Below are 121,896 nucleotides of genomic sequence, written 5' to 3'. Positions count from 1 at the left end.
AAAATCAGTAACCACCTCTAATTATGACGTCATTACCCAGTGGATGCACATCTTTAAAAACAGTTGTCACCTTACATGCTGATGACTTCGAGTCAAAAGTTTTTTGTCTCTACAAGCAATTGTAAGTCTTGATATTATCGCTAAGAGCTCTTTCAGACGAGTCTTAGAACTATATTAAAAATAAAACAAAACACAGATAAGGAGAGGCTATTTCAAAATGTACACTTTTTTCTCATCAAAGCTAGTAACAAGAATACGCCCGTCTGGTACTTTTGTTATCGAAGTGGGGTCTGATAAACGAGTAATACTTTTGCCGGCGTAGCGACCGTCTAAAGAAAACTGCTGAACTCGATTATTGCCAGAGTCACATACTAGAAGATTTTCGGAGCTGTCTACAAGCAAACCATGCGGCATTTTAAATTCCCCATCTAGATGCCCTTTTTTGCCAAACTTGTATAGGAATTTTCCTGACTGATCAAAAGCTTTTATACAGTGGTTGCCTGCATCAGATACGAGAAACATGTTCTTGTAAGGAATGCAGCAGCTTGGATAATGAAGTTTCTCTGGGCCTTTGTCTCCAAATGTGAAAATAGACTCTGCCTCCTTTGACATCACCTGTATCCTATTATTGCCCCACTCGGTTACAACAATGCGTTCGTCATCATCCACAGTAACGTCTACTGGCCCGCTAAACTCTCCTTTTTGTCTGCCTTCTTTTCCAAAGCTTTTCACTACAGTACCTGTCTGAATATTAACTCGTTGTATTCTGCAATTGCCTAAGTCTGCAATTAGGACTTCGTTGTCATTTAAAAACGAAATGCCATTAGGAAACTGAAATTGTCCTGTATGGCTACGCTTGCTTCCGATTTTTCTCATACAGTTGCCATCTTTATCAAAAACATATACACAGTTGCCAAGGTTATCTGTCACAACTAACTGGCCTTCTGTATTCACAACAACTCCATGTAACCGTTCAAGCGTGTGCCCTGGAAAGAGCTTTATCTTCAACTCACCGACCACGACAAGTTCACGTTCTTTAACCTGCACAGTGATGGGACAGGTCGGTAGTTTATCGCCATTAATCTTCACCTCAGTGCTGTAGGCCCCAGGTACTTTGGGAATAAACTTCAGCACAACATTACCGTCATATTTCTCATCAAGAGTCACGTTCGTCACATCTTGGGCGGGTGTTATTAGCAATTCGAGTTGATCTTTGAGATCAGCGTGGTCACTCATCTCTCCGCCAGATGTCCGTGGGCACAACGTAAACTTTGCTTCTACACCAACTTGAAAAGTTTGATCCAGTCCTTCTAGAGTTGATTTAGCTGCGATTGCCGGCTTCTCGGAGACCTGAATAGAACCCAGTTTAAAGTTGTGTTGCGATGCGGCAGTAAATTTGACAAATGTAGCCTGGCGATGTTTTGGAACTTCAACTCTACGAAGCTCTTCAAGTTTCTGTCTCGATTTGTTTTTGTTCTCTATGATATCCACGGCTGATCTTCGTTGCACCAGTTTCTCCGCAAATTCAGCTGCTTGGTTAATTTTTTTTATTAGAGATTCCAGTTCTTGTTTAGCAGAGTTGATTCGTTCTATTCTTTTCCTACGTGTTATTTCTAAGGACTCTAAGAGCTGTTTTTCTTGCTGTCTCGTCTTTGTGATCACGTCTTCAGTTGCCTCCGACACTTCCTGTTTGGCGATTGCAATAATCATTTCCACATCCTCTGATGTTTTTTCTAACTGTGCTCGAAACAAGTTTGCCTTTTCCTTGATGGTCTCGACAATCGACATGATGTTTTTCTTATCCTCTTGCACTGCTTTTTCAAGCATTTCAAACGCATGGCCTCGGTGGTCTTCGGTGACGCAAATCGGACAAATACACGCTTCACACGAGGAGCAGTAATATCGTAGTCTTTCTTCCGTATGTTGCGAGCAAGTGTCCAGTTGTTGCCTTGCAATGGCTTTGCAATCTTCCGCTTGAAGAAGGACACCTAACAGACTTTTGTGAAAAAAGCTGTTAGGCAAACGGTCGAAGCAATTTTCTTGTGGTAAATCGATTTCTGCTTGACACTCGGGGCATCGGAATTTCTCTTGTCTCTGGTTCTCTATTGCATGTCTCTCTAAACACTCACAGCAAAATGTGTGAAGACATGATATGGTTTTGGGCTCGGTGTAGGTATCGAGACAAATCGAGCAAGTAACTTGTTTCTTGAGACTCTTCAAGAGAGGATTCATGACGATCGCCTTAAACTGTAGTTAACTGATGTGTTACTTATATTAAAGGGACGAGCCCTATCAAAACAATCCGCCTTTGTTCTAGATTCCTAGAAAAGAAGACATTTTTCATTTCATTGGATCTATTTCTGGCCAGTCACGTTCCTTGGCTCAGTTGACTTCGTTGTAACGAAAGAATCCATGGATTTTAGCCGTAGGGAAAACCTTGGGGCGTTATGGGAGGAAAATATTTAGATGAGGAACGTCGAGGGTCTGAAAATCGCAAAACGCGTATAAACGGCTCATTTTAGAAATGTGTTGGCCTTTGTATTTCTTTAAAATGTGGTCAGTCCTTCTTTCCCCACCCTCTCCCCCTCCTTCCTTCGTCTGTGGCAACCATCTATCCCTCATGAAAGCATGAAAGGGAATTTGTCTCACAACGTCTTCATCAACTTTGACCAAAATTCGTTTTTTGCTTTACCTGGCGAGACATTCGACTCTATTTCCCTTCTATCTTATATGGAGTCTATCTTGCATGAACTAGTCATTCCCAGAGAACTTTAAAAGTGTAGACAAGACGCTAATGTTTTCGAGGAAATCGTTCAGATACGGTAAACAGAAAATGAATTATTTTCTTTTGAAAAACTAGAAAGCTGCCTTTTAAGACTATATTTAGATTTCCGAGAAAACAGAACGGAAATCGGCCATGACCTCTTCCGTTTGTGACATGCAACTGTTTATCTGTTTATCCTTTTTTTTTAACGCATGCTTCTAAATATTCTAGAATTTGATCAACTGTCGAATCATCAAGGTTCTTAAAGAAAAAAAAGCAAGACAAAGACTTCAATTTACTCTTTTCAGTTGAAAATGGAAATCCTACTTGATAATTTTAATGGACAGAGTATCAAAATGATTTGTTCTTGTCAACTGAGTTGATAGTGTAAATTGGCCATGATAACACCGGAAATCGTGAGCGGATTAGAGTTTGTATTTCAATCATCAGGTCAGACAGGAAGGCACGCAAGCTGATTTATACAAATTAGCCACATGCCGCTTGTTTATTTGGCTTCCCGTTAAAGGCGGCAATTCCTGGAATTTGATTAACTGTCGAATCATTAAGGTCCTTGACGAAAAAAAGCACGACCAAAGCTTCAATTTTTCTTTGCAGTTGAAAAAGAAAATCCTACTTGATGATTTTAATGGACGGAGTATCAAAATGATTTTTTCTTGTCAACTGCGTTGATAATGTAAATTGGCCATGATAACACCGGAAATCGGGAGCGGATTAGAATCGTATTTCAATCTTCAGGTCAGACAGGAAGGCACGCAAGCTGATTTTATACAAATTAGCCACATGCCTCTTGTTTATTTGGCTTCCCGTTAAAGGCGGCAATTCCTGGAATTTGATTAACTGTCGAATCATTAAGGTCCTTAACGAAAAAAAGCACGACCAAAGCTTCAATTTTTCTTTTCAGTTAAAAAAAAAAATCCTACTTGATAATTTTAATGGACAGAGTATCAAAATGATTTTTTCTTGTCAACTGCGTTGATAATGTAAATTGGCCATGATAACACCGGAAATCGGGAGCGGATTAGAGTTTGTACTAAAATCTTCAGGTCAGACAGGAAGGCACGTAAATTAGCCACATGCCGCAAGTCTATTTCGCTTCCCGTTAAAGGCGGGAAGTGGGCGAGTTTATATGAAAACGAACTCGTTACACTTTCACACATTCGACGTACATCTCAACCAAAAGAGGATCATCCTCAGTTGTCTTAACTGCGGATACTTTCCATTTCTCCAAACGGACCCAAAGGTTTGCAGCAGAAATAGGTCCGCAATAGTTATTCATGTATATTTGTAAACGTAGACAAATTATTATTTTATTTTCCAGGGAAACCAAGCTGCTGATGATTTTGCAATTTTTTAGGAGATGTATCCAACGAAATTTTTAAATAACTTTATTTCAAAATGTTACCTATATTTAATATTGAAAGTTATTTTCTAATCATTCATAACAACAAACTAGATAAAACTTTCAAATCTCATTTATTCAACGAATTTCTAATTTTTCTCGTTTTATTATCTGCAACAAAACCTGGGACTATTTTTCAAAACAGTCTAAAGCTAACACTTCACCTTAGTTAGAATATCAATAACCACCTCTAATTATAGCGTAATTACCCAGTAGACCTATTAGAAACAGTTGTCACTTTACTTCTTGTGCTTGTTTATTACTCATACATGTGAAATTATGCAATCGTAAATTGTTCTTGAATTAAAGCTTACTTAAAGATATATTTTCTTAGATTGAAAAACCTGCACTTAATCTGTCCTGACCAATCAATGATTGCCAAAAGCAGCACATGGTCTTAACGTGTTCTACTTATATATTCTCAGCCTATAAAATAACAGTAACAGTAACTACAGTTTTATACATTCGACGTTCATCTCAAGAAACAAAAAACTTACCTGGGATATATTCCTCTCAACCAAAAGCATATCAAACTTACGTTTAACATCTGCCTCTGTAGATTTTCGTGACATGTCACGCAGTCTAAGGTCAGTCAAAAACACGCTAATTTTCGAACATTTTCCTCTTTTTCGTGTATTTCATTTGAATTGCTATCTTTCTTACCTTCAGTTTCTAAAACTAACGTACATAAGCTTTATATACCACTGCATTTGAAGGCAATCATTAAAATATTTCGTTCGGGTTTTTGAGACTTATGGTTAGTGATTCAGACATGTCGAAGAGAGGTTCACGCCACATGCAAGCAGTGGCCATGGAGTCTGGGGCTATAACTCTAAAGCGCATGCCTATAACTGGTCATTACCGCGAAATACGAAAAAAACAATAAATTTGGCGCAATTTGATGTATAATACATGAGGTTTGGATATTGTTTGGGTTCGGGAAATGGGACTCGAAGTTTACGCGCTGGTGATTTTTTCTTCGCTGGCTCTTCTCGCGGTGGCGGTAGATGCACAAAACGATTTCGGCGAAGAAACAAATGGTCCAAAAGGGGAAAAACTGCCTTGGTTTACTTACGAAATAAACAAGTAAGTAAAAATTGCGCTTATCGAAGTGTATTCCGACCTGTTTCTTTTTTCTTTTTAATTTTTTTCAATTTTTTTTCACCGAACTGATTTTTTTTAATCAGCTATCTCATATATTCCCTGTCGAAGAAGTCTGATCAGGAGCCGAACGACGAAAGTGCTGATTCTGTGATTGTGGGAATCGTGGAAAAAATATTGAAGGAATCTGAGATTCGCGGAGTTGTTATAAATTCCAGAATTCTCAACGTCTTCAGGAAAAAGATTTCTCTCCTCCATTCAGCGTTCAAGAAAGCGTCAAAAAGTGGGGGGAAAAGTATAAAGAAGCTAATTGATGCGTGGAAGGCAAAAAACTACTCCTTCAAAATTTTCTATCATGAGCTCGAAAACAACTCATTGATTGAGGAAAACCAACAGCTTCGTGGGCAGAAAAGGAAAGCTGAACTGGATTTAGCCGCAGAGCAGGCAAAGCGATTAAAGATTGAGCAGGAGCTTGAAGATGTTATTAGGGATTCGGAAAACAGAAAAGAACAATACAAACAAAAATTCAAAAGATTAGCGAAAAAAGCAGCAAGAATGCAAAAAAAGGGACAAAGAGGTCCAAACAAAAGCAAACGTTTCACTGATTATACTAAACAACATCAGGCAAGATTAAGGCGAGGATTTAAAGAAGACTGCCACTCAGCACTGTCATTTTTAGGCCTCTATAATTTTATTGCCACCAAGGTTGAGGTATTTAATAATGACACTCAACAATATGAAACTATTTCATTGGTAGAAGAGGGAGAGTTACAATTGGAAACAGAGCCAAGAGAACTGACCGACAATGATATTGATGACATCAATATGTGGGTTTACTTGAAGGACAAATTCAATATATCTAATGAAGCTTGGCATGAGTTGGCCATGAAGTGTAAAGACATGCCCACAAAATATAAAATATGCAAACACCTAGATAAGCTCAATGCCAATTGGAATCTGAGAAGTACACCAGGGGAGGTAGAGGGAGTACAGATTTCTTTCAGGGAGAGTCTTGAGGAACAGATAAAAAGGCTGCAGAAAAATGGAGTATTGGACAAGGTTAATACTATTAAAGTAAAGCTCAGTGGTGATGGTACCAACATTGGGAAAAGGCTTAAACTTGAAAATGTGACATACACAATTTTGAATGAAAAGGATGCAGCAATGAATGAAAAAGGGAACTATGTTCTAGCAATAATTAAGACAACAGAGAACTATGACAATCTTAAAGAAAGCCTTGCTGATCTAAATAATGAAATGTCAAATTTAAAAGAAATAACTGTAAATAGTCATAAGTATAGCATTGAGTATTTTTTGGGAGGAGACTGGAAGTTTCTAGCCTGTGTTTGTGGTTTAGGGGCCGCCAATCAAAATTTCTCTTGTATTTGGTGTAAGTGCCCAAGAAATGAAAGGTTTGACATCAGTAAAAAGTGGTCTATAACTGACAAATCTCTTGGGGCAAGAGATTTACAAGAAATAGGTAAGTATGCAAAATATAAACAATATAATTGTAAAACTAATCCATTATTTGATTTTATTCCTATAGACCATGTAATAATTGATACTCTACATTTATTTTTGAGAATATCTGATAATTTAATTGAACTTCTGATCAGGGAACTTCGCAGGAAAGATGCCATTGACAAGGTATCTACTTTTTCAAATGGGTTTTGTCGAAATAAGTATAGACATATGGCTGGGTATGAGAAATTTGTAAAAGAACTTGGAATTAATTTTGAATGGAAAATTAATAGGGACAGCAAGAAGTTGGAGTACAGAGACCTTACTGGACCTGAAAAACTCTTGCTTTTCCAACATATCAATTTTCACTTACTATTACCAGAGTTTCATAATGTGGACAAGCTGCAAGCCCTTTGGGGTAATTTCATAGATATTATGGGTGATCTTAAACTTAATTACACTACAGATGATGCTATCTCTAGCCTCAAAGACAAAATCAAAAAATGGTTTCAAAAATTCTTAGACCTTTACCAAGCAAAAGATGTAACACCATATATGCATTCTTTGTATGCTCATGTACCTGAATTTTTAAAGCTCTACCAAAATTTAGCTTATTACACTCAGCAAGGTATGGAGAAGTACAATGACACTGTATCAAAGGACTACTTTAGATCATCTAATCATAGAGGGGTTTCTGCTCTAAAGCAACTTTTCTTGAAAAAACACAGAATACAGCTTTTGGAAGCAGCTGGTTTGGAAAGGGTGAAGGAAAGTTACAACTGTGGAAACTGTTCAACTTCTGGCCATACCATCAAAACATGTACTGCAAAATGCAGCAAATGCGATGCTCCAACTTTCTGTGCACATCTTGTTAAAATAGATGGTAAATGGAAGCCAAGATGTGATTTAATCAATCAGTAATCATATAATATATCAATGTATTAAGGGAGTGTATTACCCAAAAACTGTTAGTAGAAGTTGTGTAGAATAATTTGCTATGCCTGTGAAATGTTTCTTGTATACAGCATTTAAGGAGTCTTTTTCAAAAATGTTACTGCATTGATTACAACAGAATCACAGACTGAAATATATGGGTCATTTATAACCACATGTTTACATTTTATGAAGGTAATTCACATGCAAGTAAAATAATTCTTTGACATCAACTATCAAAATCAATAAACATGTGCTAAATCAAATATATTAATGATGGACCATATTTTTGTATCCACATCTGTTGCCATCTCCACGGACAAATGTAAAAACGAGTTGATGCCCGTCTTCGATTTCAGATCTCACGTATTTATCGCCAATTAATTTAAATTCCACTATGGGGTTTCTTTTTGTCAACCAAAATCTCACAGTTCCTGGTACAACATAAGCAAAATCGCCGTTTTCATTCATGATCCGCTCATTCCACTTTGTGCCGATATAACAATCCAGAGTTTCATTTGAAAGAATTTCATATATTAGTTTATTCCTCTGATATTTTTTGGATGAAATCCTTCCAAGACTTTTATAGAAAACGTCGTCATCGACTTGAATTTCAATACGAACTTCTGGATCCTCTCTGCGCCCGGAGTACAACTTTCGCTTGATCTCCCTGTAAACGCGTTCATAAAAAGTTTGCAGGCGATCGCTGAAGGAATCATCGGTTGGTTTTGACATCGGTTCCAATCGCATTACGGGCAAATTATGTTCATCGCATGGCCTCCATTCGTCAAATTTCTCGCTGTACCCTTTGAAATGAATTTTGACCATGTTTCTCGCTTTGTCGACCTGTATTATCTCTACAGGATAAATATTCTTATCCGTAGTTTTTATTTTCTTGCATTGCTTGGTCTTAGCTTCTGCGAATTCGTCAATAAATCTCTTCAGAGTCTTACGCTCCCGCTTCACTCTGTTGGCCGCCATTTTTAACATTGGCGCCCTTTGCATATTTAATTGTTCTGCGCATGTCAGGTGAGTAATACGGAGGCTTGGGACCAATTTAAGCAAATGTTCAGTTTTCTATAGGATAAGTTTGATATGGGATCATCTTCTCTTGTCTTAACTATGGATACTTCCCATTTGTCTAAACGAACCCAAAGGTTTGCAGCAGAAATAGGTCTGCAATAAAGATTCATACATATTTGTAAACGTAGACAAATTATGTAACAACCAAATGACGCAGGCAAAAAGTGATATATTTGAGGTTAGTTCTGACTTACCATCGTGTTAACTGTTCAATAAGCACTTTATTTAGTTTGTTCCATTTAGTTTTGTACAAAAGATTCAATAACTGAACAATGCACCTGCGTTTCTGATGGTTTAGTGGAAGAAAAGGGACGACAGTTATCTTCATTCACGTTTTATTTATTTCCTTATTCGACATTTTTTAAAAACGTCTTGATAAATTCATTTATTTATTTTCTATTGCTTTATTGTTTTGCATTTTTCCTTACTAGGAAGGGTAAATATTATCAAGAGATGAAAAAAAAACCGTTACATTTATCTGTACAAACTTTTTTTTCTCTCTCATCCAAAAATTATATCCTACGATGAAAGTAGTGCTCGGAAAAAAAATGCAAACCTTTCTGGTCACGTGATTCCAGCACTGAAGAGTGATCCAACAAACCATTGTTGCAGGATTATAAGAAAAGCGTCTTATTAGGTTTGCAATACGTGCAAGAGCTGTGATTGTTGTGGCGCATGCGATTCTCAACGTTTAAAACCTAACCCCGTGAACTCGCTCCTTCCACGTGGTGAATGTCAAGTTCGCTGGGCAATCAGCTGCAGGGACATGTAATGAGAAATCTCTAAGCGAGTCTATATGGACATAAAATCGCTTCCGATTTGGACGATATTTTCAAATTTGTGACGGTAAATCTTACAACGCTAGTGACTATTCACTACCAGACCTAATCCCTGCTTTTGTTCTATATAGCGGTTTGGAATTTTTTTCCCTCGGCTCCGGTTTCCTGATAGCCAATTATAGTTACACTAGAAACTCGACATAGCCTTTTTTTTCCAGGGAAACCAAGGTACTGATGATTTTGCGAGTTTTGAAATGATATTTCCGCGTTAGTTTTTCATATAACTTTATTTTGAAATGTTATTTCCTTTTAAAACTGGAAGTTATTTTCTAATCATTCATAACAAAAAATTGGAACTTTGAGTCTCATTTATTCAATGCATTCCTAATTTGTCTCGCCTTGTTATATGGAACAAAATCTACGACTATTTTTCAAAACAGTCTTAAGAACACTTAAGCTTAGTTAGAAAATCAGTAACCACCTCTAATTATGACGTAATTACCCAGTCGATGCCCATTTTAAAAAACAGTTGTCACCGTCCTTCTTGTGCTTGTTGATTACTTATACATGTGAAATTATGCAATCATAAATTGTTCTTAAATCAAATTTTAATCAAAAATATATTTTCTTAGATTGAAAAACCCGGACTTTATCTATCCTGACCAATAAATGATTGCAAAAAGCAGCACACGGTCTTAACGTTTTCCAGCTATATATTCTCAGTCTATATATTCTCGAAAGACCTGGGCTAATTACTTCAAGTCAAAAGGTTTTTGTCTCCAAGTGTAATTGTAAGTCTTGATATTATTGTTGAGAGTTCTTCTAGACAAGTGATAAAACAGCACTAAAAATAAAAAAAAGACACAGGTAAGGAGCGGCTCAAGAAGCAAAATTCACTTTTGAATAAGTCTATTTCAAAGTGTACAATTTTTTCTCATCATAGCTAGTAACAAGAATACGCCCGTCTGGTGCTTTTGTTATCGCTATAGGCTGAGATAAACGGGTGATACTTTTGCCGGTGAAGCGACCGTCTAAAGAAAACTGCTGAACTCGGTTATTGCCAAAGTCACATACTAAAAGATTATCGGAGCTGTCTACAAGCAAACCGCGCGGCCGGTTAAATTGTCCATCTTGATTCCCTTGTTTGCCGAACTTGTATAAGAATGTTCCTAACTGATCAAAAGCTTTTATGCAGTGGTTGCTTGTATCAGATACGAGAAACACGTTTTTATAAAGAGTGCAGCAGGTTGGACCAAGCAGTTTCTCTGAGCCTTTGTCTCCAAATGTGAAAATAGACTCTCCTACCTCTGACATCACCTGTATCCTACCATTCCTATGCTCGGTTACAACAATGCGTTCTTCATCATTCACAGTAACGTCTATTGGCCTGCCAAACTCTCCTTTTTCTCTGCCTTTTTTCCCAAAACTTTTAACAACAGTTCCTGTGTTAATATCAAGTCGCTGTATTCTATCATTGATATTATCTGCAATTAGGACTTCGTTGTCATTTAAAAACAAAATGCCATCAGGGAACTGAAATTGTCCTGTACTGCTACCTCGGCCTCCAATTTTCTTCAAACAGTTACCATCTTTATCAAACACATAAACACAGTGGCCATTGTTATCTGTCACAACTATCTGGCCTTCTGTATTCACAGAAATTCCATACAACCCTTTAAGCGTGTCGCCTGAAAAGAGCTTTAACTTCAACTCCCTGACCACAACAAGTTCACGTTCTATTACTTGCATAGTCATGGGACAGGTCGGTAGTTTATCGCCGTTAATCTTCACCTCAATACTATAGGCGCCAGGTACTTTGGGAGTAAACTTCAGTCTAAGATTGCCGTCTTCTTTCTCTTCAACAATCACGTCTGTAACATCTTTGACGGGTTTAATCAGCAGTTCAACTCGACCCTTGAGATCCGCCTGGTTACTTATCTCTTCTCCAGGTGTCTTTGAACATAACGTAAACTGTGCTTCTACACCAGCCTGGAAAGTTTGATCCAGTCCTTCTAAAGTTGATTTAGCTGCCTTTGCGGTGCCTTCGTTGACTTCAATAAAACCCAGTTTTAAGTCCTTTTGAGATGTCGCAGTGAATTTAATGAATGTCGTCTGCTGATGTTTTGGAACTTCAACTCGCAGGAGCTCTTCAAATTTAGTCTTTAAAGTTTCTTTATTTTGCATAATATCCGAGCTTGAGGTTCTCTGCACCAGGTTTCCTGCAAACTGAGCTGCTTGGTTCATTTGTTTTACTAAGGATTCCACTTCCTGTTTGGCCAAGTTAATTTTATGGAGTCTCGGCACGCGTGTTGCCTCCAGGGATTCCAACGCCTCTCGCTCGCGCTCTCGAATATTTGCAATCATTTGTTCAGCTGTTTGCTTGACGCCTCGCTTAGCCGTTGCCATATTGCTTTCCAGCTTAGAAATGGTTTCTTCAAACTGCGTAATGACTTCCTGAAGCTCGCTTTCCATTTTCTTGATCAATTTAGCGCCCGAAATGATGTTATCCTTTTCCTCGTGTGCTGCTTTGTCGAGAAGAACAACTTTGTGGTTTTGATGATCCGTGACTATGCAAATTGGACAAATGCAAACTTGACACTGCGAGCAAAAAAACCGTGTAATTTCTCTCTCGTGGAACTCTTGAGAACAAAATGGTTGTCGCTTTAACAATGCTTCGTAATCTTCTACTTTGAAGTCTTGAAGTGGCGTGACTTTGTGTCCTTGAAAAGACTTCTTGAGCACTTCATGTGCGTTGAAACAATCAGGGCACATGAATCGTCCGCAATCGAAGCAGTAGTACATCTGAGGGTTGGTTGCGCTACAATGATAACAAGTAATACTACTTGCCTTGCCACTCTGTCGAACAGCGAGAAGACTCAACAAACTTTTATGGAAGAAGCTGTTAGGCAAACGGTTGAAGCGATTTCCTTCTGGTAAATCGATCACTGCTTGACACTCCGGGCATCTGAATTTTCCCTGTTTCTGGCTCACTCTTGCATGTTTCTCCAAACATTCACAGCAAAACGTGTGAAGACATGATATAGTTTTGGGCTCGGTGTAGGTATCGAGGCAAATCGAACAAGTAACTTGTTTCTTGAGATTTACCAAAAGCGACTCCATCAGTATTGACAATAAGTACAAACGATGTATGTAAGCAACAAACGAAATTTAATGAAGGGTTTATTTCAGATTCCTAGAAAACAGAACAAAGTCCGTTTTAGCGGGTTGCCTGTAGCCAATCACATTCCTAAGCTCAATTGACCTTCTGTAACGTTATATTGTTTATCTGAACACAGGCGACCCAAGCTTCAGCTGTGAGATGATCATCTTGCGCAATAATAGTCACGGCGGAATTATAAGAGTTTGTATGGGAATATTTACGACCGCTCTAAGGAACAAAACAATACGTCAAATTCTTAAGGAAAATATCTCACCTTACTTCCAAAGCGTATCACTTGTTATCTGACCGCTTACTTTGATGGAAAGAACGCATTTTAGCGAATTGTCAATTTCGAGGTTTTCAACGTACATGGACTTTTCTTATGTACGTAGAAAACCTCGAAATTGAAATGAAAAATGCGTTCCTTTCATCAGTTGAAATGTAAAATGCGTTCTGCCTGACACTCGGGCCATCGGAATTTCTCTTGTCTCTGGTTCTCTATTGCATGTCTCTGTAAACACTCGCAGCAAAATGTGTGAAGACATGATATGGTTTTGGACTCGGTGTAGGTATCGAGACAAATCGAGCAAGTAACTTGTTTCTTGAGACTCTTCAAAGGAGGATTCATGAGGATCGCCTTAAAATGTAGTTAACTGATGTGTTACTAATATTAAAGGGACGAGCCCTGTCAAAACACTCATGCGAAATCCGAGATATTATTTCAGTTTCCGAGAAAACAGCGCAAAGTATAAGACAGCTGACTTCCTCTGGCCGATTACACTTCAGGACTAATTTGACTTTTTTGTAATGACAATCTTGTGGTGAGATTTTCCTTCTTAGTTCTTAGACTGTTATCGATGCGCATTTCGAGTAAGAAATTTTTGCATGTAACTCCACATAAGGATGGATAATCCTTACAAACAATTTAAACACTTCGCCTTTGCTTCAGATTCCTAGAAAAAAATAAATTTTTCATTTATTTGGATCTATTTCTGGCCAGTCACGTTCCTTGACTCAGTTGACTTCGTTGTAACGAAAGAATTCATGAATTGTAACTGGAGGGAAAGCCTTGAAGCGTTATGGGAGGAAAATATTTAGATGAGGAACGAGAAAGGTCTGAAAACCGCAAAACGCGTATAAACGGCTCATTTTAGAAATGTGTTCCTTCTCTCCCCACCCCTACCCTCCTTCCTTCGTCTGTGACAACCATCTCTCGCTCATGAAAGCAAGAAAGGGAATTTGTCTCACAACATCTTCATCAACTCAGACCAAAATTCGTTCTTCGCTTTTCCTGGAAAGACATTTGACTCTATTTCCCTTCTATCTTATATGGAGTCTATCCTGCATGGACTAGTCATTTGCAGAGAACTTTAAATGTGCAGATAAGGCGGTAATGTCTTTGAGGAAATCGTTCAGATACAGTAAACAGGAAATGAATTATTTTCTTTTGAAAAAACTAGAAAGCTGCTTTTTAAGCCTATATTTAGATTTCCGAGAAAACAGAACGGAAATCTGCCATGACCTCTTCCGTTTGTGATATGAGACTGTTTATCTGTTTATCTTTTTTTTAACGCATGCTTCTCAATATCCTAGGTTAAGGTTCTTTAAGAAAAAAGCAAGACAAAAACTTCAAATTATTCTTTTCAGTTAAAAATGGAAATCCTACTTGATAATTTTAATGGACAGAGTGTCAAAATAATTTGTTCTTGTTAAATGAGTTGATATTGTAAATTGGCCATGATAACACCGGAAATCGTGAACGGATTAGAGTTTGTACTTCAATCTTCAGGTCAGACAGGATGGCACGCAAGCTGATTTATGCAAATTAGCCACTTGCCTTTTCACTTCCCGTTAGAGGCGGGAAAGGGGTGAGTTTATATAAAAACTAAATCGTCACAGTTTTATACATTCGACGTTCATCTCAAGAAACAAAAAACTTACCTGGAATATATTCCTCTCAACCAAAAGAGGATCATCCTCTCTTGTCTTAACTATGGGTACTTCCCATTTGTCTAAACGAACCCAAAGGTTTGCAGCAGAAATAGGTCTGCAATAAAGATTTATACATATTTGTAAACGTAGACAAATTATGTAACAACCAAATGACGCAGGCAAAAAGTGATATATTTGAGGTTAGTTCTGACTTACCATCGTGTTAACTGTTCAATAAGCACTTTATTTAGTTTGTTCCATTTAGTTTTGTACAAAAGATTCAATAACTGAACAATGCGCCTGCGTTTCTGATGGTTTAGTTATCTTCATTCACGTTTTATTTATTTCCTTATTCGACATTTTTTAAAAACGTCTTTATAAATTCATTTGTTTATTTTCTAATGCTTTATTGTTTTGCATTTTTCCTTACTAGGAAGGGTAAATATTATCAAGAGATGAAAAAAAAAACCGCTACATTTATCTGTTAAAACTTTTTTTTTTCTCTCTTCCAAAAATTATATCATACGATGAAAGTAGTGCTCGAAAAAACAAAAATGCAAACCTTTCTGGTCACGTGATTCCAGCACTGAAGAGTGATCCATCAAACCATTGTTGCAGGATTATAAGAAAAGCGTCTTATTAGGTTTGCAATACGTGCAAGAGCTGTGATTGTTGTGGCGCATGCGATTCTCAACGTTTTAAACCAAACCCCGTGAACTCGTTTCTTCCACGGGGTGAATGTCAAGTTCGCTGGGCAATCAGCTGCAGGGACATGTAATGAGAAATCTCTAAGCGAGTCTATATGGACATAAAATCGCTTCCGATTTGGACGATATTTTTAAATTTGTGACGGTAAATCTTACAACGCTAGTGACTATTCACGAACAAACCTTATCCCTGCTTTTGTCCTATATGGCGGTTTGGTATTTTGTTGCCTCGGCTCCGGTTTCCTGATAGCCAATTATAGTTACACTAGAAACTCGACATAGCCTTTTTTTTCCACGGAAACCAAGGTATTGATGATTTTGCGAGTTTTGAAATGATATTTCCGCGTTAATTTTTCAAATAACTTTATTTTTAAATGTTATTTTCTTTTAAAACTGGAAGTTATTTTCTAATCATTCATAACAAAAAATTAGAACTTTTGAGTCTCATTTATTCAATGCATTCCTAATTTGTCTCGCCTTGTTATATGGAACAAAATCTAAGACTATTTTTCTAAACAGTCTTAAGAACACTTCAGCTTAGCTAGAAAATCAGTAGCCACCTCTAATTATGACGTAATTACCCAGTCGATGCCCATTTTTAAAAACAGTTGTCACCTTCCTTGTTGATTACTTATACATGTGAAATTATGCAATCATAAATTGTTCTTAAATTAAATTTTAATCAAAAATATATTTTCTTAGATTGAAAAACCCGGACTTTATCTATCCTGTCCAATAAATGATTGCAAAAAGGAGCACATGGTCTTAACGTTTTCCAGCTATATATTCTCAGTCTGTGAAAAAAGTCAAACTTGTTAAATGTTTCTATACAGCATGTAGTTTTTCTGCTATATTAGCAATTTTTTTAAGGACTCGCCGTTAAATTTCTTGGTCTAGATTATTATTCAAATCACAACCGACGATGCGCAAAAATACCTCGAACTTAAAGAAAAAACAAAAACAAAGCCTTCAGATCGGAGAAAAAACAATTAAAGAGGATATTAATAAACCGAGAAGAAACATGGATGGCCAAGTGATGAGGGTGGAGAAGATTAAAACGGCTTGAAACTGACGAACTTGAAAGACCTGAACTAATTACTTCAAGTCAAAAGGTTTTTGTCTCCAAGTGTAATTGTAAGTCTTGATATTATTGCTGAGAGTTCTTCTAGACAAGTGATAAAACAGCACTAAAAATAAAAAAAAGACACAGGTAAGGAGCGGCTCAAGAAGCAAAATTCACTTTTGAAAAAGTCTATTTCAAGGTGTACAATTTTTTCTCATCATAGCTAGTAACAAGAATACGCCCGTCTGGTGCTTTTGTTATCGCTATAGGCTGAGATAAACGGGTGATACTTTTGCCGGTGAAGCGACCGTCTAAAGAAAACTGCTGAACTCGGTTATTGCCAAAGTCACATACTAAAAGATTATCGGAGCTGTCTACAAGCAAACCACGCGGCCGGTTAAATTGTCCATCTTGATTCCCTTGTTTGCCGAACTTGTATAAGAATGTTCCTAACTGATCAAAAGCTTTTATGCAGTGGTTGCTTGTATCAGATACGAGAAACACGTTTTTATAAAGAGTGCAGCAGGTTGGACCAAGCAGTTTCTCTGAGCCTTTGTCTCCAAATGTGAAAATAGACTCTCCTACCTCTGACATCACCTGTATCCTACCATTCCTATGCTCGGTTACAACAATGCGTTCTTCATCATTCACAGTAACGTCTATTGGCCTGCCAAACTCTCCTTTTTCTCTGCCTTTTTTCCCAAAACTTTTAACAACAGTTCCTGTGTTAATATCAAGTCGCTGTATTCTATCATTGATATTATCTGCAATTAGGACTTCGTTGTCATTTAAAAACAAAATGCCATCAGGGAACTGAAATTGTCCTGTACTGCTACCTCGGCCTCCAATTTTCTTCAAACAGTTACCATCTTTATCAAACACATAAACACAGTGGCCATTGTTATCTGTCACAACTATCTGGCCTTCTGTATTCACAGCAATTCCATACAACCCTTTAAGCGTGTCGCCTGAAAAGAGCTTTAACTTCAACTCCCTGACCACAACAAGTTCACGTTCTTTTACTTGCATAGTCATGGGACAGGTCGGTAGTTTATCGCCGTTAATCTTCACCTCAATACTATAGGCGCCAGGTACTTTGGGAGTAAACTTCAGTCTAAGATTGCCGTCTTCTTTCTCTTCAACAATCACGTCTGTAACATCTTTGACGGGTTTAATCAGCAGTTCAACTCGACCCTTGAGATCCGCCTGGTTACTTATCTCTTCTCCAGGTGTCTTTGGACATAACGTAAACTGTGCTTCTACACCAGCCTGGAAAGTTTGATCCAGTCCTTCTAAAGTTGATTTAGCTGCCTTTGCGGTGCCTTCGTTGACTTCAATAAAACCCAGTTTTAAGTCCTTTTGAGATGTCGCAGTGAATTTAATGAATGTCGTCTGCTGATGTTTTGGAACTTCAACTCGCAGGAGCTCTTCAAATTTAGTCTTTAAAGTTTCTTTATTCTGCATAATATCCGAGCTTGAGGTTCTCTGCACCAGGTTTTCTGCAAACTGAGCTGCTTGGTTCATTTGTTTTACTAAGGATTCCACTTCCTGTTTGGCCAAGTTAATTTTATGGAGTCTCGGCACGCGTGTTGCCTCCAGGGATTCCAACGCCTCTCGCTCGCGCTCTCGAATATTTGCAATCATTTGTTCAGCTGTTTGCTCGACGCCTCGCTTAGCCGTTGCCATATTGCTTTCCAGCTTAGAAATGGTTTCTTCAAACTGCCTAATGACTTCCTGAAGCTCGCTTTCCATTTTCTTGATCAATTTAGCGCCAAAAATGATGTTATCCTTTTCCTCGTGGGCTGCTTTGTCGAGAAGAACAACTTTGTGGTTTTGATGATCCGTGACTATGCAAATTGGACAAATGCAAACTTGACACTGCGAGCAAAAAAACCGTGTAATTTCTCTCTCGTGGAACTCTTGAGAGCAAAACGGTTGTCGCTTTAATAATGCTTCGTAATCTTCTGTTTTGAAGTCTTGAAGTGGCGTGACTTTGTGTCCTTGAAAAGACTTCTTGAGCACTTCATGTGCGTTGAAACAATCAGGGCACATGAATCGTCCGCAATCGAAGCAGTAGTACATCTGAGGGTTGGTTGCGCTACAATGATAACAAGTAATACTACTTGCCTCACCACTTTGTCGAACAGCGAGAAGACTCAACAAACTTTTATGGAAGAAGCTGTTAGGCAAACGGTCGAAGCGATTTCCTTCTGGTAAATAGATCACTGCTTGACACTCCGGGCATCTGAATTTTCCCTGTTTCTGGCTCACTCTTGCATGTTTCTCCAAACATTCACAGCAAAACGTGTGAAGACATGATATAGTTTTGGGCTCGGTGTAGGTATCGAGGCAAATCGAACAAGTAACTTGTTTCTTGAGATTTACCAAAAGCGACTCCATCAGTATTGAAAATAAGTACAAACGATGTATGTAAGCAACAAACGAAATTTAATGAAGGGTTTATTTCAGATTCCTAGAAAACAGAACAAAGTCCGTTTTAGCGGGTTGCCTGTAGCCAATCACATTCCTAAGCTCAATTGACCCTCTGTAACGTTATATTGTTTATCTGAACATAGGCGACCCAAGCTTCAGCTGTGAGATGATCATCTTGCGCAATAATAGTCACGGCGGAATTATAAAAGTTTGTATGGGAATATTTACGACCGCTCTAAGGAACAAAACAATACGTCAAATTCTTAAGGAAAATATCTCACCTTACTTCCAAAGCGTATCACTTGTTATCTGACCGCTTACTTTGATGGAAAGAACGCATTTTAGCGAATTGTCAATTTCGAGGTTTTCAACGTACATGGACTTTTCTTATGTACGTAGAAAACCTCGAAATTGAAATGAAAAATGCGTTCCTTTCATCAATTGAAATGTAAAATGCGTTCTACCTGACACTCGGGGCATCGGAATCTCTCTTGTCTCTGGTTCTCTATTGCATGTCTCTGTAAACACTCGCAGCAAAATGTGTGAAGACATGATATGGTTTTGGACTCGGTGTAGGTATCGAGACAAATCGAGCAAGTAACTTGTTTCTTGAGACTCTTCAAAAGAGGATTCATGAGGATCGCCTTAAAATGTAGTTAACTGATGTGTTACTAATATTAAAGGGACGAGCCCTGTCAAAACACTCATGCGAAATCCGAGATATTATTTCAGTTTCCGAGAAAACAGCGCAATGATAACACCGGAAATCGTGAACGGATTAGAGTTTGTACTTCAATCTTCAGGTCAGACAGGATGGCACGCTAGCTGATTTATGCAAATAAGCCACTTGCCCTTTCACTTCCCGTTAGAGGCGGGAAAGGGGTGAGTTTATATAAAAACTAAATCGTCACAGTTTTATACATTCGACGTTCATCTCAAGAAACAAAAAACTTACCTGGGATATATTCCTCTCAACCAAAAGAGGATCATCCTCTCTTGTCTTAACTATGAATACTTCCCATTTGTCTAAACGAACCCAAAGGTTTGCAGCAGAAATAGGTCTGCAATAGAGATTCATACATATTTGTAAACGTAGACAGATTATGTAATAACCAAATGACGCAGGCAAAAAGTGATATATTTGAGGTTAGTTCTGACTTACCATCGTGTTAACTGTTCAATAAGCTCTTTATTTTGTTTGTTTCATTTATTTTTGTACAAAAGATTCAACAACTGAACAATGCGCCTGCGTTTCTGATGGTTTAGTGGAAGAAAAGGGACGACAGTTATCTTCATTCACGTTTTATTTATTTCCTTATTCGACATTTTTTAAAAACTTCTTGATAAATTCATTGGTTTATTTTCTATTGCTTTATTGTTATGCATTTTTCCTTACTAGGAAGGGTAAATATTATCAATAGATGAAAAAAAAAACCGCTACATTTATCTGTAAAAACTTTTTTTTTCTCTCTTCCAAAAATTATATCGTACGATGAAAGTAGTGCTCGAAAAAACAAAAATGCAAACCTTTCTGGTCACGTGATTCCAGCACTGAAGAGTGATCCATCAAACCATTGTTGCAGGATTATAAGAAAAGCGTCCTATTAGGTTTGCAATACGTGCAAGAGCTGTGATTGTTGTGGCGCATGCGATTCTCAACGTTTAAAACCTAACCCCGTGAACTCGCTCCTTCCACGGGGTGAATGTCAAGTTCGCTGGGCAATCAGCTGCAGGGACATGTAATGAGAAATCTCTAAGCGAGTCTATATGGACATAAAATCGCTTCCGATTTGGACGATATTTTCAAATTTGTGACGGTAAATCTTACAACGCTAGTGACTATTCACGAACAAACCTTATCCCTGCTTTTGTCCTATATGGCGGTTTGGAATTTTGTTCCCTCGGCTCCGGTTTCCTGATAGCCAATTATAGTTACACTAGAAACTCGACATAGCCTTTCTTTTTCCAGGGAAACCAAGGTATTGATGATTTTGCGAGTTTTGAAATGATATTTCCGCGTTAATTTTTCAAATAACTTTATTTTAAAATGTTATTTCCTTTTAAAACTGGAAGTTATTTTCTAATCATTCATAACAAAGAAATGGAAATAACTTTTGAGTCTCATTTATTCAGTGCATTCTTAATTTGTCTCGCCTTGTTATATGGAACGAAATCTAAGACTATTTTTCAAAACTGTCTTAAGAACACTTAGTTAGAAAAAGCTTAGTTAGAAAATCAGTAACCACCTCTAATTATGACGTAATTAGCCAGTAGATGCCCATTTTTAAAAACAGTTGTCACCTTCCTTCTTATGCTTGTTGATTACTTATACATGTGAAATTATGCAATCATAAATGGTTCTTGAATTAAATTTTAATTAAAAATATATTTTCTTAGATTGAAAAACCCGAACTTAATCTATCCCGACCAATCAATGATTGCAAAAAGGAGCACATGGTCTTAACGTTTTCCAGCTATATATTCTCAGTCTGTGAAAAAAGTCTGACTTGTTAAATTTTTCAATACAGCATGTAGTTTTTCTATATGTAGTTTTTCTGCTATATTAGCAATTCTTTCAGGACTCGCCGTTAAATTTCTTGGTCTAGATTATTTAAATCGCTACCGACGATGCGCGAAAATACCTCGAACTTAAAGAAAAAACAAAAACACAACCTTAAATTGAAGAAAAAGCCATTAAGGAGAATATTAATAAACCGAGAAGAAAGATGAATGGCCAAGTGACGAGAGATGAAGCAGATTAAAACGGCTTGGAACTGACGAACTTGAAAGATCTGGCCTAATTACTTCAAGTCAAAGGGTTTTTGTCTCTAAGAGTAATTGTAAGTCTTAATATTATAGCTAAGACTTCTTCTAGACAAGTGATAAAACAGCATTAAAAAATTAAACAAAACACAGGTAAGGAGCGGCTCAAGAAGTAAAGTTCACTTTTGAAAAAGTCTATTTCAAAATGTACACTTTTTTCTCATCAAAGCTAGTAACAAGAATACCTCCGTCTGGTGCTTTTGTTATCGAAGTGGGGTCTGATAAACGAGTGATACTTTTGCCGATGAAGCGGCCGTCTAAAGAAAACTGTTGAACTCGGTTATTGCCAGAGTCACTGACATACTAGAATATTATTAGAGCTGTCTACAAGCAAACCATTCGGCGTTTTAAATTGTCCATCTTGATACCCTCTTTTGCCAAACTTGTATAGGAATATTCCTGACTGATCAAAAGCTTTTATGCAGTGGTTGCCTGCATCAGTTACGAGAAACACGTTTTTGTATGGAAGGCAGCAACTTGGATAATGGAGTTTCTCTGGGCCGTCGTCGCCGAATGTGAAAATAGACTCTCCCTCCTTTGACATCACATGTATCCTATGATTGTCCCACTCAGTTACAACAATGCGTTCTTTATCATCCACAGTAACGTTTATAGGCATGCCAAACTCTCCTTTTTCTCTACCTTTTCTTCCTAGACTCGCCACTATAGCTTCTGTCTGAATATTAAGTCGTTGTATTCTGCAATTGCTCGAGTCTGCAATTAGGACTTCGTTGTTATTTAAAAACGAAATGCCATTGGGAAACTGAAACTGTCCTGTATAGCTACGCTTGCTTCCAATTTTTCTCATACAGTTGCCATCTTTATCAAAAACATATACACATTTACCACGGTTATCTGTCACAACTATCTGGCCATCTGTATTCACAGCAACACCATATAAACGTTCAAGTTTGTCCCCTGGAAAGAGCTTTAACTTCAACTCACCAACCACAACAAGTTCACGTTCTTTAACCTGCACAATCGTGGGACAGGTCGGTAGTTTATCGCCATTAATCTTTACTTCAATGCTGTAGGCCCCAGGTACTTTGGGAGTAAATTCTAGCCCAAACTTTCCGTCATATTTCTCATTAACAGTCACGTTTGTAACATCTTTGGCAGGTGTTATCAGCAATTCGACTTGATCTTTGAGGTCAGCGTAGTCACTCATCTCTCCTTCGGATGTCCGTGGGCACAAAGTAAACTTTCCTTCTTCACCGACCTGAAAAGTTTGATCCAGTCCTTCTAAAGTTGATTTAGCTGCGATAACCGGCTTCTCAGAGACTTGAATAGAACCCAGTTTAAAGTTATGTTGCGATGCGGCGGTAAATTTGACAAATGTAGCCTGGCGATGTTTTGGAACTTCAACTCCACGAAGCTCTTCAAGTTTCTGTCTCAATTTGTTTTTGTTTTGTATGATATCCACAGTTGATCCTCTTTGCACCAGATCCTCCGCAAATTCAGCTCCTTGGAGCATTTGTTTTACCAGAGATTCCAGTTCTTGTTTAGCCGAGTTAACTCGCTCTATTCTCTTCCTACGCATCATTTCTAAGGACTCTAAAAGCTGTTTTTCTTGTTGTCGCGTCTTTGTGATCACGTGTTCAGTTGCCTCCGACACTTCTTGTTTAGCGATCGCGATAATCATTTCCACATCCTCTGATGTTTCCTCTAATTTTCTTAACTCTGCTCGAAACAAGTTTGCCTTTTGCTTGATGGTCTGGACAGTCGACAGGATGTTTTTCTTCTCCTCTTGCACTGCTTTTTCAAGCACATCAAACGCATGGCCTCGGTGGTCTTCGGTGACGCAAATCGGACAAATACACACCTTACACGAGGAGCAGTAATATCGTACTCTTTCTTCAGTATGTTGCGAGCAAGTGTCCTGTTGTTCCCTCGGAATGGCTTCACGATCTTCCGCTTCAAGGACACCTAACAGACTTTTGTGAAAAAAGCTGTTAGGCAAACGGTCAAAGCGATTTCCTTGTGGTAAATCGATTTCTGCCTGACACTCGGGGCATCTGAATTTGCCTTGTCTCTGGCTCACTCTTGCATGTCTCTCTAAACACTCACAGCAAAATGTGTGAAGACATGATATAGTTTTGGGCTCGGTATAGGTATCGAGACAAATCGAGCAAGTAAGTTGTTTCGTGAGGTTCTTTACGAGAGGATTCATGACGATCGCGTTAAACTGTAGTTAACTGATGTGTTACCAATATTAAAGCGACGAGCTTAGTCAAAACACTCATACGAAATCAGAGATATTATTTCAGTTTCCGAGAAAACAGCGCAAAGTCTATGACAACTGACTTCTTCTAGCCAATTGCACTTCAGGACTTAAGTGACCTTTTTGTAATGATAAAAAAGACGTTGTTATCTGCGATGAAGCCTCGATAAAAGCGATTAAAGGCATAAATGTTACAAAGTGTGATTTGGAAAAACGCAGTAAGAGGCTGTTTTTGAACTGTCGAATCAACCTTCGCCTAAGTGGTCATGAATTGAAGGGAAAAAGTAATGGCACCAGTCCAGTATGTACAACAGCTTTTTGCTTGTTTGTTTGTTTTTTCGTGTTGTTGCTCATTCGAACTCGAGCGTAACAGAGGATCGTGTCGAGTGAGTTTATCCGTGGGGAACTGTTAGCAATAGTAGTTACTGATGTTTCGTAACCTGAGCACAGGTCATTATCAGGATGATCAGTGAAAGAATTGTTTCTCCCTCGAAAAGTAACCTGCGATCAAGTATTTTCAATTTTCCCTGTTATACTCTCCGCCACTCGGTCGCAGCTTTTAACGTTGATGTTGCACTTCTCCGAAAAAAACGAAAACCCGCTGATCGCCGGTTAAATTAGTCGAATGTTTGATGGAACGAAACCCAAAACGAGACTAACAACATTGACCAGCAAACAACTCGTGTGTTTACTCAAATGATAACTTCTGCTCAGGATAAAGGAACGTCTGTCACTTTGACGGACAATCTTGTGGTGCGATTTTCCTTCTTAGTTCTCAGACTGTTATCGATGCGCATTTCGAGGAAGAAATTTTTGCATGTAACTCCACATAAGGGTGGATAATACTTACAAAAATTCAAACAGTTGGCCTCTGCTTCAGATTCCTAGAAAATAAGGCAATGTTCATTTAATTGGATCTATTTCTGGCCTGTCACTTTCCTTGGCTCAGTTGTCTTCGTTGTAAGGTTAGACTTTTTATCTGAGTTGAATTATTGTTGTCTAATAGCTTTATTTTTAAAAACTGCAAATCCGTCCTTGGAGTGTTATCGTTAATAGAGGATGAAAGAATTCATGGATTTTAACTGGAGGGAAAGCTTCGGACGTTTTGGGAGGAAAATTTTAAAATGGGGAGCGACAATTATCTGAAAATCGCAAAACGTGTATATAAGGCTCATTTTAGAAATGTGTTGGCCTTCGTATTTCTTCAAAATATGGTCATTTCTTCTCTCCCTACCCCCTCTCTCGCCCATGAAAGGGAATTTGTCAACTTCTTTATCAACGTTAACTGAGACCGAAATTAGTTTTTTTGCTTTCTTGTGGCGAGACATTCGACCATACTTTACGTCTTCCTTATATGGAGTCTATCTTTAATTAGTTATTCTCAGTGAACTTTGAGAGTGCAGACAAAACGCTAAAGTTTTTTAGGAAATCGTTCGAGGTAAACAGAAAATTGATTATTTTCTTTTGAAAAACTAGAAAGCTGCTTTTAAAGGCTATATTTAGATTTCCGAGAAAACAAAACGGAAATCTGCCATGGCCTCCTCCGTTTGTGACATGCAACTGTTTATCCGTTGGCTTCAAACTTTTTTTTTAACACATGCTTCTCAATATCCTCGAATTTTATGAACTGTCGAATCATTAAGGTTCTTTAAGAAAAAAGCAAGACAAAAACTTCAATTTATTCTTTTCAGTTAAAAATGAAAATCCTACTTGATAATTTTAATAATGGACAGAGTGTCAAAATGATTTGTTCTTGTCAACTGAGTTGATAATGTAAATTGGCCATGATAACACCGGAAATTGTGAAGTTTGTACTTCAATCTTCAGGTCAGACAGGAAGGCACGCAAGCTGATTTATGCAAATTAGCCACATGCCGCTTGTTTATTTCGCTTCCCGATAAAGGCGGTAAAGGGGTGAATTTATATGAAAACTAACTCGTTACAGTTTCATAAATTCGACGTTCATCTCAAGAAACAAAAAATTGTCCTGGATATATTCCTCTTAATCAAAAGAGGATCATCCTCTCTTGTCTTAACTATGGATACTTTCCATTTGTCTAAACCGACCCAAAGGTTTGCAGCAGAAATAGGTCCGCAATAGTGATTCATGTATATTTAAACGTAGACAAATTAAATAATATCGAAATGAAGCAGGCCAAAATTGAAATATTTGAGGTGAGTTCTGATTTACCATCGTGTTAACCCGTTCAATAAGCACTTAATTTAGTTTGTTCCATTTAGTTTTGTATAAAATATTCAATTACTCAACAATTCGCCGGCGTTTCTGATGGTTTAGTGGAAGAAATGGGTCGACAGTTACTTTCATTCACGTTTTATTTATTTGTTTATTCGAAAGTTTTTTTTTTTTAACTCATCAATGAATTTATTTGTTTATTTTCTATTGCTTTATTGTTATCATTTTTTTTTTCACTAGAAAGGGTAATATTACCAAGAGATGAAAAAACCGCTACATTTACTTGTCAAATGAACATGAAATCGCTACCGTTTAGCCGATTACGGATATAGAAATTCTTAAATAGTGCATTTCTCAAAATAGTGTGAGGGTTTATCTAACAACACTAATGACTCTTCACCACTACTGCTTATCCCTGTTTTTGTCCCGTAAAGAGGTATGGAGTTTTGTTGCCTCAGCTCCGGTTCCTGATGGCCGATTATAGTTAGACTATAAATGAACTCGCCATGACTTTTTTTATTTTCCAGGGAAACCAAGCTGCTAGTAATTTTGTAATTTTTTTGAAACAATGTATCCAATGAATTTTTTACATAACTTTATTTCAAAATGTCATTTATAGTGGAGCTCGCAGAGTGTGGCCCCATAATTATACAAAATAGTAGTAACCCATGAAGCCGAAAAAATTTGGATGTAGGACCGTACGACCGTACAAGGTGCTACTTTTAACATGCGTGGTCAACTGTACCGCGGGCACGCCAACGCCACGGCTTTGTCCGGTAGTCTAGTGGTCAGTGCACTGGGCTAAAGGAAGGCGTTGTGCCCTTGAGACGTGCGGGGAAAAAAATGCGAGCTCCGCTTTTAGGCTTGGCTAAATCTATATTATTTAATACTGAAAGTTATTTTCTAATCATTCATAACAACAAACTGTAAATGACTTTAAGTCTCATTTATTCAATGCATTTCTTATTCGTCTCGCTTTATAGTATGCGAAAAAAACTATTTCTCAAAACAGTTTAAAGCTAACACTTGAGTTTAGTTAGTAAATCAATAACCACCTCTAATTATGACGTAATTAGCCAGTAGATGCCCATTTTTAAAAACAGTTGTCACCTTACTTCTTGTGCTTGTTGATTACTTATACATGTGAAATTATGCAATCATAAATTGTCCTTGAATTAAAGTTCAATTAAAGATATATGTTCTTAGATTGAAAAACCCGGACTTAATCTATCCTGACAAATCAATGATTGCAAAAAGCTGCACATGGTCTTAATGTTTTCCAGCTATATATTTTAAGTATACAAAAAGTCAAATTTGTTTAATGTTTCTGTACAACATGTAGTTTGTCTGCTACACCAGACATTTATGAGGACTCGCCGTTAAAAATCTTGGTCTAGATTATTCAAATCGCCACCGACAATTCGCAGAAATTCCTTAACCTTAAAGAAAAAAACTTTAGATCGGAAAAAAAAAACAATTAAAGAGGATATTAATGACCCAAGAAAAAAAACATGGATGACTAAGTGACGAGGGATGGAAAAGATTAAAACGGCTTGAAACTGACGAACTTGAAAGACCTGGGCAAATTACTTCAAGTCAAAAGGTTTTTGTCTCTAAGAGCAAGTCTTGATATTATTGCGAGGAGTTCTTCCAGGCAAATGATAAAACAGCATTAAATAATTAATCAGAACACAGGTAAGGAGAGGTTCAGGAAGCAAAGTTCACTTTTGTAAAAGTCTATTTCAAAATGTACACTTTTTTCTCACCATGGCTAGCAACAAGAATGCGCCCGTCTGATGCTTTTGTTATCGCCGTAGGATTAGATAAACGGGTGATACTTTTGCCTATGAAGCGACCGTCTAAAGAAAACTGTTGAACTCGGTTATTGTCAAAGTCACATACTAGAAGATTATTGGAGCTGTCTACAAGCAAACCATACGGCGTTTTAAATTGTCCATCTTGATACCCTTCTTTGCCAAACTTGTATAAGAATGTTCCTGACTGATCAAAAGCTTTTATGCAGTGGTTTTCTCCATCAGATACGAGAAACATGTTTTTGTAAGGAATGCAGCAGGTTGGCCTACAGAGTTTCTCTGGGCCTTTGTCTCCAAATGTGAAAATAGACTGTCCCTCGTCTGACATCACCTGTATCCTATTATTGCCCCACTCGGTTACAACAACGCGCCCTTCATCGTCGACGGTAACGTCTATTGGATTTCTTAGCTCTCCTTTTTCTTCACCGATTTTTCCAAAACTTTTTACTACAGTTCCTGTGTGAATATTAAGTCGTTGTATTGTGGAATTCCCTAAGTCTGCAATTAGGACTTCGTTGTCATTTAACAACGAAATACCATCCGGGAACTGAAATTGTCCCGAATTGCTACCCTCGCCTCTACTTTTTCTTAAACAGTTGCCATTTTTGTCAAAGACATAAACACAGTGGCCAAAGTTATCTGTCAAAATTATCTGGCCCTCTGTATTCACAGCAATTCCATATAACCGTTCAATCGCGTCCCCTTCAAAGAGCTGTAACTTTAACTGACTGACCACAAGTTCACGTTCTTTAACCCGCACTGTCGTGGGACAGTGCGGCAGTTTATCGCCATCAATCTTCACCTCAATGCTACAGGTGCCAGGTACTTTGGGAGTAAACTTCAATCTAAGATTGCCGTCTTCTTTCTCTTCGACAACCACGTTTCTAACATCCTTGACGGGTTTAATTAACAGTTCGACACGACCTTTAAGATTAGCCTCGTTACTCATCTCTCCTCTAGATGTCTTTGGATATAACGTAAACTCTGCTTCCACACCAGCCTGCAAAGTTTTATCTAATCCTTCTATTGTTGATTTAGCAGCCTTTGCGGTGTCTTCAGTGACTTCAATAAAACCCAGTTTTAAGTCCTTTTGAGATGCCGCAGTGAATTTGACGAATGACGTCTGCTGATGTTTTGGAACTTCAACTCGCAGAAGCTCTTCAAATTTAGTCCTTAAAGTTTCTTTGTTCTGCATAATATCCGAGCTTGAGGTTCTCTGCACCAGATTTTCTGCAAACTGAGCTGCTTGGTTAATTTGTTTTACTAAGGATTGCACTTCCCGTTTAGCCGAGTTAATTATATGGAGTCTCGACACGCGTGTTGCCTCCAGGGATTCCAACGCCTCTCGCTCGCGCTCTCGAATATTTGCGATCATTTGTTCAGCTGCTTGCTTGACGCTTCGCTTAGCCGTTGCCATATTGCTTTCCAGCTTAGAAATGGTTTCTTCAAACTGCCTTATGACTTCCTGGAGCTCGCTTTCCATATTCTTGATCAATTTTGCGCCCGACATGATGTTGTCCTTTTCCTCGTGGGCTGCTTTGTCGAGAAGAACAACTTTGTGGTTTTGATGATCCGTGACTATGCAAATTGGACAAATGCAAACCTTACACTGCGAGCAAAAAAACCGTGTAATTTCTCTCTCGTGGAATTCTTGAGAACAAAACGGTTGCCGCCTCAACAATGCTTCGTAATCTTCTGCTTTGAAGTCTTGAACTGGCGTGACTTTATGTCCTTGAAAAGACTTCTTGAGCACTTCATGTGCGTTGAAACAATCAGGGCACATGAATCGTCCACAATCGAAGCAGTAGTGCATCTGAGGGTTGGTTGCGCTGCATTGATAGCAAGTAATGCTACTTGCCTCGCCACTTTGTCGAACAGCGAGAAGACTCAACAAACTTTTATGGAAAAAGCTGTTAGGCAAACGGTCGAAGCGATTTCCTTCTGGTAAATCGATCGCTGCCTGACACTCGGGGCATCGGAATTTTCCCTGTTTCTGGCTCACTCTTGCATGTTTCTCTAGACATTCACAGCAAAACGTGTGAAGACATGATATAGTTTTGGGCTCGGTGTAGGTATCGAGGCAAATGGAACAAGTAACTTGTTTCCTGAGATTTACCAAAAGCGACTCCATCGGTATTGACAATAGGTAGAAACAATGTATGTGGGCAGTTTCGAATTGTTTGTGCGAGAAAGTCTGGTAACCAATTTTAACATCAAGTTGAGGCTGAGGGGAAACATGGCAGCGAATAATGCCCTCTTCAAAAATATGAAAGTTCCAGAGCTACACAAGTTTTTAAAAGAAATTAGAGAAGAATTAGGTTATCAAGTTTCAAATTGAAAGCTGTGAGAATTGAAATATGTGTAGAAAACTGATGGTGTCCAATATCTAAACGCGGAGGACTGTTTTTGATGATCAATTGACTTCAAATTCTCCTCAGGATCATCTGTGTGAGTTTTCCTTCCTTTTAGTGCTAAATACAAGCCCCTTCAACAGTTTTGCAGAATCTAGATTTCGATAGATTGAATAACCTAACATTGGTGATCACAAATTATTTTCTTGTATATTATATATCTAGCACAGATGCAAACCTCTGTAAATCCTAAATCTTAAGATGTTTGAATTTGGATAACATGTCCACTTTTTTACCTCCCAACTGCCCACTTTTGCCCAGAAATGCATGCAGTAACAAAAATAGCAGATTTCATGAAATTTCGTTAAACAAAGTGAATGTTCATTCATTTTCGTCAAACTGAGGGAATGTTCCTGGATTTGACAATTTTAGCAAGTTTTCACCATTTTTATTACTGCATACATTTCTGGACATAGCTCAGTTCCCAAATTTATTGCAGCGATAGTTTTGTCTCAAATTCTCTTCAACCCACATAATGTCAATATATTACTGAGATGGATGCACAACATTTAAAAAGAAAGAAAGTTAAATTAGCGTTAAGTATTATAAATAATTATTACTAACAATAATGATGATGATTTAATAAAGAGTTACAGTGGTAGTCAAGGACAACATTTGTATTCTTGGATAATTATTGATTAATAAAATTGATTTATAAATTATACAAGGCAGAATGATGCAAACATTATGTTTAGGTCTCAAAAGTTCTTTTTGAATAAATTGCCAATTATTATTCAATTGATTTTAATTAATATCTTGGTTTTTTGTCATTTCATGTAGATCTCTGACCACCTAGGACTGAATTATGGCTAAAAGTTTGGATATGAAGCTGCAATCAATGCCAATAGCACAGTGAATCAAAGAGTGAGTGTTAACTTGACTGTAATTTGACAATTCCTGATAGCTTTTACATTGTAGGTTTATTAACACCAAATTTTAACTTGTGTCTTTAGACCATATAAATAAAATAAAAAATTGCTCACTGAATAAGAGTGTGGGTTTAAACTATGACAGATTATCCAGAAAAAAAAGATAGCAACTAGCTTATGCCACTAGCCTGGTGCAGTCAGTTTATGCCACCACCAATTAGCTCATGCAATTAGCTAAATGAATGCCAATAGCCAATGCCAATAGCTATGTCCCTATCCATGCTACTGACATCATACCACTCAACCTGGATGGGAGTCCTTACCTGGGCTCGTGAATCATGATTGAATGATTGTGGCACAAGTGATTAACATCAAATTAATAATTGGTAAAATCTTCAATAGGAAGCTCAGATACCTCAAGATGATGACATCAAGCCAAGGCCACCTAGTGGAGGAGGTTCTAGCAGTGGAGGAGGTCACATTGGATTTGAGGGCTATGGAGCAGGCTCTAACAGGCCAGGTATTCGACCCATGACAGGAAGTAACATGGGATATGCAGCATTAACCCTCCACCAATACATGTAAGTCATTATTCCTCCATAACTGCATAGATGTACATTTAACTTACATGCATGCTGCCTCACACAAGTCACTCAAAATACTAACTGAGGAAGAGTAGTCACTCTTAATTTTGGTGTGGGGTTATAAAAAGTTGTTGAAAATGAGAGAACCCTTCAGGGCTGCAATGCCTTTTTCATTTTTGTTTCTGTGCTATGCAATTCTGCAATACATAAAAGGCACTTAGTGCAATATTGCATGATGCACTATAACCCTTTCACCCAGGATCTCATTTAGTAATTCTCCTTACTGTCATACAACTCTTAAGATGTTAGTTCAGAGAATTTGGTATTGGATCAACTTGTTTCATCTCATCACTTGTTTGCTTGATGTTGTCATGATATTGGAATGAGAAATTCTGTCTTCGTCATTCATATGAGTGAAAGGGTTAATATTGCCCCTAGCACTTGTTTTTAGAGGAAGAAACATTGTTGGAGCCTCCAGTCTAAATATAGTTGTTATGACTGATATTGATGGTAAGCACTTTTTTAGGTTTTCACCATAAGATAGGGTAATATTTTAAGGCATAGTACTCAGTCATGCAAATGAAGAGAGGCACTCAAAATATCACATAACATTAACAATATAATTTGTTACAATTTGTCAAATTTGAAAATGATAATATTAACATGGCTGCATCTTTTTTACTCAACAGGGAAATCTCCCACCCTACCCCTCTGGTCGGCCAGATGTACCACCGAGTTATCCTTCAGAAAAAAAGGTACCCCCTACCCTGGGGGCCCTCTTAACAACCACAATGCTGCCCCCTCTCCACCAGGTATGCATTAACAATGTTGGTTTCTTGAAATGTTTAGCTAGATGACCTTCTAAAACTTGGTATTTCTCTTCAGTTTTGCAAGTATAAATCACATTACAGTTGTGTACCTAGTTGCCAAGCCTTTGATTTGGAGTGAGGCTGAAGGTGACTGTCTTGTGACAGAGACCAGTATCTAGTTACCATGATATCAAAGTAATGTACATTTGAAAAAAGAGCAACATTTGTAACATAATGAGGTCACCTTTGCCTTGCTCCTGTTCAAAGACTTGGAAACCAGGCACACAATTGTTAAATGGACTATTCTGACTTGCCCCTGATTTTGTAAGGGTACATTGCATGCCTTACAATTGTTCAGCATGCTACTTTTTTTTTTTAAAATAAAATCAGGAGCAATTGTCCCACAAGGAAATGATATCAAAAGGGCAAAATTATTTGCAAGAGGGTGTTTGAATTAATATCAAATTCTCTTAACCTCTTACATCCAATGTCAGTGTTCATATTCTCCATAATGTTCTCTATACACTTCCTATGGTTCTGACAAAAGGAATTTGTTTAACAGTCAAGAGCTCCTTTAGTGAATGATTATTTCTTTTATTCTTATGACCTCAATGTTTGATTCAGCAATCACTCATGGCCTCTTTTTTCAGCTCCTCATCAGCCTCCTACTCCCAGTGTGCCACACCCTTCGTCAGGCCCCAGTTTCCCAGACCTTCCTGCAGTACCTACAGATTTACCAAACTTGCCTGACAGTATTCCAGAAGGTAGCAGTGCTGGCAGTGAAGATGTAGACTTTGATGATCTTACTAGGAGATTTGAAGATCTTAAGAAGAAGAAGTATACTTAGCAAAAATGTTTGGTCATGAATATTGTGAAATGTAATCAAGCTCATACTGTCTTTAAATACAATTTTGTAGTACTGGTAAATCTGCCTTTTGTATCAGTAATTTTATGCCTCTCTCTCTCTCTCTGGATGGGTGTTGGAGCAATTTTCACTTGGTGTACAAAATTCTTTTCCTACGAGTCAGATGTAACATGACTTTATATGTAAAACCAATCAGGGTTTAATTAATCCTGTAGCCAAGGTTTTTGAGTGGTGTTGAATTCTAGGTCCATTGTTATTATATTTGCCTTTATTGAATTACCTTTTGCAGTTTTTTTGTTTTTACATCAAATTACTGAATCAAAGAGCTCTCCTTTCTGACCCCATCCATGTTGCTGTACCTTTGGCTCTGGTCGTTGGAAGGTTAGGTAATGCCATTCACTGGATAAATTTCCATCCACTGGATAATGCTGTACGTTTTGCTTTCTCTTATCTGCTGAGGGCAATTTTTCTGTTGGATAGTGTTATCTGCCTTTTTCACAACTGGGCTCTGTTTAGTAATATATCACAGATGACATCAAAAAGCAGTGAAAACAAAACAAATGGTGCATGAGACACAGGTGTGTCACAGAAGTACTTACCACATATTGAAGTCTTCTGTGATCTATTACTATACAGACTAACAGCGACATGGAATCTATTTGTTTTATATGATAACAAAGCAAAAGTTTGTTAATGGCAAGGCCATCTATGCATCTGTTCTCCAATAAATCATGAACCATGATCAAGAACCAATCAAAACACTTGCATAATCCAGCTTATTACATTATTCAAATAAAGCACAGAGTATGTATGTTTTGAGGGAGGTATGTCACACTGAATTTCATAGATTACCAGAACTGATTAAGAATATAATTTTTTTTTCTAGTCTGTTTACTTTTGTTGTTGGTGGTGTTTTTCTTTGTTTTTTTTAAATCAATTTTCTGTCATTAGTATTGTTGTTATTACAATTATAATTATTATTATTGTCAATATTATTGTCATTATTGTTTTTATTATGATCGCCATTATCTATTGTTTTGGCATAAGGAGAAAACTCAGTATAGTTGGTTTTTTGTTGTTGTTTTGCAGTTTGTTTGTTTTTTAAAGTGCACAAATTGGCAATTCATAATGGTAATCATTGTTAAATGTTGATGTAAAAGAGCAGTTGACTTGTGTCAACCGTTTTTAAGCTCTGAGTCCTCTCATATGGCTTATATTCACTGATAAATTTTGACTACTGTACGTACATATATTGTGATAATTAATTTTTAAAAATACTCTTATTTTTAATTTGATCTGCCTTTCTACTATAAGTATGAACAAAAATTGCTGTTGACAGAAGGTACTACTGAATAAAACAGCCAGGTAACTTACAAAATTTACAAACTATAGTCTGTCTTTTATACAGCTATTTGCACAAGACTAACATACTTGTACGTTCATTTGAAGCTAATTTAAAAAAGGTTATTGCTCTATGCACAGTGCATAGCTTATTAACCCATTACACCCTAACATAAGTAAGCATATTCTCCTTACTGTTCTCTAAATATTTGCTAACTTACTAACAAGGAGAATTTGCTTAACAATCAAGAGTTTCTTTGGCTGATGATCATTTCCTTTATTCTCATGACCTTATTGTTTGATGTAACAGTGATACTGTGAGGAGAAATTATAAGCTAGTGACACTAAGGTACTAAAGGATGTAGTCCCTCTAACTAAATGTCTATGAATAATACATTTAGGCACATTTTTTCTTTTGTTTCTGCTCGTTATTGTTGGTTTCTTTTTTTTTTTTTCTTTTTTTTTTAGTTAGTTTTTAACTTGCCAATATAAAATTTTACCTGCTTAAAGAAAGAGCTAAAGGTGACTTAATGCTTTGGCATCTCAAAACATCCAAAGAGATGGAAAAAACACTACATTCCTGCTTGCCAATTATATTTAAAGTATAAATGACATAGACTTAATTTTTTTTTTTAATTTTCTAGGGGAGCAAATATAGATGATTTTGTAAGTTTGAAATGATGTTTCCCAATAAAGTTTTTCAAATAATTTTATTGAAAAATGTTATTTATATTTAAAACTGGAACATATTTTATGATCATCCTTTACAACAAACTGGAATTAACTTTTAAGTCTTATTTATTTAATGCATTTCTAATTTTTCTCGCCCTATTACATAGAAGAAAACCTGAGACTATTTCTTAAAATAAATAGTTTAAATAGTTTAGAGCTAACACTTAAGCTTAGTTGGAAAGTCAGTAACCACCTCTAATTATGACATAATTACCTAGTAGATGCCCATTTTTAAAAAAAGTTGACCAATCAATGACTGCAAAAAGCAGCACTCGGTCTTAACGTTTTCCACCTATATATTCTCAGGCTATAAAAAAAGTCAAATTTGTTAAATGTTTCTATACAGCATGTAGTTGTTCTGCTGAACTAGACATTTTAAATTTTGTGGTCTAGATTATTCAAACCACCACTGATGATGCGGAGAAATACCTTGACCTTAAATAAAAAAACAAAGCCTTTAGATCGGAGGAAAAGCAATTAAAGAGGATAATAATTAACCGAGAAGAAACATGGATGGCCAAGTGAGGAAGGATGGGGGAGATTAAAACGGCTTGAAACTGGCGAACTTGAAAGACCAAGGCTAATTACTTGGAGTCATGAAATATTCGTATCTAAGAGTAATTGTAAGTCTTGTGGATATTATCGCTAAGAGTTCTTCCAGACAAGTGATAAAACAGCGTAAAACATAAAACAAAACACAGGTTAAAGGAACGGCTCAAGAAGCGAAGTTCACTTTTGAAAGAGTCTATTTCAAAATATACACTTTTTTCTCATCATTGCTAGTAACAAGAATAAGCCCGTCTTGTGCTTTTGTTATCGCCACAGGATAAGATAAATGAGTGATACTTTTGCCGGTGAAGCGACCGTCTAAAGCAAACTGTTGAACTCGGTTATTGCCAAAGTCACATACTAGAAGATTATTGGAGCTGTCTAAAAGCAAACCACGCGGCAGGTTAAATTGTCCATCTTGATTCCCTTCTTTGCCAAACTTGTATAAGAATGTTCCTGACTGATGAAAAGCTTTTATACAGTGGTTCCCTGCGTCAGTTACGAGAAACATGTTTTTGTAAGGAATGCAGCAGGTTGGCCTACAGAGTTTCTCTGGGCCTTTGTCTCCAAATGTAAAAATAGACTCACCATCCTTTGACATCACCTGTATCCTACCATTGCCCCACTCAGTTACAACAATGCGCTCTTCATCATCCACAGTAACGTCTATTGGCCTATCAAATTCTCCTTTTTCTCTGCCTTTTTTTCCAAAGCTTTTCACTGCAGTTCCTGTCTGAATATTAAGTCGTTGTATTCTGCAATTGCTTGAGTCTGCAATTAGGACTTCGTTGTCATTTAAAAACGAAATGCTCTTAGGGAACTTTAATTGGCCTGTATGGCTACCCTCGCCTCCAGTTTTTCTCAAACGGTTGCCAGTTTTGTCAAAAACATAAACACAGTGGCCTAAGTTATCTGTTACAACTAACTGGTCTTCTGGTATCCGGTTAGATCGCTCCATGGTTAGATCGCTCCAAGTCAGATCGCTCCATACCGAAGTCAGATCGCTCCACTCGAAAGTTAGTTCGCTCCATCAAATAAGTTATTTCGCTCCATACATAAGTTACTTCGCTCCATGTAGAAACCTAATACACTAACTTACTTCTGATCTACTTCTGATGATGTGTATTGCGTCTTGCGATCGGTCGAACTACCGATGTTGGAACAAGTGTTTCAGTGTGTAATGAACGTAGAAAACTAATAACCTAACTTACTTCTGATCTTTGTAGTTTATAGTTGATGATGTTGCTTGCGATCAAGTTGCTGAAATATAAAGTGATCGACGATTCGTTCACTTGAACCCACCAAAGCGAATTACCAATGATGAAATAAGTGTTTCAGTGTGTAATAAATGATGAAATTGCCCTTATCCTTCTGTCTTTTATCAACCTTCCACGTTAGTTTTCTTCATGGAGCGAAGTAACTTATGTATGGAGCGAAGTAATTTATTTGATGGAGCGAACTAACTTTCGAGTGGAGCGATCTGACTTCGGTATGGAGCGATCTGACTTGGAGCGATCTAACCATGGAGCGATCTAACCGTAAACCGGTCTTCTGTATTCACAGCAATTCCATATAACCGTTCAAGCTTGTCCTCTGGAAAGAGTTTTAACTTCAACTCACCTGCCACAACGAGTTCACGTTCTTTTACCCACACAGTCATGGGACAAGTCGGTAGTTTATCGCCATTAATCCTCACTTCAATGTTGCAGGCCCCACGTACTTTGGGAGTAAACTTCAGCCTAACCTTTCCGTCATATTCCTCATCAACAATCACGTCTGTCACATCTTTGGCGGGTTTTATCAGCATTTCTACTTGATCTTTGAGATCAGCGCAGTTACTCATCTCTCCTCCAGATGTCCGTGGGCACAACGTCAACTTTGCTTGTACACCAACCTGGAAAGTTTGACCCAGTCCTTCCAGAGTTGATTTAGCTGCGATTGCCGGCTTCTCAGACACTTGAATAGAACCCAGTTTAAAGTTGTGTTGCGATGCAGCGGTAAATCTGACAAATATATCCTGGCGATGTTTTGGAACTTCGACTCCACGAAGCTCTCCAAGTTTCAACTCGTTTTTGTTCTGAATGATATCCGCAGCTGATCTTCTCTGCACCAGATTCTCCGCAAACTCAGCTGCTTGGTTCATCTGTTTTACCAGAGATTTAAGTTCTTGTTTAGCCGAGTTGATTCGCTCTATTCTCCTCCTACGCGTCATTTCTAAGGATTCTAAGAGCTGTTTTTCTTGTTGTCGCGTCATTGTGATCACGTGTTCAGTTGCCTTCGACACTTCTTGTTTAGCGATTGCGATAAACAATTCCACATCCTCTGATGTTTTCTCTAGTTAACTTAACTCTGCTCGAAACAAGTTTGCCTTTTCCTTGATGGTCTGGACAGTGGACAGGATGTTTTTCTTCTCCTCTTGCACTGCTTTTTCAAGCACGTCAAACGCATGGCCTCGGTGGTCTTCAGTGACGCAAATTGGACAAATACACGCCTCACACGAGGAGCAGTAATATCGTAGTCTTTCTTCCGTATGTTGCGAGCAAGTCTCTTGTTGTTGCCTTGGAGTGGCTTGGCGATCTTCCGCTTCAAGGACACCTAACAGACTTTTGTGAAAAATACTGTTAGGCAAAAGGTCGAAGCGATTTCCTTGCGGTAAATCGATTTCTGCATGACACTCGGGGCATCGGAATTTCCCTTGTCTCTGGCTCACTCTTGCATGCGTCTCTAAACACTTACAGCAAAATGTGTGAAGGCATGATATAGTTTTGGGCTCGGTGTAAGCATTGAGACAAATCGAGCAAGTAAATTGTTTCTTGAGATTCTTAAAGAGAGGATTCATAACGATCACCTAAGATTGTAGTTGACTGATGCGTAATCAAGCGACGAGCCCTGTCAAAACACTCATACGAAATCTGAGATATTATTTCAGTTTCCGAGAAAACAGCATTAAGTCCATGACAGCTGACTTCCTCTGGCCAATCGCATTCCAGGCCTTAGCTGACCTTTTTGCAATGATAAAAAGACCATGTTGACTGAGATGAAACCTCGATTTTAGACAACCAAACTTTCGGTAATTCAAGTTGCTTCAAATAAAAGCAATTAAAGACAAGAATTTCAATAAATGTGATTTGGACAATGCAGCAAACGAGGCTTTTTTTCGTATATTTATGGTGAGTGGTCAAATCAATCTTCGAGTGATCTATCATAAAAGGAAATTTAGTCCAATTGCACTAGAATGGGTAATGAAACATTGGTCATTGTCACAGACAACAGACGTTTTAACCCTTTACACCTAAACATTAATACGAATATTCTTCATACGGCTCTCTATACATTTCCTAATGTACTGGCAAGGAGAATTTTTTGAACAATCAATAGTTTCTTTAGTTAATTATCATTTTCTTTATTGTCGTGACCGTAATGTTTGATTCATGTGTGATATTGAAAGGAGAAATCAGATGCTGATCATTCACAGATTAAAGGTTAAGGACCACTCTTACCCGGAAGTTTGCACAACTCAGTCGTTTCACAATAAGTCCACAAATCTCATGGTGAGATTGTTCTTCTTGGTTCTCAGACTGTCATCAATGTGCATTTCGAGGAGTCCTGTAGTTTTAGAAAAGGATGGGCAGTGCATTAAAACATTCAAACAAACCGGCTTTGTTTCAGATTCCTAGAAAACAGAAAAAAATCAGCCGTCGACTTATTTATAATTAAGGCTGTCACTTCATGGCTCAGTTGACCTCTATTGTAACGTTAGACTGTTTATCTTCTGCGAAATGGTCGACTGAATTTACAGTTGTCTTTCTAAGAAACTTAAAATGTTTGAAAATGTACCGTTGGATAAAGGATGAAAGAGTTCGGGGATTTTAACTGAAGAGAAAACTTCGTGGCTGCATGAGGGAAATATTTAAATGAGAAACGTGTAAAGATTCTAAAAAAAGCGCGAAAGGCGCGTAAAATCTTCTAACCTTCATCGCTGCCAAGCTGTTTCGTTTACAGTTACAATCGGTAGGATACGGATTCTTCGTGTTTTTGCAGATATTCCGTCGTCAGTGGCAACCCCTTCTCGCATGAAAGGAAATTTGGCTGACAACATCCTCATCAGCTGAGACCGAGATGATAATTCGTGATTTGCATTTCTCTGGCAAGACATTCAACTATATTTCTCATCCATCTTATTTGAAGTCAATCCTCGGTTTTGTCATTCCCAGAGATCTTTGAAAGCACAGATATTAAAACACTTATGGTTTTAAGGACATCATTCACTGAAAATTTGTAAAAGTGGGAAGGGATAAGTGAATTGAAGGTTGAAAAAAACAAAACAAAACAAAACAATACGATATTTCAATTTACTTGCTTCAGTTGACGATGGAAATCAAACTTGATAGTTTTAATCGACAGAATTATTATCGAAACGAAACGCCGTCACGTTACGAAAATCGACAATAGCTAATCGAGGTGAGATTATCAAACATGCACGGACAGTTTGAATTAATTTCTTATTTGTTGCAAGTGCTGTAGCTTTTGTTGTTGAGAGATTATGTTGTTTAACAATGTCGGCAATCGTAAGCGATTGAGAATTCAAATTTTGTATCTTCAGGTCATGCAGCAAGGCACGCGAGCTAATTTATGCAAATTAGCCGCATGTCGCTTGTTTACCTCGCTTCCCTTTCGCTCGCACTTTGTTGGCGAGAAATCAGGAGGGGGGGGGGGGGGTGGGTGGAAGGAGGTAAGAGATAACTAAGAACTCTTTTTTTATCATTTTTGATTCATTTATTAACTCATTTCTTTATTGCCTTATCTTCGAGTCAGTTCCCTGTGGTAAAGGCAAATATAGAAGATATGGAAAAAGCACTACATTTACTCGTTAAAACTTTTCTTCTTTTTTCCCAAAAATTATATCTTACGACAAAAGCAGTGCTCGAAAGAACAAAAATGGAAAGCTTCCCGGTTTGATTCCGGCAAAGAGAGATCCATCAAACCATTATTGCAGGTTTAAGAAAAGCTTCTTAGGTCTGCAATACATGCAAGAGCTGTGATTGTTGTGACACTTGCGATTCACAATGTTTAAAACCCAACCCTGCGAACTCGCTTCCTCCACGGGATGAGTGTCAAGTTCGCTGGACAATCAGGAACATGTACTGTGAAATCTTCTAGGGAGTTTTTATATGAGCATGAAATCGCTGCGGTTCAGCCCATTACTGACATGAAAATTTTAAAATAGCACACTGAAAACTGCATGTTCAAATCTGTGAGGGTTAATCCTACAACGCTATTGACTCTTCCCGACCACAGCTTATCTCTGTTTTTGTCACATGAAGAGGTATGGAGTTTTGTTGCCTCAGCTCCGGTTTCCTGATGGCCGATTATAGTTACACTATAAATGAATTTGACATAAACTCTCTTTCATTTTCCAGGGAAACCAAGATCTGATGAATTTTTAATTTTTGAAATGATGTTTCCCGATAAATCTTTCGAATAACTATCTTAAAATTTTATTCAATTTAAAACCGGAAGTTATTTTTTTATCATTTATAACAACAAACTGTAAATAACTTTTAGGTGTCATTTATTCAATGCATTTCTAATTTGGCTCGACTTATTATATGGAACAAAACCTAAGTTTAATTTTTAAAAACAGTTGTCACCTTTCTTCTTGTGCTTGTTGATTACTTATACATGTGAAATTATGCGATCATAATTGTTCTTGAATTTAAACTTAATTAAAGATATATTTTCTAGGCTTAATAAAAGTGGACTTAATCTATCCTGACCAATTAATGATTTCAAAAAGCAGCATATGGTCTTATCGTTTTCTTGCTATATATTCTCAACCTAAAAAAAAAAGTAAAATTTTTAGTTTTGTAGTTTTTCTGATGCACTGGAAATTTTTGAGGACTCGCCGTTGAGTTTGTTGCTGTAGATTGTTAATGATTAATAATAATTTATTCATTTCTAGTGCACATCTTTACATGACTATGGTCAGATGCGCATTCCTAAAGTATACATAATATAATAGAGAACTGAAGAAACTAAAGGATATTATATGTAAAAAGAGAAAATGCTGATAATATGCTAATAAAATCTCTATTAAGCATATGCAAGACTAAAAATGTAGGTCATAAGATGAGTTTTAAAACTAGTAACACATGTGTTTGAGCGAAGCTCACTAGGGAGAGAGTTCCACAATGACGGCGCCGCAACGGCGAATGCCCGATCACCTAGCGTGGCCTTAGATTTCACTGATGGCATAGCTAGGAGTAGAGTATTAGAACCCCTGAGAGTACAGCATGATGTCTTTATACTAATTAAGGACCATAGATACTGAGGCGCAAGGCCATGTAACGCCTTAAACGTGAGGAGAAGTACCTTGAAGTTGATGCGTGCCCTGATAGGCAACCAGTGCAAATCGCGCATTATTGGTGCAATGTGACAAAACCTAGGCGCAAAACCTAGTCACTCATCTCTCCTCCAGATGTCCGTGGACACAACGTAAACTTTGCTTGTACACCAACCTGAAAAGTTTGATATAGCCCTTCTAAAACTGATCTAGCTGCGATAACCGGCTTCTCGGAGATTTGACTGAATAGAACCCGGTTTAAAGTTGCGATGCGGCGGTAAATTTGACAAATGTAGCCTGGCTCCACGAAGCTCTTCAAGTTTCTGCCTCAATTTGTTTTCGTTTTGTATGATATCCACAGTTGATCCAGTTGAGATTCCAGTTCTTGTTTGGCCGAGTTAACTCTCCCTAGTCTCTTTCTACTCGTCTCCTCTAAGGTCTCTAAAAGCTGTTTTTTCTTGCTGTCGCGTCTTTGTGATCACGTGTTCAATTGCCTCCGACACTTCTTGTTTAGCGATTGCGATATTCATTTCCACATGCTCTGATGTTTTCTCTAATTTTCTTAACTCTGCTCGAAACAAGTCTGCCTTTTCCTTGATGGTCTCGACAGTCGATAAGGTTTTTCGTATCCTCTAGCACTGCTTTTTCAAGCAAGTCAAACGCGTGACCTCGGTGGTCTTCGTAAATACACGCCTCACACGAGATGCAGTAATATCGTACTCTTTCTTCCGTATGTTGCGAACAAGTTTCCTGTTGCTGCCTCGGAATGGCTTGGCGATCTTCCGCTTCAAGGACACCTAACAGACTTTTGTTTAAAAAACTGTTAAGCAAACGGTCAAAGCGATTTCCTTGCGGTAAATCGATTTCTGCCTGACACTCGGGGCATCTGAATTTCCTTTGTCATTGGCTCACTCTTGCATGTCTCTCCAAACACTCACAACAAAATGTGTGAAGACAAGATATCGTTTTGGGTTCGGTGTAGGTATCGAGGCAAATCGAGCAAATAACTTGTTTCTTGACATTCTTAAAGAGAGGATCCGTGACGATCGTCGGTTAAACTGTGGTAAACTCATTCGTCATTCGTTATTGGGGAGCGACAAGTGAATTGAAGGTTAAAAAAAAGATGATACTTCGATACTTCAATTTACTTGTTTGCAGTTTGAATTATTTCTTATTTATTATAAGTGCTGTAGCCTTTGTTATTGAAAAAAACATGTTGTTCAACAACATCGGTAATCGTGAGCGAATAAAAACTCAAATTCTGTATCTTCAGGTCATGCAACAAGGCACGCGAGCTAATTTATGCACATTCGCCACATGTCGCTTGCTTATTCCGCTTCCCGTTTCGCTCGCACTTTGAGAAATCGGTTGAGGGGGGAGGGGTGGAAGGAGGGAAGAGATAAAAACCAACTAAATAAATTTTCTTGGGTTAGACCTTTCTCTCAGCAAATGAAAATGGACCCTGATATATTCGTATATATCATGGATACCTCCCATTTGTCTGATCTGACTGAGAATTTCGCAGCAGAATAGGTCCGCAATAGTAATTCATGTTTATTTGCCAACACACAAATTATCTGATCACCAAATGAAGCACCAAAAGTCAACTGTCTAATCAGCACTTTCGCTAGTTTGTTCCATTTAGTTTTACACAAAAAATTCAGTTAATGAACAATAGTGTCTGCATATCTGATAGTTTGGTGAAAGAAATGGGAGGGAAATTTTCCTCGATTACGTTTCATTTATTTGGTTACTAAACATTTATATCATTTTTCCTAAGGGCACAAGTAGAAGAGATGGAAAATGTACTACATTTACTCGTTAAGACTTTTTTTTTGTTTTTTCCAAAAAATGTATCTTACAATGAAAGTAGTGCACGAAAGAACAAAAATAAAAACCTCTCTGGACATGTGATTCCGGCAAAGAGTGATCCATCAAACCATCGCTGCACGGCTTCTTAGGTCTGCAATACGTGCAAGAGCTTTTATTGTTGTGACACATGCGATTCTCAAGGTTTAAAAACCAATCCTGTGAACTCGCTTCTTCCACGGGATGAGTGTCAAGTTCGCTGGGCAATCAGGGACATGTACTGAGAAATCTTTATGCGAGTTTATATGAACATGAAATCGCTGCAGTTTTGCCGATTATAGGTATGAAAACTTTTAAATGTTGCGAAAAGACAAGTTAAAATCTGTGAGGGTTAATCTTACAACGCTATTGACTCTTCACTGCCACAGCTTATCCCTGTTTTTGCCCTATGAAGAGGTAGGGAGTTTTGTTGCCTTAGATTAAAAATGAACTCGACATAACCTTTTTTCATTTTTCAGGGAAACCAAGGAACTGATGATTTTGGAATTTAAAACTGGAACTTATTTTCTAATCATTCAAAACAACAAACTGTAAATATCTTTTAAGTCTTATTTATTCAATACATTTCTAATTTTTCTCGCCTTATTATATGTATTATATTGCTTTTGAAAATGCGCAGAAATACTTTGAACTTAAAGAACAAAAAACCGGCAAAACTTTAGATCAGAGAAAACGCAATTAAAGAGGATATTAATTAACCGAGAAGGAACATGGATGGCCAAGTGACGAGGGACGGAGAAGATTAAAACGGCTTAAAACTGACGAACTGGAAGCTGACAGACCTGGGCTAATTACTTTAAGTCAAAACGATTTTTTTGCCTCTAAGAGTAAGCATGACTCTTGATATTATCACTAAGAGCTCTTCCAGACAAATGATAAAACAGCATTAAAAATAAAACAAAACACAGGTAAGGAGCGGCTCAAGAAGCAAAGTTCACTTTTTCAAAAGTCTATTTCAAAATGTACACTTTTTTCTCATTATGGCTAGTAACAAGAATACGTCCGTCTGGCGCTTTTGTTATCGCCACAGGAGAAGATAAACGAGTGATACTTTTGCCGGTGAAGCGACCGTCCAAAGAAAACTGTTGAACTCGGTTATTGCCAGAGTCACATAACAGAAGATTATTGGAGCTGTCTACAAGCAAACCATAGGGCGCTTTTAATTGTCCATCTTGATACCCTTGTTTGCCAAACTGGTATAACAATGTTCCTGTCTGATCAAACGCTTTTATGCAGTGGTTACCTTCATCAGATACGAGAAACATGTTTTCGCAAAGAATACAGCAGGTTGGACCATCAAGTTTCCCTGGGCCTTTGTCTCCAAATGTAAAAATAGACTGTCCATCCTTTGACATCACCTGTATCCTACCATTGCCCCACTCGGTTACAACAATGCGCTTTTGATCATCCACAATAACGTCTATTGGTCTGTCGAACTCTCCTTTTTCCGTGCCTTTTTTTCCAAAGCTTTTCACCACAGTTCCAGTCTGAATATTAAGTCGTTGTATCCTGCAATTGCCGTAGTCTGCAATAAGGACTTCGTTGTCATTTAAAAACGATATGCCATTAGGGTACTGAAATTGTCCTGTGCTGGTACCCTTGCTTCCCATTTTTCTCACACAATTGCCATTTATGTCAAAGACATAAACACAGTTGCCAAAGTTATCTGTCACAACTATCTGGCCTTCTGTATTCACAGCAATTCCATATAACCATTCAAACGTGTCCCCTGTAAAGAGCTCTAACATCAACTCATTGACCACAACAAGTTCACGTTCTTTAACCTGCACAGTCGTGGGACAGGTTGGTAGTTTATCGCCATTAATCTTCACCTCAATGCTGTAGGCCCCAGGTTCATTGGGAGTAAACTTCAATCTTAGATTGCCGTCTTCTTTCTCTTCAACAGTTACGTCTCTCACCGCATCCCTGACGGGTTTAATCAGCAATTCAACTCGACTTTTAAGATCAGCCTGGTTACTCATTTCTCCTCTAGATGTCTTTGGACAAAATGTAAACTCTGCTTCAACTCCAGCCTGGAAGGATTTCTCCAGTCCTTCTAAAGTTGATTTAGCTGCCTTTGCGGTGCCCTCAGTGACTTCAATAAAACCCAGTTTTAAGTCCTTTTGAGATGTCGCAGTGAATTTAATGAATGTCGTCTGCTGATGTTTTGGAACTTCAACTCGCAGAAGCTCTTCAAATTTGGTCTTTAAAGTTTCTTTGTTCTGCATAATATCCGAGCTTGAGCTTCTTTCTACCAGAATTTCCGCAAATTGAGCGGCTTGGTTCATTTGTTTTACTAAGGATTCCACTTCCTGTTTAGCCGAGTTAATTTTATCGAGTCTCGACGCGCGTGTTTCCTCGAGGGATTCCAATGCCTCTCGTTCGCGCTTTCGAATATCTAAAATCATTTGTTCAGCTGCTTGCTTAACGCTTCGCTTGGCTGTTGCCATATTGCTTTCCAGCTTGGAAATGGTTTCTTCAAACCGCTTAACGACTTCACGGAACTTGCTTTCAATTTTTTTGATCAATTTAGCGCCCGACATGATGTTATCCTTTTCCTCGTGTGCTGCTTTGTCGAGAAGAACAACTTTGTGGTTTTGATGATCAGTGACTATGCAGATTTGACAAATGCAAACTTGACACTGCGAACAAAAAAACCGTGTAATTTCTCTCTCGTGGAACTCTTGAGAACAAAACGGTTGTCGCCGTAACAATGCTTCGTAATCTTCTGTTTTGAAGTCTTGAACTGGCGTGACTTTGTGTCCTTGAAAAGACTTCTTAAGCAATTCATGTGCGTTGAAACAATCAGGGCACATGAATCGTCCACAATCGAAGCAGTAGTACATCTGAGGGTTGGTTGCGCTGCATTGATAACAGGTAATGCTACTTGCCTCGCCACTTTGTCGAACAGCAAGAAGACTCAACAAACTTTTATGGAGAAAGCTGTTAGGCAAATAGTCGAAGTGATTTCCTTCTGGTAAATCGATCGCTGCCTGACACTCGGGGCATCTGAATTTTCCCTGTTTCTGGCTTACTCTTGCATGTTTTTCCAAACATTTACAGCAAAACGTGTGAAGACATGATATAGTTTTGGGCTTGGTGTAGGTATCCAGGCAAATCGAACAAGTAACTTGTTTCTTGAGATTTACCAAAAGCGACTCCATCAGCATTGACGCCAAGTACAACTACGACATGCATTAGCGACGTGCAAAATTGAATGAAGGATGTATTTCAGATTCTTAGAAAACATAACAAAGTCCGTTTCAGCTGGTTGCCTGTAGGCAATCACGTCCCTAAGCTCAGTTCAGCCTCTGTAACGTTCTATTGTTTATCTGAAATGACTCTTCAATTGTTGTCTGAGAGATTTATTTTTGCTCAACCTGCAGAAATGGTCAAGGTTAACAAGTTCAAAACATTTGTTGAAAACTGATGGTATGGGACACTTCAACGCGGACCGCTGTTTTTGATGATCAATTTACTTTGAAAGTTCCTCATGATCATCGATGAGTTTTTCTTCATTTTAGTGCTAAATATGAGCCCCTTCAACAATTTTGTAGAATCTTGAGGTTTAAATGATATTTACTGCTTGACTTAAGATTGTTTACTGTCAACGCAGTTGTAATGAATGTGTTAAACTTTGTTTTAATAACCGGCCACATGAAGTGTGAAATGGAATGTATGTCGGCAAAGTTGTAGCCCGCAGAGCAGGCGTAATTTTGGCGAGCGAGTGCTTAGTAATTTCATAACAAATATTATGGCAGCCATCATTGATTTTGATGGCAGCGGAAGGCTGGGGAGAGAAATAAATTTGTACCAGGGGGGCGATCGACGGTCAAAATTAAGGAGAGGGGTGGGGGTGGGGGAGTGAAGATAACTCGCGAGTTTATAACGTTAGCTCGCACTAATAAGACGCCTGCACTGCAGGCTAGCAAAGTTGAACTGAGCAGGACAGTAAATCTATAGTTTCCAGCGTCGCGTTATCATCATCATCATCATTATTATTATTGTCATTATTACTATTTTTTTAATACCGAACAGTATACGATTAGACATGATTAAATTTCAAAGATTTTGTCGAACTTTTCTAAACTCTTTCAATGGCTTTTATCAAAATTTCTCTATCCTGAGCAATTCTTATTTATCTGTGTTCTCTGTGTTCTTACTAAAAGAGGATCCTTTTTCCTCTCTTCGTTCTCACCTTTTTGGTGTTAACCTTCAGAGGAACGCCCTCACTTCTAGGTTCATCCTGCTTAAGGGCAGTTACCATGGTGTCAATAAAATATCCTGATATTTTCTTGACTTTAAATTGTTTAAAGGAAAACGAAAAACCGCATATTTTTGCAACCAGCAATAGAAAGTTTACACTAAGCCGAGTTCTACACCACTTTTTCAGCTTCTAAAATTGCTGCGATCCCTATGAAAATCTACCGCAAAATTCCTTACACGCACCGCCATTTTGAATGGCTAATCATCTTAGTTATGACGTCACGCTGTCCAACTTTGTTATTAATCCCCACCCCCTGCGCGGGGTAAATAGGGTACATTTCATTTGGTGTGCACCTACATGGGGTACCTTATTTTATCTGAGAATATAATAAGACCACTTGATTGTTTCGGTCTTAGAAGTATCATTAGAAGATAATTTTTTTTAAGGAGGTTCATGGCACATGTCTTGCTCAGATCTCTTTCGATAGCATCTCGAACCAACAGACACGAGTGAGCCTGGGTAAGGAACTACAATGTCCTTTAAGAGGAACGTCATACAGAGATACACACAGTGAGGTTATGGTTCACCTTTACGTGACCAAAGCACTTTGATCAATTTAACATGGAAATGACAGGTGTTCCTCACTGTTTAATGTCAAACTTGGCGGAGACGTGAATGAAGTACATCTTACGAAGGAACTCGATTTGTTTTTACACCACAAAAATTGTTAGTAGTTGATTTCCCGCGTTCTCATGACCATGTTTAGCGGATGACATCATACGCGTTTTCCTTCAATGGATACAATCAAATTTTAATGCAACGCGATGGAGCTTGTCGGTTAATGATCCTTCGCGTAGAAGTGGTTTCCATCTTAGAAGCGCCGTGAAATTACGTGAAAAATGCTTCACTTCTAACATAATTCTGCCTCATGGATGGCTCGGTTTGTGAAGAAGCTGCCGTTGCAGATGGCCTTCGGTAGGACATCAAACGAATGATTTGCAGTGATTTCGGTCCGGTTTTTCTACTCTATGCCTGGAAGGAGGGCTAGCAGAGCATTTTCGACCCTTGTTGTTCGCAGTGACCCCAGCAGAACAGGCTGGTTGTTTTTTCTCCTCAGTTTCTTTGGCTTTCTATCAGGTAATTGTTCAACTTTATTGCTTTTCGATCGAGTTAACCTTCTAATTTTGACGATGCAAACAGTTTTATCTTCCGTGTTGTCAAAACCGTATCCGAGTGGGCGTGTTTTGACTCGACGATTATGAAATTCGAAAACATTTGCTTTATTACTAATAGCAGTATTACTTAATTTGAAGAATTTCCCCGAAATATTAGAAGCAAAACATTTATTTTTATGTATCAGCATTTTAGCCTCCAGTGGTTTCGCACGTGTTCATGCTTTGAGTTTAACTAAAAACAAAATCGCAGCTTAAATTCTTGTCATGGAATGAAAACAATCACAATTCTATTTCCACCACCATCAATCCCCCTGAATTGAGTACTTTAGGTCCACGAGAATCTTCACATATCCGAAACGTCTTGAAATATGGAAGTTGCATCTTTGAAAGTAGCCTTGTCAGTCCTCAACCATCAGTATTCACTCACTAATTCGCGGGGTGATATTATTATTGTTCCTGACCGTGGGGTGGATCAAAATGTGATCTTGGAAACGAAAAAGAAAATTCTATCCTTTGCTTTTACCGAGAATAACGTTTGCTCAGGCTGCTGAACTCCGATGTGACCTTTAACTTTTTGATTCAGCTCATATACGACAAGACTTTGAAGTGGCGTTTCTGTGTTTTCTGACATCTTAGAACTGGTACCAGGTACTTATCAGTGAACCATAAACAAATTAAACCCGTTGAATACGGATACCAGTTTTACTAATTTTGAAAGAATTAATTTGCGGAGGAAATTAGACAGCGACTTTGACAGCTATGGTGACATTTCATGACCGTTTGTGGATTTAATGAAACGAGACTGTTTGAATAAAAACTTTCAACGACTCTTGAAAATGTAAACAATGATGTTAAAGCTAAAGTTAACTTGGGAGTGCACATGACAAAGGAGCTTCAAAACTCACTATATGGTTGTAAATCAAAAAATATTCAAGATGAAACATTTTCTTAATGGGAAAATATCGTATCTGTCTTCAATCTCGTAATAATTGCTCCTACATTAAACTTTTCGTATCACATCTTCTGCAAGTTTCACTGTTTCAAAATGGTTTATGCAATCCGTAACTTGAAAGGAAACTCGAACAAAAACCTTGATCAAAATTTCGGTCTTTGATTACATAATTTTTGCGCAAAACTTTCTCAAAGGACGTGTAACACCTTTATGGAAGACTGTATGTGACTTTGTGTGTTTGTAAAATCTACTACGACGTAACTGTCAAATTTGGGAGTTTTCTTAATTGATCACTTAGCACAGTCTTAAAAACCTGTAGCTTCAAGTTAAATCTTTTCAAACTACGAAGTGCGTTATAGATGTTTGAAGTAGTAACCCAAGGCTAGCTAAAATAAGTCCTTTATTCATTATAAAAGTGCTTTAAAGAAAAAAAAAACAATGGAAATGTGTTTACTTTTTTTGCAAGTTTTACAAAAATACCACAATGACATAACGATTATAGTGAAAACAAAGAGTGTTTCTTTATGTAAAACAATTGAAAGATTTGGAAGAAAGACTTACACACGTATTTCACCATTTTGCTGTTTAATCCTACAGGTTGCCTAAGAAAAGCTGTAAATTAAAAAAAAAAAAAGACAAAACAAAACAAATCTTTAGTTGTCATTGTACGTTGTGCAGCTCACCTGCCATCAACTTACGTGTAAACAAATCCACGCGAGTCTTTGAGATTCCACGTGTGTCTAAGCGCTCCGTGGACTCCAAATAAAGTTCATTCGCGTGTTGAGGTTAAGGCAGCCGACTCGTTTCTAAATTTGTTGCGATATTAGCTGTCTCCCGAAATAATGCTGCTGCGTGCGCGCAAGAAATAACCGATACTCGCGAGAAGCGTTTATCAGCAAGGATGTGCCACTCGCGCGTGTAAATCACTCACTCTGTGTAACTCTCACCTGATGTAAACAAATCAAAATCACGCAGGCCTTTACTGATTTAACACATCCTTTTTTTACATTCTGCTTTACAGGAAGCGCCTTTCGTGCAACGCAGGCGCTCACCTGCCAGCCGAACTCTCCAAAGTTCAATGTAACATTGCGTGCTGGTAGCGCCTCTGGAGTGTTTTTGAAACTGGGTCGGGTCAAGGACGTCAATCATTGTGGTCAGCTGTGTTGCCAGCGAAGGAACTGTGACCTCGCCTTCTCTGTGGACGATTTTTGCTACAACGTTGAGTGTCAAAGTGAGAAAATGTGCCGATTGAAAAATGAAACTTTTTTCCACCATAAAGTTGCAGTAACTTTGGTAACAAGGTCTTCGTTGGACACTGTTCACGAGAAGGACAGAAATATAAAGAATGAGGATAAAATTAACAGTAGTTTTAGAAAGGATAATTCTCAGAAACTTAGAGTACCGAAGAAGATCAAAAATAAATATCAGAATAATGCAATAAAATCATACCAAAGCAACGAGAAAGAAACAGAGTTCGAATTACAAGATTCATTTCCAACAAAAGCGGTTGTGCAACTGGAATCAAATCTTATAAAGGATAAAAACGTTGATGTCTCAAACCCCAACAGCTGTCGAGCAAGGAGAATACTTCGCAAAGTTACTCTTCGCTCAGGACTTAAGTCAGGAGATTTTTCAGATTACGGACAAGTTCCTGACATCAATGCTTGCGTCAAACATTGCTGCAGGCAGAAAACTTGCGATGTTTCGTTATTGTTGAATAATCATTGTTACACGCTGCATTGCTATAAACCTGAACTTTGTAAGATAGTTCCGGCGCACGAGTCGAAATTGGAACCACAGTTAGCGTTCGTGACACGTTCAACGAACGAGGTAGACCAAGAAAAAAGGAATAAGAGAGCTAAAAAGAAAACCTCGTCTTCAAATGGAGGCTTATGCTTGCATGGTGCCATTTTCAGCGGCGTTAGTTTGAAAGGTGGACACAAGGCGGGAAAATTTGAACTGCTCCCAGGGGCGAAAGACATGCGCTCTTGTATTCAAAATTGCTGCGCAAGTCAAAGTTGTCAGGTGGCCTGGTTACTAGGGGATCACTGTTATTCGGTATCATGTTATGACAAGTGTATTACAGTTAGGAAGCCATCAGATGGTATTCGGTCCCAGCTTACACTCCTCACAGGGAAATCTAAACATCCTGGAAACGAAAGTAAGTACTTCTGTAGCGTTTTTTTCTTTGTTGTTATCGTTACTGCTGCAGTTAATTTTTATAGTGTCACGCAGGTATACCTCTTACTAACTGGGTTTGTGGTCTGTTATGTAAGTTACGGGCCGAGTTTTTTTTCGCTTGGACTTATGGCCCAGGCGCGAAGTTTGTGGGTCATAAATCCAAGAGGAGAAAAAGAGTTACCATAACTTACAGTACGGACCTAGAAAACGAGGTTAGTATGAAATTTATAATATTTCTAGGTTCAAATAGAGAGAGACGTTTTCAAGTCAAACAACCCTTCGAATTTAACGCCATTGCAGTGAATTAAGCCCGCTGACCAATCACGGCGCACATGCTAACTAAGAGATTGAGGAAGATTTATGATTGATGAGGTGGACTTCAGAACAAGATTTAATTCTCAATAAGTCAAGTAGTTGTATTATTTTACTTCACTGAGCTCTTTATCTTATCGTTCTTGCAGAAAGGCAAGGCATTCCAGGAAGTAAAGTAACTACAGGTATGTTAAAAAAATTACTATAAAACTCTTCAGTTAGACACAAAAATCTTTGACCTTCTCTTTCCCAGATGTGAGTAACCAAGAACATCTTCCTAAAATTTTATAAATTATCTATCATTGTATTTTGTATCAAGTTGCTGATCATCATTTACTTTGTTACAAACTCTGAAAAGCCTTTCATTTGTTCTTCACAGAGAAAGTGTACAACGTCTTTTTAACACTTACAAATCAAGTATTCTCGGATCGGTTGAGAGATGTAGAGTCTCTTGAGTTTCTTAACCTGGCAGAAAAGCTTCAAGTTGCGGTAAGATTTAAGAAAAGCTTTATTTAAATAATTCTAAATTGGGTTAGTCGTTAAGCTTTTAGACTACAAAATGTTGCAGGCCGCTTTATTTTGCACGACGTTAAAATAAAGAAACAAACAAACATATAATAATAAAAGGGCAGAAAACGACAAAACAAACCTAAAAAAGAAATGAAATAAAGAAAGCGATAAATTGGTGTTCTGTTGGTATTCGACAGGTTTCTACTGTTTTTGTCAACGTACCATCATACAAATCAGCTGAGGTTATTTCTTTCAAGTAAGTGGTATGATATGATTGTAGAAAGGCGTGGCATTCTGATTGGTCTATGATTACGTCGTAACATGACGCAATAACCTTAGGGAGAATTAGTGTGATGTTTGCTGCCAACAGCAGAAATACACTCCGAAGAGAGATAGCAGAAACAATTTTCATTTGCAACTAATAAAAATACTTTCACTTTAATTAAGAGTAAAAACAACTGAAAGCAGACGGTAGCATTTTTTTCCGTCAAAACCTCTCCAATTATTCAGGTTTTCTAGTAGAAGAAGAAAACAGAAAGTAAAAATGAATAAAAGCCAAAAATGTGATAGCTCATCTCATCAATAATTTTGATATTAGGAAATAAAGTCACATAGTTCTCGCAATAATGCTTAGAGAGTGAATCTACTCTTTAGATTTTGTCCTTTACAAAAAATAAGATAAGATCGGGGATTTTTGTAGGACTACTTACCCGCTTTATAGTGCCCGAGAACTATTCGGAAAATCCCAAATTTTCATACACTTTACACTCATTTAAAGAGTTACAGATTATTAATATGATTTGCGAACATATTAGTAATCATATTCTTTTAATTTTTGAAATGTTCTAATCGTCTAAGCTGACAATACCATTTTCATTTGTTAACAGGTCTGACCCAGTACAATCGAATCTTAAATTGACAGCATCTGAAAAATCAACAGCATCAGAGGTACTCACTCCTTTACTGACTGCAGTCAAATCTGGTCAGCTGAAATCATCCATTGACGGAACACCAATAAGCTTCTCAGTCAGCGATACAAGTTTCCGCTTCATCACCTCCAATGGTAAATGGTGAAATGAGCCCTTTTCCAGAATTTGAAAGCTAATGAATCTTTTTCCCAAATCGATAAATCTCTCTGACGTCACAATGACGTGCGTGTTACTATGTATTTGAGGTATTGGCACTATTCTCCGATTGGCTTAGACCTCATTTCATACTTCACCTTCATTTGAACGAAAAATCTCGAAAATGCAACAGCTTGAACAAACCTAACGCAAGGTCCCTGTAAATTCGAGAAATTTAGGTAAAATTTGGGTTATATCTCATCTAGTGGCTTTTCTTTATGTTTTCTTACTCGTTTTGTCTCATTGTCTCTCTCTATTTCTCAGGAGCTAATTTGGTATGCAGTGCTGTGTACGATTATGACATTAACTGGAAACTGATGATGTTCAATTCTACAGACAATCAGACATGTCCACGAAAAGCACAAGGTAATGACTTCATTATACGAAGATTCTTTATCGTCATACGACATCATCTTCATTTCTATTGGAGCAATTTTAATCGAGTAGTCCAAGATTGCATTGCTTTTGCTTTACTTTGCTCTGTGATTGGTCCAGGGTACTTGTGCCACTTTCTAAACCGATAAGATCCAAAACTTAAACCAATAACGACTTGGTCACCCGTAATTTCCCGCGCTTTAGTCTGATTGGTTGGCGTGATTATCGGTCTTGGTTTTACGACATTGAATCGAGAAGCGCTCTTATGCAAAGTGTAGGCGATTTCTACAATGCCTCAATTGTTCAATATCCTGTTAGTCCAAGGCCTGGCGTATCATAAACAGTTTCTCAGGGCTCACACCATTTCCTAAACTACTCAGTTGATAATGCTGAAACAAACTGATATACTTTTAAATGTAAAAACACTTTTGGAAGACCTCTCTCCTGCATGCAAAATTATGATTTTTATAAAGCATATTCTTATAAATTAGCTAAACAGTAAATTATAAAGTCGTTTGTGAATGAGGATATCATAACCATCATAGCTCAATTTCTGTTCCCATACAGTTTTTTATTAATAAAGATCGATTAAAATCCCTACCCTTTTAATTCATTGTCAGGTCAAACAAGAAGGTTTTGTGCTGGAAGCGAAACCTCGAACGCGACTTGGCATGAACCAAACTTTAGCGAATGCGTCACCCCCGCATATAAAAATCTTCATAAACAGGTAAGTATCATTTAAAGGCTATTTCTGCAATTATTTGACTCAAGGTCTCTGGTGCAGAGGGGGGATGTGAGGGGAGGGGCTTATTCGCTGCTAACAGAGTTTAAAGGGAGGGGGACTATAGGGAGTTGAGTCTCAATGAGAGGAAATCCTTAGAACACTCCGCGGCCTATGGAGGGGGAAAAGGGGAAAATCAAGTAGCTTTGTTATGACACAAACAAAATGATTTGACCTTTCCCCTCCCCCCCCAAGGCGATAACTAATAATCAGTTCCTGTATCCCTGATATTACATAAAGAAAGCTGAGCTTTCGTCAAATTCTCTCGATGATAGAGTAAAGATCTGGCCTCCAGAGCAGAAAATAAGAAACCTTTTACTCCAATCACTGCAAGTGAGGTTATAGCCGGTTTAGAGAAGCTGGTCTTCACAGACACCTACCGAGAGGAGATTTACAACCAACCTCTGTCCGATCAACGGAAGAATATTCAGGCTGCTAAGAAGGGCAAAGGAACGTCAACTTCTAAAGTGCACGACAAGGCAACTTTTGTCAAACCACGCGCGAAGAATGTGGTTAACAAGGAAGCTCCCAAAAACGTTCCAGTGACAGAGATTCCGAGACGGACACCCGAAATTCTGCCAACCATTGGCACCACGGAAAAGACTAAAAACGATAATGCTGTGTGGTTTTCTGATTTGAAAACAAAGCTTACTCAAAATTCCAATTTGAAAGGAAAGAGTTTAAATTTCCCAACAGCTAATGTTCATTTGCAACCAACCTCGTTGGTAAACTCGCATTCTGTCGGAAACAAGGCTGGTATTCCTGTGCAATTTAACAGAATACCTACTCGTGTCCCAGTGGTTCCACAACAGAGGGTCTTTGGTGCACCTGGAGTTCAAACTAATGCTGTTTCTAGATCTCAAGTGCAGTATTCGTCCAATCAGAGACAAAATAGTTTTGGTTTGAATAGACTACAGCCTAACAACCCACCTCCTTTTCAAAGCACTTTACAAAGGTCGCAACTTTACAAATCTTCGAATCCACAAGTTTCCCCTGGTTACGCTCCTGCACCGAATCCCTACCGCTGGTCAGGTGGCCAAGCCTGGCAGAGAAACCGAGTTCAAGGAAACTGGGGACGAGGTTACTCTCCTCCGAGCTATTCAAGTGATCAACTCGACATTGGGAGAAGAAAACGGGACATTTATGGAAATGACAAGCGAACAAAAAGACAAAATACTTTATGGTATACATCGCATCAGTATCCTTCGAAACTAAACTACCTGACAAATCAAAGAGGTATTCCCAGTACCAGCTATCAACAGGCAAGAAATTACTTTCAACGTCAGCAAAACTCTTATCAAAGTCCACTGAACCAGGTTGCTGCAAATCCTTACCAAAGAGGTTACATGCGGCAGACGGCATACCGGCAATCCCTCGGGATGGGTCGTTCGCCCGCGGGTCAACAGTCAGTAAACGAGGCTGCACCCAACAGTAGAAGTCAAGTAAGAAATAGTCCGGGATACGGAACACAACCCGGAATTGGTGCTGGTGGACAACCTGCACCCGTGGAACGCTGGCCAAACTTAGCAAACCCAATTCAAAGCCCAGCGATACAATCTTCACAAAAATCAGTCAATTCTATGAAACCATCCTCAATATCGAGGATTAAGCCTGGAACAAACGAAATCCCCGCAAAAAATGTCCAAATCATCCCAACCACGCCGCGTGTTGGTCTTCTGAAGACCACTGGAAAAGTTACAGTGAAAGCCCTGAAGACTCACCCAATTCAAAAGCTAAAGGAACTCCCTGTGCACACAGGGTCAAAGAAAGTTGGGCCTCAGAACGATTTATCGCACAAGCTTCAAGATATGTCAGGTCCTGCTTCTCATGTCAAAGCACACGATGCAGTGGTTCCTCCTGAAAATGGTAAAAAGGAAGAACATGTCGTTCCGATGTTTGGTGGAGATATTTTGTTGTCTGTTGGAATTCTTCAACAGCTGCAAAAATTTACGCGCTTGAGTAAAGCGAGGATAACTGAGAAAGATCTAAAGGTAACAATAAACTTTAATTAACAATGACCAAACTGACTCTGGCGTCGAAACTGCTCTTTCAGTCTTAGGAAAATGTCAGTGAATGAAACATTGGTTATGGCCTAGCTTTACCGTAGAGTCTCAGTGGCTCATGGTCAATAACAGAGTACCTTTCTTTGGACGATCCAAATGAATTTCAATCAGCAGTAATAAAAATCGGTAATTCTTTTTTAAAAGGAAGTGTTCGTTTCACCAACTTCTAACTGTTTCCCTGCCGTTCTTTTTCCTACGAAAGTTGTTCGTGAATACCAGCAGCCATATTCTGGATCTCAAGAACAAGCAAGAGTGGAAGAATGCGCAAAAGGTTTGCAACAATCGCATTCAAACAAATTTTCCGAATATCTTATTTGAGACACAAGTTAATATGGACCTTTCTTTATCTTCTGCAGCATGCAGAGGTCCTTTTCAAGAGAGGTATCAATGTCCTGGAAGATAGCAGCAATTGGGACTGGGACGAGTCCCAACAGGTGACAGTAAGTGGAAGAACAAAACTACACCTCGTCAAATACATGTTTTAGTTTTTTACGGGTATTGATTTAATGACTTAAGTCAGAAAAGGACACCCATTTATTACTGTAGTTCTTTTCCACTCCCTATCGGAATTTAAAAGAAAAAAAAACCACTTGCAAACCCCTCTCAACCACTTACGATTCGATCACTAGTGGTAAGCTGTGCATTTGTATTTCCTTTGAGATATCATTGGCTCTCTTTGATATTTTGCTGTTATTCTTTTGTCCAGTGAGATTACTTTAGCAATGATTCTGAGTTACTCAATCAGAATACACCAGTATGCAGCATATAGAATAACATCGTTTTTTTTTTTTTCTCACCGATTCAGGAATATGACTCTTAGAGCAGTAATAGCAGTCTGTCTGTTTAAATCAATTACTAATAACGATTCTATTCATCCTCGTTTAGAACAAGGACGGCAACATCCAACCAATCATACTGGACCTTGTAAAGACAGTTCAAGATCACGTTATGAATGCGTCATATAATGTCTTCAATTCTAAGCCACTTATAACAAAAAACATTCGTAAGTTTATTGCATCCGTCTTTCATTTCTCCCCTCTGACTTCAACAAAAAAATAACCTCTACTCTTGATCAAGTTTCTTATCAGCATTTGGTGACATTTTCCTCGTAGTTGTTGGAGTTCACACTTTTAACTCGGACAGCGCAGACCCTTCTCAGCTAATGACCTTCCCGAACTATTCTGACGCCTCGGTGGCCAACTGGAGTACTGGGCACGACTCTATAATCATGGCACCCACGATATTTGATTCAGCAGCTACAGGTATCTGCAGGGAGGTTCTGCCTTGCTTCGTTTTCAGGACGAGGCATATTAAAAATTGTCTTTGTATCACAAATTCATCTTCTGTTGGATATTTGGAACATTTTCAGTGACTAACTCATGAAAGGCAAACGACAAACCAACTACTGGATGGCTGTCTTTTTTTGATTTTGTAGGAATAAATGGGCAGGTACATCTCATGACCTCTAGCTTCAAAACAGTTTCTCTTTTACTACCGGTAGCAAGCGAGAGGTATGCCATTATCATTATTATTATCTTAAGTTTTCCACTTAAGAACTAAGGGCACTCTGGTTGGTCAAAAAATTTTCATTGTTAAAACGATTGGTCACAGACATAACCAGTGTTTGAAGAATGTTTGAAACTTCTCTCGTGTTCTCTTACCATGAAGGAGTTTTTGTTCAGTTGGTAAGCCGTTAGAGGCGAATATCGGCGGCGAATAGTTGTAAAAAAAAAAAAAAAAAAAACTCAAGCCGAGTGGTGCTGATGCTGGTGATCTGTGGCACTGGTGATCTATAGTACTGGTGATGAGTGGTGCTGGTGATGTATGGTGCTAGTGATCTGTGGTGTTGGTTTTAGGGCACGGTGGTGAACAAAACCAATAAATCATTGAATAAAATCAGAGAGATAATAAATTTTGCCATCTCTCTTATTCTATTTATGAACATGACGCTATTGACATTGTTGATCCTAGCAGTATACAGGACGCATGTCATATGAACTTCGTAATAGATCTCACTTATAGTAGATAACTCTGTGGCTCAGTGGTAAGGCATCGGAGCGCGGAATCTGAAGGTCTGAGGACTCAGAATTTTTTTCTTTCTCGCAACGCTCGTGACAAGACGAGTAAACATCATTTCCCAATAATTGAACAGTTCTACAAGCTTACTTAATAACGATCACGACCATAAGATAAGATAAGATAACTTTATTTATACACGGTATTTCCATCAGTTGTTAATTATCTATAAAGGTATATCTATCTTCCTAACTATAATAAAATCTAATAATAACAATTCAAATAAAAGAAACAAATAAAAAATCTGCTTTTCATGGAGGCCGTGTCTAAAATTTACTTAAAACTAAGATATTACTTTAAACTGTGGCGACTTAATTTAGATTTGAAATCGGTCAGTGAAGACGCTTGTCTTAGGTCTAAGGGTAAGTCGTTCCACAAGTGAGCTCCGCTGTACCATAGTGATAACACAAGCCTAAAAGTCAGGTTCAAGCATTTTTCTTTTTGAAGTTTTTCTCGCAGTTTTGAGAATCATACGCTTTGTCTTTCTCTTAGTGGGCTGGTTTTAAACAGTGCTGTTTTCTCGAGCACAGTAAGACCAGCCGTGACGGATGAAATTGTGCCCCCTGTGAAGATTGTCCTGTCGGTGTTAAACGTAAGTTTATCCTAATTCATACTCACAGCGTCACAAGCACGTTACTGGCACGTGTATCGATTGAACACGTGTTCAACTTTTCACTCAAATCCTAATATCATTATCAACGGTAAACAGAACACATTAAAGGGCTTTCACAAAGGTTTTTTTTAATTAACCGCAGAAACAGGTCTCGCTTTGCTCGCACCTAGATATTTTTCTAGGGAAAGTTCCCATATCTTAAAGATGAGGGAATCATCTTTAATATACATCAGAAAAATACATAATTTTTGCCGTGGACAGACGTTTTGAAAGATGTTGAAATATTTATGTTTTTCTTTCAGGCCAGTCTGATTAATTATCACCAAGAGTGTGTCGCCTGGACAACGAAAGAGGGGTTAGTAAAATTGATCCAACGTTCCATTCAAACCGCTGAGGGCTGCACCAAAGTGATATTATTTATTTTGTTGTTAATGCGTCGCAACGTTACGAATTAAACGTTATATCAAGGTTATAAGTAGGACAATTTCTTAGATAAATATCAGCATATGGTGTTTTGGCCTTTAAAAAAACTAGTTTCCCTTTTTTTTTTGTACTTACGGTATTTTTAGTCAGGGAGGTGGAAAGTGGTCTCCAAAGGGCTGCAAATTAACTGGCTCCAATGCAACTCACACCACATGCGAGTGTAACCATATGACAGATTTTGCTGTCATGGCCAACACCAAGAAAGACAAGGTAGGGGTTTTCCAACTACTAGGAAAATCGCGAATTAGATAAAGTTGGACTGAAGCTCTTTGCGATTGAGTTTCGGAGGACGAAAAAACTAAGGAATCGCGACGACGAAAGAGAAAGAAGGGAAATATCATACGAAATTGTGAAGAAGTCAAACTCGCTAAGAGTGCTGGAAAATGCAAGTGACCAAAGCAAAACTGGTTTGGATGAGAGGATGGTACGAGTTATCTAAACCAATCACAGAGTGCTATGAATAGATAATAAGCTAATGGAGGATTCTTTTGATACCGAATCCAGAACTGCACCGGGAGATTATCTGAGTTGACAGAGACGTTATCTTTTAAGTCATGCGTTGAAGTTATTTCATGGTTTATGGGTGCCCCACGTTTATTTAGTCTACAATATTAATTTAGCTAACTAGTATTGATTTAGCTTCAGTCACTCCGAATTCTTGAGTTGTAAAAGTAATGCCATAAAACAGACGACTTATTGCAGCATATTTTACTCCTTTACAGGGTATTGGGACTCCGCACCCCTCGGCGTCGGTGCCGTCACCAGGGGGAGGTCACGACCGTAGTTGGATTGGAATACTCGTGGGTATTCTGGCCGTGTTAGTTCTGATCATTATCGCGATTGTGTTACTCTTCTACTGGAGGTAAGTGTTGGTGGAAATGTCACACAAAGTCACATCACCCTGTTATGCCGTTGCGTGTTTTGTAAGGTCATTTTAGAATGTCTTGTCACACCATCACAGCTACAACCATGTGCCTACCCTTTCTAACCACCAGCAAGTCATGTCACACCATACATATCGCGTCATGTTATGTCATGTCATGTCATGTCATGCCATTAACTTCGACAATACCATGCTCCTTTATACACATGGTGTAACGCTCTGCCATTCCCTGTTATGACACACACATTCTTATCCAAGTCACCTTGATATCTTGTTTCAGGAAAAGAAGAAGAGAACAAGAGCAGGGAGATACACCTCGTCCACGACCTCGAGGTATATCTAGGAATCTTTAAGAACATTCAAGTTCAATATTTATCTTTAACAGGGGCTTGAAATGTGATGTAAACCTACATGTACATCAAATGGAAGATGTACTTATTGACTTTGAAAGGGCCACAAGTGCCATTTGGCCCGAGATCACGCACTGAGCACGGCTGGGTCTGTAGGTCCGTCTGTCCGTTCGTACCTCTCTTAATTAAAACACATTTTATCATACGACTGCTGCTCATTCCACTTCTTCGATTCCTTTCCTCTTTTCCTCTTTCCACTCGCATCTGGCGGGGCTGTACACAGGAACAGAGAGGAAGTTCTTGTGTTACTGCGACAGCCCTCATCCATGTTTTATTTATTTTTTTTTTCATACAATGGTTTTCAATCAAAGTGCCCACAGGCCGCCCAGGCATATGATAAAATAGTTTTCCCAACAACTGTGGTTTAGAAGTGTATGCAAACTTTAAGAATAGAGTGAAGTTCTTATGCTCGATTCCTATTAGCATGCATTTGATATTATGATGGGCTGTTAATTGTTTTGGTTTATAGATTTGATGTCATCCCTATATCAAGGGAGTGAAATTCACCCATGAGCTAGTGCAAATGCACATATAAACTATCTAAGCCTGTTATTGTTATTCTCTTTTTTCTTCAACTGGACAGGACTAAGGAGATCACGATCTCTTTCACGGTCTAGTGCCAAGCCATCTCGATCAAGTAGCTCAAAGGTTGGAGTTAAATTATACGATAATTTAGATTTTATTTGAAACACCAAGGTTGGTTCTTGTACATGACTAGCCTCGTACCCACACCTTCCACGGCCAAGCGATCGCTATATTTCAGTTATAATTACACGGCAGGATCTGTGTACGAGATTAGAACATGACGTACAAAGGTATTGTTTTGATATTAATTACAGAGTGAGGGGGCCGCCAGTCCAGCATCAAGTCACTCGAGTCAGTTTGATGACTACATTTCAGTTATAATTACACGGCAGGATCTGTGTACGAGACTAGAACATGACGTAAAAAGTTATTGTTTTGATATTAATTACAGAGTGAGGGGGCCGCCAGCCCAGCATCAAGTCACTCGAGTCAGTTTGATGAAATGATCGCGGCAAGAAGACGACGGATGGCTTTAGACAAAGAGGTATCATCTCAGCCTTTTGAATGAGATTTTGAGCTATCATTGTGCAAAGAGAAATTATACGAAAATGAAAAGAAGATATTCTCGTCTATTTCTTCTCTCCCCAATCTTTCTTCTTTTTTTTTTCTTTACTTTTTTTTCGACCTGTCTGCGTGTCCAATCATTTCAAGGGTGGTAGTTCTTCCTAAGTAAGGTCGCTCCTCTGTCAGTTGGGCCTTTCGCTGATATTTCCTTCATTTTTTTATGAAACCATTTTGATTCTTTTTTACGATAACCTCCCTTTTTCATTTTTTTGACAATCACCACTCATTCCTTACTTAGAACTAATTTCCATCAAATTACAGTAAAAAATTTTATTCCTCAACTTAGAAAGGATAAAATGAACCACTAGTCACCATACCCGTATTGCCCTACTCGTTAGAGTGTGGCGATAATCTGACGTAAAATTGCGTGCAATGAAGATCGCGAAATGACCACAGATGAGCTGTGCGCATTGATTTTCATTTTGTTTTCTGCAGGAGAGAGCACGGCGTGCCCAAGAGGACGGTGATGACATTGCTGATGATGACCTTCTGATGAAAGAAAAGGCTATGTTGTTCTCTGATTATCATCAGCCTTATCACTTCCTCTCTAAAGAGGACGAAAAGGAAGCAACAAGAAATAGAAGAGAGCAGCCTGGTTCTAGTAGGCGCAGTCCCCCTAGAAGAAGCAGGCGCTCGGCTATGGAAGGGGACGGTGATGAAGTGTAGTGAAGAAAACAAAATGCAATTATCCAGAAACCGATGACGGGAAAGCTGTAACCCGTGGTTAATTTTGTACATATTTTCTTAAACATGGTTGTATAATTTTAAAAAGGAAAACAATTTACTTTTCAAAGATTTTTGCAATAAAACAAATACGCTGAACTAATTACGTCACTCGTTTCAAAATGACGGAGACAATTTTTGCCTATTTCGACCCAGTTCTTCAGGCCAGGGGTCTGCCGGAGGTTTAGCCCATTTTTAGTGCCAGACCCCCGTCAGACCTCTTTCCCACTCATTGCGCATTGAATTTATGACGTTTCAGTCTCAAGGAGTGCTTTGAGTCTTCTAAAAAAAAGTTACTCTTCCACAAGTAGCAATTTATCTACAAAGAATGTTATGGTCATGGGAAGTATCTGTTTTGAAGAAAAATTTTTTTGAAAATTTCTTGTCCGGATTGCGAAAGGCATTGTTTTGTTTGATCTCGGAAAGAAAAGAGCAGACGAAATGGGTGGAGGGGAAACAATCTCTTACCCCTTCCCTTTCAACGGCTTCCTGCCCTTGATCTAACTTAAACTTTGCACGCCTGGTCACTAACTTCATACCTTCATCACTTCGCGCGGAGGAACTTAAGATTCTTAAAACCAGTGAATCTGCTTCTCACCCTGGCTATATCTTATACATAACAACAATAATAATAACAATGATAATAATAATAATAATAATAATAATAGTAATTATAATAACGATAATAATAATGATAATAGTAATGATAATAATAATGATAATAATAATCATAATAATAATGATCGTAATTATGATCGTAATCATAATCATAAAATAGTCCTAATAATATACGAGAAAAAATTACTCTGTTCTGATTGGTTAAGATAAATGCAGTTTTCAGGTAATTCAATGCAGAAGAGGGTTAATTCAGTGTAAAGAAGTAACAAACTAGACATTCTGATTGTATGAATGTACAAAGAAACTCACAGATAGCTAATCAAATGCGAACCTTGGATGTCGCAACATTTGGATACGCTCAAAATTTTCGAGCAAACAATGGCCAGCATTTTAAGTAGGTTTTCTTTCTCTCGCCACTGCAACAACAATACAGCAGCTGAAAAACATCTCTAACAATGTAAACACTTTTAAAAGCTCTGCTTTTTGGTTGTCGGTTTGGAAAAAAAAGTGGTGTTTAGAGAAGGTAATTGCCACGGAAATCGAAAATTACGAGCCGACTCAGCGAAACACTTTGCTAGAGCAATTCTACGCAGAAATTGAATACAAACATGGTTAAACCTCACAAACGATTCTATTTCATCAAAAGTGATTCGGACACAGACTGAACAATTCCTTGAACTGTTTATCCGGACTTTGAACTTTTTTGCCCCTTTAAGATGTGAAAATATCATTGTATATTATTGTTTGACCGAACGCACAACGTCATTTGCACTCGATGCACGCGTTTTGCTCCTGCATAGTTATGATAAGCTATCTCATATTTTTTCATGTATATTATTAATACGAAATCAAAATATTTATCTCGTGCAATTTGGAATACATAAGCACTCATCAATTATTTCAAAGACCACAAATTGCAATTTCGTTAGTCTTCGAAAACTTGACGAGTGCATATTTATTCCAAATGTTGCGGTGTTGGAGATTACAGGAGTATTCTACAGCTTACTGTCTTCCGTCAGTAGTACTATCCGAGGAAAGAGAGTCGTGCATCGTACAATTTCACACACACATAATAGTTATAAGTAAAATAATATACAAAAAAATAAGTTTTATTTTCATAAACAAGCGTGCAATACCAGCGCTGGATTAACATGAGATTCAATGTAATAAATATATTGCAGACGCAATCATAACACCAGAAATTAGAATACAAATTTCATTGACACTTGCTGATGGCCTATGAGCCACAAATTATGAATGTTTGAGCGCTTAAAACTTATGATAAAAAAGATAAAACTTCGATATTTGCAATTCAATTATGTATCGTTGCTAAGCGATAGCAGGTGTTCATTTGCCTAAAGGTTCTGTTACAATTCAAATGACAAAGTCCACATTTCAGTAGAGCTCAGCCCCATTCTCAACTAAATCGACCTTCAAAGAGACTGGTTACCTTTTAGGCATGGATTCTGTCAAAACTTGCTGCCCAGCAGCAAGTTAATTATTTATGGTAAATTAAAATATTCTACACAGATGAATCAGGAAGAGACAGGGTTTTATCTTCGGCTGCATAGCTTGTCTTTTTGTTGTCCTCTTGGGTGCAAGGCTGTAAAGAAGAAAACGAGTATGAAAAATTAATAAACTAAATAACAATAACAAGTATTTGTCCCCCGTTTAAGAGACAAATGACATGTTTAACCTGGTTCCGGCGACCTGGTCCCACCCTATGACCAAGAGAGGTGCACTTCCATTGTCACCGGCGTTGAATAAGCGGGAAAACGGGAACATTTTGTGTCGAACATTCTAGACAATATTTCGTGAGAAAAAGAAATCTTACAATCTTTTGGCATTTAACCACACGAGTAAGCGAATATCCGACCTGCGTATTCGAGAGTAAATGACGTTTCCTTTTTACTTACACCGGTAAAAGTCAGTTTATCCCAGTTCGAGCAAAGCCTATGACTGGAGAGTTCCCTTAGCCTATCTGGGTCTACAGATCCTATGTAAGTTGAAACTCACCTCTTCGTCTAGACACGATTCTGAAAATTGAAGAATGACGTTTGTAAATTGTTCATCTTCTGTCAGTTCCATAGAGTCGTTCGTCAGTTTAGGAATAAACTCTGGCTCGAGGTCGGATATTTCATCTGCCGAGCATTTCTGCGGTGAAAGATGATTACTCTCAGAGGAGCTCTCTGAGTTTGAGTTCCATCTTTTTCTCCGTTTCGCTATCCGTCCTGTGACATTGATGACAGGAGACCCAGGCGTGTAGGGGCAATCACTACAGGAGTGGCTTAATGTAGCAAGATTATTGTCAATGTCACTACAACTACCAGGACTCTCATCTGTATTACCCCAAGAAGTGCCTTCTATACGACCCTGACAACAAGGCCCCTTTTTGTGTCCTTTGTTTGGGCCCTCTGGGGACATAAGGTCCTTAATATTTTGGGTCAGAGCCCTTGGTGTTCCGGGTGATCTACGACGCTTTGATTTGTTTAAACAACCGCGACTTCTTTTAATCTTTTTAAAGTAACTCTGTGTCTGTTGATCGTCACTGTCGGCTTCTTGAGGCCAGCAGTCGTGTTCTGTTGGGCTGCTGGAACTGCTTGAGGTGTTGGGACTAAAAAAAAAGAAAAAAAGGAACGAAAATAACAACACTTAGATGAGTCTACAATAATCTAATTTATCGTTACCATAGTTTCCAATTTAGTTTCGATAAACCAAAACTAAAGCAATCATAACTACCAGTCATAACAAAGATTGACATCATCATTAGCCATTGAGAACTTCAAGTAAAAACAGGTAACCTGCTTGAAGCGCGGGAAACCACGAGTGACCAAGATGGAATTGGTCCTAGTTTGCATTTGCTTAGTTGAGATGTGGCGTAAGTTTTGTTTTTGACCAATCATAGAACAAAATAAAGCAAGACCATAAAAATCCAGGATCACTCACAATACTCACTTGAAAACTGCTCTAAAATAGCTTGTCATCGAGACATTGAACTGCAAAAACTAAAGCGACAAACTCCCTAAGGATTCACAAGTGAGTTTACAACAGCGTATTCACATTCCACCTTGCTGCTCTCCGCTGAAGCCTGATCTTCTCCTGACTCCCATTTACATTGTGGTATGACCGGTGAAACCGCCAGAGACCAGACGGCTGGCAAAGCAAGCCATTAATCTCATTTCTCGTCAGCTGGTTTCACTGCTTGTGCTACAGCATACGTGCCTACTCACAGGCAGACTACTGTCTTTCTCTCTCTCTCTCTTCCTCTCTACCCTCCCCTTCTCCTCCACACACAAACACACCCTTACATCTTCAATTCCTGTCTATCTCTCTGTCCTCTATCTCTACGTAGTAAATTAGTATCAACAACTAAGCGATTCTTCGTTCTGAGGAAAGACTAACGCTCGAAACGTCAGCTTTGAAACTCTTTACGATGGCCAATTTACGCTATCAACTTAGTTGAGAATGCTAACTTTCCGTGTTATACTCTCCCACCAGTGCAACACCACAGTTTCTACAAAAACTTAGCCCCTTTATTCGTCTATCTCTACATATCTTTGTGGCACCTTTTCCTCCTTAACTTATCCCTCCCCTCCCCCAAACTCTCTCCTTCCCTAATTACATCACTCCGCTTTTTCATCTCCTCCTCGCCCACCCGCTTATTTCTGTCCCCTTCCCCTCTCCATCTCACCCCCTTTTCTTTCCATACTCACCAGCTTGAAGAGGGTAGCCTTGTGACCAATTGATCGAGCTCTCCTTTCTCCACATCAGAAGTGCGTCCCTTAAGCTCTGCCTTCATCTGCCTCTTCCTGATGTTTAGGACTCGAAATTGACGTTCGCGTCTGAAAAGACAGTTCACAGGAACGGCAAAAGATTGTTGTTTAGAAAAGGGTTAACACCTAGTAACCAATTATCCACTTTTTCACTCAGTCTTTCTATACAACTGAGAGTATAAATTCGTAGATGAACCGTGTGACCCTTATAAGTGACTAGCATGTAATGTCTCCTTACGATATCATCCCTGAATCACACATTAAGGTCATGAGAATTAAGGAAATGATCACCAACTAAAGAAACTCTTGATTCTTAAACAGATTCTCCTTTTCAGCACTTAAGGATGTGTGTAGAGAACAGCATGGAGAATATGCACATTGATGTTAAGGCGAAAGAGAATCGGAGTGAGAAGATCTCAAATCTCAAATTTGATTCCAAGCGGGGTACTTGAGACTGTTTCCTTTCCCGTACCAAAACGAATTAAATCCCTATTTAGCTTCAGTCTTTATTATCACCTGAGAAGTTCCTTTTCTCGGGCTTCCAGATGCTGCATGCATTCGTTTAATTCTTTGTACAAACTGTTAGCTCTCTCCAACTTCTGCTCATAATGAACTCGGATATCCTGAGCATGTCTGAAATCAAACGCAAGAATAACGTCGTTCTACAAAAGTTGTTCGACTGTTTTTCATTTTTCGTTCATAATTTGTATCAAGAGAATAAGGCGTCTGAGAACGACGTTACAAGCTCTAGAGCAAAATGACAGAGAACGTGCTAACAGTGTAAAAATAGAGCAGTTGGAGAGTTAAAACGTGAGGTATACGGCCTGTAGCCGTAACCAGCATGCTTAAAGTCGTACAAAATTCCGAACGAGCACCGCATCTCACAAAGGAGGGAAATCAAGGGTTCCATTGAGACTGATCAAACCCGGCTACCGTCTGAAAGACCTACTGCCGCTGCTGTTTAGCCTGCGCAGGTTCTCGTGTTGGGTTTCGCCTTATGCCCCCTTTTCTGGGCACAGCCGCCTATTACATCATCAAACCCCTAGGCAATGCTTAGTGATATCTTGCTACACACGAACCAACTTTTATTGGACAGGGGAAACTCGTAGGGGTTTCGATAACTTTTCCTATGAGCGGTTGCCGATGGTGTGATAAGCGTCTGCCGTAAGGCGAAACCTAAACGCGAGAGCCTACACTCAGGCTAAACAGAAGGCGATAAGAGATAGACCAGCGGTAACTTCATGGCTTTTATTGATTCCCCTGGGATCTTTAGCTCACATAAGAGACCAAGAAGACAAAGTTTGTAAAACAATGCAACACTTTGGCTATAAAAACAGCTTTAAATCTCAGACTGGGCCACTCGAATGACCAATCCAATAGCTCACGGTGAATCAAAAGTGTAATAAGGTGGGTAAACTTCACAGATAATACTTTCAATTAAAAGGAAGTTATTTTTTGTTTCGTTCTCACCGAAGCTCTTCCTTCCTTCTTCTAATGAGTTCCTCGTCAAGTTTTTGCAGTTGTTGAAGATTCTGCATGTGTACACTGCTTCTATTCTTCATCTTTTCGAACTGTTCCTTGATTTCCCCCCTCCATGTTATCTGCCAAAAATAAAATGAAACTTGTCAAGATTTCTTCACAGCCCCATACTTCATTTTGCATACAGTTCTTGGATAAAGAAAACAAAGGCGGAAATCTTTGTTCACCTCATCTAAATTTTGCTTTTTCACTTCAAAAATTATTAGTTCTCTTAAACTAAATAAAAATGCTCTTGTTTCTACCCATAATTAATAGAAATCCAAACAAACAAACAAAAAAACAAACAAAATTGGGACACTGATTTAAAGCACAAGAATATTAGTATCTCTTGGCCTGACCCTATAACTCCCACAACTGATTAACAGGTAACTTCTCCCTATAACATCCACACATCATCCAGCAAACAGGTAAGGAGAATACTCAAACTTATCAGTTACAAGTTTTTATCTTGATCTAACATCAAATTCTCATAACAATCTACAAGGAAATGTACAGCACCTAGAGGGGAGAATTAACAATCAGATCTTAGGGGTTTAAGGCATAACTGCATTTATGTCTTCTTTACTCACTTGTCGGTTCAAATAAAACTCCTGTGGAGTTTTGATCACGTCTCCAGCTGCAATGTCTACATGAAGAAGAACTTGTTGGAAAGATGGCCGATTCTTTGGTTTACTATTCCTAAGAGATAAATTTTAAGGACAAAAACTTGAGCTTTAATAGTAACATCATAAGAATTGTGTGGCAGGCAATACAGAGAATTACATACCACTCTACACCCAGAAGTATTAATTAATAATGGTGACCTGAAGATTAAACCTTTTTAATTGATGACAGGGTGACTGGCCTGTCCCATTCCACTAAAAAAAGTGCTTAACCATATGGGAGAAAATTGTTCCATCCAGGGGGAGTAGTCATGCTCACAATTACATGTTCAAGGAGATCAGCCATAATAATGACAATAGGTCCTGAATGTAGATTACTAATTTGGTGATTGTTCCAACACAGACATCCACAGACTTTTTCCTGATCAGTCAAGTTTAACAACTTCAAACTAAATCATTCAAAAGTACCAAAACATCATCAACTTTACCAACAAAGTTTCATAAGCAGTTTAAAGCCTTCTGGACAGGTGGTTGGCACAGGGAGATGTAAACTGTTGCTGCCAACTCCCCAGATTATGGCAGAGGAATCCACATCCTACATAAACATTATATTAAAAGTCAATAGGCCATTTCACAGTTGTATACATAGCAACCAAGCTAAGATTTATAATGAGGCTGAAGGTAACCTTCTTGTGATAAAGACCAGTATCTAGTTAGCATGATAACAGAGTAATTTACAATTGAAAAGCAACAAAGATTGTATCATAACAAGGTCACCCTTAGCTTCAAAGGCTTGGCAACCAAGTATGCAACTGTGAAATGACTATTCATTTTTAAAAATCTCATAATCAGTAACATGTAATAATGCAATTGTTATCTCAGCTGTGTTTCAAGCTAAATTCTCTTTTTTCCTTAAATATGGAATTGTGTAGAGGTGATAACAAAACAGACCTCATTCAGTGCTTTCAATAAGATTTGAAAAAGGTGGCTAGTTCAGTAAAACACCCACTGGAGAACAATATGAAAAGTAATTTCCCTCTTATTAGCCCGTTAGTTCCATTCACAATTAACCCTTTAACTCCCATGAGTGACCAAGACAGAATTTCTCCTTACAATATCAGTACAATATCAAGCAGACAAGTGATGAGAATAAAGAAAAAAATCAGCTAAGGGATAATAGGTTGATCCAAAACCAAATTCTCCAAACTAACATCACAAGAACTGTATGGCAGACAGTAAGGAGAATTATTAATGAGATCTTGGGAGTTAAAGTGTTAACTGGCTTCAAACAGAGTTTTTCAGTGTTAAACTTTCAATTGGTAAATGATCATTAAATACTAGTCTCCTTTGTAAAAATTGTTTTACTTATCATTTCATTTCTATTTAAAAAATCTTCCATTTGCTGACATGCAAACCTGCAGCCTGGTCTTACTGAAAGCACCGCTCATTGATCCAAGTGAGTGACTGATCATAGAGTACAAACATGTCTGAATAAAATACGTAATATTAAAATAGTTCTAATTTGAAATGAGTAGTTTAGTTTGTAAGGTGTTGTTGTGGTTAATATATTGTATGGGGCAACTATGCTTACCCTGTAGGGCATTTCTCCTGTGAGTAACTCCCACAAAAGGACACCAAATGACCTAAACAAATTTTAATGACAAAAACAAAAAGTTAAACCTGTTGGTAATAGGACTAAGTGGTGTCCAATTTGGCCCCTAATCATATGAGTGATCAATGAAATTGGATGACTGCTAAGTGGGACTGCAATTTGTTAATCACAGGTGTGAATGCAGACAGAATTGGACAACATGGAGTCCAGTAAACAATAATTAATCAAAACTATGACAAAATTTGAGGAAAAAATGTTAAACATTTTCATAAAATAAAACAACATTTAACTTGGTGAAATGTGAAACACCAGTGTGTGCACATGACATGTTTTGTCCACTTACACATGTATAACATGTGAACTGACCCTTTCACAGATCAATACCAGTATCTGGGCAATGGCCCACCTACCCCTCCCCTAACCCAACATTCACCCTAACTTGTTATCAATTGACTGTTGTTGGGTTAGGGGAGGGGTAGGTGGGCAGTTGCCCAGATACTGATATTGATCCCCTTTAACTGTCCTATTACACTGTCCAATTACAAGCATGATATATACATAGCTCTATTAGTGCTCAAATCAGGCTGGTGATAGCCAATTATATTCAAGAATTTTGTTATACTTTTAATTTAGAGTAGAAATAAGGGTCATATAGTGGAACCTACATTGAGTGGAAACTGATTGGGGATTAGGACCCTGTTACATGTACTTGAAAAACAGTCAGAAATCTTACCATACATCAACCTTCTCAGAGCAGGGCTCATTTCTGATAACTTCAGGAGCCATCCAAGCAACAGTTCCAGCAAATGTCATCTTAGCGCTCTTTTCACTGAATTCCTTACAGGTACCAAAGTCAGATATTTTGAGCAGGTCATCTGCACCAACAAGGACACTGAAAAAATATTAAACACAAAAGGCTTGAAATCATTACAAGAATCTACCATTCAGCCTGTTCTCCTTAAATTCTGATTGGTACCCATGCAATTTCATCTCCTGTAATAAGTGTTACATTTAAAGAACTGGGTTTTTTTTTAATGAATGATATATAAAATCCTGTGTAGGAATACCATGTAGATGTGAGTGTTACTGACAGTCAAATCTCTCCACAACAATCACCTCATGCACTGGTGGAAACAAAAGAGCACTTTTTGTAGAGAATTTTCCATCATAGGAAGGTTGGGAATTGTACAAGAAAATGCCAGTTTTGAACAAAATATAGTTTATTTTAAAAAATGCTTAATGTAAACTGCAAAACATATTAACTCATTCAAACTTGGGCAGTATAGGAAATCAAGAATTGGGTGTCAAAAAAAAAATTGATAGGGTACAGAAAGTTTATCAGTTTGATGAGTATCCACTTTCATTTTCAATTTAATTGTATGATATAAAAAAAATCATTGTGTGATTTTTGTAATACTTCGAATATACTAATTATACTGAATAAAAGGATTTCTTTTCTGAGAAATTTTAATTGTTACTTACTTCGGAGACTTCAAATCCCGGTGAATAATTTTGTGAACATGAAGATAATGCATTCCATCTGCAATTTGCTTTGACCACTTCACCAGTAAGGAAGGAGTGATTTGACGTCCATTACGTAAAACCTCATATAGTTGACCATTTGGACAGAATTCCATAACTATGCAGTGAACTGGAGCTTGATTGCATATTCCTCTGAGTGAAAAAATAATATTTAATTCAAAATCATTCAGGAGCTGAATCAAATCAGTAATTGCTTACCTTTCATCATTATGGCTACCCCAAACTAAAAATCTTTCTTCAAACTCTATATGCTGATCTTGGAAATGGAATTTAAGCCTTTTACTCTCAAGCTCTCGTTACTATTTCTCCTTACTGTACACCATACAATTCTTCTGTTGTCAATTTGGAGAATTTGTTATTGGATCAACTAATAATCTCCTAATTGATAATTCTGTTTACTCTCATCTTTATTCTCTTGTGTGGTTGATATTGTGTTGATATTTTAATGAGAAATTATGTCTTGGTCACTTCTGGGAGAGGAAGAGTAAAACTAAGCTGAAAAAGTTATATGAGGTAGGGAGGGTAAAGTCTGACACAAATTGTAAGAGGAAAGACAGCAATGGAATAAACTCATGCATTGTCAACTTCCCTCACAATTATTACTGCTGATCAAATTTACAGAAATCAACATATCAACATCACCTGGTACAGTGAGTCACTAGCTTAGCCCTTTCAAACCCAAGAGTGATCAAGACAGATTTTCTCTTTAGAATGTCAATAAAAAATCAAGCAGACTAGTGATGAGAATAAAGAAAAATATCAATTAGGGGAATATAAGTTGTTCCAATGATAAATTATTGGGAGTGAAATGGTTGAAGTGATTTCCTTCGTTACAATTACCATACATAAAGACAACATTAAAATTATTCTTTTAACATTATAATCACTTGCTTGCGAAGGCAAAATTACTCTTTCATCATTGTCATTTGCTTGCGAAGGCAAAATTATAATCTTTATCCCAAAAGTGGACAACAGAAAACAGAAATATCAAAACATTAGGAAAAAAAAAGAAAAAAGAAAAAAAAAAAAAAAGAGTCACAAGAGAAAAAACAAGATCAAAGTACGCTTTATAAACACGTCGAGGAAATCTTGTAGGAACGATTTTACATACAGCAGCAGTCAAAAAAACATTCTTACACTAATTTTTTAGTCTTAAATATTGATTAAATTCAAAATAAACCGAACCGTTTTAATCCTAAAACTGCCATTTATCGAAAAGCTATCTAAATAAAATAAATTTTAATTTTTTTCTCATTTGAGACCTGCCTGTACCAGTAATGTTCGACCTTCACTCGAACAATAATCCTTGACATCTAAGAAAAGCAAATTTACAAACAAATTTTCTCACCTGAATTTGACAATGTTCGGATGATTTATGTTCCTCAAGTGTTTAATGTCGGTATCGGCCTCGCGACGAACTTTCTTCACTGCGACTTGTTGTCCAGCATAAAGTCCCAAAAATACTGCCCCTTGAGCGCCAGAACCCAACCATTCCAGCTCGCCAATTTCGTCAAATGGAATAACCCACGAATCTGATTTCCGCTCTTTTGAAGCCTTACCGAGAATCATCCACACAGGTTTCAGACATCCTAATAAACGCTGTAAAAGACCGGCCAGAGAAGGCGAATTTGAAGGATGATCTTTGTTCGGCGAAGCTTGACTTTGATCGCTCTCTGGTTTTGGCAAGAAATCCCCAACAGATTTTCCTCCAGGGGAAAGCCCGCCGTTTTGATCCAGTGAATCGATCCTTGTGATCGTAAAGTCTTCGGTTTTTACGTTCATATTTCTGTCCTTTAACAACAGTCACTAGCGATCCAGACTTCAGACTTTCTTTCCATTGTCGTTTGGGTTAAACACCCTTCATCTTCAGCGAGTTTGTGATCGTTCGGCCATGATAAAACCATTACGGTGATAAAATTTCATTTTCTACCTGACAAAAAGCATATTTAATCTTCGGTGTTGACACTTTAACGCTTCCGATATTTCGCTTTCGAGATCTGAGCCTAGGACGAGAAAATTATCTCATATTTACGTCAAAAAGGTAGCAGATCCTGGAGCATAAAGTTGATGTTTATAAATTTTCGGACGAATATGGCGGTATGTCATGTGATTAGTTCAGTTTGTCAACAAACGACAACCAATCACACAGAGCTTCACAGGTGATGTGCTCTAACAAATGAAAACATTGCTGGTAGGAAAAGAAACACACTACATTTTTTTAACAGGAAAATCCTTGTCTTCTTAATTGCTTCATTATATTTTTCAGGGTACCAGTAAAAATTATTCCGCTCAGTTAATCTTCACATCCCGCTGCTAAACAAATTTTAACAAATGGTACCAAAGTCTGTTGACAATCCTGAGATCAGTTGTGTTTCGGTACAATCAAAATCGTTTTATAGTGAGTTAGTAGTTTTTTGATCATAACAAGATCCTCAAGGATCCAGTTATGAAGTGAATAAAAATTTCGTGTAGCTCTAGCTACGAAGATACAATGTTGATAATTTATGCACGATCTGCATTCTCCGTGTTCAACTGGTCTTAATTTCACGCAAGCTTGAAAAATGCAGGGAATTTTGCCCGTTAGAGTGTTTCAAGTTCGTGTAATCCTTCCCCTCTCTGATATTCATTGTGTCGTATGAATATAAACATGATCACAAAGTGTTCGAGTGTTTTAGTTCTTTAATTTCATTTATTTGAGAGTGCTTTGCTAAAGTAATGTTTATCAGATAACAATGGCTTGATTTCTACACCTAAAAACTGCCTGTAAAGGTTTGCTCCTCCTTAAGGTTAGGATCAGCAGAAAATTAGCATTTTAGTATCGCAAACTTCATCATTCAGAATCGCACTTTCCAGAGCAACACAAGTATCAGTGGGAGCGATAACTATTACTGAACCTTTCAGACTAACTTGGCAAATAATTATATTTTAAAACAGGCGATAAATGTGTTTGTACATTTTCTTAAGGCGGAAGTATTGAATCAAGGGAACCCATCTCTACGATCTGTCTCTGAAACTAGTTTCGTGCATCTTTTCCCTTCGGGTGATGTAAACAAATTACCTAATGTCTAGTCATAGGGACAAAAACTGGTCATTGGCAACTTGCCATAAAAACTTGAAATGTTTCTCCAAGTCATGCTTTTCCCCTCGTGAAAATTACCCTGCGGTGCAGGTATCTCATACCTAGACCTTCCACGGCCAGGGGGTTGTATTTAGTTACAGTTACACGGCAAGATCTGGGTACGAGTTTAGTTTGCAGGGTTTGTATTCTCCTGTCCTGACGGGGGAGAAAAGGGAGCAGGGGAATTAGAGGGAAGTTTTAAAGAGGGACTGTGGCCCCTGAATGAAGATTCTACCTTTTTCAAGTGGCCAATAAATTTAGTTAAGCTTTAAAACGTCACACATCTGCGTCAAGATACGATCCACATTGATCGTGATACCCTGCGTACAACCAAACTTTCGTAACCTTAAAAAAAAAAAAAAAATTGCCAGGCCAAGGAGCCCTCTCTAGTTTTTTTTTTTTTTTTTTCGAAGATAGAAGGCGGTTGTACACAGCCTACGATAATGATAGCCTTTGCCGTTGTCATAAATACCGCCTTTTTCTTTTCTGAAGATCGTCGCCATAGTCAACCCGCTTATAATTATCCTCTTGGTTATCAACGTCATAATGATTCGTTTTTAATGTCGTTACCATAACAACCACTCAGTCACATTCACCATCATTATCATCATCAATTCATCTCTCTCGTCTCCAGTATCAAAGTTAGCGGTAGTATCCAAGCAACTACGCACCTACCCCTCCCCTGAGCCAAGATTAACCCTAAGTCGCTACCAGTTGACTATTGTTAGGTTATGGGAGGGGTAGGTGCGCAGTAATAAGATACAGTCATCGGTATTCGTCATCATTATCAACATCATTCACTCGCCATCTTGGTCATTGTCATCATCTTTGCGACGACTTTCACTTCAACATCACCATCATTGCTTCTGGCTCGGTCGCAGTGGTCTGTTCACAATTTCGCACTTACCCGGCTCAAAATACTCAAACCGCGGTGTGATCGCTACGTCATTGCAAACAAATGTCTTCCATGCAAATTGAAGCCTCGTAATACACGGCTTTCCTTGGAACTCGCATGTTTCGCCGGCAACGCCAGCTAAGAATCCACAGATTCCAGGCGGACTCTGGCTTCGAACGGTCGCGTGACTACCCTGACAGCTACCTTGATAATCGGGGCAAAATCCACGATAAGACTTCAAACCACCATAAGAATCCTTATTTGTATAAAACGCCAGGCTGTTAATCAGCGTTCCGCTCTGAACTTCCACCTTTACAATCTTTTCATTTTCTTTGAGAAAGATTTCGTTTTGTTTTTGTCCTGACTTAACGCCGTACAACCACCTCGAGTTATTGCTGTAAAAGACCTCTAATCCACAAATAGATCGCGGCTCTTCTGTTGGAAAGTTCCTCCAAACGGTTATTCCTGTAATGTAGACGCCTTCATCATTGACACCATCAATCGAGTCCTCAAGAAAATATCGACCGGTTATGAATTTTTTTTTCGATGGAATTTGTTGGGTTCCTACAAAGGTTCGACCCCATGTGACTACGCACTTGGCGAAATCCCTTCTTTTGGCCCAGTTTGAATCGGTCGAACCATCTCCAGTTTCATTCGATTTCACCGTCATTGCTTTTTCAACGATCGCTTCGCAACGGCAGCCAATAATTAAGCTGTGCTTTGAGACCTCTTGGAGATGCTCCTTTGATAGAGTTGGAAGCCTCACGAGGGCCAAAAGTTTCGGTAATAAATCTGCTCGTTTACCAAGATCATACTGCACGTATCGAAACACAGCTTGTAAAACAACGCTCTCTCTCTTATCGGCGCGAGGAATCAAATTATCAACAACTACACAGATGCTCTCTTCTCTCAGTAACTCCGTCAATAAATGATGTGGAAGATGAATAAAATCTTGCGTCATGCAAATTTCTGTGAAATAGCGTACGGCGACCAATTTCGCCTCTTCCCTCAAATACTCGAAGGCAAACGTGTCTGCGATTTGAAGAGCGTTCAGACAGTTGTTCTTATTGAGATTTTCTTCCAAGAAGCGTATGCATTCTTTTTGCACGAACTCGATTCCAAGATAATTCGCGACTTCCAGAATGTATTGAACATTGTCGGTGGTAATGTCGACAGTTCCTGAGTACACAAATCGAACCAAACTCGTTATGGCGTCTTCGTCGAAATCAAGAAGTTCGACTTCGTTTGATTTTCCTTCGACCCAATTCGCTCCGAAAAGCGCTTCGAAGTACTTGCTTGATAGCGCTAAGACAGCACGATGGGCTCGTAACTTTCGATCTTTACCAATTTTAAGAGTGACGTCGCAAAATCTCTCTTCCTTCTGCATCCAAGTTAGACCACTCCAAAGGAAAAATCCGTGTGATGGATCTTTTGCGGTGTAAGGACTATCGACTCGAGACGATTTCATCGGTGTTTTTTCGATTTCTGTTGTTTGTGAAGAAATCTTACTGTTATTTGAGCTTGTCAAATGAAAAGCGAAGACGTAATTTCCATATCAGAGTGCTGCCGATAAAACATAAACGAAGCTCCGCGTGACAGCCTCGCGTGACACTGTTGAAATCACGCGATTATAAAAACTTCGACACCAGTCTATAAACCCTGATTCTAGCCTGGCGAGGTTACAAACAAACCAACATGTCGGCATTTTCCTGACTTGTAGAAATATTTGCGACCATTGTGGGGATTCAGACTCTAGAACACCGTCGTAGAATGATGAGGACACCTTCCAAAACACAGAGAACCTTCTTTTGTATTCTAGGCATTGGTTCTACTTTTTTTTCAGCTACACTTTTTCTTACCTTACTGTCGATGTTTCGACCACCATTCACAGCTAATCCCAGTACAGAGACAAACGAAAGTAAAAGGTGAGCAGGTAAAATCGCAGGCAGTTCACTCGGCGAGTATTAATAGGAGTGCGAGACTACAATATTCTCTTCTGACTTAGGTCTTAGCTATGAGGAGTCGAGATAAACCAGACATTCAGAATAATTTTCAATTGAGTATCAAAAGTGATCTGAGACTGGTTTCGCTTTGCTTTGGTCTGCGATTGATCCAGAAAATTCGCGCCATCCTCTAAACCAATCAGACGCCTAATAATAACCAGCCGTTACAAGGTCTCCCTCGTTTTCCCGCGCTTTTAATGGTTTTCCTGTTTTTGTTTCGAGTCCTCACTGGCTAAGATGACGCAAACCTTTGTTATGAATAGCTGTTTTGCTCTAGCAGACTACAGGATAGGAGATGTAGGGTATATTTGACTGTTCGAGAAGTTTTGAGAGTGTTACGAAAATTTTTAGTCAAATTTTGCTGGTCTTGCACTTTACTTTTTTGTGTAAGATTATTCTCTTGTCTGTACCCTGTTTTGGCCAATCCACCTCCATTTCCACTGACTGATTTATATTTAAAAAAGTTCTTGACCTAATCCATAGCTCATTGTGCCAAGATTTCTACACAACCCCATACTTCATTGTGCATGCAATTCTTGCATAAATAATACAATAGCCAAAACAATAGATAGCCTCTGAGACCAGGGCTTTGTTTAACCTCTTTAACCTCTAAGAATGATTAACATCTAATTTCTTCCAACAGTATCACCTTTAATTAAACATGAAGGTCAATTGAGAATAAAGGAAATGATCACAAACTAAAGAAGCTCTTGATTGTTAACCAAATTTTCCTTGTGTGTACCTTAGGAAATGTTTAGGGAACATTAAGGAAAATTTGCATACTGATGTTAGTGTTAGGAATGGTATAGGGCTTTAATCTGACTGTCAATGGACCTGTATACTCTGTGGCTATATAGGCTGTATGGACTGGCATCAGATCATGTCAATACTAGAACAAAAGATTTTAGAGTGCCACACAATATACTTACCAAGCAAGAAACTTAGAGGAACAACAGAGTATTGTTTTGAGGATCAAAGGTGTATAAAGAAGTTGCTTTTAAAACTGCAACACTTTGCAATATCATGGTTGCAGTTGCAGTTATGGTTACTGTTATTGCAATCACAACCATGATATTAAATTGCTCTACTGTTGGGCTAACATGCAAAATGTTAGCTTTTAAATGCTTTATGGTGGCCAATTTACATTATCAACTCAGAATTGATAATACTAAATACCCTGTTATACTCTCCCACCAATGCAACACCATAGTTTCTTTAGAAACTTACCCACTTTATCAGTTAGGAGTTGTCATCTTGATGTAACCCCAAATTCTTGTAAATAATTCACAAGAAAATTTGTAGCTGCTAGTGGGGAGGATTAACAATCAGATCTTGAGAGCTTAAAGGTTGACTAGAAAATATGACCATATATGTTGGAGTTATATTATGTTCTGTTATGATATTTTGGTTTTTCAGTTATGAGCTACATTTTCCAAGTGACCTTGAGGATCTGAAGTCTTTAGCCAGTCTATTGAAGCAATACAGACAAGATAATTTTGGTTATGTGATTCTGCTGTTCTGTAGTGCATATTTGTACAAACAGACATTTGCCATTCCAGGGTCTGTTTTTATGGTAGGTGTTTATAACAAGCTAAGATTTTAGAATGAATAAAAAATTAAAAGAGAAATAAAGAGATGATTAAATAAGTGATCAGGTAAGTAGGTATTAGTTGATAAGTAAATGAATAAAGAACGAAAAAATTACTTGGTATTAAAAAGAAAAAAAAAAGATTAAAAAATGAAAATTTTAATAAAAAGATAAAGTCTGTGGAGTAGGAGTAATTTTCCCCAGCAAATACTCAGTATTTTCTTGGCGAAAATTATGGCCATCATCTTTGATTTTAATGGCAGGGGAAGGCTGGGGAGAGAAAGAAATTTGTCCCGAGGGGGTGAGAGATGGTTAAAAATTAACAGAGTTAATTAAAACTCAGATTAATAATATCCTATGTTCTGTGCAATTTTATTTTCAGAATTTGTTAGCTGGTGCAATATTTGGTATGTGGGTTGGATTTCCATTGGTTTGCACCTTGACTGGATGTGGAGCCACATTTTGTTATCTGTTATCTAAAGCGTTTGGCAAAGTGCTTTTACTTCAATATTTTCCAGACAAAATCCAGGCCTTGCAGGGCAAGGTGAGAGAGGACAGATGCATACATTATATCACCAATGACAATGTTTTCCTTTTTATCATATAAACCGAAAAAAACACATGTTGTAAACCACAGATGAAGTCAAAATGTGATAAGTTCATCAGTGACATACTAGGCTGTGCTTTATGTTTATTATGTCATCTGTGATTTACTACTGAGCGATACGTGGTAAAATTGAATCAACCTATTCGTTAATTTTATTGAAAAGGATTGTTGTTGAATGGCACTCACTATTAATTAACAAATATGTAATAAATATGTAGTCTAGAGCATTTCTTGTATTTTTCAGGTCCAAGAGAACCTTGATGGTCTGTTTTTCTTTTTATTATTCTTGAGATTGTTCCCTATGTCTCCCAACTGGTTCCTAAACATGTCATCGCCAATTTTGGAAGTACCCATTACACATTTCTTTTTCTCAGTTGTAATTGGTAAGGATACCTGACTTGCTGATTTTGTTTAATTTGGTTTGTTTAATTATGAGAATTTTTGGGGTTAATCCTTTTACTGCTGTGAGTGACCAAGACAGAATTTTTTGTCACTATATCTAATAGTATACAATATGCAAACAAGTCATGAGAATAAAGGAAAATATCAATTATGGGATTACTAATTGATCTGATACCAAATTCTCCAAACTAACACCATGAGAATCATTTGGCAGACATTAAGGAGAATTACTAATGAGATCTTAGGAGTTAAAGGGTTAAATTGATGAAAAGTCAAAGTCAAGAATAAATTGTTTAGTTTTACAAGATAAGATATTGCCCTTAACACCAGTGGAAGGAAGGGAAGGGGGATAAGTGTACTCAAAATGACCAGTGCAAGAAAAAGTAGACTGAGAAAAAAAAGTAAACTAAAAGTACCGTATTTCTTCACCTATAAGCTGACCTCAGCTAGAAGCCGAGACCTTAAAAGTTAGAGACCTTCCAACAGACTTTTGTTGTCCAAAAGAAAAAGCAAAACCATTGGCTATAAGCCAAGAGTGAAATTCTTGATTGCAACTGGCCATTTGAGTGAGCGAACCTCATGTAAAATATTGGGAAATGGCACAATGAACAAAAAAGCTTATGAATGCAAATAAACACAAAAGAAAAAAAAGCAAATCAGTGAAGATGTAAATACTACTACGCAACTGCAGAAACACAACAATACTCTCAGTTACTGTAACCTGACAAACATTTCAATCAAGTATCTCTTTCGTCACTTATTTTTCTCATCATGCCAAAATGTTCTGCTCTTCATATACTATGGCTTTCAATATAAAAGTTATTGTGGAAGCTGAAGCTGTAGAAAGCAGCTCGGAATTCACTCAAGATTATGGACTTAGTGAGTCCATGGTGCGATGCTGGAGAAGGGAACAGGTGACAATTCTTTCTGGCAAGCTTAAGATGTCTGAAAAACGTGCAGAAATGGACCGTTTCACTCCCAAGTGTCCCAAACTAGATGAGTACTTGTTTTTGAATCCCAAACCCTTGGCTATAAGTTGAACCCTGTTTCTTGTGAAAAAGTCTCCCAAACTTTTGTGTCAAATACTGAAAAAATTGCTCAGCTTATAGGTGAAGAAATACGGTAACTTATGGAATCTTTCACTATATTATTGCTGTACAGTCATATTGTATCATAGAAAAAGTTGTGGTTCGCCAATGTGGTCAATACACTTTATATATCAATTACAATATTTTCCCTGGCTTTTTATTGACTTTGACTGTAGATCTCAGTGTTTTGTCCACATACTGCAAATCTCCCTCTGTCATCAGTTCACAAGGTGACACATTCACAGTCGAACTTATTGACTGAAGAAGATTTTGTACTACGCAGTTGAAGTGTTGCAATTCACATTGAAAGTGGCTGCATTTTGAGAAAAGTGATTATGCTTTATATAGAATATCTTGTGCTCTCTGTGAAGCCCACAAACATAATACTAAAAGAAAGTAAAATCAAAAATTTTATTTCTGAATTGGTTTTTTTCCTTTGTTTGTTTGTTTTTTATTTTTTGCCTTTTTAGGTCTGATGCCATACAATTTCATATGCTGTCAAACTGGTTGTATTTTGTCACAGTTGACATCTCTAGATGAACTGTTTACTTTAAATGTTGTCATCAAGCTCTGTGGCATAGCTGTTATGGCATTATTACCTGGTTTAATTGTCAAGAAACTTCACAAAGCCAAAAAATCCCATTCCGATTGACTAGATTGCTGCAATTTTTTCAAAAATTTTATGAAAATTATCTTTTAGGGAATGTGAAAATATGAATTTTTTGTAGTATTTATGAATTGAGAATAAAAACTTTTCTCAATGTGCGGAAGATTTGGTGGTCATCAACATCTTAATTATTATATGTGTCCTAATTGTGCTAATAAAAATTATTGAGACAATTATTTAAAATGAAAGCAGAACATGTACTTTATGCCAAAAAAGAAATAAATTATATTAAAAGCTTCTTTATTCTTGTATACAGAATGTTTATTCTTGATGATATGTTAAAGATTGTTCACATCAGAGACATGACACTTATCTTAAAAACTGTTTGTGGAAAGTTTTCCCATTCTATGAATTATTTGCAAAAACAAAATTAATTAAAGGGTCTTTTATTGAAGAAATAATGTATTTACTTTTATATGATAGCTTGAATTATATTAGTTAATTAGTTCTTACTTACATGATCTATTAGAGGACAGAATGATAGGCGATGTCAGCATTAACCACACACCACTCTTCTATCTTGTAACATGGATTCCATGTTGCCGTGGGTCTCACAGGAGACGCTTCAATGTGTTTGCAACATTTGTGACACACTTGGCTGTGCCTCAATCATGCACCAAGTTTTTCTTTCTCACACATTCCGATGTAATCTGTCATCTATTACTGAACAAGGAGTGTATTTATAATTTTTTTTTCAGTCTAAATTAATGAATATTTAAATAAATGAAAAAAATTAATGATCGACTACACGAATGAATGCGGGAAAGAAAATAATGAATTGAATTGGGTGAATGAATGGTTGAATGGGAGTGACTTAAACTTCTTGGTATTTACTGCATAATAAGTAAATCTCTTACGTTACATGATCGCCGATTGCATGCCCATGCGAGTGTCGTAAATAGTGATGCAAGAGGGATGCAACGGGGAGTGTAACATGACACCACGGAGATGCCGCTGTTCACTATTATATACGGCGCTTCTTGGAATCAAAACCTGGCTTAGTCGTTCACGTGCCCATGCGGATAGGTTGGGTGAAACCGAAGGCAGGTTATTTTTGTACCTTCTGGTCTTGTAGATTCTTGTTCAGGCCTTTTGTTCCATCTTCACAATTTTGTAGTGCTGTCATGAAGACGCTTACAGTAACTGTCTCGTCCTCTCAGCCTCCCCCAGGTAAGTGGTTTTGTGCACAGAGCCTTCGATTGAATGTTATTCATTGCCAAAGAAAAAAATCCTCAAAAGATTAATTTTGAACTTTTCGATTTCTCCGATCTTTTGAAGAGCTATCGTAAAACATCCTAAACACTTTGCCTTGTTACGCTGCTTTGAAGGGAAGTTTACGTATTGTTACAAGCTTACTTTGATTTTGTTGAGAACTTTGCATCTCGAGATCGAATCGTGATCATTCCTACGAGATGAGGAAATAACCTACAAATCTGCTGAATTCAAGATCGCTCTTTTTTTCTACGAAAGGTGATTAACCATTATTTTTAAAGTTATTTTAATTTCCCCAAACCCCTCGGTATCGTTACGGAATCGACCAAAAAATTGAATCATTACCTTAGAATTATCACAGTGCTAGTCATTATTAGCTTCATAAAATTGAACACAGTTTGAAATGATCACTAATTTTAAGTTAACGCATTATTCGGAGCTCAAACTCGTACATTTAAAACTCAAGACTCCGCACTTTAAAAAAAAAACCGATATTTTTGTCTCAAGGAAAGGGAAACTCATTTCAATATCACCAATAGTGACATTCCATTATTTATAGTTAATATCACCATTAATATTGCATCACCTCATTAGCCTAATCCTTCAGCACCCCCTCCACCCCCTTCCCCCCAAAAAAATTAGAAAAAAGTGATCAGAGTGTCCTTTATCAATTTACATCTTAGACAGAGTGAAATAATATGAATATGTGCATGTTTCATTTTCTTTAGCTGTCATATTTTGTATAGAATTAAGTAATTTTTTACAGTAGTAAGCCCTTTCACACTAACAAGTGATTAGCATTTATATTCTCCTTGCCAAAAGGATAACTCTATCAAGCCAATAGGTGGTGAGAATGTAGATACTTATTAGCAAGAGAGCATTACCCTGATATAATGCTAGAGAATAACTTGATATCAGGTCTTGAAAAAAATGATAAAAATGATAAGGTTGGTTCGGTGTTCTCCTCACACTCTTACTATACGAACCAAGCTGATTTTTGATAACTTTTTGTATTTCTCTTTCGCCAGTAACACTTCTTACTGTTGAGCATCTTAAGGAAAAATGTCCTGTGACAGTGGAGTGGGGTGAGAATACTTCTCTCAGGATCTCCAAGTAAGTATGTCATGATATACAAGGTTTAACCCTTTAACTCCAATGAGTGACCAAGACAGAATTTCTCCTTAGAATATCAGTACAATATCAAGTATGAAAGTGATGAGAATAAAGAAAAATATCAGTCAAGTTAGGGATTATTAGTTGATTCAATACCATAGTTAATGAACATAAATCCAGTACTTAGATGGAGCATTTGACCTCAATTTTGGCCCCAGGGGTGTCGGGGGGGATTAAAAAAACCAATCCTAGTAAGTTCAAATGTCCATGGGGTAGCCAGCAGAATGTTGAAGCTTCAACTTGATTAATGCATTACTTAAATACCATGGAGTAACAGGGCTGCTTCATAAAAACTTAATTCTAGACACTTTCAAGCTCTACTGAGATGACAGCAGATTTCTTTTAAAAAAGAAATTTAATCTGATCATACTTTATTTCACAGTGACCTAATACTGAGCAGCGATCATTCAATTGCAAGATATTTGGCTCGCAAGTATCCTGCCTTGGGTCTGTATGGAAAAGATACACTTCAAGCTTCAGAGGTAAGGGCAATCTGATTGTTATCTGTATCAAGGTCTGGAATAATGACAAGCTTGTCATCCATGGCACTGAAGGTTGACCATAGGCATCAGGATTGTGATCATTATGGTAGAAACTAGGGGGGACATTAAATGTTCTATGAAAAATCAATGATTACAGAACAAAAGTTCTGTCTTTTTTTTCCATTTCTTGTTTTATACTGTCTTCAAGTGAATGTTTTTGAGTAAAAATAGGGGGTATGCTTTGAGCAGAGAATACCCCTAGTATTGCATTTTCTTGAATAAGCGCCCATGTGCTATTCAAATTTTTTTGGTTAAAAGGAGGGGTTCTTATTGGAAGGAAGGCACTTAATTGAGGGGGCTTATTTAGAAACTTTTAACCTGTACTGATTCAGCTGTATTGAAGCTTGAAAAGTTAGAAATAAAATGGCAATAGAAACATAGTTTCCTTGTATCCATAGTTAGAAGGGGGCTGCCTATTGGGAGGGGTGCTTGTTTGACATTATGTCATAGAGGGTGGGTGCTTATTTGGCAGAGAGTCCTTTATAAGGTGTGGGTGCTTATTTGGGGAAATACTGTCCGATGCATTTTGATGTTTTACCTTTAAGAGAAATTTTTGCAAATTAGTCTCTTTTTGGTAATCAAATTTGTTGCTTCATCTGAAGTTTAATTGTAAGTGCAACTTGTGCTCATGTGAAAAAAAAATTGCTTCCATCCTGTGTGATTTCCTATTTATAGGTAAATGCAAACCCAGTAGAATATGCGTACAATGATGTCTCATGAAAATCAAATCGTCTTTAGGTTGACCACTGGCTGGAGTTTAGTATAAAGTCTGTGGAAAACCAGAAGACACACAGCAAGGCTCTTGAGTCCTTAAACAAGAGCCTTGCACCAGTTGCATTCCTTGTTGGGCACTCTGTGACACTAGCTGACTTTGCTGTGTGGGGTGCATTAAAAGGTGTGGAAATACTTAGTTGTTATTTCTTTCTTTTTTCCAAGAGCGTTGTTAAAAATAATAATTATTGACTTAATTTTCACGTAGATGCTTTAAGCTAAAACAGGGGTTTCAAAATTCTTAGAAGTGGGCATCAGACTCTGCGAAAGTAAGTGACAGTGATAAGTTAATTAAGAGCCAAAAGGTAATTATTTTGTCCAGAGTAACTGGAGACATGTTATCAAGTAGCCAGCTAAACTTGGGCATTTGCCGGCTTGCTTCCTGACTTATGTGGGCATTTGATTGGTTCTTGCATATGATTATGAACATTTTTTAGTGTTAGTACAGTGTTAGAAGTCAGGGGATTGTTTGTATCTCATAAAATATTATATTATAGCAATCATTAAAGAATTTTTGATTGACAGCTTCATTCTGTTTGTTGGAATTGCAGGATCACCGGCTTTGGTACAATCATTATATATTCTCACTGAAGTGTCCACAAGTTCACCATAATGTCACTTTGATTCTTGTTTTCATCTCCTGTACCCTATTCCTCTAGTTCCTCCTCTCAATCTTACCTTTCACCTGCTCCTTTCCCTCATTTGCTTCTTTCCTGACCCTCCCCCCTTTAACTAGCTTCTATCTCTCTACCACCCCTACCTTCTCAATTCCCCTCCTTCTCCCTCCTCTTCTATATTGCCCAGTTCTCTCCCTCATCACTTCTCAGCATCTTACCCCATTTTCCTCCCTCCTCCCCTTCCCTTGCCAGCATCTAACTCCATTTTCCTTCTTCCTCTCTTTTTGCTGCGAGCATCAGTAACCCCATTTTCCTCCTTCCTCCCCTTCCCCTGCCAGCATCTAACCTCATCTTCCTTTTTCCTCCTTTCTCCTTCCTCCTTCCTCGTTCCTTCTTCTTCCCTCCTCCTTCCTTCTTGCTACTCCCTCCCCTTCCCCTGCCAGCATCTAACCCCACCTTCCTCCTTTCTCCTGTCTCTTTCCTCCTTCCTCCTTTCTCTTCCCTCCCTCCTCCTTTCTCCTTCCTCTTTCCTCTTTCCTTCTTCCTCCTTCCTCCTTCCTCCTTCCTCCTTCCTCCTTCCTCCTTCCTCCTTCCTCCTTCCTCCTTCCTCCCTCCTCCCTCCTCCCTCCTCCCTCCTCCCTCCTCCTTCCTCCCTCCTCCCTCCTCCCTCCTCCTTCCTCCTTCCTACTTCCTCCCCTTCCCCTGCCCCTTTTGCCCCTGACTTTTTCTACTCCCCCATCCCCCTTACACCTTTTTTCCTCTTGGCTCCTTCTTCCCTTGAATGTTTTTTGCAACACTGATATAACTATGACCCAAGCATGCTTATTATCAAATGATTTAGTTTACTTTGTTGCTCAAACTTTTCATTTCTTTTCAGTGAAGGGCAAAGTTGAAACCCTGAGCCAACCAGGTGGCAGTTTTGAGCATATTGCCCGATGGTTGACATTTTGTGGAGCCCAGCCACCCTTCTGCAATGTTTCAGATAAACTTCCAAGTCAGGCTCAAACAGATCCTTCTCAATTGGGTGTAAGTGTTTTATATTGTGCAAACTTGAGCACTCTTGATGATGACAAATTGTACCATCAGTTATATCTTTTGATGTATTTACCATCTGCAGAATCAACTGTGTGGTTAAATTACTGGGCAGCAGTAAAAGATTATTAAGGGTAGTTTAGTGTTATCAACTGAGTTGATAATGTAAAATGGCAACCATAAGGAGTTTCAAAGCTGTTATTTGTAACATTAGCCCTTTGTCCATTTGCTCTGACTGAGGGCTAACGCTCGGAATGTCAGCTTTGAAACTTTTTATGATGGCCGATTATGTTATCAACTCAGTTGATAATAATAAATTACCCTGTTATACCCTCCCACCAACACAGCACCACAGTTTCTTTAGAAACTTATTCCCTTTTTTTAAAAGATCATTAAGATTTTTTTTTTTTAAGTGCCAATTGGGCCACACAACTAGACCTTATCTTGGTTTCTATAACAGGAAGTAACCATCAGTATATGCTGCTCTTCCTGGTTGAGATGCTATAGTTACTGTAATTTATCACAGGTAGCCCTTGGCTAGCAATACATAAAGAGTTTCCCAAGTTCAGCCAATTATCCAGAGACCTTGAGCGTGAATCTGAAGTTCATGATAACTCGTAAATTTGAGTTTGACAAATTAAGACATCAATATTTTATTTGAGCTTTTTTGAGCTTTTGGTGCAACAATTTGCCAATGTTCCTTACATTTAGACAAAAATGAAGTCAGAAGGCAAGTATGTCAATCTTCCTGGAGCATCCCAGGGAAATGTGGTGACAAGGTTTCCACCTGAAGCTAGTGGGTAAGTTCAGAATTGTGTCCACTTTGTATTTTTCTTGTAGAATGTTGTGTCTCTTTTTTTGTTTCTTTTTTTTAAATTCTCCTCTCTAGCTGCAACACATTTCCATGTAAATTAGTTATGAGAATTTGGTGTTAGATCAAGATAAAAACTTGTTCCTGATGAGTTTGAGTAATTTCTTATTACCTTTTTGCTGCAAAATGTATAGATATTAGAGGGAGAAGTTGCATGTTGGTCACTTCTGGGACAGGTTTATAAGCATTATGGTAAAGTGGAACTGAATCACTGGCAGGGGGTGGCTTGGGGAAAAATTACAGCTCGGTGTGCATGTTTTGTTTTACGAAAATTTGAAACACAGCATTGTTTATGGCAATTAGGCTCAGGAGGAAATCCATGAGCTACAATGGACATGCAATAGTCCAAATGAAAAAGAACAAGTTTAAGGAAATGAAGTAGGAATTGAACTATTGATTCCTTGGGTCCAACACTCATGTTTCTCATATTTTTCAAGCACATTGAAGTGGGTTTAAAAACCATGTTCATTCTGAAAACATGGTGGCAATTACAGTATGAAACTGCACCTGTCAGAGTTGTACAGAAAGTATATTTTTAAATGCTTTATCCTTCTCCAATAATTTTTTTCCACAACCATTAACATTGCATATTTTATTCCAGTTATCTTCACATCGGCCACGCTAAAGCTGCTTTGTTAAATCAGTATTATAAGAACATGTATGATGGCAAAATGATCATGAGGTTCGATGATACCAACCCTGCTAAGGAGAATGCTGAATTTGAGAAGGTCAGTATTCATTGAGATTTTAAGGACAGTGCAAGATTTCTCTTGATGTCATCTTGTGGCAACTGTGGAGAACAACTCCCTGACAAAAAAACAAACAAACAAACAAAATAAAACAAAACAAATTATGTTGTCACACAGTTGATTCACTTTTGGCAGACATACGGCTGTCAGTTTTAAGCACACCTGTAAGCCCACAGTCGGTAATCTTTTGGTTATCTGTCAGTCTAGGGTCGTGTGGGTAAACTTTTAGTAAATGGATGTGGATGGAATTTGTATAAGTATGTACAATAGGCTGAAATTTTGAAGGTTTTTTCATTTGTTATAAAGAATAGTTCGAAAAGCTTTGAAATCACTCCGTCTTAAAGCAGGTAGACTGAACTCCGATTAAGACATTGCTAAAGCACAGTGAACCAATAGCAACACCCAAAACAGAATCGTTTATTTTCGACCCGCAATTGATGAATCATGGCGTATTTTAATTACATTTATTTTTTGGCTAGGTCATTCTGGAAGATCTCAAAATGTTGAAGGTCAAACCAGATATGTTCACACACACTTCAGACCACTTTGACACAATCATGACGTTTGCTGAGAAGATGATCAGAGAGGGAAAAGCTTATGCAGATGACACTGCTGCAGACAAGATGAAGGAAGAGAGAGAACAGCGTATCAAGTCTGCCAACAGGGATAACTGTGAGTTTTGTGTTATTAAATGTAGAAATATTGTCATGCAGCAGGAAGGAGGAAAATGGGGTTACTGATGCTGGCAGTAGTTTTCATCGTTACGAAAGAAAAGAGTAACGCACACACGAATAAGAGCGTGCTAGGGGCGAACGAACGAATTCAGGCGCGAACGAACGAATTCAGGCACGTGCGCACGCATGCACGCACAAACGGACCAATGGTTGATCCGATGCTCAACCTCTAAGTAACAGAGATCTCTGAAGTGTGCTAGGCCACCATTAGGTTCACACATCCGACACACGTCCTCCATACTTCTTGGGAAAATGGCTCATCTTGGTCGTCGAATTAAAAAATAACAATGATGTTATTTCGCTTTGAGACACTCACATAACCACAACAATACTTATTTCTCGTTGTCCCTACATTTCACTTTACTGTAACTCTCATTTGTTGGGCTTATTTATTCCATTTGCAATTGCTTTCTCAGCGGTAGAGAAGAACCTTGAAATTTGGGAAGAGATGAAGAAAGGAACAGAGTATGGCCAAAGATTTGCCCTAAGAGCCAAGCTCGATTACCAGTCAGAAAATGGCTGCATGAGAGATCCAACTATTTATCGATGTAAGCCAGAGGAACATGTGCGAACTGGAACAAAATACAAGTATGACCGCCTTTTTTCCTTTTCTTTGTGTTCCCTCAGCTTTACCCTTCAAACCCTTTAACTCCCAAGATCTGACTGCTAATTCTCCCCTCTAGCTGCTACACCTTTCATTGCGAATCAGTTAGGAGAATTTGGTATTAGATATAGGTCACAACCTCTACCTGATAAATTCGATATTGATATTGTGGGGAGAAGTTACATGTTCGTCACCTCTGGAAGTTAACTCCCACGAGTGACCAAGAGAGACTTTCTCCCTACAATATCAGTACAATTGAAAGCAGACAGTTGATGAGAATAAAAAAATATATCAACAAGAGGATTCTTAGTTGATCTGATAGCAAATTATCAGAACTAACATCATAACGCATGACGACTGTATGACAGACATTAGGGAGAATTACTCGTTAGATCTTGGAAGTGCAAGGGCCCAAGCCGCGATGTACTGCTCCGTGATGGGACGTTTGTATTCAGATAAACGTCAAAGACCCAGAACTAAAAACACTTCAGCAGCCAAACTCGTACCTGAAGTTGGTCGCGAATACTAAACGACCTTACGCAGTGAACTGAGGCATATCGCAAAGAACCAGTGGAAACTCAACGAGGTTGACACACGTGACTAGGAATGTCCTGATTGTTGAATAAAGATGCGCAAAGTGATAGTGAAGAGAGCTGAAGGCCATTAGGGCACCAAGGCGAAAGCGCCCCTTTGTATTGGATTATTGACTATAAATTAATTTTTTTTTCAACAGAGTGTATCCCACATACGATTTCGCTTGCCCCATTGTGGACAGTATTGAGGGAGTAACTCACGCCCTGAGAACCACAGAGTACCATGACCGTGATCCACAGTATTATTGGTTTATTGAGCAGTTGGGTAAGTAGTTCTGCCGTGATTACACTCTGCATGTGCTTATGTCAATTCAGTTATTCATATCGGAGGATTTTAGAATTTTTTGGACGTGTCTGTCTCCACTTAGAGTTATAAATGAGTACAAGTCGAGGGTTTTAAAAACTTTTTTCCATAAGCCGCTGCCGGTAATATAATCGGCGGTTTTGCCCGGAAAAGGGCCTAAAGGCGAAACCCAACACAAGAGCCTGCACGCATGCTATACAATACAATACAATATTTATTTGCCATATACGACATTTACACATGGAAAAAAAAATGAAGAAAATTGATGACAGAAAATAAATGGCGAGAAAACCTGAAAGAAACCACGAGGCTTATAACAAGTCAGGCTTTCTCACTTAAAATAACTAATCTTATATTAGAATTACAATATGGACTTATGGTAATTAACTTTGACCGCGCACACGTACACACACACACGCACACACATATTAAGTAAGTTAGTTAAGAATTACTGCCTTACAGAAGCTAATACTTAGAGAGAAGAAATTCCTTAAGCTTTCTTTTAAAAGAAGCGGAGGAGGGAGAACTAGTTATGTCAGAATTTAACGAATTATAAAAGTTTGGACCTTGAAAGTAAATTGAAAACTTCCTGGTGTTCGTTCTGCACAGTGGCAAACGGAAGGACCGAGCATTCCTAGTATTATAATTGTGGATTTGACTATTCAGTAAAAAAAGTTATTGAATTCGGAAGGGAGAGTAGAGTTCTCGAATGAAAACATAAAAGTACCTAATTGAAACGAATGGATATCATGAAATTTTAAGAGTTTAAGTTCCTTTAAAATAGGGCCAGTATGGGCAATGTATGTAGAATTGCTTACTATTCTTAACGCACGTTTCTGTAAGGTTACAATTCTTTGAAGGTTTGACTTATAGGTACCAGCCCAAGCTAAATTGCAATAATACAAATATGGAAGGATCATAGAATTGTATAAAGTACGAAGGGAGTGAGTAGAGAGAAAAAACCTAGATTTATGAATAATACCTATAGATTTGGATAATTTATTTGCTGTTAAGGATATATGCGATTTCCAGGTCAAATTGTTATCTAATAAAACACCCAAAAACATGGTCTCAGAAACACGAAGAATAGGCTGCTCATTTATGAAAACTTGAAATTCAAAGGATTGCTTCTTTTGCCAAGGCTTGAATACCATAAAATTAGTCTTGGCTAAATTCAAGGAGAGCCGGTTTGCTGCAAACCAGGTTGACAATTTGTTTAATTCTCTATTTAATGTGTTAATTAGGTAAACAGGGTCATTATGGGAGATAAATAAGTTTGTATCATCAGCAAACAAGATTGCATCAAGCAGGGAAGCATTGTTCAAATCATTAACATACAGGATAAAATAATTCATAATACGGTTGTAAATTATTCGTTCCAAAAACTTTGAAAAGCACGGTAGAACAGAAATAGGTCTGTAGTTGCTGAACAGATGCTCGACAGACGGCGATAAGAGGTCTTACAGTCAGCGGTATACTGCCTGTAACCGGCTTTTATCGAAACCCTTGTTGGTAAATTATCAGGGAATGTGGACGAAAGAGTAAAGGGGGGTAATTTTCTAGAGAAAATGTGGTGCTGCGTCGGTGGGAGAGTATAACAGGGCAATTTAATATTATCAATTCAGTTGGAAACGTAAATATGCCACCGTAAGGCGTTCAATTTATTCAACTTATAAATTTTATCATATCTGTATTTTATATAATTATAGACTAATTAGTTTAGGCAGGTCCACATCAGCTGTAAAGTTGCGCAAATTTTAACCTGCGTTATCAAATAAAGTTATGTATGTATGTATGTATGTATGTTCAAAAGCTGACGTTTCAAGCCTTGGCCCTTCGTCAGAGCGAATGTTGACGAAAGGCAGGGTTAACGTGCGTTTGACTAGCCACCTGTTTTTTGGAAATTGGCATAAACTCTTGAGGCTATGTGATTCAGTTAATTAAACAAAGGTCTTCTGACAATAATTATTTTCCTTTTTTACAGGCATCCGAAAGCCATATATTTATGAATTCAGCCGGCTCACGCTGCAAAATACTGTCATGTCAAAAAGAAAGCTGACCTACCTCGTAGATCAAGGATACGTCGAGGGATGGTGAGTGTTACGTGCAGTTTATTTCGTACCATTTGCTGGTGTTGTGTTGTTTATATCAATTTTTGTTTATTTGGATTTGTTTTTCCTTCTTCTTTTTTTTCTGATTCCACCTCCTTTTTACATGAAGGAATTTCTTCTTCAAAAGGCCTTAAGTTATGTAACTTGAAGTTTGTTTCTGATTTCATGACATTCTCAGGGAAGATCCAAGATTTCCCACAGTTCGTGGCGTGCTCAGACGGGGAATGACTGTGGAAGGGTTGAGAGAGTTTATTGTGTTGCAGGTAAGATAAGGATTTTGCAAACAAATGAGCAAGTTTGTAGACTAGTTCCTGAAAAAACTACGGATATCACCTAAAATTGTAGAATTCTTGCTTAGAACCCTATACTACGTGTGTTTAGAATGGGGTTTGCTAAATGATTTGAAGTTTTTTTGTGCTAAAAATCCTAGAAATAATAATTTATTTTTAGGTGAATCGTATAACCATGTGCCATACCTTTCATGGAAAGCCTTTCACGGTAACATCAATTTATTTTATATCCTCTTTTTATTTCAGGGTTCATCGAAAGCGAATGTTCATATGGAGTGGGATAAGATTTGGGCTCTTAACAAAAAGGTTTGTAGGGAAAAAAATCGAATCAAATTCCTAAAATCTTGTTTTTAACACATTTTCTTCACCAAATTTTGTTTGTCGAATGAAGGTGAATTTTTAGGTTAAGTGAAGGGTGCGCCAGTTTTTATGTATGTTTTGATTCTAATGAAGTTCGCTCTTATTTTTCATCTCTTAGGTCATCGATCCCATCGCACCAAGATACACAGCTCTCTCAAAGAGCGATGTTGTGCCTGTGTATATCCCTGAGGCCCAAGAGGAGATGAAATTATGCCCGTTGCATCCTAAGGTACGTTGCAATTATCCATGCGATTTTTTTTCCTTCTACGAAACGTTTTAAGAGAAGGCTATTCTGTTGCCGTCCGACATCGAAACTCTTTACTGAGTTTACGCACTTCCCAGTGATCGCTCTTGATAAGAATCCAACTCAATGTGTAGAGGTTGACTTTTTTTAATTGTTTATGTCTACTTTTCATTTACCACGGAACTGTTTGATCATGAAGAAATTAACTGTCAGGCGTCGAATGTAATCAGAGATTCTTTGCTCTATGATTGGTCCATAAAAACTTGCACTCCACTAACTAATCAAGTGCACATATGAAGCCAATCATGACTGCGTCAGTCGCGTTTTCCCGCGCTTTAGGCAGTCTTCGTGTTCTTCTCTTTTAGTTCTTATTTGCTCTTGGAGATATCCACCTTTGTTCTGATTGCTTCCTGTAATCACTTGCACTCCGTTTTGGTTTTACCAGATTGACATCAAAGTAACTATTTTTGTCTCTAAACAGAACCCCAGCGTGGGTAGCAAAGAAGTCTGGTACGGGCCAAAAGTTTTCATCGAGGGAGAGGATGCTGCCGCGCTTTCTGAAGGGGAAATGGTCACACTAATGAACTGGGGCAACGCTAAGGTCACAAAGATTAACAAGTAAGTGGTGTCACGTTAGGCTTACGTCGAAGCAACCAATACACAGTTTTCCTTCGCGTGTAGGTACGTAGCCGTAGAAGTAATTGTCTCGGCAAGCTAACAAGAGCAAATTTGTCCTCATGACCATTCGGAGTTTCCGTCATTAATTTGACCACTTCCAGGCATTCAGTCCGTGATGAGGGTTTTCACTCGTCCAGTACTATCGTGCCATTTACTATTTTGCTTCTTTTCATTGACTGAACGCTTGGAACAAGCTACCAGTAGTTTCCTCATCAAGACACCTGCATTCTCCGTTTATAGTTTGTTCTGTTTTAAACTTTCAGTCGTCAAGAGCTGGCTTGTGAGACTATGTACTTGGATAGTCCCGAATTCCAACTCTTACTCGAAAATCATTCTGTTCTTATATTCTGGTGTCTTTTTTCCTCAGGAATCCATCTGGAGGAGTGAAATCAGTCGAAGCAGAGTTGCATCTCGATAACAAGGTTTGGGAAATCATTGGATCAACCTAAAAACTTAAATTGATTAACACATTTGATTTTGTGCAAATTTGTAAATATAATTCCACAACTTAGACAACTATTAGTTTACATCGGGACCCAATTTTTCAAAATTCTAATTTGTTTTAATGTTATTTTATTTTTTCAGGATTTTAAGAAGACGGCTAAACTAACATGGATCGCAGAGTCTGCCAAAGCACCACTGCTTCCTACGATCGCGGTCGAATTCGATGACGTCATCTCCAAACCTATTCTAACAAAGAATGATGACTTCAAGAACTATATCAACAAAGATTCTAAGGTGGGGAACCTGAGCACTCGTGGAAAGCAACAGTTTTGTGCAACGATTTTCACTTAAACTTACTGCTGCAGCGCAACAAACTGGACTGTTAAAACATTATGAGAAGTTTGGTACGAGACCCCCAAACTTCTCCCTGACTTGTCTCAAATCATCCCTCTCTTTAAATCATTGTACCGTGTGGTGAAAAGTATCGCATGAAAAAAATTATTAGTAGCTTTCAATTGAATGGTCGCATGTGGTTTCACTCACATACTCAGTAGGTTGAACTTCCTTGGAATACTACATTAAAATACTAGTCACTAGCTTTTCTTGTAAATGATATCATGGTTGTTTTGTCCACAAAATTGAAAACGCGATTCAGTTTTTGCAGCATACGCGCGGAAAACAATACCACATTTAGAAATTAAACTGTCTCATGAAGAAACCTTTATTTAGATAAATTCGAAACACAGGTGGTAGTCATGTATTAATACAAGTTTTGAGAGCAACAGGCGAATCCTCTCTTTTTCTTATGGGTTTTTTGTTTTTTGTTTTTTGGTCTTTACAGCATGAGACAGAAATGTTTGGAGATCCTGCAATGGCTTCACTAAAGAAAGGAGACATCATCCAGCTTCAGCGGCGAGGCTATTTCATTTGTGACCAACCTTACGAGCCACCAAGGTAATTGCTAACTTAAAAAAAAAAAAAAAGAAGAAGAAGAAGAAGAAATAAGAAACATCGCTTTGGTCTTGTCTTTTTTTTTTTTTTTTTAATCCTTATTATGATGTAATTTAGGCCTGGTTGATACTAAGTCCGTGTAGTGGTTTCATCAATCTGATGTGGCGGGCTCAAGGATAGATTCTCTGGTTATAGCTTCGGTTGCTGCTCAATACACTTTACTGCTTTGCTTGCTTAGTTTCCCTCTCTTCCTTCAACTTTTATTAAATTATTCCACTACTGATCGGTATGTTCAGAGGTACCTGAAGGTGAGCGGTGGCTCGATGGCTACGGGGAACCCTTGATGCTGAAGAAATTGCCCCCCTCCTCTGTGATTTTTGACAAATTGTTTTGATAACAATACTTAATCATTTGACCCCGAAGAGAGACTAGCATCTAGTTTCTCCCTCCATTATCACCCCTGAATCACACTTAAAGTCAGAAGAATTAAGGAAATGATTACCAACTAAAGCTCTTGATTGTTCAACAAATTCTCCTTATCAACACCCTGGGAAATGCGTAGAGAACAGTATAGAGAATATGCACACTGATGTTAAGGTGTAAAGGCCGGTCCTAGATTATCGGCTAAAGAGTATAGTTGTAAAACTTAATGTGTGGCAATAGTATTCTGTTGATGTGTTTGTTGCAGTCGTTACACAGGCCGTGAAAATCCATGCATCTTGTTCTCTGTCCCTGATGGTCACACCAAACCGTCGCCAACTGGAGGCGCCAAAGCTAAGGTAATTCTAAGTAGGAAACTAGGGTTTAACCTGAATTAAGGGGAAAAAATCTATCATACTTCAGTGCACAGGCTTAATACGTTTCCTGCGGGGCAAAACTGGAGAAAAATTGTTCTCTTTTACACCTAGAGGTTTTTATTGGTGTTGTCAATCCCTTCACTCCCATAGGATGCTTGTCTCCAAGCGTCGAAACTATTTCTAAATTAGTTCGACGTATGTGTAGTTTTTATTCCTCAATCAGGAACTTGTGGTGAGCCAAAAAGCGGTAAAAATGTCGAGGGAAATTTCCTGCGTAAAACAACTTATCAGGTGCTTAAAAACTAAACTTATTCGTGCGATAGTGAAGATTTTAGCGCAGTGATTATTCAAATCCTGGTGGTGTTTCATTAAGCAGAGGTAAGAGATAACTGGAAATACGTTGGCGTTTGTAAGCTAGTGCCTCATTCACAGACTGTTTACTCTGTTTCCCTCTCATTCAGCGTAATTCGTAATACCAGATGATTAGCAACCTCCTTCTTCGTGACTGTTTGAAATCGAATTCAAGTTAACGACTTGATTTTTGTCGAATAGCTCGTGTTTTCATACTTGATTTCGTTCTCATGTCCAGCGAGCGGTAAACTGCAAAGACGCACTCTAATAATGTAAGAGGGGAAAAAAAAAGAATGTTTCCTTCAAAGAGATCGGTTCACTTTTACCAATTTATTTGTTGGATAATTTATCCATGAAATATCGTGAACTGCCGCCTTTGGTAGATTTCTATCAGGCGTTCTTTGTATGTCCAGTCTGTGGCAAATTAGGACTGGGATCGAGATATGTTTTGAGGTACACGTGGATACATTTCCTCGGGGTTTCGCACATTCAGACAAGGTATTGGGAAATAATTCTACAATATTCATCTAAGTAGAATAAATTTGGATTAGTATTGCACGTTGACAAGATTTTAGGAAATATATATTAGGAAATTATTTTTCTCAAGAAGTAAGGAATTTAGCTTCATCTCTTACAATCGATCGTATCGAATGTTTCCATTGTTTGCATGCCGTGAAAATATTGGTTTGTAAACATGCAAAATTTTTTGGGTTCGGTTGAGTATTCGCTCGTTGTCATGTAAATATGAGAACGTTTGATTGGATTTTTTTTTCTCTTATTAGCAAGCGAGATGAGTCATGTCTATGTGCTTTTGTTTGCGAGCTAGGGCTCAGGTAGATGATCGTGAATGCTCGAATTAATTAATGGACTTAGCTTCCGATCGTTCTCTGCTGATCGTCTGAGTAAGGATCTTTTAGTATTTAGGAGCCAAACGCTTTGAAAAGTTTATTTTTTGGTGTGAAAGGAAGAGTTGTTTGGTTGTATTAATAACTATGGAAATCGCTAGTATTTACAATGAAGTTAGAGCAACATGTCATTTGATTTACATCTACAAATTATCTGTCGCTGCAGTTGCTATACAACGCGAAATTTTGAATAATCTATTCTATTTTTAAAGACCTAGGACTTTATTGATGATTATTCTTAAAATAGAGTAATGCATATTAACTTCTTTTTATGCCACTTTGGCGAATGTTAACTTGTTGTAATTGAAGATGGAAGTTTGAAAGAACAAAGAATGTGTCAAATTCTAAACATTTATTATTGTCTGCAGTCTTGAATGATCTTTTGTTTTATTGGCTTGATGTATTAATGGCAATATAGTTTATGGACATACTGGTCTTGAAACCCATTGTAGTCCATGTATTTATGTCACACGAAGCACAAGGGAATCAATGCTGTTCCCCACGGTAGGGGATGACAGTCCATCATAGAAAACCCCTCTTCCCTTCTCAGCATTTTGCTAAGTTTACAGACATTTTTCCAATACCCTTTCTAACTCCTGAATGGAGAGGGAGTAACTGTTAAAGTGAATTGTTTTGCTCAAGAGCACATCAAAGAGACCCCAACAGGACTTGCAGTAGGAACTTTCAGTCTGGTCTCTATTTCCCTAAACACAATGTCACCTTGTCTCTCTTGGAGATAACATCATGTGTCTTCTTTGACTTAAAAGGAGACAGGAGGCCACAAGAAAAGTGAAAAGAAGAGTGACAGTAAAAAGAAAGACAAAGGGGAAAGCGTCAAACCATCCGCTGCAATGAATGGAACAGACTCCCCAAAGCCTACTGCATCTCCTGAACAAGTTGAAAAACTTAAAAGTGAAATAACTGTACAAGGGGACAAAGTTCGCAATCTCAAGTCTGGTGGAGCCCCCAAGGTACAGGCTGATATTTTCAACATGCACCAGATACTTCACTGTCTGATTGAGAACTAAAAAAGGTCACCAATGGATTGGCTTGCAAACAAATTACTGTTCATGTTTGCAGTTTAGTATTCTCTCAGAGAACAATAGCATTGTATATACAATGAATATTCCTTATGTTTATGTCTTTATGAGTTTCTCCATGAAATGTGATTTTATGACAAAATTATTTTCATTTGTTTATTATATATTTATTTATTAATTACTGAATATTCAGGAGGAAGTTGATGCAGCCGTTGCAGAGCTACTGAGGTTAAAAGGAGAGTATAAAAATCTTACAGGAGAAGATGTTGCTGGTGGTGGGAGAGGAAAGAAAGAGAAAAAGAAAGAAAGTGGAAAAGAAAATGCTAAAAAAGATTCAAAACCTGTTAATAAGCAGGAAAAAACAGTGACTGAGAATGGTGATACAGACAGTGGAGCTAAGAAAATCACCAGGTTTGTGATGAGCCAATTTTCACCCCAAGGGTTCAACTTAAATAAAAATGTTGTGATTTTTTTGAAGGAAAAGAGTGTGTGAAATTTTTTTTGTCAAATTACAGGCTAGGTCTAGAGGCTAAGAAAGAAGAAAACCTGAGTGATTGGTTTTCTCAGGTAAGAGAGTTTTGTACAATCACCAATCATTAACTAAGGTAGAACACAGCTAAACTTCTTAAACTGCTTCTTAAGGGTGGTACATACAAGGTGCTTAAAATCCTTGGCAATTGGGAATTTAATTTTTTTTTTCAAGTGTATGTCTCTGATTCGGCAGACAGATGAAGACTATTCTGGTCTGTTTTTTTTATCTCTGATCATGTGGAATTGTCTGCAATTACATGGAAAAACTGGAAGGTTCAGTCTCTATTTTCCCCACTTATCAACTAATTCTTGGTTAGTTGGCCATTAAGGTGTACATGTACATGAATGTGAAAAATGTTGAATGTGTTTGTTGATCATTTGAGGTGATTTCTTGTTCTTAACTTCTTAGCACCAGTCCAGTCAGATTCAGTTCCAGTACAATGTGTGACACAGACATCTGAGGGGGAGGGGGAGGGGGGAGAAGGTGTGAGGAAACATCCTGTAAAAATAAAAGTTGCAAAGCTTCAGATCATCAAATTTCTCACTCAGGGTTGGCTTTACTTGCATGTGAGTTTTACATTTAATAGTTTTCCTGGAAGAGCATTTCAATGTTGTCATTTTTAGGTCATAACAAAGTCAGAAATGATTGAGTACTATGATGTCAGTGGCTGTTACATCCTGAGGCCTTGGTCCTATGCCATATGGGAGCGTATAAGAGGTACTGCATTAAGAAAGCAAGAGTTACTTTTTTACAGCAGACAGTAGAGAGATTGATTACATGTACTTAGATCTTGGGTTTGGTCACTTTGTCTTTGTCTTTTTTTTTTCAGTAATTGTAGCCATTCTAACAGAAAGATGCAATTATAATAATTATTGTTCCTTTGATTAGAAGTTTTCTCAAAACAGATGCACTAATTTGCACTTATTTTTCTCAGATTTTTTCGACAGTGAAATAAAAAAGCTTGGAGTGGAGAATGTATATTTCCCCATGTTTGTGTCCCAGTCAGCTCTGGAGAAGGAGAAAACACACATTGCAGACTTTGCACCAGAGGTACTTAAACAAAAGCTTCAAAAAAGTGATTAAAAATAAAGATGGAGAAACAAACAGTCAGATGGACATACAGAAAGGCAAACACAGAGAGATACAAAAAGACAGACAGACATATAGGGCCTGTTATTTAAACAAAGTTTAGCAGTTGCTTAAACAAACTGAGTTCTTAGTCATCTTCAATTCAGCCAGTCTTTTAGCTGAACCCTTTCACTCTTAAGATCTAATTAGTAATTCTCTCTATTATCTGCCATGCAACTCTTATAATGTTAGTTCAGAGAATTTGGTATTGGATCAACTAATAATCCCATGATTGATATTCTTCTCTATTCTCATCACCTGCCTGCTTGATATCATATTCATATTGTAAGGAGAAATTCTGTCTTGGTCACTTGTGGGAGTGAAAGGGTTAATAGTGGAAGGGCATTTATTTCATGAAATCAACCCTCTCAAAGAAAATCCCTGATGTCCACTACTTGCGTGAAACCGCTGTTTGGGTTAGACCTTCAGTAAGACATAATCACAAAAGGACAAAGGGATGGAGGGACACATATCAATAATTTAAGGCTACAAGCATTGTGATGTTGGAAGGAAGTACTTTGATTAATTACTTGCCTATAAACCTTTGGAGACATCACAATTCTAAGATTTGTGTCAAGAACAGAATAAAACTGAAGTACAAGAGATTTAAACGAGAGGGGTCTGGGCTTTTCTTATTGCTGTAAAACTGAGAATAGAATACATGTACTTACCGGTATCTGTTGTTGTTGTTGTTGTTGTTGTTATTGTTGGTGTTGTTTTTTTTTTTTGCCCAAATGCTGACTGCTGCTTTCTGTCATCTAGGTTGCATGGGTAACAAAGTCTGGCCAATCAGAACTGGCAGAACCAATTGCGATCAGACCAACCAGTGAGACAGGTAACCTTGGATTAAGTATAGTGATGTTAAATGATTATTTCCAATTGGTGAGCCATGTAACCTTTGCACTGTCCGTTTCTACTTACAGCGGTTATGTTCTATTTTTAAAGCAGCCTTTTTTGTTTTCTTTAAATAGTTATGTATCCAGCTTATGCCAAGTGGATCAAGTCACACAGAGATCTGCCACTGAAACTTAATCAATGGAATAATGTTGTGGTTTGTAGCCAAACTTTTCTAGAAGTTATTACTTCCTCTTCTCTGGCTACTATTTTAGTTGTGTTCTGCTAGTTTTGTTGTTGTTATTGTTGCTGTTGTTTATCTTCCCTAATGATTTTTTCTTGTAGAGATGGGAGTTCAAACATCCTCAGCCTTTCCTTAGAACTCGCGAGTTTCTCTGGCAAGAGGGACACTCTGCCTTTGCTACATACGATGAAGCTGTTGAAGAAGTAAGAAAAACATTTATATCCACACCATTTTTTAAACAAAATTATTCACACCTACTATGTAGCTGTTAGTCCGAAGTGTCAGCCAACTCCTTGCCCCAACCTCCCCTCGGGTTCTCAGGCCGCCCTCTAGGGGATTAGGGTGAGGTCGTAATGACACTTCGTTCCGACGTTTTAAGTTCCAACATAGCGTGGCTATTATGTTTTATTTATCTCATTATCTTTTAATGAATGTTTTTTTGTGTGTGTAATGGCATGCGATGTTATCTGGAAAGTGACTATGAAAGTTAAGATAACTGTACCTTAGTTGTGAAAAGCGATCCTTGGGTAGAAGGTTGCGACTGTTTGTGGTATTTTTTAAAAAGATTTCTCTGATTATTGGTATGGATCTTATCTGTGTAATTTTGAAATACTGTTAAATTATCTTCGATCTGTAGGTTAGTTCCAATTAGAGTCAGCTCTTCCCCTGTAAAAGAACCGTTGTGCGATGTTGCATTTTAAATTAATCCCTTCGTGCTGTTGATTTTCCTTCTCTTGCCCAGGTTTACACAATTTTAGATCTTTACCGTCAAGTTTATACCGATCTCCTGGCCATTCCAGTCATCAAAGGAAAGAAAACCGAGAAGGAAAAATTCGCAGGAGGTGACTTTACTACAACAGTAGAAATCTACATATCAGCCAGTGGACGAGGAATCCAGGTTTGTTTTACGTTGATTCCAAGATTGCCGTTTTAAGCAATGAAAAATCTACATTATGTTTTTATCATTTCGTCGTTTTGTCGTCTGAAAGTTTTTTGACTCTAACAATCAGTAACATCACGGCTAAAACTGACCAATCGATCGAAACGACTTTCCTCTTGAGATAAAATGAACGACAACTCTTCTTGTAAACTCTGATGATGACTTTTTCTCAACTTACCCAAACTCTAATTTCTGTTAACAACAACTGTCTATCTCAGGTAATTTTAAGGTGCAAGAGTACTCTGCGCGACAAAGTTAACTATTTGTGTTAAATGGTGTTTCTTTTTTACCTAAATTGATTTAGGATATCTGAGGTTAATTGGAATTATGGCCAGCAGTCTCAGGCCCTAATTATGAGCGGGACTTTCCAGGGCGCGTTTATTTTTGCGGTGCTCTGTTTGGCGTCAAGTCACCTCTCTTCGATTGTGTTGCGTGCCTCATGCACCACTGACAGATTTCAAAATGTAGGTAATTAACGATGATTTTACTCTTGCTGTATCTCAGGGTGCGACGTCCCATCATTTAGGACAGAACTTCTCCAAAATGTTCGACATCGTATTTGAGGATCCAGATCCAGCAAAACAGGTTAGTACTCATCCTTGTTTGCTATATATAGGATCATAGTCCATCGCAAAGATTTCCCTTCTTTCACTCCTCTTTCCCCCCCCCCCGCTCCCGTTCGAAAAATTTGGGAAAGAAACGAGCATTATGATGAGGATCGAGGAGTTGTTATTTTATTTGTTTAATTGCCAATTTTTGTTATCGTAATGCCAGTTTAGAATTGCCTTGGCAGCCAACATGGCAGTAAACACCTATTGGGAACATAAAAGGGAAATAAATAAAAATGAAAATAAAACACAAATTGAGTTAAAGGTTATAATTGAAAGTAGACGGTTTAATGTGTTGTGTCCATTTACTTTTTAAAGGACAAAAGATTCGTGTATCAGAATTCCTGGGGTCTCACTACTCGAACAGTTGGTGTCATGACAATGGTACATGGCGACAATCAAGGACTTGTACTGCCTCCTCGTGTTGCGTCAATTCAGGTAACTTTGCAATCTCTCTAGCACTATAGTGATTGCATTTGGAGTGATTGTCGTAAAACCAAACCCAAATAACCACAACAGCCAATCAGATGTAAGGAAAATATCGCGAGGAACCAATGAGAATTCGAAGAAAGACAAGCGAACTGCGACAGGCGCGGGTAAACGTCCGTGACCAAGTCACGCTTGGCTTTAGTTTTGAATCTGATTGGTTGAGGATTGAAAAACTACTCTCTACCAATTTTTTTTGAAATTATTCTTCTAGTAAACTTTTGGATGGACTTTTGAAGCTATGAACAAAAGCTATGGAAAGATGTTAATTTAAATCTCATTTGTTACGAACGAGTAACAAAAATCCGAGTCCTCAGATCCAGATACCTCGCATGGCGCTCTGTCGCAGGCATGTTACACTCGACCTCATTTTTGCAGGCCGTGATTGTTCCCTGTGGTTTAACTGTCAACCTTCCCGAAGACGAGAAAACCAAGCTTCTAGACAAGTGTAAACAATTAGAGCAGAGGCTCAAAGCCGCTGGAGTGAGAGCCAAAGGCGACTACAGGGATAATTATTCTCCAGGATGGAAATTTAATCATTGGGAATTGAAGGTATGTGAAACCACAGTTAGTCCACGCTCGAGCAATAAGCCTGCGTTGATTTCGAAATGTGTCAATCATTTTTCTTTTCCAGGGTGTGCCTCTTCGTATCGAAATTGGACCTCGTGATCTGAAGTCCGAACAGGCTGTCTTGGTACGGAGAGATACTGGAGAAAAGGTGAGGGGATTTTAGGGCTTTTCTCTCTTACCAAGGTGATATGTTGTAGTTTCCATATCGTGAAGTATAATTTTGCTCGCAGAGAAATGCTTCGGTTAATAGCATCAAAAAATATAAACAATTGTACGTTGAACAACAGGAGCATGAAAAATCTCTTTTGCAGCTGCAGTATCCTCAATCCACAACGCATAAAAGAAAAAAACCTTTTTTTTTTTTCACTTGTAACATCTAGCGTGTTATCAAGCAAGCTGGTATTGAGAAAGAAATTCCAGAAACTTTGGAGCGTGTTCATTCCGACATGTACCAGAGGTAACTGCTATATGTTAATATCATGTTGGCTTCAATTTTTAATTTCCATAGGAAAATGAGAGAGAGCTAGACCTTGCTGTCTCTAGAACGTGCGTAGTTGTAATCTTTCAGAAAAATCGCGAGCGTTCGAAGATCTACTTCGATCATTTAATGAAGAGGCCACCTTAAATATGATTAGCCGCAAAAGATGGGAAGAGTGACAAAACTACTCTTGATATAGTAGGGTGGGAGAAGAATCTAACTACCCCCCCCCCCCATTCCCCCACCCGTAAGCGCCAGTTTTGGCAGGGTCATTTTGGAGAAGTTAACGTGCTGGCACTAACTTTTATTTCAATCGCATTTTATAACAGAGCTAAAGAAGATCTGGATGCAAATCTTGCTGTAGCTCACACCTGGACTGAGTTCAATGCTATGCTGGATAAACAAAAGGTTTGTTTTCGCTCGAGATAAACCCGATACCCAAAAAATATCAGCCGGGGCTTATGAGATCTCAAAAGACTGACCACAAGCAAAGTGCCTGAACCGCGGGAAAACGCGGCTGAGCAAGTCACACGTGATTTTAGTTTTGTATACGATTGGTTTAAAGCGTGATACGCCTTTTAGAATTATCGAGCTAAGTAAAGCTTTAAAATTGCTTTGGACGCTCAAGTAAACACTAAAACATTGTAGCAATGAACTTGCAATGAAGACTCCAGCTAAATTTTTCATGTTGGTTATTTTGTAATTCGTGAAAATGATACCCTCAATCCATTGCCACCTTCTTTTACTTAATGTTTTCTTTTTCTTCCGTTTTCCCCGCATATACCTAAACAGGTTTGTAAGCTTTTATGACATAACTGTTCGGCTGAGTTAAAATTACATATATTGCGATCTTTTCAGATCATCCAAGCGCCGTTCTGTGGCGACGGTTCTTGCGAGGGCAGAATTAAGAAGGACAGTGCAAGGTAGGAAGCCAGAGGCATGACAAGAGAATAATACATATTGTCGTAAACAACCTGATGCAATGGAAGTGTAATGAATCTGCGTAATTCACTAAGCGCGAGGTCAAGATGGCCGGTTATTAGTCTATTGCTGTACAATTTCCCAGAGAGAAAGAGGAAAAAAACCTTTTTTGCCTTTAGAAGGTTTCGAAGTTTTTAAGGCCGCTACAATGAGATGCCATTTAGGACTCAGAACTCTTTTCGGTACCGTAGCTAATGAGTGCGCTGGATTCGTTTCAGTAGGCATTCGGAACACAAAATTTGCTTTAATTTGCCTCACCGCTTAGTGCGCCATCTGGTGAACAGCAAACTCTGTAAGGAACTTCCTTCCTAACACTCATTTTTCATGTACACTAGGTTGACACCCACCCTTTTGACATAAATGTTTTACTGCTGTGACTTTTACTTGTTCAACCTTCCACACATCTCTATATTTATTATTTCAGGGACCAAGATTTAGAGCCTGGTGCACCATCAATGGGGGCAAAGAGTTTGTGCATTCCGTTCGACCAGCCCATGGAGATCACTGCTGACACAAAATGCGTATACCCTGGGTGCCCACAGGCGCCAAAATGTTACACACTTTTCGGCAGGAGTTATTAAGACCTCGCTCAGTCTTCCAAAGAATTTCTTTTTCTCCAAGAAACCTTAAATTCTAATGATAAATTTTTCCCCGATGTCTTCGAGTCCTCTTCAGGTGTGGAGTCAAATGAGTGATGCAGTTTTCATGCACAGGTTTCTGGGATGCTCGGAGCTCCTAGTTTTACTAAAATCGAAACCAGTCTTAGCAATTTTCATCAGTTTCGTAGCGAGTTTATCTAAGTCCAGGGAAAGTAAGTAACTTTTGGCACCGTGCGTCAAACAACGTATCTTAGGTGGGAAATTAGAATCTTCATCAAAGGAAAAGTAAATTAAGTGAAGAACGAGATATCTGAAACATGCAACCAAGGGAAGCTTTGTAAGCTCGTGAGAAGAGATACTTGGTTTGTCTGCATCCTGATTTACGCTAGTTGTTAGATAGCTCTAGCTGGTTATTTCAAGCATCTAGTACATGTACTGTCTCTCCATATGGAGATCTTAACCCTTGGAGCGTAGATTGTGACAGAGTTAATAACTGCGAAATGACATGAAGCCACAGGCGATAATAAAGATTTCAGAGTTCAAACGATATTATAAACTTCAAGCTTCTAGTTAATTAACTTGTCTCTCGTACGCGCCAATGTTTGTTAACGTTTGCAAAACATTCAGTTACCGGCAAACGTGAGTGAAAGTGTGTGGTGCATTTATTACGGGTTTTTTCAGGATTTCAAGTATTCGCTGATGATGGTAACCGTTTTTGATGGGGGGCACAAATGTGGATAAACTGTGCGTTACCACAAACTTGTGTTCGGACTTCTCTCGAGGTAGGGGAGGGGAAGTTGCGCTCGAACTACTTCAAGTCAGCTTTCAGGGATATGAGGCGTTGTGACCTTTGCATTTACTTGTTATTCAACAAACATTTTCTGAACTAAACCAATGTGAATATATGGAATTCGTATATATTTCACTACTGCTCAAGTAGTGTTCATTACTGCGAAGATCGCTTTCATATTCACGTCTTTATCCGAAGTTCAAATATATGACTTTCATATATTCACATTCGTTTATTCACCACTTCACGGGTTTATTTGGTACCAAATTGGCTTGTTAGCTCAGATGGTAGAGCACTGCACCGGTATCGTAGAAGCCATGGGTTCATATTCCGTACAGGCCTGAATTTTTTTCAGGCCTTATTTTCACGACTGCTCAAGTAGTGTTTATTATTGCGAAGATCGTTTTCATATTCACATTTTCTGTTCTGTTGAAACATCGCCAGAAATTGGAAGTAGAGATTCGGCAGACATGCGTAATGTTTAGTTACAAAAAAGTATACCGACTATCTGCTGGTTAGAAAGCGCGCGGACTCAGGATCCACTACGGCGATATGGCACTGATGACGAAGCTACGGATAGTTTTACTATGGCGGTGATTTTGAAGAAGTGATCTGGAAGGTTTTATTGTCAGCTTTCTCGGACAGCTCTGGGTGAGTCGTTATTGTTCTTGTCTAAATCAGTGCATTTTTTCTTTCTTAAGCTTTAAGTGAATATACAGCAGAAAATGACGCATTATTTCAAAGGCCGAGTTCAGTGGTTTAACGGTGTCTTGTGGAGGTTCAACTTGCCATCAAAAACACAAACATATCGGGTCTCGCCATTTTAAAAGTCCCATTCGGCCTCTTTGCATTTTATCCGAAAATATCACAAAAGATACGCTTTGAATTTAAGTCTTCCTAAAGGCCATACCATGCTCGGTATACACCGAAGGACTGCAACCTCTAAACTAAACAACATTTACCACCAGAGTTAAGTTACGTTGTTCTAGTTGGTTTTATTGGAACTGATCGATGGTAAAATATCGATTTCGGCATTACATTGTAGAAACATAAGAAAAAATTTTGAGAGGACAGTGCTCTATTGATATAACTACGATTTCTGAAACGTTATTCTACAGTAAACTCGCTCGTAGCCGTTTCTTGTTGTTGTCACGCAACGAGTTCTCACGCACGACTTCGGACGCCAGAGAAACAAAAAAACAAAAAAAAAAAACAAAAGAGGCCCGGTTCCGTTGGCCAATGCCCGGCACACAGAAAAATTATACGAGGAAAGTTGTTTGTTCTTGTGCTTTGCATCTCGATTTCATTATCCAGTTCAGATCGTATTTTAAGCAACAAACGTCCATACGGAACCGTGACGACAATCGAGCGAAAGGCGATTGCGTGACTGCTGATGGCATATAGTAACGTAGAAAGTTAGGATTATTTACGTTACTTATTAATTCAGAAGAAAATATATTATTTTGGGGCTGAAACTTTTGGAAGCTCGTTGATTTCCAAGGTTTACTATGAGAAAGGGGAATTGGTCGTACGATTTTAGTTGTAAAAAAATGAAATGTACCTGTCCCTCCTTCACGTCTCTGTAAGAATGTAATGATCTTCTTTCAGTTGTATTCATTTTTCTTTGGCCTCCCTTCAGTTTTCAGTGATTCCCCCCCCCCCCCTTCCCCCCCAAAAAAAATCCCTACCGGCGATAACTGGCCCCTAATCCGTGGATTCTCACCCACTAATTATTCGCTAATTCATGATTGATGCTTTTTAATTGTTCTAACGCCGATAAAATTTTGAATTCTCCCCAATTAGATATGACATTGCAATGCTTCATTAAAATGCACGGTTGTGTTGATAAACTAAACAGTTAAGTACAAGATATTGGTTGATGTAAAACCATCTTCTCCGAACAAAGATGCGATGGGACGTATCGCTTAAAGTAAGGAGAGATCATATTTTTATTTTAAAAATTATCGGTGGATTAAGGTCAGTTACAGTAAAATTAAGACACTTGTTTAATCCAATTACCTGCTACACTAACGCAAGGGAGGTCGATAGCTGTCCTTCTGTCCCTGTGCGAAGCTGGTTTCAAATAATGTCTTTGGGAAAGGTAAGAGAATAATTTTTTCATCTATAGAATTATTTATTGACGAAAAAAAAGCCGACAAATTCGATTTGAGCTTTTGAAAGGTAAAGAGATGCGAGTTTCATTTGCTTTCTTCTATCTACTCCAATCCTTGATTCAAAAGAAAAAGATAAGGTTATAAAGGAAAAGCGTATTCATATCTGAGGAAAATATTCTTGCTGAAGTTTTCAAACCACTTAATCAAGATGGAAAACGTATTCTAAATTTTTTTTATGTTTTCTTTGTCTTATATTTTATCTGATAGATTAGTGCTCCGTTTATGAAAACGTGGACGGCAAATTTTACCTTACAACGAATTTGCTTTTCTCCCAATCCGGCTATAACAAAAACTCGAGATCCAATCGAGTTCTTTTCATGGGAAATTCAATAAGTTTCAAGCTAGTTTCAAAAATGGCTGAGAGTCTGACAAAAATTTCAAATCGTCTAATTTCCTGAATTGGTATTCTTCGTTGTGTATTTCTCATCCGGTTTTCGAAGATTCCGCTCTCCGTTTCTCACGGTTGTGAACATTTTCCCTTGTTTCTTGATTTCATAGGCCATTATGCTCGAGGGATGGCATTTTTAGATAATATCTTGCTAGCATCCTCGGAATTTTATGCGGCGCTATCTCTAACTGTAGCTTTTAAGGTTGGTGGTGTTACTTTGAGACCTCTACAACACGAAGTTTGTCGTGCCCTAAGCGCTGTATGAAGATGTTCTTCTAAACTGACTGTAAAGTTGCTTTTTTTTTTCTTTATTTTGTTTTGTTTTGTTTTTGTCATTTTTATTGTTGTTGTTGTTGTTTTTTTTCTGCTAGGCTTTCGGTATCCTCGGATTTCTCAGTCTATGGATATGTCAAACTTCTTCAGGTACTTTGATATGTATGTAAAAATAATAAATTAATGACTTACAAAACCATAACGATTAAATGGATCATTCTTGGCAGGTGCATACTAATTAATACCTTTGATTGCACTAGGATGATCTTAACTTTTGGTAGCTTCGGTGAAGGGAAAGCGTTTTGAGCCGCTTGTTATGTACATTTAATCAGAGAAACCTCCGATGAAACTTGATAGATTAAAGTCAGAATTCCTCTCAAGCCTTTTACTGAATTCCCAATAGTACCAACTTTCGTACTTTGCGGGTTTTTCCGTTTATAACAAAAGAAAACTGGTATTTGCTTGTAGCGGTAATTCTGATGCAAGTATGTTTTTTTTGCCACAACAATTTTGTTCACGCGAGGTTTGAGGTTTAACAGTTTTCTTGGAAATTTTAAACTCTCAGTAGATTCACTTTGTTGTTCAAGCAATATGAGTTAGCATTGAGGAATAATTCAGCCAGTTGGAAAAATAAGAGCACAGCGTGCTATTTTTCTTATGTTTTTTTTCATTTGTCGGTGTTTTTCTTTCTGTTTATATGTTGTTGTTTTGTTTTGTTTTTTGTTTTTTTTTTTGGCTTGTTTGTTTGTTGTAATTTTTATTATTCATTTTTGTATAATAGTGCTAACAGAAGAAGCTTAAGAAATGCAAAAATTCTTATTATCACATAAATACCATCATGCGGCAAAGAAGTATATAATTTTTTTTGTGAGTCATGTTACGCCGATTTTTAAAATGCAATTTGATCTTTTCAGTCGTCCCACAGCAAATCGTTTTTTCAAAGCAAAGTGACAATAGCATCATTGACATCAATAATGTCGTCCAAGTCGATGCGCCGACTGCAGAACTTCAACACCTCACAGTTTGCATGTGGCTTGAATTTCAAGACGACGGGCGCACAGTTGGGTTGATTTCTTGCTTATTCGGTGATTTGTATGAAATGGAAATCAGATACGCCAACAAAGGAAGATGGGTTCGTCTTCGAATTGAAGACGAGGAGCAGTAAGTTACCCACTGACCCCTAGAAAGAAAAGTAACGTTCCCCACGTCCCACCCAACCCCCCACCCTATAAGAAGTTATTTCTCTCCATTAATTCTCCTCACTGTCAAATCAAACACTGTCACCAATTTTCTTTTGGTTTTAATACTGCAAGGAGAATTCTACGTAATGATCTTTGAGAGAAATGTTAGTCAGGTTAACCCTCTCACTGCCAAGATATTATTTAGTAATCCTCTTTACTGTCTGCAATACAAGTCTTAGGATGTTACATCTATGAACTGGGATTAGTTCAACTAATAATCCCTAAATTTATCTTTTTCTTTATTCTCATTACTTGTATACTTGATATTGTACTGATATTATGACGAGAAATTCTGTCTTGGTCCCACGTGAGAGTTAAGTCATCTCTCTGAAAGGGAAGAGACCTTTAGTGTATTGGCATTCATCCAGGGAGAGTAGCAACTCTTCTAGTTGCTTCGTCCTACAGAATTTGGGATAAGCTCCGGTTAGATGGGGCACTGGTTTCGAGTGCTGACTTAACCCTTTTATTCACCTTTGAAGCTAATTTGGAGGTAAAACAGCAACAACAAGAAAGCTAGCATTTTTCTTTTTCTTTTTCTTTTTCTTTTTTTGTATTTTTTTTTTCTCTACAGATTGAAACAGGTAACACCTGCTCTCGGACTATCCAAATGGCGACATTTGTGCTTTGCAAGATCAACTTCGCAGGATGAGTACTACGTATATGTGAGCGGTGTCTTACAAGCCAGCGGAGGACCGCTCAAAAGAAACGCAAAGGTGGGAAAGGCTGGTGCAAAGTTCTACTTGGGGCAAGCGTGGAATGCAACAGAAAGACGTTTCGTCCCAGAGCTCAGCTACGAAGGGAAAATGAATGACGTCAACATATGGAATACGATGTTGAGTGATTTCCAAATTTATCAGCTGTACCAGACCTGTGGTTTGACAGTTGGGAATGCTGTGACATGGAGTATGCTTTTATCCGCAGCCCAGAGCTCTTCAAAATCCGATTCAAAATGTCCCAGGAGGCGAGGTCAGTTAAGAAAAGAAAAGTACTGGGCCGGGTTGTTCAAGGCTGAGTTAAGATAACCCAAGGTTAGAGCGAAATCTGATTTAAGATCTGAAAGCTTTAAAGGAAAATTCAATATAATTCCCCTCAATGAAGAGAGATAACTATCCGGGAAAGGCTTTTTGAACAAAAAGATAAAGAAAACCCGATAAAGATTTGAGCCTGGGTTAGGGCTAATCAGCATTCGAACATGTGGGCCTAGGGCTAAAATCAGACATTTGATTAGGACGAACAAGGTCCAAAATTAGTTATTTCATGCGGTCGCAGGGAAGGTTTGAAATCGGTGAATTTAAACGCTCCTATGAACCCTCGATCAGAGCCTGTGACGCAAGGCCTTAACGGAAGCCATATACCCGTAAAAGCATGGTTAGTGGACTGAAATGGAGTTGGTGGTGGTGGATATTTACTGAGTTCTGTAACGGCGAGGTGATATCCACCACTTTCACTGACGCTGACGGTATTAATTGTTTAGTGAGTTATTTCACCCCAATGGTCAATATGAGATTTCAGACCTGCCATTGTCTTTTGTTGTGAACGTCTTTTCAGTCAAATACCGGGATTGACCAAGAAAGTGAGACTTTTTTTAAACTTGGCTGAATTATGAGAAAGAAAAAGAAAATCTAGTCAGTTTTGGACTTCTTGGTCGCAAAATAAACGAAATCTTGGAACGTGGGTGGCTAAATACCAGGTCAGATTACATAAAAAGACGAAAGAAAAAAACTTGGATCAGAATATTTCCAAATAACACTGCACTGCAATTTAATCTACTAGGAAAAAATTGCCAGGACGTTCTTCATCTCGGTCGAAAAATGGACAGGCTATCTTACATAACTGATAACCCAATTAGAGATCTGCCAGTTTACTGCAGTGGTATAAATAGCGGAGGCTGGATGAATGCAATGATAAGAACTGATTCTGGGGTGAGCTTTGATCGATTGTTCCAAGAGTATCGAGATGGTTTTGGAAGTTGCATTGATAATGCGAATGCAGGAGATACCTGGCTCGATGATGACTGTACAAGTGATTTCTGGCTTGGAAATCGAAACTTTTTTCTTCTTACTGATAAAAACGGACCATTCCAACTATTGGTTAGTCTTGAAGACGCAGATGGAAATGTGGCGCATGCGTACTACAAACGGTTCGTTGTCAAATCAGAGATCGTTTGGCGCTACGCGTTGTACATTCAGGGGTATGCGGGAACATCCGGGGATTTCTTTCAAGCGCTACACGGTATGAAATTTACGACAAAAGACGAGGACAACGATCTGGAATTTCTTCAAAATTGTGCCACCCCTGGGAGGGGAGGGTGGTGGTATAATACTTGCGGTGGTTCTCCGTTAAATATGAGAATCATGATCCCAAAAAGCTTTAGTGAAATTATCTGGAACACATGGCCTGGGACAGGAAATGCAGTGAGTAAAACAAAAATGATGATAAAACCTAACCTAGGTGGGTTTTCGTTACAGATTTTTGTTTTCACTATTTAATGAAATAATTCGATCGATGTCAGTATATGAGCAACTACACTCCCATCCCTCCCCTAGCCCAATATCAACCCTATCTTGTTCTCAGTCGACTGTTGTTGGGTTTGAGGGAGGGGGAGGTGCGCAGTTTCACAAATACTGACATTGATTCAAACAATAGTCCATTTTACATTTCTGTGCTTGGTTGCCAAGCCTTTGAACAGGAGTGAGGCTAAAGTTGACCTTGTTATGATACAAACCTTGCTGCTTTTCATATGCAAATTATTTTGTTATCGTGCTAACTAGTTACTGATATCTATCACAACAAGGTCACCTTTAGCCTCACTCCAAATTAAAGGCTTGGTAACTAAGTACATAACTGTAAAACGGCCTATTCTTACATTTGGACTTGCAGATGATATACAAGTTACGACTTAGACCTCACAAGTGAGCTAACCAAATAAATTTTATCAAAGAAGTAAAAATTCAGAATCGATCTAGATTTGAACCCGCACCTCCCAGGGCGCTATAATCGACTAAGCTACGAAGCCTTATTTTGGTGGCGAGGCAAATGATTTAGTGGAATCTCCATTCACATCTTATAATTCTAACAAGGACTTTTCACCGGTAGTAGTGTCGGAGTGTGAGCTGGCTAAAATGTTTCAAAAGTGATCTGAAACTCACAATTGTGTTGCAAGGATTGCTAATAATCTCTTGCAACAATGTAAACTTCTTATAGTGCCGCCCAGTCCGGGCACAAAAATTGCTTTCATTCAGAGGGCTATTAGTTTGGAACTCTTTGCCACCCAAAATGCAGAGTCTTTCAAACAGGGCAATTTCGAGAAACCACCTTCTTTAAAATAAGCAGCAATTTAATTATCCGATTGTAGAGTTTTCTGAAGCAGTTGGCATCTTGTTTATGACACTCTCTGCATACTATAACATACAGTAAATTAAATACTTATTGGGGAGTCCTAATAACAGTAAGTTTTGACACCTATGGCAGAAGTCAGTCGATTGATGACGGTTGGTCTTAACAAGTTCCGGTTGTGCCGCGGCATTCTGGGCTATGGACGACACTGATGATGATTTCCGCCAAGTTTGACGAAACTTCTGTCACTCGCCGACAATGGTCCTCCCCAGGACTATTCTTACCCCTACCATTTGACTGCACGATCAAATGTAACTCCCAAGCAAAAACCATCTATTGTATCTTGTGCACTCTGTTATTTATTTCCTTTCAGAACGCCAATGGGACTATACCCTACATTTTCAGGACGATGGTTTCACAACTTACGTGGGCCCTTTGAAGATCTCTGATTTTGTGGAAGCAACTGTCTGTTGGTGGATGATCCCGCGTGGCGTTCCCATGGCCGTCTACTCTGTATCGAATGAACAGAACAATAACGCCTTTACCTTCGTGCAAACCAACATATTAGCAATGAAACTCAACGTGAATGGCCACATATCAAGGTCCTTATTAACCCTCTAAGCCCTAAGGATGACCAGTATCTAATTTCTCCTTGGAGAAATACCGCTAAAGTATTCATTAAGATTATGGGAATATAGGAAATGATCGCCAAACGTAGACGGTTTGATTGCTAAATGAATTTTCCTTGTCTTTAGCGAAGAAAATGAATAGAGAAAAATATGGAGAATGTTGAAACTTATTTTATGCCCTGTTCTATACTCAAGTCCGCCCTATTTAGTCTATCGTCTGCTTGTTTGTTTGTTTGTTTGTTTTTTTGTTGTTGTTTTTTGTTGTAGTTGTTTTTTGTTTTGTTTTGTTTCGTGTTATTAGTTTTTACGTATTTTTTGTTTTGTTTTTTATTTTTTTTTTATGTACATAGTTATCATTGTCTCATAAATATCACGAGAAACACTCCTTGGTTTGTGTTTGATAGCCATTTGTGATGTTCTGAGAGCTTTTATTCTATATTTATCTATCAATACTATTTTTTCGATGGGAGTAGTTCATTTCGTAGTTTTCTGCTTCTTTGCCAAGCCTCTGAATAGGAGTGAGGTCTGGGATGAAATTTTCATGACACCGACTGTGCTTTTACTCGTGTTTTTCATCAAACTAGTTTATCGTCTCTATGATAAAAAGGAAACCCTCACTCTCGCTCCCGCTGAAAGACTTGGCAACGAAGCAAACGGCTGTAAACGGGAATGTTTGAGAACACTGACGTAAATCACATATATATAACTTCATCAGACTCATGTACGCCGCTTTTTTTTTTTTTTTTTTTAATTTCTCTTTTTGTAACACAGCCAAGTTTTTACAAAGAATTTAAGTAGTGATCAATTATGGCATCATGTGTGTGCCACGTGGCGCAGCACAGGCGGGCGCTGGAGTATCCACGTGGATGGTAGCAAGGTGGCAGAAAGATATGGCCTTGCCGTGGGGGAAAAAATCATTCCCGGGACCATGTACATTGGACAGTTCCAGACCAGTGATGGCACTTTTAACAATAGGGCTTTTTTTGGTTATTTAAGTCACTTTAACATGTGGAATATGGAGCTGTCCGAGAACAAGATCAAGAAAATGTCGCTGGGTTGCGGAGCGGAAATCGGGAATCTGATCCAGTGGCCGGACTTGAAGGCATGGACCAAGAAAGTGTCCATGGAAGAACCGGCATCATGTAAGACGCGAGGTAAAAGGATATTTTTGGGTCACATAAATTTTGCTTTATGTCTTTCATTCCATGATTATCTTACTGGAAATAAGTTTTCACATAAACTGATGTGCCGGGTCTGGTCTATAAGGAGTATTGCGAGATATTTTGGCATTATCAGTTGAGTTGATAATGTAAACTGCCCACCGCAGTAAGCTTTTAAAGCTGAAGTTTTGAGCTTTGGCTCTTCGTCAGACCGAATCAGGTATATCTTATCTCTTATTTGCGTTCAAATGCATTATGAGGTGCATAGTTATGCCAATTTACGTTGCACTGCTTCCAGTTCCATGTTAGTAGTGTTACATTTTCAGGGTTACGTTATGTTACGTTATGATAAGTTTCATTTCGTCACGTTACGTTTCTTTCCTGGTTATTGACGATGTGTCGTAAAAGTGGTATGTTATGGTTTGAAATGTGATTTTGTCTTACATTATTGGACATCATCATGTTGATAATTCACGCTTCTTCCCCACTCTAGAGAAACACCGTGTTGACTTTTCAAGCTTTTCATCAGACAACAAATTCCCCGAATTGCTCTCAACAAGAGAGGCAACTGTCGAGGGAGATGGTGCAGATGCAAACATGAACGTGTTGAGCATACAAGGGAATTCTAAAATAAAGTTTGCTACCACGAGAGATGATTGCTTAAATGATCCAAGTGTCTGTTCAGGCGGATTCACTGTAAGCTTTTGGTTAAAACACGAACGTAAGTTTACTTGCTGATTTCAACAGTCGCGCCGCAAAACATTAAAGACTAACAAACTACAATGATGTTTGCCTTTACCCCGTTTTTTGCATTGATCCCCAGTGTAATGTCGTTGATATTCTGCGCGTTGCGTTGCCCTAATATGTTAAAATGACGTAGTATTGGAATAAAAATTTTCCTCAAGCAGGATGTGCTTTTAATGAGTGACTAAGAAGAGCTGTTTTACTTACGTGAAATATACGAAAGATTCACGTACGAACTAAATAAAACCGAGTCACCTGAGATAAATATCAAGCTTTACCGACGGATGAAGCTATCAACTTAAGGTAGACTTTTTTCAGTATCACCCACCGGATTTTTTTTTTTTCACCTGTCCATTTATTTTACTTATATTCTTGCAGCAAAGTTTATCTCTCAAATTCTTGGTGGAAATTCTGCCCTACACGAAGCCCTTAACAGTTGGCTTTTAAATGTTACGCCGATTGCGTCTCGTTGGACAAGATGCTATCTTACCACTGACCATGGCTGGTGGGCGTCAACATTTCATACAAATTGTGACAATCGTGGACCTACTGTAACTCTTGTAAAAGTTGGAGATTACATATTTGGAGGGTTTTTAGATCAACCATGGGGAGGTATGTCTCCTTCAAGTTTGCTTTCTTAGGCACTGTGGGGGAGTGGGAGGGGGGTTGGGTTGCACGATGCTGAATTTATGCTCTTTCGTGCAACTAACTTACGTTAGGAGTTCCTAAATGCAGTTGTTGCTTACAACGCCCGCCATGATATAGTTGCTGTTGTCGCACTGCTCGCCTGAGATTAACACACTATGCTCAAGGCCAAATTAAGGAGATTACAAGGGATACCAAAATAACTAACGGTTTACTCGTTACAAGTACTTTTTTTCTATAATTGTACCCCAGCAGGCACACCTATTCTTTCCTCTAGGTTTTAAGTAACTATAAACCAAAAGCAAATGGGAATTTATTTTTCTTTGCCTCTCCCTCCTCCCTCCGTCCTTTTTCCATGTCGCAAAAAAAATTTCTTTGAGTAATGGTTGTTAGAGCGTTGAATTTCATGCATAGTTTCATTTCAGTTAAAATGAGATTGTTTGATTGGAGCGTTTTGTGGTGGTTTGTAGAGGATACCTGCAACATTTTTAGTAATGACAGACACATTCTTAGAAATAACTCAGGTACTCCCAATGGGAGTCGCAACTTTATTTATATCATCATTACGCAAAGGCATCACATATGGACCTTGCTGCAATGAATAACATGATGTCTTAAGTTTTTTTTTTATTATTCCTTAAATTTTTTTTTTATCTAGGGGAGCGAAACTTGACGAGTTCCACAGCCTTCCTCTTTAGTCTTCAGAATCCTGAATATCTACAACCTGTAAAACTAGAAATAAACGCTTCTTCAATAAATAGGGGCGCAATTGCTGCTTTAAGTGATCCACTCCTTGGACCAGTGTTTGGCGATGGGGATCTGGTAATAAGCGATATGGCAAATATAGGAATCATTTCCTACAGTAAACTTGGACGAACCTATCTCCTGCCAGACGGGATAGACCCCAATACCGCCGCCGCACACAATCTGCTTGCGGGAAGCGCCTACTTTATCCCAGATGAAATCGAAGTATTTGCATACGAAGGTAAGAAAAACTTTAGTCACTATTTATCGCAGAATATAATAAAGCTTACAGGAACGTTCTTGTTGGATATTTGGATATTTACGTAGTTGGATAGTAATACTGGAAGCAGATCTTTAAGGGTACAACTCTCCTAAAGTATTGATTTGATACGATAGAACAATCAATTATCTACTGAATCTTCTAATTTCATTTTTTATGCTTTTCTTTTAGTGCCGCATTACCTTGTCAATACTACTATCACAGATGACCGGAATAATGGTAAATAAATAGGCCTAGAACACATGACTTTTAGTCTCCATTCACCCGGGTTTAAACCAAAAACGTATCCATTAGATTATCACTGAAAAAGCAGTTGAACATAAGACGCACATCGAAGTAGTGAAGTTTAGGGTGAAAACCAAGTAGTGAAGGTGAAGTTTGATCTTTT

General features: G+C 38.2%; 13 protein-coding genes and 1 pseudogene across 14 annotated transcripts in view; 5 read left to right on the top strand and 9 right to left on the bottom strand.

Annotated features, from left to right (window-relative positions):
- Nucleotides 1–207: 207 nt before the first annotated feature.
- Nucleotides 208–2,256, bottom strand: LOC131798765 (tripartite motif-containing protein 3-like). The gene has a single exon (XM_059116428.2). It carries the CDS (start codon nt 2,230–2,232, stop codon nt 208–210), a length of 2,025 nt encoding a protein of 674 aa, XP_058972411.2. The 5' UTR covers nt 2,233–2,256.
- A 2,807-nt stretch (nt 2,257–5,063) lies between these two features.
- Nucleotides 5,064–8,272, top strand: LOC131768823 (uncharacterized). The gene is made up of 2 exons (XM_066160733.1): nt 5,064–5,270; nt 5,372–8,272. Exons 1-2 carry the CDS (start codon nt 5,128–5,130, stop codon nt 7,665–7,667), a joined length of 2,439 nt encoding a protein of 812 aa, XP_066016830.1. The 5' UTR covers nt 5,064–5,127; the 3' UTR covers nt 7,668–8,272.
- A 1,550-nt stretch (nt 8,273–9,822) lies between these two features.
- On the bottom strand, nt 9,823–13,061 carry LOC136277751 (E3 ubiquitin-protein ligase TRIM71-like). Its single transcript, XM_066160385.1, has 2 exons — nt 12,976–13,061; nt 9,823–12,734 (listed from the first exon to the last, which is right to left on the bottom strand). The coding sequence occupies exon 2, from the start codon at nt 12,659–12,661 to the stop codon at nt 10,451–10,453; it is 2,211 nt and encodes a 736-aa protein (XP_066016482.1). The 5' UTR covers nt 12,662–12,734; nt 12,976–13,061; the 3' UTR covers nt 9,823–10,450.
- A 2,735-nt stretch (nt 13,062–15,796) lies between these two features.
- Nucleotides 15,797–19,512, bottom strand: LOC131798764 (E3 ubiquitin-protein ligase TRIM71-like). 2 transcript variants are annotated; one of them, XM_066160812.1, is made up of 3 exons: nt 19,301–19,512; nt 16,989–18,876; nt 15,797–16,527 (listed from the first exon to the last, which is right to left on the bottom strand). In XM_066160812.1, exons 2-3 carry the CDS (start codon nt 18,801–18,803, stop codon nt 16,441–16,443), a joined length of 1,902 nt encoding a protein of 633 aa, XP_066016909.1. In that variant the 5' UTR covers nt 18,804–18,876; nt 19,301–19,512; the 3' UTR covers nt 15,797–16,440. The 2 variants fall into 2 exon arrangements, with proteins under 2 accessions (XP_066016909.1, XP_066016908.1); XM_066160811.1 differs by having other exon boundaries at nt 15,797–18,876.
- Nucleotides 19,513–20,991: 1,479 nt separating this feature from the next.
- Nucleotides 20,992–23,839, bottom strand: LOC131776356 (E3 ubiquitin-protein ligase TRIM71-like; annotated as a pseudogene).
- Nucleotides 23,840–27,111: 3,272 nt separating this feature from the next.
- LOC131776217 (E3 ubiquitin-protein ligase TRIM71-like) lies at nt 27,112–30,143 on the bottom strand. Its single transcript, XM_059092391.2, has one exon. The coding sequence runs from the start codon at nt 30,017–30,019 to the stop codon at nt 27,812–27,814; it is 2,208 nt and encodes a 735-aa protein (XP_058948374.2). The 5' UTR covers nt 30,020–30,143; the 3' UTR covers nt 27,112–27,811.
- Nucleotides 30,144–36,227: 6,084 nt separating this feature from the next.
- Nucleotides 36,228–38,448, bottom strand: LOC131776229 (E3 ubiquitin-protein ligase TRIM71-like). The gene is made up of 2 exons (XM_059092402.2): nt 37,603–38,448; nt 36,228–36,984 (listed from the first exon to the last, which is right to left on the bottom strand). Exons 1-2 carry the CDS (start codon nt 38,300–38,302, stop codon nt 36,245–36,247), a joined length of 1,440 nt encoding a protein of 479 aa, XP_058948385.2. The 5' UTR covers nt 38,303–38,448; the 3' UTR covers nt 36,228–36,244.
- A 6,469-nt stretch (nt 38,449–44,917) lies between these two features.
- On the bottom strand, nt 44,918–47,995 carry LOC131776307 (E3 ubiquitin-protein ligase TRIM71-like). The gene has a single exon (XM_059092473.2). It carries the CDS (start codon nt 47,428–47,430, stop codon nt 45,211–45,213), a length of 2,220 nt encoding a protein of 739 aa, XP_058948456.2. The 5' UTR covers nt 47,431–47,995; the 3' UTR covers nt 44,918–45,210.
- Nucleotides 47,996–49,356: 1,361 nt separating this feature from the next.
- Nucleotides 49,357–64,302, top strand: LOC131775091 (uncharacterized). Its single transcript, XM_066160333.1, has 22 exons — nt 49,357–49,604; nt 51,616–52,755; nt 53,237–53,272; nt 53,467–53,576; nt 53,795–53,853; nt 54,485–54,660; nt 54,986–55,087; nt 55,717–55,823; nt 56,153–57,868; nt 58,143–58,211; nt 58,297–58,380; nt 58,826–58,943; nt 59,053–59,202; nt 59,376–59,451; nt 60,509–60,608; nt 60,932–60,984; nt 61,199–61,322; nt 61,835–61,974; nt 62,276–62,328; nt 62,989–63,053; nt 63,382–63,474; nt 63,990–64,302. The coding sequence occupies exons 1-22, from the start codon at nt 49,496–49,498 to the stop codon at nt 64,218–64,220; spliced, it is 4,911 nt and encodes a 1,636-aa protein (XP_066016430.1). The 5' UTR covers nt 49,357–49,495; the 3' UTR covers nt 64,221–64,302.
- A 1,700-nt stretch (nt 64,303–66,002) lies between these two features.
- Nucleotides 66,003–76,041, bottom strand: LOC131775093 (mitogen-activated protein kinase kinase kinase 12). The gene is made up of 11 exons (XM_059091183.2): nt 75,312–76,041; nt 73,904–74,095; nt 73,155–73,313; nt 72,401–72,452; nt 71,298–71,404; nt 70,777–70,885; nt 70,139–70,269; nt 69,185–69,301; nt 68,609–68,737; nt 66,912–67,509; nt 66,003–66,498 (listed from the first exon to the last, which is right to left on the bottom strand). The coding sequence occupies exons 1-11, from the start codon at nt 75,743–75,745 to the stop codon at nt 66,418–66,420; spliced, it is 2,109 nt and encodes a 702-aa protein (XP_058947166.2). The 5' UTR covers nt 75,746–76,041; the 3' UTR covers nt 66,003–66,417.
- A 583-nt stretch (nt 76,042–76,624) lies between these two features.
- Nucleotides 76,625–79,587, bottom strand: LOC131775094 (uncharacterized). Its single transcript, XM_059091185.2, has one exon. The coding sequence runs from the start codon at nt 79,442–79,444 to the stop codon at nt 77,939–77,941; it is 1,506 nt and encodes a 501-aa protein (XP_058947168.2). The 5' UTR covers nt 79,445–79,587; the 3' UTR covers nt 76,625–77,938.
- Nucleotides 79,588–79,634: 47 nt separating this feature from the next.
- On the top strand, nt 79,635–84,587 carry LOC131775095 (transmembrane protein 41A-like). Its single transcript, XM_059091186.2, has 5 exons — nt 79,635–79,901; nt 81,396–81,552; nt 81,950–82,111; nt 82,419–82,557; nt 84,135–84,587. The coding sequence occupies exons 1-5, from the start codon at nt 79,747–79,749 to the stop codon at nt 84,314–84,316; spliced, it is 795 nt and encodes a 264-aa protein (XP_058947169.1). The 5' UTR covers nt 79,635–79,746; the 3' UTR covers nt 84,317–84,587.
- A 729-nt stretch (nt 84,588–85,316) lies between these two features.
- On the top strand, nt 85,317–109,651 carry LOC131775088 (bifunctional glutamate/proline--tRNA ligase). The gene is made up of 36 exons (XM_059091180.2): nt 85,317–85,501; nt 86,572–86,656; nt 87,099–87,198; nt 87,997–88,153; nt 89,524–89,672; nt 90,390–90,478; nt 91,151–91,277; nt 91,778–91,970; nt 92,449–92,620; nt 93,370–93,494; nt 95,518–95,626; nt 95,823–95,907; nt 96,181–96,240; nt 96,413–96,523; nt 97,020–97,156; nt 97,584–97,638; nt 97,802–97,954; nt 98,502–98,614; nt 99,300–99,390; nt 101,432–101,635; nt 101,898–102,115; nt 102,220–102,271; nt 102,860–102,953; nt 103,171–103,286; nt 104,127–104,199; nt 104,336–104,415; nt 104,544–104,645; nt 105,185–105,340; nt 105,887–105,967; nt 106,309–106,428; nt 106,855–107,028; nt 107,111–107,194; nt 107,427–107,503; nt 107,854–107,932; nt 108,383–108,447; nt 108,930–109,651. Exons 1-36 carry the CDS (start codon nt 85,348–85,350, stop codon nt 109,084–109,086), a joined length of 4,197 nt encoding a protein of 1,398 aa, XP_058947163.2. The 5' UTR covers nt 85,317–85,347; the 3' UTR covers nt 109,087–109,651.
- A 5,181-nt stretch (nt 109,652–114,832) lies between these two features.
- The window catches only part of LOC136277628 (uncharacterized), a 24,940-nt gene continuing 17,876 nt past the window's right edge, over nt 114,833–121,896 (top strand). Inside the window, exons 1-8 of the mRNA XM_066160007.1 lie at nt 114,833–114,936; nt 115,744–116,421; nt 117,680–117,908; nt 118,707–119,089; nt 119,589–119,816; nt 120,218–120,451; nt 121,143–121,469; nt 121,680–121,727. Of these exons, the coding sequence (XP_066016104.1) occupies nt 114,876–114,936; nt 115,744–116,421; nt 117,680–117,908; nt 118,707–119,089; nt 119,589–119,816; nt 120,218–120,451; nt 121,143–121,469; nt 121,680–121,727 (2,188 nt within the window). The 5' untranslated portion in view covers nt 114,833–114,875. The remainder of the gene's footprint in view (nt 114,937–115,743; nt 116,422–117,679; nt 117,909–118,706; nt 119,090–119,588; nt 119,817–120,217; nt 120,452–121,142; nt 121,470–121,679; nt 121,728–121,896) is intronic.

This window comes from Pocillopora verrucosa, chromosome 13, assembly GCF_036669915.1.
Source record: "Pocillopora verrucosa isolate sample1 chromosome 13, ASM3666991v2, whole genome shotgun sequence".
In the NCBI taxonomy this organism is placed as follows: domain Eukaryota; kingdom Metazoa; phylum Cnidaria; class Anthozoa; order Scleractinia; family Pocilloporidae; genus Pocillopora; species Pocillopora verrucosa.
Note: the sequence above shows the minus strand (reverse complement) of the source record. Positions and strands in the feature narration are given on the sequence as shown.

What these genes read in the sequence shown, in the direction of transcription:
- LOC131798765 (XM_059116428.2), bottom strand. Translation starts at nt 2,232, where the DNA reads ATGAATCCTCTCTTGAAGAGTCTCAAGAAACAAGTTACTTGCTCGATT.
- LOC131768823 (XM_066160733.1), top strand. Translation starts at nt 5,128, where the DNA reads ATGGGACTCGAAGTTTACGCGCTGGTGATTTTTTCTTCGCTGGCTCTT. An exon ending in TTTACTTACGAAATAAACAA is followed by an intron (nt 5,271 to 5,371) that starts GTAAGTAAAAAT and finishes TTTTTTAATCAG; the next exon opens with CTATCTCATATATTCCCTGT.
- LOC136277751 (XM_066160385.1), bottom strand. Translation starts at nt 12,661, where the DNA reads ATGGAGTCGCTTTTGGTAAATCTCAAGAAACAAGTTACTTGTTCGATT.
- LOC131798764 (XM_066160811.1), bottom strand. Translation starts at nt 18,803, where the DNA reads ATGGAGTCGCTTTTGGTAAATCTCAAGAAACAAGTTACTTGTTCGATT.
- LOC131776217 (XM_059092391.2), bottom strand. Translation starts at nt 30,019, where the DNA reads ATGGAGTCGCTTTTGGTAAATCTCAGGAAACAAGTTACTTGTTCCATT.
- LOC131776229 (XM_059092402.2), bottom strand. Translation starts at nt 38,302, where the DNA reads ATGACGCGACAACAAGAAAAACAGCTCTTAGAATCCTTAGAAATGACG. An exon ending in ATATGGAATTGCTGTGAATA is followed by an intron (nt 36,985 to 37,602) that starts CAGAAGACCGGT and finishes CTAACCGGATAC; the next exon opens with CAGAAGACCAGTTAGTTGTA.
- LOC131776307 (XM_059092473.2), bottom strand. Translation starts at nt 47,430, where the DNA reads ATGCTGATGGAGTCGCTTTTGGTAAATCTCAAGAAACAAGTTACTTGT.
- LOC131775091 (XM_066160333.1), top strand. Translation starts at nt 49,496, where the DNA reads ATGCCTGGAAGGAGGGCTAGCAGAGCATTTTCGACCCTTGTTGTTCGC. An exon ending in ATAAAAATCTTCATAAACAG is followed by an intron (nt 55,824 to 56,152) that starts GTAAGTATCATT and finishes TCTCGATGATAG; the next exon opens with AGTAAAGATCTGGCCTCCAG. An exon ending in CTCGATCAAGTAGCTCAAAG is followed by an intron (nt 63,054 to 63,381) that starts GTTGGAGTTAAA and finishes TATTAATTACAG; the next exon opens with AGTGAGGGGGCCGCCAGCCC.
- LOC131775093 (XM_059091183.2), bottom strand. Translation starts at nt 75,745, where the DNA reads ATGAACGTAAAAACCGAAGACTTTACGATCACAAGGATCGATTCACTG. An exon ending in CCGAACATTGTCAAATTCAG is followed by an intron (nt 74,096 to 75,311) that starts GTGAGAAAATTT and finishes TTTTTCACTCAG; the next exon opens with AGGAATATGCAATCAAGCTC. An exon ending in AATCGTGTCTAGACGAAGAG is followed by an intron (nt 66,499 to 66,911) that starts GTGAGTTTCAAC and finishes TCTTCTTTACAG; the next exon opens with CCTTGCACCCAAGAGGACAA.
- LOC131775094 (XM_059091185.2), bottom strand. Translation starts at nt 79,444, where the DNA reads ATGAAATCGTCTCGAGTCGATAGTCCTTACACCGCAAAAGATCCATCA.
- LOC131775095 (XM_059091186.2), top strand. Translation starts at nt 79,747, where the DNA reads ATGATGAGGACACCTTCCAAAACACAGAGAACCTTCTTTTGTATTCTA. An exon ending in GAGACAAACGAAAGTAAAAG is followed by an intron (nt 79,902 to 81,395) that starts GTGAGCAGGTAA and finishes TTGGTTTTTCAG; the next exon opens with TTATGAGCTACATTTTCCAA. An exon ending in TTCCAGGGTCTGTTTTTATG is followed by an intron (nt 81,553 to 81,949) that starts GTAGGTGTTTAT and finishes TTTTATTTTCAG; the next exon opens with AATTTGTTAGCTGGTGCAAT.
- LOC131775088 (XM_059091180.2), top strand. Translation starts at nt 85,348, where the DNA reads ATGCGGATAGGTTGGGTGAAACCGAAGGCAGGTTATTTTTGTACCTTC. An exon ending in CAAGGATACGTCGAGGGATG is followed by an intron (nt 95,627 to 95,822) that starts GTGAGTGTTACG and finishes TGACATTCTCAG; the next exon opens with GGAAGATCCAAGATTTCCCA. An exon ending in ATATCAACAAAGATTCTAAG is followed by an intron (nt 97,955 to 98,501) that starts GTGGGGAACCTG and finishes TGGTCTTTACAG; the next exon opens with CATGAGACAGAAATGTTTGG.